The following is a 104,683-nucleotide window of genomic DNA, read 5'->3' as shown; positions in this document are numbered from 1 at the left end:
TTTGGGTGCTGCAGAAGGTGAGTGTGTTTTGGGAGTGGTGGTTTTTAGGGTGGGGATTGTTGTGGGTTTTTAGAAACTTGTAATGCTCATATACTGTTCCTAGGGTCTGGTCCTGTGATAAGCTTGAAGGTCTGTCTTACAGTGTTATGTAGAGATGTGTGGCTGGCCTTATCCCAATTTCTCTGTGTGCAGCTGTGTGAAATGGCTCTGTTCCACTTGCCTGTGCTGGGGTGGTGCCAGACATATTCAGGAGTTTTTCTTTTCTGTGTCAGGTTGACCTTATCAAATAGCCAGGAAGGGAATTAAATTCCAGGTCAGCTGCTCTGCTAGAATGCTTGGGACAAAAGCTTTGGGAGAGATTAAGATACATACTTCATTTGTTATTTCACAGAGGACTTGCTTTCTGAGATTTCCTGGTGCCCAGACCCTGATACACTCTGCATGAACAGGGATGTGCCAATTCACCTGCCTGCTGAGCTGGCCTGGGCCATCACACCCAGCTGTTTTTAGCAGTCTCTGTGCCACTGGACACTTTGGAGAGGCTTAGCTGGTTCCACGCTGTAGGGGATTTAACGTTGAGGATGTTGATCTAATGCTAACCCTTAAGACTGTTGATGGACCAAGCATTGTCTTCCAGACATGAGCAAACCCCCCTGCCAGGTGCTGTCCTGTGTTCCAAGTGCCTTTAGACAGAGCTTGAACATCTCGGACTCCACTCCTCTCCCTGCTATGTGGGCTTGTGTGTAAAGGCTCTCCTGAGAACAGGGAAAATTAGGCAAGAAGCAAAACCTGACTGTTCTAAAGTAAATGAGGTGACTGTTTCCAGAGCCTGCTGTGTTTCAAGACACTTACATTGTACCATCCCTGGAATTGCTCAAGGCTGAGTTGGATGGGCCTTGGAACAGCCTGGTCTAGTGGAAGGTGTCCCTGCCCATGGCAGGGGGTTGGGACTGAATGATCTTTAAGGTCCCTTCCAACTGAAAACACTCTGGGATTCTGGGACCTTTTCCTGAGGAACTTGGGGAGAGTCCTTTACTTGCTTCTCAGAATGTGCTTCCTGTGTAGCATTTGGTTTTATAATATACTTATTCCTTCCTGGTAGAAATTTAATGAAAATGGAAAGCAATTGGTTTCTCTGAATGGTTGATTGAACCCCTCACTAGCACATAAGCTTGTTTCTAGTGCCTGCCCCGTAATTTGTTGTCACTGAAGTCCATCTTCTCTCTCCTTTTTCCTTTCCATCTTTCAATTAGAATTATTTTTTTTAAATTGGCTGTTTCTTGACATAGGAGAGTTGGCAAGACAAGCTGATCTTGTACTAAAATTTTGTGATCATCTGCATGGTTCCAGAATAAGGGGCCCCAAGCTGTGCCTCAATGGAAGGTGTTTCCTCCTTCCCTCCCCCAAATGCTGCAGCCATGAACAGCACAGGCAGCACCCCCTGCACTTGTTCTGCCTAAAGCACCAGCTGGGTTTGACCTCCAGCCTTAGAGATGACACCCAAGACCACCTTTTTAACTGATGGGAGGATTAAATAAGAATTAAATGTTCTGTGCTACTTGTGAAAAAATAAACTTCTAGCCTCTGTATATGATTATGGTTGGCTAAACCATCAGATCCCTGCTGCAGTGCACCACCTTTCCTTTGGCTAGAGTGTTTCGAAGTGACTGTAATAATATGTAACTTTTCCTTAAATTCCTCCAGCTCCCTTTTGCGGGTTTTGTTGTTCCACCTCCACAACAGCCGTCGCTGCCGGAGGTTTCTGCTGGCGCAGTTCGGGAAGAGCAGCTCCCAAAGGCCGATTTTGGGTGGGGTGGTTTTGGTGCGGGCCCGGGCGTGGCGGTGTCCCCTCCCCAGCGCTGTGGTGCCATCGCGTGGCCGTTCGCTCGCCAAGAGATTTCACCGTCCGGAGCGCAGAACCCCTCGTGTTCCTCTGGGAACAGTGCTGGTGCTTTTTTTTTTTTTTTTTTTTTTTTTTTGCCTTCACCTCTGTGGGAGTGTCTCGGCCTCCTCTTGGGCACAAAGCTGTTAACTGCTTGTTAGACCTGCATCCCTAAAGCCCGGACACCTGTCATGTTTTATGGGAGTCAGTGGATATACCTTGGGATAACCTTGCATCTAAAAAGGGGTCTGGATTGGCTGTTGCTTCCAGCACAGCCCGTGGGGTGGTGCATCCCAGGGGGGTCAGGAGTGCTTCTGCTTTTTTGTCTGTGGAGGAGCAAGTACTTGCAGCTGGTACCTCTTCTACATACAGCCAGGTTTGGGTAGGAATCACAACTTAAATTGCTTGAAGAAAATCTTTTCCAAGAAAAAGCCCATCAGAATCCTGATTGCACTTTGAATATGTTGCTCTTTCCCAGCCACAGCAGCAGCCCAGCCCACCCTCAGCTGCTAGCTCAGCAGCAGGGTGAGGGTCAGCAACACTGCCAAAGGACCTCAGTCCTGTCAAATAGCTGGACACAGAACACCAAGCAGCATCACTTCTGGAGTCATGGGAACAGGACAGCTTTGTATCACCTTGCCTGCCTTGGAGCATGACAGTCATTTGCCACTCCAACAGGGGTCTGTTAAGCCTAGGACACCCAACAGTGTGGTGGAGTGGTGGATAAACATGGAAAGAGCCCAAGAATACAAGGATAAATTATCTGAGTCCAGAGGAGGGGCCAGTAAGATCCTCAGAGGCCTGGAGCACCTCTGCTATGAGGACAGGCTGAGAGAATTTGGGTTGTTTAGCCTGGAGAAGGGAGGGCTCCAGGGAGACTTTACAGCACCTTCTGCTACCTCAAGGGGCTATGAGAGAGCTGGAGAGGGACACAAGGACATGTGGTGATAGGACAAGGGGGAATGACTTTGAACTAAAAGGGTACAGGATTAGATTAGTTATTAAGGAAAAAAAAAAACTTCACTGTGAAGATGGTGAGGCACTGGATGTGATTTAGAGAGAAGCTGGGGTTGCCCTATCCCTGGAAGTGTTCAAGTGTTCAAGACAGATTGGATCAGTCTTGAAGCAATCTGGTCTAGTGGAAGGTGTTCCTATACATGGCAGAGAGGGTTGAAACAAGATGATATTTAGCTTTCAAGTCAACCACTCTGCTCTCTTTTGCTTGTAGTTAACACCTTCCTGACCTTAAAGAGTCACCTGGTGACCTACCATTTTCAGGCTGATGGATGTGACAATCCGCTGTCAGCTCACGCGTTCCTCTCCTTTGCACTGTCCCCGCTGCAGGTGGGAGCTCAGCTGGGGATTTTCACCCCCACAGCACTTACAGTCACATCCCAGCTGACAAAAGCCGAGGCAGTGGCAGGTCACAGGTGACTGTGAACAAGGCTGGTGTTTGAGAGAGTCTTCTTGCTTGATGTTTCTTATTAAGCATGTAGCTCTCCTTGTAAACAGGTCACTTGGGTATCTAACACCCAGGTGACTTGCAGGCAGTTAATGCAGAGCCACCAAGGTGGTCCTTGAGTTTGTAAAGCCTGGGAAGCTCAGAAATCCAAGTCTGCCCTCAGCAGATGAAACCTCTAATGGCACATTCTTTACTTGCTCATCTTGGATGAATCAGGACAGCCTTGGACAAGAGCTGTCCTTTCCAGGCTGGGCAAAGCCAGGGAGTTGGCACAAACTGCTGAAGTGTTTGGACAGGATGCTGTGTTCTTCAGAGAAGTGTCATTGCTCCTGTCTCTGCCCTGTGAGCTCTGAGGGTGGAGGGCACTGTCTGGTTTGTTTGGGGACACAAGGTCTGCCAACTATGGAAGAACAACAGAACTGACAAGAACAAGGCCCTGTGCCAGCCTACGGCATCACTTTTGATAAAGCATGACACTGCTTTTTCTTCTTTGTGAAACAACTAGCAAAAGCATTTAATCTCAATGGAGACAGGCCCAGGCACATCAGGAGTTCATGAATTTGTCTGTTTGTATTTTTCTGCCCTGAAGTGGCATTAGATTTTCCCCAACAGAAGTGTATATCCAGCTTGTCCAGTTGCTAAAACAGTTGAGAGGAAAGCAGCCTGTCTCACCTCTTACCTGGGCTCTGCTAGCTCACCCAGAAAGGGGGCTCTGAGGGCACAGAAAGGGCTTTAATGCAGAATTTCCCTTTCTCTTCCATGTGTTAGGCTGAAACTCACCGTGAAAGTGCTGCCATATCCAGTTCTGAACTGCTTTCCCAGTGTGCACGTGAGTGCTGTAGCTGCTCAGCAAATGGTGACTCGGTTCTGGGACTGGGGAGTGTGGGAAAGCTCCCCACTAACCAGGGGGTGTGCAGCTTGTGGGATGGAGGGGACTGGTCTGCTGCCAGCTTCCCTAGCAGGATAAATCTCACTGGGTAATTGCTGGCAGTGTTTTACCAGTGCACAGAGCTGCTCCATCCTCCAAATGCTGCTCCTGCAGATGTTGTCCCTCACTGCAGAATCTCAGCCTACTGGTGAGTGGATGGCCCTGCACAGGTCTGGGTGGAACAGGTTCTTTACACAGACTAAGATCAAACATCCTGTGGAGATACTTGTAAAACCTGTAAAGCCAAGCAGAGAATGTCATGCTGAGAGTTCTGATGCCTGCAGGGAAGGGACAGCTCTCTAGCCACCCCTGCCTTGTCCAGAGCCACTGGGCAGCATCTCTGTGAGGGGCTGCCAGGGCCCAGTCCTTGAGCCTGATGTCGTGCTTGTGATCAGTCATCAGCTCAGGGAAGCCAGCTGGTCCCAGTCTGACCTGCACCCACCCAAACTGGTGCTACCAGAGTGGAGGAGGCTGCCCTGTCCCCCTGCAGCTGCCATGAAGCAGGAGAGTTAGGCAGACTGTCACTGCCAGAGACAGGAGGACAGGAAAGTGTCCCTGGCTCCAAACTGCCCCCGCCTGGGCCACTGTGAGGAAAGCCTGAGGGTTTGTGTTAGAGCAGGCTAGTTTTGGCTCATCATGTTGGGTCCTACTGAGGGTCCCGGAGCACAAAGGACACAGTGCATGACAGTGCCTGATCTCACTGAATGTGCAGCTGTAGGGGCTGCGTGTGGAGCATCCACGATCCTGTATGAGGAGCTCTCTGTTCCCTCAGTTTGGGCAAAGATGTGACATGTGAGATGTGTCATTCAGCTGAATGCTAAAGGAAATCCTCTCACAGCAGGGGCCTGGCAATGCTGATTGCTGAACAGTGGGGGCAGAGGGAAAGGGGGGGATCTTTCAAAGCAGGGCTGCAAGGTAAGGAAAACATGGGGACATCTGTGTCCTCAGGTGGCCCAGCAGGCAGCACAGACACTGGAACACATGGAAAATGGGGTGGGGCCTCATTAAACTTAATGCTTTCACCTCAAAATCACAATCATCAGGATCTATGAGCTTGATCCTGATAACAAGTTGATGCATCAAGCTGGACACCGTGGGGGCAACGGGGAAGGGAGAGGAATGAAATGCTGGTTGGGAAAGCTCCGTGCTCACCAGAGGCTGCGTTCTGGCTACAGCATGGTTGGCCCCGGTTAAAATAGGAACTCTTCTGGGGTTGTTTTTCTCGTTTCTCTTCTCTCAGGAAATCTTGTGCGTCTAAAAATTGAGATCCTCTCACTTGACGAGGTCACGGGGGGCTGGCCCGCAGCCAGGCTGGGTTCCCAGGCTGCTCTGCCCATCCCTCCCCGAAGCCACCACTTCCTCCAGAGCACTGCTCTCGCACGGATTTCTGCAGTTCTGTGAGGGGAGATCTGCTCCTCTGGGTGCCTGCTGTGTGCTGTGCTCTCAGGAGGCCGTATCGTCTCAAGACCTGTTGCAGTCTCCGAATATAAACCCCCCTTTGTTGGGGAGAGGTTGACTTGACTGAGCCGCATGATCAGTCAGGTGACAAAATTGGGCACAAAAGCGGAGCAGAATGAGCAGCTGGGTGAGGGCATTAGCTGCTGATCCTGCCTCTTGACAGGCTGTGTTACTCCTCAGGGAAAAATGAGTGCCTGGCCCTGTCTTCTGCTGTGGAGCTTAACCATGGTGTGTTTAACAGGTAAGTCCTCCCAACACAGGGTTTCTCTTCACTGGCTGAGCACACGGGTGGGTGAAGCCACCATGGGCCTGTGGGAGCCCTGGGCAGGGCTGGGGGAAGGCAGGGAAGGAAGGAAGTGTTGGAACACTGGCAGTGTTGGAAATGGGGTGCATGCAGTATATACAGAAACTTGCTCATACAAGAGGAAAAGAAAAAAAGGAGAATTAGAGCTGTATTACTCTGCGTATTGAGGATTTGTAGAGGCTTTATCTTAAACCCCAAGGAGCAGGATGCCTGTTGGTAGGCTGGGAAAGATCAGCTCTCTGATCTTTCAGAGATCAGCCTGACATCCTCAAGGCTCTTGTTCATACCAAGGTGCCACACGCAAAATAACAGATCCTTCAATTTTCCCTGGAGATACTTTGGATGATTCACAGTGCTCCTTAACAAAATAATAATAGTAATAATAATAATAATAATAAATGTCTACAAAGTAAAATCGCTGTTCCATGATGTAGACAGTGTAAATGCAGGTGAGAAAATGGTTTGTCTGATGAAGCTGAGGTTGTTTGAGTACTGGTTTTTCACACCTGTGACTGACTATAACTGGTAAAATACACAAACACTTTACTAGTGCTCAAAACTATTTTTTTCAGCCTGCTGAAAACTTCTTTTTTTCTCCAGAAATTGTTAAATTACTAAGAAGTACTGGCTACCAAAAGGTTATTGATGGATACTGAAGTTTTGCGAACAAGTATATTACTTCCGGTAATGTGTTGTGGAAATCTACTTTCCATTTTAAAAAATTCCTCTTAAGAGCATCACCATTTGACATTAAAACCAGCCAACCAATGAAACATATTCAACTAAAAAACCCCAACAACAACAAAAATCATCCAGCTGTGGGCAGTCCAAGTTGTTGAAACCTCTGCAGTGTCTCTGGCTGGCAGAGTTGAGCTGTTGGGGACAGGAGGGAGCTGTGGCAGATCAGTCTCTGATCTCAGAGGTCCTCCTGAAAGTTTTTTCCTGGGAATTTGACAGCACTCTTAACTTATGCTAGTGTTTATGTTTGGATCAGTTTAATGGATCTCAGGACTGACTCAGTTTGTTGCCAGAGGTGAGGAAAAATCAAGCAGACTGGCTTCAGCCCCTGAGGCAGGGGAGTCAGATGAGGGGAATTGTGCATCTTGGTTCTGGGTGGCAGCATGGCCACAGTGGCAGTGCCCAGTGTGGGCACTGTGGAGCTGCTCTCCCTCCCCTGGACCAGTGCTGGCACCCCTGTCCCTTGGATTTGAGCCTTGGGCAAACCAGCATGTTACAAACTGATCACTGCAAGATTTGGTGTCTCTGTTTTAGGGCTACAAATAGAAAATGAGATTTAGTTCAGTTGGTGCTGAACATTATTGGCACAGTGCTAATAATGCCAAGGTTGTGGGTTTGATCCACATATGGGTCATTCACTTAAGAGCTGGAGTCCATGATCCTCTAGGTCCCTTCCAACTCAAAGTATTCCATAAATTCTTTAAAACCTGGGCAGTGGCTCAGATGGCTGGGAGCTCCTCTGCTTTACTCAGTAATTACACCAAGATGGATTTTGGCACAAAGCAGGCAATCATCAATAGGAGGGAGCACTCCCAGCAAACTGTCTCCATGTGATCACAACCTTATAAAGACTCTTTTATCCATTGGCCTGATGCTGGTGCAGAACTTTAACTGGAGCTGCCATCCAGTTTGGCCTGTTGATGTTGATGTCCATACCATGGTACTGAGCACGTGCCTGGCCTTGCATGGTGGGTACAAAATTGAAAGAGAAGTTAAAGGCTGGGGGTGAATCAGGGCTGGGGAAGAGCCTGCAGGGATGTGGGTCTGACACCTGACAGCTTGTGCTGTCGCCCATCTTGTCACCTTGCCCATGTCCTTCCTCACCTAGATCCTGCTGTCAGGTGTCAGCTGCACTCTTTGACCTCTTTGAAAACCACAAATCAATTTCTTAGGGGTCCTTGTGTTTTCTGTGCCACAGGGTATGGATTGCCAAGGGGGCTTAGCAGGTTTGTGCTGCTTGGGAGAGCATTTACACCCCACAGTATCAGCCCCAGTTGCCTATTGGTGCTGTGTAAGGTTGAGTGTTTTCAGAAGCTGCAGTAAGTACTGAGTAAATCTGCCCCGAGTTCCTGAACCCAGCTGGTGGCACAGCTGCTGTGGTATAAGCTGCCTGTTTTGGCTTTGCTTTTCTTCCTTTGCTTAGTACCACACTGCTAAATTAACAATGACCTGCTGCTTTCCATGCTCAGTTCCATGGGTCTCTCCTCTGTTAGACACTGGAGGACGTTACCCATGCCTGTGCCCAGGGATGTCTTCCATCACCAGATGATGTTCCAGTCTACCATGTACACAGCAAAACAACCTGAGTTGCAGTAATACCTCCTTTCTCTACAGGCTGCAGCAATCCTCACTCTGAGAAGGGATTACAGAATTAAAGCAAGTCTTGGCCTGCAGGTTCCCTTCTGGTTACTGGATGTAGCACCAGACAGCTTAAAAAACCCCTGAGCCCATCTTTTCTTGGCTGATCTGTTTAAGAGAGATGGGATAAAGCAGTCAGCTATTTGATAATCATCTTAAATCAGATTGTCATGAGATCCCAGCATAAACAGTCTCAAGGAGCTAACAAAACTGACTGTTTCAGACAATTCTCACACCATCTCAGACCTCCATTGGCATCTACTTACTTGTGGCCTCATGGACCCACTCATTTATTTCCTTGGTAAGTCTCTGATGTGCCAGACATGCTCAGATGCTGCCTCAGATCCTTGCTCTGAACACAGCAGAGGGGAGTTTTCTGGACATCAAACAAGCCTATGTGCTTTAAGCAGTCGATAAAGACCGAAATGAGAAGCCCTCATTAAAGGGAGAACAACAATTCAGCCACTAATTATGTCTTTTCTTCTCTTAGGTATTGCTTTAGGCCAGATAACCAGCACTGAGGTTCCCATTGCATCAACCCCAGCACCTCCCAGTACAGCCAGCACTGAGGTTCCCATTGCATCAACCCCAGCACCTCCCAGTGCAACCACTGCTGCAGCCTCTGCTCCCCCAGCTGCTCCTGCAACACTCTCAGCTGGACTGACCCCAACCACTGCAAACCCTGCTGCATCCACAGCAGCTCCAGCTGCTGATCCGAGCACAAAATCCCCTTCCCAGACTCTGCCCACCACCACGGGGACCGCCCCCACCTCTGGCAGCAGGGCTGCCTCTCAAGGGTCTGCAGCACTGACAGTCACATCCAGCGGTGTCCCAGCGTCCCCTCCAGGAATGACCACATCCCCTGGGGTCCCAGCATCAGCTCTGCTCCCCACCACCCCCCAGCCCTCCAGCTGCAGCACAGTGAATGTGACAGCCTGTGCCCGCTGCCCCCCTGGGACAGTCCCCACCCAAGGTAAGGGTCCCTGCTCCCATCTTCTGTGTTAGAGGGAAAAGGGATTTGTCAGGGGAGGTGAAGCCAAAACTTGCTCTTGTTGGAAGCTTGGACAGGCAGCAGGAGAGGGACTTAATTCATTTCACCCTTCTGAAATCAAAGATGTGGTCTTTCCTGGCCTTGTGCTGTGTTTTGGTCTTCCTGAGGCTTTCCAAGTGGGATGACAAAGTAGTGGGATTGTGGCACAAAGTGTATCACAAGTACAGTTTGATTTATTGGCAGAAGAACATAATTTTGGGGTCCAGGGCCAAATACAAGGTCAATTTCCAGCTGTCTTGAATGTTTGAAAGAGAATCTGCTGTAGAGGCAGCCTTTTACAGTGGCCTTGAGAAAATCCTTGATCAAACTCTGCTGTGGTCAGCAGTGCATAATATAACCTTTCCCAGAAGTTACTCGTTGTAACGTGGTTGGGTTTTGATTTCAAACACCACTACCCCATCCCACAAAAAAAAAAATCTCAAAAAAAGAAAATAATTCTCCAAAATACAAGCCATGTACTTTTTGCTTGTTCCCTGCACTGCAGGGCACTTTTTAAAAGCAGCTCTGATGCTTTAGGGTGAATCTGCAGAAGGCAGGAGTTCTCTCACCTCCCTTTTATGCAGGACCTTCTTTGACAGGGCCTTCTCTTGCCTGTGTTGGTGGTGCAGCTGCAGTAAATCCCACCCAGTTCCTCTGTGTGGCTGGGATTGGTTTTGTGGAGCAGAGAGGGGCAGAACTTGCCTGCTGGGAATGCATGCAATGTACCTGTGCTCAAAGAAAAGCTGCTGCTGCTTAAGGCAGATCCTCGACTCTGGGGCTTTACTTAACAGTTCTGCTTCCTACAAGCTTAAATTATCAGTAATCTAAAGAAATATACTGGTTTAATTTTATTTATTTATTTGTTTTGTTTTTGGGTTTTTTTTAATCTTTTTGTGTGTTGGAGGGAAAACAAGGAAAATTTTCCTGGACCCTCAAATTAAAGAAGGAAAAAGCAGTCAGCTTAATTACTGGAGATCCACACTGACAGCCTTGACTCCTTAGATCATCTTTTGGCTGTTCTGCAGCTTGCTAACAGTGGACAGCAGCATAATTAGCATGAACATTACAGTTTCTACCCTCTAAGAGTGCCTTGCCAGGGAACTGCATCCCAAAGCTTCTGCCTTTGTGGCAGTGACCTGTCCTGGCAGACACAGAGGTTGCAGTCAAGCCTGATCCTGATCCTGACTTTCTGTTCTGATTTAGGCACCTTGAGCTGCTCATGCTGCACAGGGGGCTCGTGTGTAGATCCCAGTGCCTGCAGCCCCTGCCCACCTGGCCACTACCAGCCCCAAAGTGGGCAACCATCCTGCCTGCCCTGCCCACAGGGGTATTACACCAGGTGAGTGACTGTGGTACACCACAAACACTTCCCAGCTGTAAAAATCTCTTCCTTTGGGCTGTTGGAAAAGTGCTGCCAGGGTTGTTTCTCAGAGGCTGAATTCTCCTCATCAGGAAATCTTGGTGTGGATGTCCTTGTGCTGAAGGCTGCTCCTCTCTGGGCTCTCCTTTTGTATCACCCTGTCTTTTGTCTGCACTGAGGGAACATGTTGCTTTGTGGTGGGGAGACAGGAGTGAGCTGTGAGTTCACCTCCTCAGCTTTTCTGAAGGCTGTGTCTGACCAAAAGGCTCCATCTCCCTGCTTTGCCCGATGACTTTCTCAGTCCCTCTTTTCTTACCCCCGAGGCATCTCACTACATTTGAGTCCCTGGCATCTAAAGCAATACCCTCAGCTGATGGAGTGTGGAAAAGCTGACAAGACATCCCAGCCAGGAGCCCAGTCCTGCAATTCCAGGACTCACCCAGGGATGCTGTTCAAGTGTCCTCTGGCTGCGGGACGTGTGCATGTGCTGCTCTCTCCGTTTTATCGGATTTTCTCTTGCTGTATCCATGTCTGCAAACAGTGAGCTGTGCCCTTTCTGTGGTGGCAAGGACAGGAGGGGGGGCAAGAGCCTACCCAGGACTGTGTCCATTGCAGGGCAGCTCCATTTGGATCAGTCCTGGGGACTGGCAACAAAATCTGGCTGTAGGAAAGGTGACCTGACTGTGCAGATTGTTTGCAGCAGCCCCTGAGTTTGAGGTGCCAGCAGGATCTTCCTCTGTGCTCCCCCCTTGCAGTTCGTGCTGTGAGAACCTGCCTTAAAAATGTACCTCCAAATTGTTTTAAAAACCAGCCAGGAGCAGTCTCCAGGGCACACAGAGCTGCTGTGTTGGGATGTGGGAGAGGGCCAGGGCCCAGAGAGGGTCAGGCAGCAGTGCTGGGTTGGTGTGTGCCAGAGCAGGGACCAAAGGTGGGGGGTTCTGGAGGGCACCTGGGGGTGCAGTGTGTGCATTGCCATCTCCTGGTGGCTGCCTGGGCCTCAGGGCTTCAAAGGTGCCATTAAACATTTCTGTGGTATTTGGAGAACTTGGCCTCCCCACAGCTTTGAGTGGCTCTGGCAGGCCAGTTTTTTGTTGTTTGTTTGTTTCCAGTTGGTTTGGGGGTTTCTGGTTTGGTTTCTTTCTGCAAATCTCATCCAGCCCTGAAGTTTCTGAAGGAATCAAAGAGCATGTCCTTGTTTTCCTCCAAAGTGTCTCTGAGTATGTTATCAAATTCCCATACCCACATACTTGAGGGGGGATTTGGCTCTGTTAGTGATGAATGTAAAAGCTTCCTTTTCCCCTGACTTTGCCTCATTTCCTCCCCCTCCTCCTGGACATTTTGCCTCCCTTTTCCCACAGTCCCTGCTATTTAAGGTTGGGGCTCTCACACGTCACTGCCTTTGGTTTAGGTCCTTTTTTCAGCTCCTGATTCCCAGCAATGGAGCAGCTCCTTTTGAAATCACTGATGGATGCTGAACAGCAAACACCTTCCCTATTCGATTTTCAAGAGTGGATTTAAGAGTCTGACTTTAAGCCAAAGGTTTTAAGCCTGACCACAGCATATTTTTCAAGACCTTCAATTCAGATGGTCCCTTTCCATATTGCTCACAGGCACAGGGCATCTCTAATGTTAATAATACAGAAAACTTTATTTTTTCAGTGGACCTTTAACATTCAGGTGAGTTCAAACTGATGTTTTTCTGTCTGAACTCCTTTTTCATAACTGCTCCATTTCTAGACTTGTCAGTGTCATGTTCTGCTCTATCTTCTCCAAGTGGACAGAGGCTTGGGTGACCTAAAATTGTGTCCCACTCTGCTCCCTTCCCTCCCAGCTTCCCAAGGAGCACCGTGTGTCTTCCCTGCCCACCAGGACATTTTGCTAATGAGTCTGGGGCTGCAGCCTGCAGAGCCTGTGAGCAAGGTAGGCTTTGGTTTGTGTTCAACCCAAATGCATTTTCATCACATGATGCTTTTTCCCAGGGCCAGATGTAATTACCAGGTAACTTAAAAGCACTGAAGGGTAACCAGGTTAAAAATAGCCCAGATCTCTTACCTATTCTGTTGTTGTTAAAATAAAAAGAGCAGATCTCAGCCATGCTTCCATGCTTGTTTTTGCAATAAGTTAACGCTAACTCTGCAATGAAAGTCTGGAAAAAAGTTTTATGAAATTCAGTTTTAGCACAAAGGGGGGAGCATTGTCAGGAAAATAAAATACTATTTCTGATAGCAAAAATGAGTCTAAACCATCTTTGTTTTCATTTAGACAATTTTCTGCAGTCTGAATATTAAGTGTAATACTCTCCTTATTTTCCACACGTTCAAACTGGGGTTTTAAAAAGGAGCTGCTTTGCACCTGGCTAATGCCACTCAAGCTGGTACAATGTGTTTGCAGACAGGGTAACAGCATGTGCAGAACAGAACAGCACTTACTTATGCAAAACCCTAATTAACACATGCAGTGCAGCAGCTCCTCTGCACCCAAAATGGGGTCCTGCTTGAACATGCACAACTGTTCCTTTGAAAATCCACCCACCGAGCTGCTGGGCTGTGCCCAAACCTTGGCTGTCACTTGCTGAGTCTGGGAGGAACAAAATCTGACTGGTGACAGCGATGGGGTCTGTCACTGCCTTTACTCAGCAGATTTGAACACTGTGTTAGACAACAGGGGAGTCTGTGGGGGTGGCCCCTAAATCCTGCAAGTATAAAAGTAAAAAATCCTTTGCCTTGCAGGGAGAGGGGAGATGGGTTTGGTTTCATCCTGCTCTGCCACAGCCTCTGCTGCTTGATGCAAATCCAGGTTTGAGGCAGATCTTACCCACACCATGTCCAGCTCCTCTCTGAAGCTTAATTCTGTCCCATATGGGCAGTGACCATGCTGTGCATCATCAGGCACCTCCAAACCCACCTGAACTCCCAAGTGCTGCTCTCTCAGCTTTCCTGTTGGTGTGGTGAGACTCACAAATTGGATCCTGCTGGCCCCTGGGAACTTTGGGACAATTCACTCTTTTTTGTGCCTTGGGAAGGGTCTGTACACGTCTTCCTGGTCCTTGTTGTGCAGGGAGGGAGGCTCTGCACCAGCAGAGCCACCTTGGCTGGTGGGTCTTGTGTCCTTCCTTTTGCAGGGAGGAAGGTGCACCCCAGACCTCCTGGGGTGGGGGAAGGCCTGGAAGGGTGGGGTGACTGGAGAGGTTTCCCCTGGTCAGAGACCTGAATAATATCCAGCTGAATAACTTGGGAGCTGGCACTGGGATCACCTATTCCAGCTTCATTCCAGTTTAGCCTGTGGTGCTGGGAAGGGTGGCAGGTTTCTCTGTCTCCTTGGTGTGGTTTTGAGTGATGTGAGATGTGCCACTGGGGCATCTGCCAGAGCCCCCCGTGCATCCCTCAGCATGGCAGAGGGCAGCAAGGAACTTCCATTGCTCTTTCAGAGCTTTGACAAATATCACCCCAAAAATCCTAAATTAACCCCTGAAATGCCACCTGAAGCGTGCTGTGGGGAGTTGTTTGGTTGCTTGTAAAATGGGCACAATCAAATACAGAGCAGTGTGGGGCAGAGATGTGGAGGCAGGACCCCGAAGCCTTACTCTTCTCTTTTTCAGGCTATTTTAGCTCCAAGCAAAATGCAGCTTTTTGTCTGCCTTGCCGGCCGGGGTCATTTTGCAAGTAAGGAGCCTCCTGGGGTGCGGGACCTCAGGTGGACAGGGAGGAGGGGGGTTTGTTTTAGCCACTGAGCTGGAACCAGCAGTGTGGTGCTCAAAGACAGGTCACCAGCCATTTCAGCTGCAGGATGGGGCTTCAAGCAACCTGGTCAGGCATCTCTGACCATGGCATGGCAGTGGGAATGAGATGATCCTTAAGGTCCTTTCCCACCCAGACCATTCTGTGATTCTGTGAGAATCTCACTGGAGACAGACACCCACAAAACAGCAAAAGTTCCTGGCTGGTGTGGTTGACTGAAGACTCCGGTTTGTAAGAGCTGGCTTTGGTGGGCTGGTTTGGTCTTGGAAGTGCTCATCCTACAGCGTGTCCTGCCTCCTCTCCCCTCCCAGCACCAGCAGCTGCTCGGCCTGTCAGTCGTGCCCCGGCGGGCAGGAGGCTCCTCGGGAGGCGTCGGAGCGGTGCGAGGCCTGCCCGGCAGGTAACTGCAGCCAGAGGAGAGGCTGTGCCTGGCTGGGAACACACAGCTCCAGTGGCTCATTCCACTCATCTCATCCAGCCCAGGGGCTGCCGGTCCCTGCAGAGCAGAGCTGTGCCCTGGCAGTGAGGGATCGCGCTGGGATGGTTTGACTGGGTGCTGGCGGAGGCCGTGCCTGTGCCACACCTTCCCACCAGGATGGTTAAAGGCTCGGAGCTGTGCTGGTCCCTGACGTGCCAGAGAGCCCAGATTCACAGCTGGGTAACAGCTCCAGCAAAGAGCATCTTTGTGGTGGTGGCTTTGCTGAGGAAAGCACAGCCTTGCTCTCAGAGATAGATGTTCTGCAGGGGCAGAGGGACACGGGGAGGGGATGCGAGGGACGTGGCCGTGCTCCTTCCTGTGCTGTCTGAAGCACCAGGCTGAGCAGGTGAGCCAGCAGGGCTGGGCAGAGCTCTGGCAGAGCCCATGGCAGTGGGCAGCCTCCAGTGTGGACACAGCACCGGGGGCGTCTCATTGCCAAGCATTTTAAACATGCAGGAAAGCATTTTACCACTCTGAGACTTGGAACTTCTGTGACCCGTCTCTCCCACAAAGCTTGGGAAACTGAGCTGTGCTTTGAAGTCTGCTCAGCAAGTTTCAAACAGCTGGAAAAGGTGTTTGAATCCAGAATTGGAGAGGATGAAACACTGCTGACCTCCAGCTCCCATCTTCCCTCTACATTAAAGCCAGAGCTCACTACTAAACCCCTCTCCCACTACTCCTACTCACACTGCTCTGTTTGCTGAGGTCTGACCCCAAATATTCTTTAGTCCCTGTTTGTTCTGTTCTGACCCTTTGCCCCCAAACCAGGACCAAAGTCCAGGCTCAGCTTTTGTTACGCACGTGAGAACTTAATGCTCTTTCTCCCTGTGGCTTTGAAAGCTGATTCATCCATAAGCAATTGCAAAGGTCCTGGGGCTTAGTCTCAGGCCTTAATATTCTGCTTATTTGCTATTTAGGTACATTCAAAGGTCCCAGTGATGACAGATGCAAGGCCTGCAGGACAGGAGAGTACCAATTACAGCGGGGCAAGGAGAGCTGTGACCTGTGCCCAGAAAACCACTACTGCCCTGTGAGTCCCCATCAGCTGGGGCAGCCTTTGTTAACCTGAGCGTTCCCATGACAAGCTAAATACACTGCAATTAACACTTTTTTTTTTTTTTTTTTTTTGTAATCTGAGCTTCCTTTATCTTAAACATAGACAGGGCTCTGATGCAGGGAGATGATTAAAACTGTGGTTCCAGGAGTGTGGCTTTGTGCCTGAGCTGCCTGCTCTGACTGGGCCATGAGGGGATGGTGTGTGCATCATTAATGAGGGGGTTTGATGTATTAATGACACCTTCTGCCCTTCCCCATACTCTAACACTGCAGGGGCAGACAAGACTGAATAATGATGACAGGTTCATTCCTTTATTTATTTTTTTTCCTCCTAATGCTAAAACGTTATGTTCCTTTGCCCTGGTTGCCTTCTGCAGTTTGTTGGTGCTGAGTTACTTCTTCTCTTGGGCAGAGCCCAGATGTGAACCCAGTCAAGTGCCCTCCTGATGCCTTCTGCCCCAGGGGCAGCGTGGAGCCCACCTACTGCATGGAACTTTTCCTGTACAAGGCAGGGGACTCCTGCCAGCTGACCCCTGCCACTGTCATTGTGCTGGCCACCTTCTCAGCAGGTGGGTCAGGGTCCTCTCTGTCCTCTGGTAAAACCAGGCACCCCTCTGCAGCTCTGTGTTGAACCAAGCTTTCTCTGGGTGGTGTATTTTGTGTTTCTGGAATGCTGGATTTCTGATGAAAGCCCTTGTGGCTGCTTTCAATGCCAGTGACAGTCCTTTCCCTTGCTCTGAAGGAAGGTGGCACAGTGCTGAATGCTTGTTGTTTGTCCCTGGAATGCATTGGTGTGTGTGCACCCTCAAACAGGGATTCCTTGGCTGCACAAAAGTAGGAAAAAGGAAAATTTCCTTTTGGTATGAGACTGTTTCCTGAAAGCATTCCTGCCTAGTCATGCCACAGCATCCAGCAGCATGGGGAGCTGCTGGCTCATAGTGTTGGTTGTACTGATGCCAAATGTACCCTGTACCCAACAGTCAGGACCTGCTGAGTGTGGGGAGCGTCCCTTCAGATGCCACCTGCTGTAAATTAGCTCACTAGGGCAAGCTAATGAGTGCATGAGCTTTGCAACTGGGAAACTGCACCATGAATTATTGTTCCAAAACAATAAATATGCATTTTTAGTCTCAGGAAAAGGAAAAACAGAGTTCTCTTGTTTTTAATCAAAGTTGGGGGGAGATTTAATCAGAGAGTTATGATGAAAATGAGCAACTGTTACTGGTGTGGATTGCAGAAAGGGCAGATGAGGAAGGAGGGAGGAGGAATCTGTATCCTGTGCCCAGAGAGATGAAGAGCAATCCCAAAGTGCCCCTTACACTACCAGAGATGAAAATCTTGTGTCAAGAGAGCAAAGTCAGAGATGAGTAAGTCATCAGAGGATAAAGAATATCCAACAAGCCTCTTATTCAGTTTCTGTGTTTCAAGTGTATTTTATGTACTTCCTGAAGACCCATTCTCCACTTGGCTCGCTGTTGTTAAAAAGGAGAAAGAGGGGAGATTAAATGCATGTGTTACTCCCCACTGTGAAAAAGACACACAGCTTCTCCAACACCAAAGCAGAGCTCTCATCACACTGATCTCTTGGCAGCTGAGGAGGGGACTCCACGGATTCATGGGAGGAGACAAGGACAGCAGGGTCTGGAGGAGCTCTAGCAGCACCCTCTGACTCTGTCCCCATGGGGCTGGAATGCCTGGTGGGAGCAGATGAAGGTTACTCTCACAAGCTGTGGCTTGGCGCCATGAGAAAGCTCCTCCACTGACCCCTATCCCCTCACACCAGGCTCTTGTCCAAAAATCTGCCAAAACAGATGCCATCTGAAGCAATTATTAATTTGAAAAAGTAGATTAAACTGAAGTGTATGAAAAGACTGCCCAGAGAGGGACAATGGCTCATTAACCAGCATTTGTGATAAACAAGTCTGAGGGTCAGGGAACAGCATTCCTGCCTCTCCCAGAGCTTGCTGCAAAGAGGGGGAAAGGAAACAGCCCACGCAGGAACCCGCGGGTTTTTCACGGCTGGTCTCACAGATCAAGTGTTTACCATGAGACTGTCTGCTCACACAACCGAAATTTGGGCGTATTTGTCTGGCCATATTGCATCACAGCGACAGATTTGTGCTCTTCTGTTCAGAGCAATTTTCTCTGTTGATGCTTCTGCCAGAAACAAACGAACAGAATGTCGCAGTACTTGAGATTTGCCAATTACTTCCATGTCCATGCCCAATCCAAAAGTAATTTTTTCTGACAGCCCTGATTTCAGTCTAGACTCAGAGTTAATCTAGGTAAGTTACTTCTTGTGCTTCAGTGTAAGCACTGCACAGGCCAAACTAATTTCTCAACAAGATCCTTTTGGTGGGGTCTGCAGTGAATAAGACGCCAAGTGGAAAACAGTTCCAGAGAGCAGCGAGTAAATGGGAGTAGGAAACCAAGTTACTGAATTATTTCAATAAAACTTGTTGTTATCCCTTGCAGCTTCCAGAATGAAGCTGAGTGTTACTTTTGCCAGTGGAACCTTTTTTCTTCCATCTCTTTGGAGAGGGACAGAGTATGTAGGAGAAAAAACTCCCTTAATTTTATCAGAAGGGAATACCTGAGCTGAGAAGTCTTGGAGCAAACATCACCTGTGTGAGATTCAACTTCCCATCTGTGACTAACTACCCTTCCTTTCTTTCATTCTTTCCAGGTGGAATCATTGTTGTCTTTCTAATAATTCTGAGACAGCGGCAAGAGCACAGCAAGAAATCCTTGAGGTCTCTGTTGCTGCCCCGGGGCCCGGGAGGACACCCCACGTACGGGGGCATGGAACACACAGAGCCAGTCTATGCTGGCTGGTAGCACAGGCCACGAGCAGCAGCCACCTGCCTCTCCCTGCCCTGGGGCAACACAGATGTGGTTCTGGGCAAGGTGTTTAACCACGAGCAACCTAGTTCTGTATAGCTGAAATCCGTGCTGGGAAATAAAACTCAAGGTTTTGAGTTGTGGCTACTTGTGCAAACCAACCCAGCTCCCTGCTCTGCTGCACTGGGCTAATGGGAAAAGTCTTCCCCTTCCAGTTCCTGGCTTTATGCACAAGTAAATACTTTTCTTCTTTCCTCAGGGGGAAACCCCCCCAAACAGCAATCAGTCATACCTGTTTCTCCATTTTAATAGTCAGCTCAACAGCGTGAGGACTGACTCCTCCAGTTATTGAGGTTCCTTTGCACTAACATGAATATGCCTCCTTTTAATAATATGCAATTTTTTATTCTGTTCCCCATTCTCAAAATTTTTGCATAAGCCCAAGTCAAGGAAAGGGATCCTAAGGCTCTCCCCTTCCTTTCAGCTGTGGGCAAACATGTACAAGTAAAGTAATGGTTGATTCCTGGACAAGTAAGTCCCTTTTGTTTCCTGCTGTCAGGTGGTGCTTCGGAGTGGAGCTATGAAGGAGCAGCATGCTGCAGGCACATACCCTGCACCTTTCTGCATGCTGAGGAGAGGGGCCTGTAGCAGACCCAGTACCTAAATGCCTGGGCAAAGTTCTGTCCCTGACCCTGGACACCCCATTCATCCAGGAGAGCAGCACAAGTGGTTTGTACCTGTTTGCTGTGGCACTGTGAGCCTTCTTCTGTGCACCCAGCCCAGTTTAACCATCTGGTTAAACTAATGTGATTTGTATTTTCCAGAGATAATTTCTGTGTGTGGCTGGTTGACTCTTGTCTGCTCTATGTCCCCTATCATGTTTTTATCCAGGCATTCAGAAATGCCCATCACCTGGACTGGAGCCAGTGTCAACTGCTCCACAAAACCAGTCCCTGTGGCCTCTTAACCTTCCCACCTTGTTCTCCTTTTCCTCCTACAGACATTCTTGCACAGGTGCTGTGTAAACCCAGCCCAGCCAGCTGTGACCCTTTGTGTCAGTGCTGTGCTTCACCAGACCTCCATGGCCAGCAAAAACAGTTATCACTATCAAAAGATCCACTGCACAGAGGTGGTAGCAGGTGTTACTTCTCACTTGACCTTGCAGCAGCAGAGATGGCTGAAGGAACCATGCCTGTGGGGGGTTAAGTGGTTCCTGCCCTCAGCTGCTCATTCTCCTCTGTCCAGGGAAGGTGTTAGAAGTGCTTAAAAGAATTTATAAAATATATCATTTCTGTGATGTCTCTCAGCTCAGGTGAGTAGCTGGGTGGAAGACTGGTCCATCAGCTGTTGTGGGCAGCCAGGTTACCCAGAGAAGCTGTGGCTGCCTCATCCCTGGAAGTGTTCAAGGCCAGGCTGGATGTGGCTTGGAACAACCTGGTCTAGGGGAAGGTGTCCCTGCCCATGGACCTATTTGTCTTCTTTCAGAAGCTCTTGCTGTTCTGGCTTGAACTCAAAGGGCTTTATGCGTTTCATAGATATAATCAACTTTCCTGTGGCAAGGCCATGGTGCTCCTACCAGGTGATGTGCTCAATTACCTACATTTGTAAAACAAATGCCTCATTTTGCCAGAGAGGCAGAAGGAGGTCACCATTTTGTCTTCAAATCCAAGAGGAGCTGCTCCCACATGATGCACATGATGGCAGGGGGTTGGAAGCGGATGGTCTTTAAGGTCCCTTCCACCTCAAACCATTCTGTGATTCTAACCTGGATCAGCAGCAACAGGGATGGTACCTACAAACCCTCCCCACTGCCCAGCAGGGGCAGAGCTCCATGCAGCCTCTCTCACTGCTGATTCAGGAAACATGAAGTTTCTCTCTGGCCCAAGGCTGTGGTTTTCCTCAGAGCAGCACAGAGACACAATCCTGATGCAGAGCACCAGGTGATCTCAGCAGAACTATCAGCCACCAGTGTCAAAGCAGATCTCTGAAATGCTTTTTTAAAAAATGTGGCTGCTGTCACACGTTGGACACTCCACACGTGAAGCCAAACCAGAGCCAAAAAAACCCTGTCTGAAAAAGCCACAGAGTCAGACCTGACCAAGCAGGACCAGCATTTTTGACAGCGGAAGGACCCTGAGGGAACAGTGCTGGCTGGGCTGGGGAGCTCCAGCTGTCACAAAAACCTGTAAAATTACGAGCAACAGAGAGCAGCACTGGGAAAACTAGACTGCAAGAAATGTCAGCATTTCTGTGATAAGCAACAGTGTGAAAACAGCCACAGCACAGTCATCACCTCCATGGAAGTGTAAAACAGTATTTCCAGGGTGTCTCTTAGGAAGGCCTGGAGTGTAAGTTTTCCCTATGAGAGAACAAAGCCCTGTTCCCTCACTGCCAAACCGTGCTTTCTTAGGATGTATCAATTCCACATTTTTCTTTAAAGGATAAAAAAAAAGGTGCCAAAGTAAGTATACAGAGCTGTTTTACAAAAGAGACTTAGCAACTTCTTAAATAACTAGGAATAAAATTCAACATTTAATAAGACATTGAAGTTTCTCAAGCAGTCAGACATGGAATAATGAGACTCAACAATGTGGAAAAATCCCATTAATACGTCTTTCAAGGTATTTTGCTTTTCCAAGTAATTCAAATAAAAAACCTCCTAAAACCTGACCATGAACACAAAGCTATTGAACAAAACAGACATTTACTCTGATTATTTTTCCTAGGTTGTATGAAAATACATCTAACATACTCAACTGAAAATTGTTTCCATGCTTGCTCATGTGATAAAAGAACAACAAATTCTGAAATTGGCTGTCATGTATCTAGCTTTTTTGCTAGAAAAGGAAAGACATTTTGCTACTTTGATGGGCAAGACACAAAGAACATCATTTAAGGCCACATAATATGCCACAGTTAATGTTGTTTAGATTAATTTATAATAGAAAATTCTTCAAGTTGCTGAATGCTAAAAAATATCGAGTTGCATCAGGAGAAAGCTCAAGTCTTAAGGATTGTTTTGCCTTGTATTTGAACAGTGGGAGAAGGAAAACAATGTCACAACTTTTCTTTCAGCTTTTTTTTTTGAAACAAAACTTCAGCCTGTTTTCCCAGGCTGCAGAGCAAGGTACAGAAACCTTCATTACAGCGCACTTAAACCTCACCTGTCCTAGTACAGAAACCAGAATTCTCCCAGATCACCACCTGAGTGCCTGAGCTGAGCTCACAGGCTTCCAAGGCCAGTATGTATCAAGGGAGAGTTTGATCCACGTTCCTCCCTAAGATCAGCCTACAGGAGGTGCCCAGCAGCAGGAACTCCCAGCAATTCACAAGCGAACTCCTGCTCTGCAGTCCCGGTGATGCAGAACTCCGTGCGCCAGAGGGTCGAGCAGTAAAGAGCAAGGAGAGGCAGAAGGAAGCAGAAGGTCAAACAGCCCCTGGCTCAGAGCTGTTTGTGTGAACAGTCTCTCTGTTCCCACAGACAGACACAAGGGTGGCTGTCCTGCATCCTGCTGTGCTGAATGTGCTTGTGAGCCCCTCAGGAGGCTGTGGGCACCGTGCCCCAGCCCAAAGCAGGGGGGCTGTGACTGCAGCAGCCCCTGTCAGGAACAGGCTGTGGCTTCTGGAAGTGAGGATCTGCCTCCTAGGACCTGGGGCATCACCACTCCAGAGTGATAGAGCTGTTACACCTACACATGAAGAGGAAAAAGCAACAAAACTAAAAAAAAATTAACAAATTATGAAAGCAATGGAATGTAAAGGAAAAATTTTATAATAACTTATTTAAAGGTATTCTTACAAAGCCTTCCTTACATTGTATAGTATTCAAAGAATGGTCCCAATGACATCAAATTCCTTCATTTTGTTTTAAAGCAATGAGGAAAATATTTCTGCTTTACTACCTGACGTCATTTTCCTTCCCTTGAAACCCAATATTAAAGAAACATCCATAATATCATTTCTTGGTTTTGATTTTATGCACGGGACTGTTCTTCAGCCCCATGGCAGAGAAAAAGTTTCCCTCAAAATCAATTAAAGAATATTGACTTTTAACTTAAGTGCAAGGCTTGGCATACCATTTAAAAAAAATGCAAACATGTAACGCTTCCCCTGATTTAGAACTGTGCTATTTCTTAAAAAATATTCACAAAAAAAAAAAATGAACCTTCCAACAGTGTTTATAAAAACTGATTCAAAAAAGCATTTGGTCACAAAACAGAAACCAAAAGTGTTCAGCAGAGGGCAATGCAACATTTATAGCCTCTTTCAATTAATATCTTCTAATAAAGCCGAAGTTTTTACATATTGGGAATAAATGGGGGTTTTGGTAATTCCAAGAACTATATCAAATCTGAAGAAATGCCTTGGAAAAAAACCAAAAAACATACACTTCCATGATATAGCAAGGCTTCATTTTCAAAAGGGCTACACAGAGTTCCTGCACTATTAACTAAGCTAGAACATACACAAATGGCTCAGTGGACATGGAGGTGCACGTGGTGCTTATGGAGGGTGGGTCACAATGGCACAACTCAAAACATGCTTGGAATGCTGCCTGGTCCTGCCAGGGAGAAAACTGGCAAAGATGTTTTTCTTTACAGTTTTTTCCTAGTTCTACTATTATTTCCATTGATACTAAGTCTTGTATATTCATCTCACTGTGATTTAGTGAGGACCTAATGCTAATGGGAGCGAGGAATTCAAAACAGCTTTGCTGACACAACACAGTGGTGACAGGACAGTCAAGAGCAGAGCTCCTAAAAAACTAACAAAAAATTTCAGTCTGTCAAGAAGCCAGTTTTATACGAACTTTATCCAAAGGAACACAGTAAGGCTAAATTTCACATCAAAGGTCTTACATGCTTCTTCAAAAATCTATTTCACTTTTACTTAATTGTTTTTAATTAGTTTTTGCACTTTCTGTTTCATTCATGGGTATGGTTTTGTTCCTTGTTGGGTATTTCTGGCATTATCACAAAGTTGAAATGCTTGGACTCCAAGCATTCCAAAGAAAAGTTTGCCTCTGCACTTTACCTGCCACTGAGGAAAAAAAAAATCCCATAATTTTTTCTAAATAATAGCTTTTGTAAGATTTATTTTTATTAAAACACAAAAATCCTAGAGTATTTGGCCTAGATTGCAAGACAATATCCCTTTAATTCCAGACCTGTACAGCTCTGCAAGATGAAGTAAATTCTGTTTTGCTGGGACGAAATATAGGAAAAAACAGTATAGAAAAAAATCTCTAAGGAAGATTCCTCCTCTCTGGTACAGGGTGTGCCTTTCCCACCACGCACCACATTTCTTGGTGGAAGGATATTTATGATCATGATTGCTTAAGAATCATTTTTGAAGAGCACAAACCAATTGCTGTGTGTGGTTGTAGCGAGAGACACACCTGGGTCATGGCTGGCATTCAAGCATTTGCTCAAAAACACACAAGGCAAGCAAATCTCATTGGGACCACAGACCAAGCCATTTCTTACTCAAAAGGACTTGAGAACTAACAACTTCTTTCAAGGATATACTATTTTAAACATCTGTTGGTTGACAAATACTACCTCAGAAAACTATGTTTACGCCTACCTGGTTTGATTTAACCTACCTCCAACCTGCAAGTATTTTGGAGGGAACATTTTACATTCGTAACAATTCAAGTGTAACTGTAATGCTGAGTAACAAGTTTGGTTTGTCCTGAAGTTTGATGAACTATGCAGTTCGTTATCAGTGCAGAAGCAGCAGAAGACTGCTGTGGTTGGCTCAGTGGATTTATAAAAACAAAACAAAAAAAATCCCCCCCCCATTGTAACCTTTACAGAATATACGTAAAATTGTGTCCTTCCCTGGTCATATTCACAACTTATCTACAAGATAGTGTTAGCAGTAGAAACTGCAGTCCATGACTATTTGCATTCAGCTCTCATCCATCTGTTCCTCCTTCTCCTGGGCTTGAACTTGTTCAGTTTTTTGCGGGGTTTTTCAGTCTTCTGAGTTTCAACAGAATCCACCCCAAGAACATGTTCAGAGCAGCATAACTGTCCATTCAACATGGAATTTAGTACTGTCCTGTCTTGGTGCTCCTTGCAGAAAGAGTTTGGGCAGAAGTGGCAGAAAGAAACAGAAGGTTTGCCACAAACATCACAGTGGTGCCAAGGACACTCCCATTTCCCTGCAATCAGAACCAAAGAAGCCATTAGTGCAGACTGAAACACAGCATCATCTCCTGAAGAAGTTTTGTGTTGTAGCAGCTGAACCAGGCACAACTTTCCTGACAAAACAAATGACAGCAACTACCGGGGCTGATCTCAACACTCAAAATGCTGCACCATACTTCTAAAGCTCAGCTGGCAGCTGCAAGGAGCAGACTTGACACACTCATTTAAATACAGCAGTCAGCTCCAGCTAGAAGAAATGACTCAGCTTTCGCTCAATAGCATTTTACAGAACTCACAGGCTGGTAGAGCATCCAAACATCCGGTCAGCTGCTGCCTACTCTTAGAGCAGTCCCCTGCCTGTTGCCAGTCTTCCTCAGGAAGGTTTGTGCTTCACTTACAGCTGCTCTTTCGCCCCAGCCTACTTTACCAGTCCTTGTTTTACTTGTTTCTGGGATAACAGGCTTTGCCTGCTTCCCTTCTTCATATCCCACCTGACATGGCTGACTGAAACCAGGTAACTCCTGTGATATCTGGAACTGCAACCTGATGTCTGCTGCTCTTGATTTCCCTACTTGCCTTCTTTCAGAAGCTGCTGCTGTTCTGGCTTGAACTCAAAGGGCTTCATGCATTTCTTAGATATAATCAACTTTCCTGTGGCAGGGCCACAGTGCTTCTACCAGGTGATGTGCTCAATTACCTACATTTGTAAAACAAATGCCTCATTTTGCCAGAGAGGCAGGAGGAGGTCACAATTTTGTCTTCAAATCCAAGAGGAGCTGCTCCCACATAATGCACAAATGAAATTCCTGCCACACAAACCAAATGTTTTCAGGATGACACCCCTGACAAGGTTTCAGTGCAATAACTGAGGTACCTGCACAAGTTATTTATACAAGTGTAACAAATGGGCTGACTCACCAAAAGGACGTTTCACCAAACCAAGGCAGGAGAGATGATAAGCTTTAGTACAAGATTTCCTGTCACACAATACCAGCTGGCCTCCATCACCACAACGGAAACAATCATCTTCAGATTCTTTCTTCCCTTCATTTTTCGTTCTGCGTCTCCGTGTTCTCTTTTTGGTCTTTTTGCCTTTTTCTTCTGAGGCATTAGTGGAAGAATTCTAAAAGAGTAACACATAAATTTGTAAATGCCAGTTTTGCAAAGGAAAAACATGACACAACCTAGCCAAGCTGTTGGCACACCCAGCAGACTGTGCACACAGCCAAAAGCTTGACTTGGGGAAGACCTGCCCAGTGCTTCACTGTACTGATCTGTGTTGACAAAAATCCTACACTGACCCTTGTGAAAACTCATCCTGAAAACAGATCTCCTTACAGGACCTTCCTACTGAAAAAAACCCCTTCATTTTCTTGTCACTTGACAGAAGGTCTTCCAATTTTTGGCCTAATCTACTTGTGGCTAATTTACCCTCATTATGTACTTGCACCACCAATCACTTCAATATCCATTTTTCTCTTCCAGCTGTGAATACTCATGCTGGAATTACTAAAACCTGCCCCCTTTTTTCTTTGAGGAACAGACAGCAGAACTTCAGGAACTGTAGTTACTGACAGAAAGAATATACCAAACCATATCCCTATTTCAATCTGACTTCAGTTCCGCTCTCTGCACTTGCATAACTCTCCTTCATCAAATCATATAAAACTTTGGATGATTTTTCAACATCCCTACCATCATTCCCTCCCTCTCACCCCAATAATCACTATCTATTTTCTTTAAAATTAACCCATCCTATCTACCAATGCAGACAGCTCCATAAAACTAAACTGTAACACTTAATTTCTTCATGGTTGTCTGTGTAAATGTTCACAGGCTTATGTGAAACCTCATTCAAGTCCATCTCTTTAACAAAAACTAGCTGTGTGGGTTTTGAAGATTCCCAGTCCACCCTCTGAAGTGGTTGGTACTGAGCAGGGTGAAGGACCACAGGGAAGTGCAGCTTTTCAACATCCACAGGTGGTACTTGTGCCTTCCCTCACACTCCTATGCCAGCCCTTCAGGAAGCTCCAACTTCTGCTGGATTACAGGCTTCAAACTAACCTGGACAGGAATCATACAGATCATTTCTTGATATACTTTGGTAACTTTTTTCCACATTCAAAACTCACGTTTTTTCTTCTTCGGTTCAATATATTTTTTTTTAATGAATCTTAGCAAAATAATCATACTGTAAGATTTAAATGAAGAAATAATAAACTAGCATGTCAGAATAATCTCACTGACAACAGCTGGGCACATTCTTAGTCAGTCTGAAGCCTCCACAACCTTTCCCCTGACAAGATTGTCAAAATCTCTTGATGTATTACTTGATATATTACTTGCCTTTGGTCTGTCCCCAAGAAATCCACTGCAGTTTGGGGCACCACATTTGCAGACTGTTTTTTCATTGCCCAGACAGTCAAGGTTGTAATTAAAAGTCAGCTCTGTCCCTGAGTGTGAAAAGGACAAGATAACAAATTCTATCAAAATTATTACAAACAAATATAGCTGTTTCTATGTGTCTCCTGGTTTGGGACGTGCTTGTTGATGTATTGTCATAGGATTTTCCCTCTTTTTACTGCTTATAAGCACTGACAATGTTTTACTACATTTACAGTGATTAACTAGGTACCCAGATATCATGTCTTATGCAATTACATTTTAAAATAAATTTGTCTGACTTCACAAAACAGTGCTTGTGTCTGGTTTTCACACGTTTTATATCCACCTATCTATCCAGCTAGATATAGCTACAGATAGATAGGTATGTGTGTGAGCATGTATGTACACAAACCAGAACATTTAAACAGCCTACTACATCCTCTCCTTAAGCTTATTATATTCTTGGGAAAGATGTATTTGAGAGCTCCAAACCAAAAACTTACAAAGGATACTTGTCCTAGAAGCAAGCAACAAAAAGTGCCATGGGACTCACAATTAAGAAACACTAAAGTAAAAGGCAGATCACAAAGCATTTCCTCTGATGCCGAATTCTCTACAAAAATATTTGCACTGAATCAGTTAAACATGACTGCCCTACCAAGAAATGCATAAAAAGTTTAACTTAGAGAATGAAACCAAAGGCAACCCGAGCTGATGTACCTGCAGGAATGTCACACACAGCAAAGAGCCCGACACGAGTGTCTCCATTCACTGTCCACTTTAGAGTTTCACAATTTGGTTGGCAGCTGTGATTCATAAACCGAGAATAGTTTCCTTTGGGGCCAGCATCAATAATACGGTCCTGGAGAGCAAAGCAGCAATAGGATGAAGGTTTTTTCTCTCCCCCTCACAAAAAATAAAAATCATCCATAACTGATTTAAATAGTTGCATTCAGAACTGACACGTTGCTATCCAGAGCACACAAGCCAACTGCTGGTACATGTTGTATTGGCAACTGTAGTGTCCCATGTGGCCTGGAATGTGACACTCCCAAAGCAATACTTATGCTCTAGCTCACGTTTTCCCAGCACCCATCACAGCCACATGGCAGGATAAGTGTTCTTGTGAGCATTATAGTGGGCATGTTAAGGAACCCCCTTCCCCAGGAAGCTTCAAAACTCAGACACAGTCCTTTACCATTTACTTTGCATTCACGAAGCTGTGAGGCATTTACAAGTACTGTGGTTCATGGCATTTACCAAATCACTGCATGATTACTTCCAGAGATTACCAGTTTCTCAATAGATTTCTTTCCCCAAATCAGCCTAGTTTAAACAAAAACAAGCTCTTGGTAAGCTAAAAACATCCCATTCCTATTAAAAAATTGCTCTAAAATTTCTATATCCACCAAATATACCAGACATGAACAAAATAAAATAAAGCTCAAAATTGCCAGAACTGTGTTTCTTTGCAGAGCATGTGTGACTGTCATGCCTATGTGCACAAACTTCACTGCATGGCCAGCTCAGCCTCGTAATGGCACTGCACTTTTGGTAAGGTAGACCTATAATAAGCATTTATTAATTACAGTAAGAGACAAATACATGTTCAGTTCAGATATTAAACACACTTATGTTGTATGTCAATCCAGTAGAGGAGCGAGAAACTTTCAAGTGTTCAGCGAAATGTGGTTTCATCATTCTGTGGCAGTAACTCCTGCAGGAACTCCTCAGTTACACGACTAATGAAAACAGTAGCTGTGGAAATGCAGAGCAAGAGCCTTGGGAAAAAGAATGGTGGTTGAGACTGAAAAAAATGTAGGACTAGCAGCCAGCTCTTGTTTTTCTCCTAACAAGTTGTCTGGGGACTGAAGCAATATAATATAGATAATCTGTAACTCCTGCTGTCCAAGTTCTTCACTTTCTCCTCCTCCTGAGGAAGAAAATACTCAGAGGTGTGCATAGAAGCACAGGCGCTGAATTATTTTGGTGTGTTAATTAATCTGCTGCAATAATCTGCTGTGAATCAATTTGTGGAGGGCTGGCTGGCTACTAAGAGAGAGTGCTTTTAGAAAAGAGTTTCTACAAAAGCACAAGCCTAGTTTTGCCTAAACAATGCTGCAACAGACAGATGGCTGCAAAAAAGATTAAATGCCCTATATAGGACACAGCCTCACAATTCTATTCCACATTCTCTCAAATGAGAATTTTATTTTCTGTTGTTGAAATTTTAGTAGGTTTGCTAACAGCAATTCCTTCCACTGTATCACTGCTATTTCCCCCAAACTTCATTTTAAGACTAGGCAGGTAAGTACTTTGTACTTACAAGTACAGGTAAGTACTGTACTTCATTTCAAGCAACAAAGCACAACCTATAGACCTTAATATGTAATTTAGTAAATAACACAGAACTAAGGAGATTCATTATGTACATACAGAATGGAGAAAGCAGGCAGAGAAGATGCAACACTGTGAATATGTGAAACTGCAGAATGTCAAAGGAAGCAGAGCATCCTGCCAAGGTGATCAACAGAACAAGAGATCAAAATAAGGTTGTAAGTAAATAATGGCAAAACCCATCATATACCCTACCTTATCAATAGTAAGCATATAGAAGTGGGTGATGTCATTTTCATGTGCATATTTGATTCTTGCCATACATTCCTCTTCATCAATCAGCTCTCCCACATATTCATTCACAAACTCCCCCTGAAAGACACCAAGTATCACTAGTGAAGTATATCCCAAACCCACAAAGAGCATCGCAGGCCGCCGATTCTGTGCTGGGCAAGAACAATTCCTACCTTTTTAATGTCCCTCTTGGCAACCAGACCCCAGCCTTTGCCATCAGTTTTGATGATCTTTGTCTCGGGGTACTGGCGCTTCGTAAAGCACTGGTTCTGGCACCGCTCTCCCGCCGGACAAACTTGTGGGTGGCACTCGTACATCAGCATCCGATTGAGGCACTCGGAATCAAAGCCACAAGGGTTTTCATCCGTGGGTTTGCAGTTGCACTTGGGAATCTCAGATATGTCAGCAGTGTATATCTGCACTTTACCACAAGGTTTATTCACCTGAAAAATTCATTATAATAGAGAAAATATGATTTTAGGAAAGTCAATTTTATTGCCAGAGTTACACAGTGGTTGCTAATTTGGTTTTGCAGCACTAGATGCTCCAATGAAAGCAAAATTTTACCATCTCATGACTGTAAAAGCACAGTTACCATCATTACAACCTGACCCCATTTTGCTGCTTAGCTCAAATCTTCGAGAACCCAAGTGTCATTTCCTCAAACTTTACCTTAATATGTTTGTATGGTGGAGGTTTACGTTCACTCTCCTGGGTTTCTTTGGCTTCTCGCTGCAGCTTTATTTCTCGAAATCGAGTTTCAGCTTCTTGCAAAGCTGAAAAAGATTGCAGCATCAACAGAAATACCAGAAAGAGGATTACTCTCCCAAAACTGACTTGCTCATGCCCATGTGTGTTAAAACAAAGCATTGCTTACTTTCTAGTCCCATCATTCAATTTTCTTGCAAACAATGCTTCTGGAGTGTTAATGTTTTTAACAGATTTATAAACTCTGCTTTTTCAGTCTCCCAGTCTGAGAAAGCCTGAGTCTACTCTCTTAGTCTTTATTTTAGCTTTCCAGAGAGTAAAAATCATCAGATATAATTTCAGTTAGATGCCAATCTTTTACAAGACATTAAAATAATGTTTTCATGCAAAGACAGCAATAACGACTGCTGCCCAAGACACCACGAATTTCTTTAATTCAATGTTGTAAAACAAATGTTCAAAACCCAAGGCAATGTGTGAAGAAAGCAAAGCATGCATATCCCAAGATTATTTTTGTTTACTTTTAGCTATGTACCATTTTTGAAGACTTTTCCAATTCCTTTGATCCCTTGGTATCTACTCCCTCTGTCTCCCTCCATGTAAGGAAACACCCGTGCTTGGTGCGTCCAATAGTAATCCTTAGAACCAAAGAAAAACACAGGAAATTCTCCGATTTCATGCTTCATTTTCTGGATATTTGGGGGAACGTTTTTCGGATGGCAAACTTCTGCAGGCCACCATCTAGCACAGAAGTACAAATAAAAAAATACAGCATTTTAGTCAAGCTCTTTCTTGCAAGAGACAGTTTAACAAAATTATTCGAAACAGCAGTAACTGGTTATTATCTCCAAGATCCAAGAGGATTTAAAATCCTTTCCTCGCCTCTCTTAGTAGAGAGTGAGAGAAGACTAGGAAAGGAAAGCCAGACATGCAGATCTGTGGGAATTCACCTGCCTGCAAGGTAAGCACACACACAGGACTCCCTGTGTCTGGGTAGCAAAACCATCATCTTTACAAGACCTGCACATACGGTAATTATCAAAGATCAAGAGAAGGTCAATAACACCTATTAATGTTCCAAGGATAACCCTCAGCTACCTCTACCTCACTCAAATCTCATCCAAGTGTCAAACATCAACAACCTGAGTGACTGATGTCCCAGCCTGTGAGGGAGTACTTCAGTCAATTACCAGTTACACCAGTTTATTGGCAGAGATCTCTGACACAGAGGTTGAAAGCTCATACACTGGAGGCAGGAGTCAGAAGACTCGAGGAGCCCTGTATGGGTAATGCCTTGGCCAAGAGCAACAGCAAGACTGCAAGTCTTTGAACATGAAGCTTGCAAGGAGGTGAGGTCCCGACTTCAGAGAGGAGTCAGAAATCAGTGTGCAGCAAGGCTGGCCTACAGGAGTAACCAGTTGTATAATCCTTAGTAAAACATGCCAGTACTGTAAAACAACACAAATTCCTTCATCAGACCTGTAATTTCCCAGTTTAACCCAAATAATATCCTGGAAATGGAGCTTCTTGCCCGCCCTGCAGTCATTGCAGTACCAGCTCCCATCTGGCATTTCGATGTTTAAGCAGTCAGGGTGAAAGGCTGCTGGGCAGGACTCGCAGCACAGCAAACTTCCACCTGCAGAGACACAGAAAAAGGAAAAAAGGTTGGAAAACGTCAAGATCTAAGTATAAGTTTTGCATTCCAGACAGGTAAGAAATGATGCACATGTGGTATGTTCAATTAGAAAATAAATGGTTAAAACATGCTGTCCCTCAGCAACAAACACACACATCACTTAGCTGGGTACAGCAGCCAAAAGGTCCTGACTAACCTGAATGCCTGGCAGACTTGGGTTAGTAAGACATTCAAAATAACAGGCAAGTTGGTGATAAAAACGCCAGAATAACGCACAAATTATAATTATTTTGCTGTACTTTAATGACTACAGTATGTTTAATGTAGTTTTAGTATATATTAACATTTCTATGTAAGAAAAATTATAACCACAACAGATTTCTCTTATGATTTTGGGGTTTTTTTCCCCCCTCTGGGGGGCAGAAGGAACAAGGTTGTTAGTTTGTTCCATCAATTATCAAGTGGAAAGTTGGCTGCAGCTTAAAAGCTGCTATGCTGCATGTTAATTTGTTAACAAATCAGGTAAAATTTCACTGCTACAAGTTTAATCAGCACTATGCATTTTGTGGTTCTCAATAAGGAACAGATTTATTGTACAAGATAAAACAAAACACCCTTAATTAGTGGCAAACCCAGCAACAACTAATACTGTTTCAATTTGCAATCTGCTGCTAAACTAAAAGAAACTCTTAAAATATTTATGGTGTAATATTACATATTAGCAATAAAGAAACATAAAAAGCTTTCGTACATTGAACACAGGAGAAAGAACAGAAAAATACTCATTAGGTGTCTGTTGTAAAGAATTAAATTGGGCTTCTGGTTATTGGATAAAGCCCAAGTAAAAACACTCTTTAATAAAGTATTTCTGAAAAAAAAAGGGTATTTGAAACCCTGAAGCAGCATAAGCCAGCTTGACATTATAACAAAACCTAACTTAATATGCCACACTTCTACCAATTTGCTCCAAACAGATTAGAAAAACAATGCTAAGGCTGAAGAACGAAACGTTTTGACACAGCATTTCTGAAGGGGTTTGCTCCCCAGGCATTTACCTTTGGAGCACACAAAGCACCAGCTGACATTGACATGGGCGTGGTGGCTTTTCCCCTTCGTGGCAGTGAAGTGGTTGGTGCAGATGATGCTGTTGGAGGCGATGACGGCGCATCCCGCGGCAATGCAAACGTCCCCGGCGTGGTACGCAACGGGGCAGCGCACGCAGCGCATCATCTTCCCTGCACAGCACAACACTCACAGGTCACTCTGGGGCAAAACTGACTCGTGGCAAAGCACAACACTCTGAGTTACTGTGGCACAAAACTGACTCGTTATTTCGGCAAACAAGATGGTAGTGCTGAGACACCCTACACACACACACACAAACCCCCAGCCATTATTTTTTCAACGCTTGCGTATTTGCAACAATACTGAATTAATAAAGCTTTTTAGAGAACCCTACACCAAATTTAAAGCACTCTAAGACTTTAATTATGCACACCAGGGTAGACCAGCTCTTTTTGAGTTTTAATTTTGTCTGCAAATGTTGCTCAAAGCTAAAAACCTGCACAGAATCAAAATGTCTCCATGTTCATCGAGCCTTGCTGCAGTGTTTGTACATTCTCAGGTCCTGCCCTCACTGCTTTGCCTCTCTCCTCATTATCTATACATTCTAGATTTCATTCTCTCTTGAGAAGAAAACATGGTTAACCATGGTTAACTGAAATCTAGTTTAAAAAAGAGCATGAACAAGGCAAATACTAAATCTGACTAAAATTTACTCTATTACTACTTTTTAAAAAATGCTGGATCAATTGATAGTCCATTTATGCCTAACAAAACTGCAGTTAGCAGCTCTCAAATGGACACATTCATTACCTTAACATAACATAAATAAAATTAATTCATCAGTCATAAAAATGTAAAATGAAGCTACCTTTTGAAATTCGTGGATGTGAGGGGTTACTAACATGACAACTGAGGCAGCTGTGGAGAGGACATCGAAAACCCCTGTTCTCAAACACAGTGAGATGAAATTTTTTCACACAAGCTTCGTGGTAGAATTTTCCACAGTGAGACACCACACAGCGTTTCACATCTGCCTTTCTCTCCTTACACACGAAACAGGTGTGCACACCTAGTGGCAAAATAATAAACAGAATGTAATATCCAAACACACAAAATTAAAACACTTCTCTCATGCCTTTATGTTATGCATGAGGGAGTTGCTTTTGTGGTGTGGAGGAGGTTTTTTTCAACAAATCAAATTGCATTACTTGATGCAGCAATCTATTTACTTTAGCTCTTTAGTATTAAATACTGATCTGCTCAGATACAAATAAAATAAAGTTACAAAGCAAACCCGTTTGCAGTTGAAGTGTACACAACAACACCCAAAGCCTCTCCTATATGATTTTATGTTCTTATTTATAAGCCTCAGTACGCCAGGACAAGCATGAATTTTTAGTTTTCAAATTTTTTTAAACCAATTAAATAAGATGATGGCTTGTCTGTGGTCCTCTGAAAATTGAAGCAGGATCACAAACCAAAGACAAGCGTCCTCTAATCCTTTTTCTGGACTAGCTGGAACAGCTTTATTTTGAAGCAGCAGCTCCAACAAGGTTTACTGCATGTACTGAAATGAGCTTATGAGCAAGAACACAAATCTTATGTAAAGTTTTGCAATTAAGAACTTCCAAGCAGTTATTACAGGATTAGAAGCAAATTAAATTAATAGCAATAAGGTAGTCTTTTAACAGGAAAAGCAAAAGGCTGATACAGACACACAAAGGACTGGAAAAGAACTTCAAACATATCACTCGCTGCTCTTTTGTTTAGGATTTCTTAAGTCTGTGATAGTCTTTAAACCTCATCTGTAATTGTACTCAGAAAGCAAATAATCTGCAGTTATTAAGGCAATAGAATTCTGATTAAATTAGCCATGTTGCAAGAAGAGTTCTCACTGAAAACAGGATGAACTTTGTAAAACATGGCACACTTAGTGGTACTCTAGGAACTCCCACCCTGTCAGGTCCCAAAGGATAAATAAGAGTTCTCTCAGGATACAAACTCTGTCCAGGAGGATGTCCTAGAACAATATATGGAAAAGCTATATTTTTATTTTTTTTTTTTTAATTAATAGAAAGGGACAAACTTGCCTGATGTACATTCACTACAAATGAATTTTCCTGCTGGTCTTCCAGAGAGCCCAAGGCAGCTTACATGAAAAGCTCGATAGCAAAGTCCTTCACACAGCAGGAGATCACCTGTTTTTTCACACAGCTTTTACAACACAAAGGCATTGAATGTTAAAGAAAAATTCATATGTGGAAAAAAACTGTTTTCTTTATTCCTTTTCATACTCTGCTCCTCAAAATATCTTTTCCCATTGTTGAGATAGAATTTAACAAGTGAAAGACAACTTTACAGGCATCGTCACATTTCCACCTGGCTTCAAGTTGTAACAGGTAACAGAATCATTAAACCACTAGAAATATCCCTCTCAGACCATGGATCAGGAGTAAATACAACCCGACAGAAAAAAAGGAATAGAAAAAAAAGGTGTAAGAAATATTCCCTGAGCACACTGATGCATTGGAGTAGGGTTAAAAAGCATCCTTCTTTTCCTTTTCCTTGGCAAAAGGAAATCAGTCCAGTTGGCACAATGATACTTCTATGTCTGAGTGGTTAGCAGTGACACATGCATAACTAAAAATGAACCGAACAACAGTGCTGGCAGAATTTAAGGATTACCCAACATTTATAGACAGATACAACCTCATTCCTACTATGTACAAAAGAATGGAAATGTAACTGCTTGCCCAGTCTCACAGAAACAAATTTGATCTGTCCACTTGGATTGTGTTATCATTTCATAGCCTAAGAGCCCTTCTAGAACAGTTTGAGGAAAGGCCTTTGCTTTCAACTGCTCCCTGCCTGCACACCACAGCAGGGCAGTGCTGCCATCTCTGCTGCACGCTGAGCACAAACCCCAGTGGGCTGGCTTCCTCCTCTGTGCAAACAGAGAAACCAGCAGCTCTTCTGCATCATCTGACCAGTCACCTGGCAACACTCATGTGCTTCTTCTGAGCTACAAATTATGCTTATCTTACAGATCTGGAAACTCAAGCAGAAAGGCTAAGTCACTTACTGGAGGTCAAGAAAAAAATAATGAAGTATTACGAATTCAATTTACTGCCATGGCAACCTCATCACTAACAGACATCTCAGACACACGTGCTAAACCTGTTTCTGGCCTAATATTGTAATGTTCCCATTTTATTCATATTTATAATTTTCTAAGAAAGCTCAGGAAACACAGCCCAGCTAATGTCTCTCACCTGACACACATATTCTTTTTTTGTTCCCGCTCCTCGCTCAGATTTTTTGGATGATATAGACACTTCAGTCTGAGTCTCATCAGCACTTTCATAGGGGGACTCTGAGCGCTCATCTCCTTGGCCATCAGAGATCTGAAGATTAAACACAGGTGTTAGAGAAAGCAGGTACAGATGGTCAGTTTTGCACAGCATCAGAACTGATGAAAGCAAACACACTGCAATTCACACTAGCAGACTTAGGCATGCTCTTCTGGTTTGGTTTCCCTCACCTTCAAAAAAAACACCTTGATTAAAACCACAATTTTCATTTATGGAAGTCTCATTAAAAGGATGATATAACAATGCCCCTCACCAGCAGCCAAAACAGAACACCAAAACTTTGTAATATGGCATTTTATTTATACTCAGTTCTATAATACAGTTAGCAAGAAGTGCCTAGCCATAACACAGGGACATCTTCAAATCCCTCGATTAAAGTCTGAGCATGTGATTTATGAGAGAGCAACACTCAATTTTAAAAAACAAACTTGGTGAACTCCAAGCTGCATATAAAAGTCTCCAACACAAATATTCTCCAAGGAAGTGTGAACAGCATATAGAAGAAAGGAAGAAAAGAACAAGCAGCTCTCAATATGCTTAAGGAACATTACAGTCAACAATAAAATACTACAGAAAATAGCCTTGTTATGGATAAATATATAACGGATCTATATGTAATAAATATGGGGTATTTTTAAAAATAATTGTAATTTACTTTAAGAAAACTCATCCTAAATAACATATTTGAAAGAAAACACAGAGTAGTTTTCATTTCAATAGAATTTAAGGAGGTTAATGGACAACCAAGTAATTTGTCTCATGTTACACCAGAAGATGCAGAATTTCATGCCCCCAGATGATACTTCAGTGAGTTGTGCCTCACTAGGTACATTCTCCAAGAGAGGATCACAATTTGGAATTGCAAAAGGAAGCCTTCATTTCTCCTTGAGCTCGTTCTAATGGTTATTCACACATACCATCAAAAGCACTGCCTCCTGTCCCTTCTGGGCTGTCTAACTGCAACTCACAGTTGATGATGCCTTCTCCAGCCATTTCAGCTATATTAAATGTCCCTTGGAACCAGACATTTTCCTCCTGTGGAAGCATGCTGCAATTAAGCCCGCTTCAATCCTTTTTGTTCCACCCTCTAATTTTCTCCCTAGGGGACTTTTTCCAGCATCTTAGAGCATTTTAGTGGGGTTTCTCTAAACCTTTTCTGTGCTTTAAAAAGGTTGTTGAAAAATCAAGCATGAGAACTGGATGCAATAACCCATTACAATTCTTGTAAGTACCATATCCAAAGCAAGCCAACATGATACCACTCTTCTCCACTTCTGTTCTGCTGTGCAAGAATCTCCCCAAATCTCTTCAATACAGCACTGAAAGTCACTCCAAATTGCTGTGCTATTTAAGACATTCTTTTTGCCAATAGCCATCTGTCAGGACACAGACACATCACTTTATATGAAGAATTTACTCTCTGTTTTCAGACACAGAACCTCATTTATCTACAGTAAACCACCTTTTTCTAAAAATGGCACAGCTACATGATGGAGACAGCTACATGCAACCTATTCCTTATCAACCAACCCATGTAATGTGCAAATTTATTAGAGATGATTTATTTTGGAATCAGAAAGAAAAATGTAAGACCAAACCAAGACTAGATTTAGTCTTGATAAAATCTCTTTAGAAACACTGGTTTTGAGTGATTAAGTCTCACTGCTGCTGCCAGCTAACTTGCATAAACTTCATTTAACATTTGCTTTCCTTGGTCATATATAAAACCATTTTATAAACTGGATCAGATTGACAGTTGTTGGTTGGTGGGTTTATATCCCCACTTTACTTGCAAGGGTATTAATTAATTTCCTGTGTGAAAATTCATACCTCCACCTCATCTATGAAAACTTCTACAGCTGGAGTGATTTGGAGATTCTGCCCAACCATTTCATAAGTGATTAAAAGAAACTGTAGGTAAAATCCTTGCTTTGTTCAGACACCAGGAAATCTCTGTCCCCTGGAAGGAGCTGTGAAATAGTGAACTGCAAAGTTCTTGCTGGGAAGGGGCCAATAAAGGAAGGCAGCGTGGAAGCCCAGCAAAAACACAAACCCAGTTTCCTTTATGGTTTAAGTAAGCTTACACACATGATCATTTCTGTTTAAACTATTCCCACAGAAACATTAATTGGTGTAAGTGGCACACTGCTCTAACATTTTTAGTACCTCATCATGTTCTTGTTTGAACTAGTCAGAATTAGTCATGGTTAGAAAAGGAAAAATAAGCTGGAAGGTCTTAGATCTGCATTTCTTCTCCACTTAAAAACAAAACAGAACAAAACAAAGCAAAGCAAAACAAGCAGTCTCGCTGTAACCTGACACTAGGCTTCCCCCCTTTTCCCCACACCACAAAACACCTAAACCCAGAGAAGACCCGTTTGTGCAGCACTGCTCGAGTTAACATGCTCTTCCCAGCAGCAAAAGCCAAAGAGCGCTGCCCTTGAGGAAGGTGCTCCTCTTCCCCCAGCTCACTGCTTTTGAAAACAGAGCAGAGAAACAGAACACACCCAGTGATAAATATATTTAGTTAAGAGAATGAGTCAAAGCAATGTCTTCCAGGATTTTCCTGGGTTTATACACTCTGTTAGAACGAAGGATGCAGACCTCTACATGGAAAGGGAACCCTATTGGCAGAAGACAGCTTTTCAGAAACCCCCTAGATATGGGTGACAAAATCCCAGCCACTTGTGAACCTCAGGCTGACACCAATTTTTCTACAGAAATGAGATTTTAACACCTCAGAATTAATGCACCAGCTCTTAATTTAAATTAAATTGTTACTGCGCCAAAAAAAGGAGCAGTGCTGGCAAGAATCAAATGCGACATCAGAGATGCAACCACAAAAGCCAAATTCTATCAGCCCATTTCACAAGAAAACTTGGCAATTTACATCCACCTATAGATCACTGCCAGGTTTCGAGCACAAATACCAACACACAGAGCATGAACAAAATACCCTCAGTTCATCAGCTCAAAGGCTACCAGGCTGAGAGTATCTTTACAGCTGCCAGGAGTCTCACACACTTTACAAATCAAATGCTCTACTAAGCACCAGTTTTGCATTACACAGACAAGACCGGATACCTGCTCAACTCCTAAGAGTCACTACATTCACAAGCAGCTCAGTGATACACTCCCGTGGCCTGTGCAGGCTGCAGAATGCACCTCTTCATCCCTGCCACCATGACCAAAGGTTTAACCATCCTCTCCAACAGCCATAATCCATACACAGCTCACACACACTTCACTACCAGATTTCATGGTTTAGGGCCCTAATAAAGGGGAATGTCAGCAGATTTCCTCTTGTAAGAAAGGGAATCATTTCTTTAGGATAATTTAAAGAAATGTGTCCCTTTCTTCCAATGTGAAATTGTAAGAAACAATAAATTATTGAAGAAAATACTGGTTCAATATTCAATTCAATATTGAAAAATACAGAAGAAACAATACCCTTATTTGTATCATGCAAAAGGTAAAACACTGTCTACCAGACATCTCTGAGAAAAGCTCCCTCTGTAGAGAAAGAGAACTGGAATTCAACACAGCTCCTGAAGTTATCCCACAATAGCCAATGGAAATATCAGGGAAGTAAAAGAGCATCCGTTCCTCGAGGCTTGCAGAGAAGGGGCTGAGACAACCACCTTCACCCTCATCCAGTGTTTCTCAGAGACAACTTGGAACCTAAGAGAGGTACAGCATGAGGTGGTTGGGAAAACTGTATTTCCACCCCCAGCAAGCTGCAGCAGCCCTAAGAGGTTCCAATTCATCCAGGGGACGATGAGTTTTGCAATTAAAATATGTGTAGATGGAACAGGCACTAAGTAAAGATGGTTTACAAGAAGATTGCTAGAAATCAGTTCATGCTGATGTGACACAGCCACCTCTGCAATGAAACGTAACACTTCTGTGGAAGTTTTTAACAGTTCACATACCAGAGCCCAAAACACAGTCCACAATACAAATTTAGACAGGTTTTGGGGAGCTTGTTACTTTACTTGTTCAAGTTACAAAAATAAATGTTTCCCTTGTAATCATACCAGAGCTTGCCTTGTCCTTATTTTTGTAATATAATTCTCCTAGCAAAGAAAATTGTATATAATTTACTCTTCTGAAATTCAGGCCAAGGTTCAAAGTAATCAACATTTAGATTAGTGGCAAAATGTGTTAATGGGCAATTTGCAGCTATTTTATTCTGCTTTACATTTGGAGTAATTTCTTGTTTCTCAGAAAGGCAGACTGTTTTAAAGAGCATAAATTTAGGGGGAAAAAAGCCAAGGCTGTTGTTCACTTCAGGTTTTTAGCAAGTGCCAAGTTTCTGCACTGAAATTGTACCTGAACTCTATCATCACCTCCACTTCTCTTTAGCAATTACTGCTGCTGTGACATGGAAGACACCTTTCCTCTGCTGAAGTAAGGATCACTGCAAGCACCATCAGCCTTCACATACTGCACATCAGTCAGGCTTTCCTTCCCACTTCCTTCAATTACTGAACATCAACGTTATTTTGTGAGGACTCGCCTGTAGAGGCTTTCACACTTCACTGCCTCAACACTGAGCAAGGGTGGGATTTCAGAAATCCAATGCAGCTCTTTCTACTAGGAACTGTGCACCTGCATACACAAGTGAGAAAAAGGAGGAAAACAGCCTAAAAACCAATTCATGTTCTTCACGTGAGGTGGGCCAGAACTTCAGGGGTTAGTGAGGTTCTGAATACCATTGCCACTCACAGAAATGATCAATTTCCCGCCAGGCTACTAAGGCAATCCTTCCCACGTGTCTCAGCCATTATTCACTACTTACACACGTAAGATTCAAAAGGGAACATGTAAGGACACATTACTGCATTTTTTCAAATTCCTCATAGCTTTATTATTGAAAAAAATACTTCACTACTGAGTCAAACTGGGACAAAATTTTGGCATCTCTTTGAATTCTTTCTATTTAGTATTGTATTTTTACACCTGAAAAGACAGAAATTGTAGCAATGCGTCATTAAAAATTTGATTTACTCATCTCAAGATATTTTGAGCATACATTTTATACTACTACTGTATTTTTGGAACAGTTACTCAGGCCCACCACGGTACAGGAATCAGCATATAAAGACTTCAAACGCTGCAAAGTATTTTTAATTTTCTTTTGAACAATATGCTAGAATTCCCTGTTAACAATAGCCAAAAGAAGTCCTTAAGGGATTCTTTCAGACAAACATCAGCCTATTTTTAGAAAGACTATATAACAAAGCTTGTAAAAGCCATCTTCAGCATTAATTCATAACTGAATGAAAATGTTTTGCATACTGCAATATTTGATGTACGAAGCCAGATTACATCAGCAAGTCTTGCTGAACACTGGGTAATTGTTTAATTGCTAAATATAAGGATGAGATTTACTTTTTTTTCCTGCTACTTTGACTACTTTTACCTGTTATGTGTAAAGGGGACCTACATGTGCATACGGATGCAAGGACTGTTGGTGGAATAATGGAGTTTCCTTGGCATGATTATATTGCATAAATAAGTGTTTGGTTTTCACAGAGGTTGCTGAAGAGGTTTAGATAAAGAAATGTGTGCAACTCTATACAACAGTTACAATAAGAAAACACACAAGAACATTGAAAGGAATTAAGCTGTATCAGCTATGTGCATTTTCTGAGTTTACTTGTTTATAGTCTTAATTTTGTCTGAAGCACTCTAAAATGATTAAAGGCAGGTGGGCAGGAAGTCAATTTGACAGAAGACTCAGTACACAGATTTTGTGTACAAAATCTCTTCTCAATGTTTTCCTCCTGCCAGACTTCCTCCAGCTGTAACACGAGTCCTGCAGCTGCAACACTGAGTCTGAGTTAACTGCACAGCTCATTGCACCACCAATTAAAGGTGAAAGAATAAGCACTAACACAGGGAGACATTTCTCACAGTACATCTACATACTGAATCCAGATCTATTACAATTTTTAAAGCATTTTTTACAACCAGGTACCTGATTCCAGTCTCAGCCACACACCTCAGCAGAAATGTAAGACAATTCTTCATTCCCTCTGTCTTTTTACAAAAGAGTTAAATGCGAGCTGGTATGTACACTCAGCTTGCATATTTCTAGAACCACGTGGGTGAGCTTTGCAAATGGTATTGTTCCTTCCACATCTGGGTGGTTGAAATGTCTGAAATGTCACTTATTAAAAAAAAAAAAAAGAATAAAAGTAGTGACACATTCTCAGCTGGCATCCAATCATACTGATACATGAAATAAGCTGTGAATCTGCAAAAGGATAGACTGGAATTTAAAAATTCAAATCATCCTGTGGGGTTCAAAGAAGCAGATAAAGTCAAATACTGATGTAGACATTTGCTCCATCCACTTAAAGAAAAAAATTTTTTTCTCCACTTAAAATTTTCTCCTTCCTTTCAGACAGCTCCAAAATCAGAGTAAATACCAGAGCCAACAAAACCACTGCTCTGTAATTTCAAGAAAAAAAAGGTTCAGAAATTCTAGGTCCAAAAATAAAGTGTCTGTAGTCATGCAATTAGGAGCATGAGAATTTAAGTTAGGACAGTAAGAACAAAAACATGCAAACATTCTGCTTGATCAGCTGGTGACTTGGCTATTTAATGTGTCTTTTGTTTTAGATTTAGGATTAAGTATTCATTTTAAACAGCTAATCTAAGGAAGCATCCTTGCTGGTTCAGTGTTATCCTAGAAGTGGGGAGGGGGTCATGGCTAAAGGCTGTCCTAAAGGATCAGCATCAGGATTTGTTAAAACAAAAACTTTTGTCTTGTGGAGCAGAATCAAATCCCAAATACTATGCACCGGGTGTTGGCAATTGCAGACTGAACAACATTGACACTTCTGTGCTCATCAGCTTCCCCAGGACTCCCCCTCTCCTAGATCTAATTCAGACAAGGTTTTCCTGCCATGTTTGAAGGTTTAAAATAAATTTGAAAATTTAGACTATAGAAGTTGTTAACATTTGAGCATCTATGGTCCCCGCTTTCGAAAAGGCTCCAACAGTTGCTATTCCATCAGTCACACACCTCTTTAGACTTTTCCAGCTACCAAAGTGAAATTTTTGTTCAAAAAATTTCTTCTTCAGAAAACGCACTTCATCAATTCATTCAGTCTAATAAAAGCATTTCTTGTATTACTCACATATGCTTGTGTAACAGCCTTCTTAAGCCTTAAGAATACAAGCTTTGGCCTTAGTTATTCAAGACAACGATGTTCTTCTGTCATGTTCTGTTTAAGGAGTAATAAAAACATCTAAAGGGCAAATTTTTCAAGAGCCAAAGAAGGCAAACCCTCCCACTCCCCATTGGTTTACTTGATCATCACGCTTTATAATAAAGGCTGTAGGACATCAAAAGGAAACACACCCCACTATGTACACTTATCTGAAAGCTAGGGGTATATAAAATGAAAACAAAGCATGGCAGGAAATTATTTCCTCCTGCTTGTTTGGCAGGCAAGCCTCCCCCACTGCAGGAGCAGCAGGATCCACAAAACAGAGGGCCCACAAGAAACAACCTGCACCTTTTACAGGGATGTCTTAAGCAACATCCTCTCTCAGGTCACCTGCCATTATATATATATTACGATTATATGATATGAACATATCGTATGCAAAAGATACACAGCATCTTTTCACAGGCAATTAAATAGGCACATCTTCATGAGTTCTGAATGCTGTTGCCCACTAAGTTTCACTTTCATTACCACTCAGGACACTGCTACAATCTCAGACTTCCTGACAAGACTTCAGAGTCGGTGATTTCTAGACCACAGTCACCCAGAAGGAAGTGGGCTGGGCTGGCCAAGAGCTCTCTCTAGAAAGCTTGGAGCATGCATGTTCTGATAAACTCTTTGGCTTTCCAACAGATAAAACCCAATTGCGTATCTTTTTCTTATTAAAAAAACCTGAGCAGCTAGAGGGTTGGGTTTTTGTTGTTTTTTTTTTTACTCTAAGAACAACTTATGTAAGAGTAAGTCAGTCAGCAACATACAAACAGGTCAGGCTGTATTCAAAAGACAATGTGTGCTATCGTGCACCCACACAGAGACAGAAAAACTGACAGAGCCAATTGAGTTACAGTTAACATTTCCTTTATTTCATATAAGAATTCCTGAACTGAATGAAGAGTGATATTTTGGCCCATACTGCTAGACTAGATAAATCCTTTAAGTATGCGGTGCCACAAGTGTACACAGTACTATAATAGCAAAAAAAAAAAAGACAGCCTGGGACAAGTTTCATTTTTATTATTAGCAGGAGTTAGACGTTTCAGATAAGGATATTATGCATTTCTGAATTTGCCTGGAAAGTTAATTCAAACTATGAGAACATTTTAAAACAGTATAAAATTGCCTACAGATACTCATGATACTTTGGTAGGGGATGCGGAATAAAAACCTACATCATGTAACATTCAGTTAACAGATTCTCTGCACTCTGAAGCCTAAGTAACATACAAGAGGAGAATAAGTACATAAGAAACTTAGTTTTCTACACAGAATGTGCCGTCAAAGAACAAAAGTGAAGCTTAGAACTTTTTTCCACGTGAAAATAGAACCACTGTAACAAAACTGTATGGTCTGGTGGGTGATGAAGGTCATGTAAAATGTTACAGGCTTTAGCAGAGGTCCAAGCAAGGAACAAGTCCAACTACTTGCAGTGTTCCATAAAAATGTACCCTTGACTGCTTATTGGTGCTTTCAAATGGTAAAAAAAATTCACAGGCATACAGAAACAAACACAGGAAACAACTGTCTGCTAAGTCACAGGATGTAAGGCTACACTATATACCAACTTATTCTTAAGCAATGTTTAGAAGACAGAATTATATTTGCAGGAAGCTTGAATAAAATGCTAGAAGCACAGTGATTTTGTTTAACAACCTGCAAGGTCAACTGCAACCGCTTTTTCTTTAGGTCAGTAGTTTGTTTAAAATAACATGAATTCCCTTCTTCCTTCCTGTTCTTAGGATCAAAAAGTCAGTTATTTTCACCTTCAGTAAGAGTTTTTAGTTGCATACTCCAGGACTAGACTCATACTAGACTCCAGGGTTGATAAATGGAGCTAATGTACTTTTTGAGTTGCAAGCTGTGCATGTTTCATGACTGTCTCCTCAAGCAAACACCTTACCTTTTAAGAGCTGTATGTGTTTTCTCCTCTGTGTATACATGCTAATGCCCATTAAAAATGCAGATAAATGAAATCTGTCTCAAATCAGTAATGAGAAAAACCCATGGTTTAATATGCAGAAAAAGTGCATTAAGGCTTGAATTATTATAATTTGCATTGTTAGGCCTTGGAAACACAAGAATTTGTAGCTATAACGAGGAACTGAGCTTGTTTTGACACTGGGTGTGTTACAGAAGGAAGAAAGAATTCCTCTAAGGAAGATGTTATGAAATTAAAATAAAAGCACCTCTTCAAATCTTTCCCAGGCTTCTTTAAGGTGCCATCTGCTGGTCAGCTCAGACTTGAGGCTGTGATGAATGACAGACTGGCTAACTTAGAGATTATTACATATGCTTTATTTTGTCCTCTCTTAGGAAAAGATTACAGTTTCTTTGATAAAGTTTGTAAGTAGTACCTATGATCTGCATGATACTTTGACACTTATCTGCTGTCAGCAAATTCATCCAGTTTAATGAAGCCAGACAATAATCACAAAAATTGATTGAAAAGCTAAAGCAGATATGCTTCATGCAAACACACCAAGTGTGCCAATAATCCAGCAGTAATGGTAAAGTCTTTTTTATTTATTAAAAAAATACTGATTACACTCTTACTGGCACCTACTACTTTACTGCGGGGTGGAGGGCCAAGGTAAAAAAAGAAATTAAAATACCTGCATCTCTTCTCACAAATATGTGCTTTTGGATGCTTACACCAAGTCTTACATAGCCAGCAAAAAACTACTCCGAGCTTTTGCAGACTCCAAAGTGTTGAATATCTTTTTCTCATCTGGCCCTACCCATTGCTCAATAATAATTATATTTCAGCAAAATCATATTTCACATAAGCGGCTTGTGTCAAGTGCCTAGAAGTAAAATTATTTTGTTTCAAAATTAAATGCAGGTATGAAATTCATTTATTCCTGTATAAACACTTTACTGCTTCTGTACACCCATCTTAAAACAACTTCAAAGCCCAATTTTTTGAAGGGAGTGAACCTTTAACCTCTAATATGTCACATCTATAAATCTGTTTGAACAAGTCCACACTCCCACTCTCATCTCCCTCCCAAAGTAATTTATCTATTGAAAACTTGGCCTTGCTCGATTTTATAGTATTTTGAATAAACCCCATTTAATAACTATCCCCTAATAACAACAAAAAGCATTCAAAATATTTTTTAAAACGTCAAATAAGATGCATCTTTCAAACAAGAAAGAACTGAGCACATCTTTCCTAGAACCTGGTTTTAAAGGACAGACATTAAAGGGGTGTGTAACTAACAACAGTTCTTGACAAGTAACAGTCACATCCAGGTTCTATTCTGGAACAAACTGTTCACAAAGAGTATGGGAGAAAGAAAAAGGAGAGGGAGAAAAAAAAGAACAGAATCCTCATATATACACCTTGTGAAGATGTATGTGCTTGTAGAATACAGAGAGTTTTTCCTATATTTGTTAAGAGAGCACCTAAACCAACACTTAGAAGTATTATAGTGAACACAGGAATGTGAAAGTTAATCAATAAATGTATTTCAAGTTGAGAAGAATTACATCCTACTCAATTAGCTGTGCAAGGCTTTCATCATTACCTGACAGTGTTTATTTTTAAAAAACTTTCCCTTAATACTGGAAAGTTTCTCTCCAGATGAATGCCCTCAGGACACACACATATTCAGCTGTTTAGACAAGTGCTAATAAAAAATACAAAAGGCGAAAAAGTTTTTAAGAGCCACCCACACAATATAGAATTTCTGTCTTTCCTTGTTTTGCAGAGGAGGTCAGTATTAATTTCTGAAACACATGCCTGATATTTTTGTTTTATTTAAAGGCAAAAGTATATCTAATATAGGAAACAAACTGGGCATAATCCTTAGTTGGCCCAAGTTCAGGTCAACATAGCTTTAACCAATACAAGGATTCAGTCCATTAATCTACTTTCCCCTGCACCCAGTCTCCCAAAATTATTTAACAAGGTGTGTTTTCTGTTATGACGTTTGGGACTTTTTTTCTATATCTTAACCCATTGAAAACAATTAATTCACTTTCTAGTTTCTGTATCTGTGTTCTGTGAGCAGTATATGAAGTTAATTTTTCTCAGATCATTTACTGTTTAGCAGTAGCTGAGTAAATTAGTGCTAAGTTTTAGAATTTCCATCTCAACCATATGTAAGATATAACCATATCCTTTCTTAAATGTGAAGCATTTTATGTTACAACCCAAAATCCTACAAAAAAGTGTCTTTTGTTAAGAAAGACTTCTGGATAATTAATTTTATAATCATAATCTCAAGAGAAGAATCTTTCTCCTGAGTGCACGATATTTAGAGATGCTTATTTTGAGTCAAAACCCTCCAGATTTTTCCTTAAACTAGTTGGTTGAATACCGGGTCCCAAATAGACCATTACACAGCATGCCCCATCAGCAAGGCATATCCAGAAGAAGCTGGTATGCTAAAAGATGGGAGTTTCTCAATACAGAAAACAAAGTATTACTTTACTTGGCTGCTGCTATGGACATTATTTCCTGTGGGACCTGCTTTACTTGTTTAACTGGGGTACAGGAGGGAGCATTTATTGAGGTTTTTTTTTAATTAAAATGTTTTTCCAGTTACAGTTAAGATATACAGCCATTAACATGCAATCTTTTTTCCCTACCCAAAGGTAAACTGTTTACTGAACATTGCCTAGATATTTAAACTGCATTCATTATAGCACCTCATGCATTTGTTAGGGGAGATGAAAGTCTCTAGGAGAGCTGGAAGCCCTGTTCCCTTGTTAGCAGGCAAGTATTTTCTCTACAGTTTTTGTAACACAAACTGGGTGAAGCTGTTTGTCTGTGGATATTTTACTAAATCCTACCAACTACAGATCCAAACCCATCTGCAAAACAGCATGCATACTTCACCCTCATGCTGCCACTCTTTGGCTGATTGGTTTTAACAGTGTAGATGACTTGGGGAATGGCTTAATGGATTGTATGAATACATTTCTGATACATACATTTCATTTATTGTATGTCAACTGAGAAGAATTACAGTTCCAAATATGCAGAGCTAAGACTATGATTAGCAAGTATCAAAAAAGATACATCCTTCACTGTCTGTTTAACTCTATTGGGGTTTGAGCTATTTGCATCACAGAGAAATAGCACTAAAACAGCCTGAAAACTAATTTGAGTTAAAAGGGACTCTGCTGAGAAGACTGTCCAGTTCTAGATCAAACAGAGGATTAGGCAATTTGCTTCGATATAAAAGCTATGGCAACATGACAATATTGAGTTACATAATGTAACTAATGTAGTACACTTACATAAAAATCTGTAGAAGAAAATACAGAACACACTGGCATTTTACTTTGCCTCTAATAGAAGGTTACAATTCTAAAACGTTGTTGGTAAATACATTAAAAACCACAATAATATCTCGAAGTCCCCAAATCAGACGTTCGTGTTACAATAAATGATTTGCAATGCACACTTTAACAGGTTTCACAGAGGCCAAAACTGTAACTTGTCTAGAGCACCAACGTTAGAGAATTCGCCTTTGATTTTTGCTTTTCTTTAAAAACAAGATTCACACCTGATAATTTCTGTAATTAAATGGCTGTGTGCAAACACCACTTTTTTTTTACCTCATTCTCAGTTAAGGAAGCTGAAGGAGATGAACTCTTGCTAAAAGCAAGAGTTGAAGATTCTGCTGCTGAAGCCCGATTTCGCTTCTTCAGAGGTTTACATGCATCAGACAGATTTTTCGTTGCTGTAAAATAATTTTGGTTTACAAAGTGAAGTTTGGAACTTTAAAATGTTATCTCCCTGAAGCCATTTAAAATATTCCTTCAGATACAGGAAGGAATTATTTAGGTATGTCTTCTGGGCACTTATATAGGACTGACTGAGCAAACACAAAGCTTCTGAAGCCATGTGTTCTGGCTTGATTTTAAAATTAAAGGTTTCCATTAATCAAACACGTGCTAAAAAATGTTTTGCCAATTTTTTATCATCTCATTTCTATTAAAATCAAAGTATCTTGTGACTTAAGACCTCTTTAAAGCAGAGGTAACAGTTAGGCCTAAATGAGCTCATCACAATCTGAGTACCACTAACACTCCGTTAAGAGAAAATTTATATACAGGAGCCAAGTACCACACATTAGCTATGGCACATCACCACTTCTACACCGTGCAGGACTTGCTGAAGCTCGCTTCTCTTTGGCAAATCATTGTAACACCTGAAGAGACATGCTCTGATAGCAGTTACCTTAAACTTGAGCATCATTAACAAGCCTGACTTTGGCGTTTTGATCCAAGGTTCTACGGAATTCCCTCTCGTGCTCCACACTGCCTCCCATCAAGCACCATTTCAAAGGACTAAAACCCCAAAGTACCTGATGACACTGACAGCCACTGCACCTGTTTTACTGGGCCAGTGCAGTGGGCAAACAGTGGGGAGCAGCAGGGTTTGTTCCCTGCTCGCCGAGATCTCCAGCTTTAATCTGGTGCCATCACACGGGGAACTTGTGAACTGCTGCTCTCAATCAGCAAGGCACAATTTCAGTCCAGGATTGAGCTCCAGGAGGGCAGTGAAGGAACAGGGCTCCCCCCCAGCTGTGGCACAGTGCCTGCAACTGCTCACTGAGTCAGCAGAATTTAGCTGGCTGCCTCAGATAACCTGGGCATTTTAAAATTATTTAATTGAAAAAGTTACATTAAAACTTATTCTGACCACATTACCTGACTGGTTCTTTTGTGAAGAGGAGGTTTCTGTGACCTTAGAAGAGTTTGTTTTTGCTGTTTTGTCATTGCTTGTCTCCCTCTGTCACAAAAAAAAATATGAAAAAATAAAAAAACTCCTAATTTATGAGTGGTTGGATACAACTGGCAATTAGTTCTGGATTTATGTTATTAAAAAGAAAGTGTCTTTACAAATATTTGAATGGTACTGTAGTTAAACTAGCCCCACTTAAGTGATTTTTAAAACTCATTTACAGCACAGGGTACAAACCCAAAAACAAGTGAGAAATATTAAGGAACACAGTACTTCAGCATCCCACTTATCCATCCCAAATTCAGCATATCAAAAGTGGAAATGCTAAATGAACACCAAACTTGTAAATTATCCTTACTACTCTTTGTACAAACTGGTCAAATTAAAACCTTTAATTATCAAAGGTGAATTGCAGAATTAGTATAAAAATTTGAGACTAAACCCTGTGCAGAACTCTAAGTCTCAGAGAGGCTTGCTCCCAACTCCACAACTTATAGCAGTGCCATTTTTTAAATTACTATGGTTAAGATTGTTTCAGCATTTCCAAAATAAAATCACTATTTTCAAGGGAGAATAAACAGCACCTAAATTTGCCCCATATTGAGAATTCCTGACCAAAAGTTTAGGCCAAAAACTGGGTAAGTTTTTGTCAAATCTTGGTCAAAATTAAGACTCTGTTCCTTACACATGCCATTATTTTTTTCCATGTTACAAATTCATTCGAATTACTAAAACTGTAGCCTAGAACACTTAACCCTGACACATGCTCACCTGATTAATAAGCACAACTCTACTGAACAGAAAGCTTTATGCACATTTCCAATGCTTTACATGTTTTTTCAGTCCTCATCTGACAAGTTTTCCTGAAGAAAGATGTGCAGGTGAACACCTCAAATCAGAGAACTGATTTCCTTTGTAAAAAACACAGGAATGGCTGCAGATGTGCCACGCTGTGCTTTTACTGAGCTCTAAGCATCCTAAGCTGTCCTACCACCAATGCCACCAGAGGCTCTCAGTATCCATTTTCTAAGATTACTGTTACACTTCTGGGTAAAAATCAAAGAAAAGAGAGTCTCAAGAGGATGGTGCCAGACTCTTCTCCATGGTGTGCAATGACAAGACATTGAGTAATGTCTTGCCATAAACTAAAACACACAAAGTTCCACCTCAACGTGAGGAAGATTTCTTTACTTCGGGGTGGCAGAGCATTGGAAGAGCTGCCCACAGAGGTCGTGGAGTCTCCATCTCTGGAGACATTCCAAACCCACCTGGACACATTCCTGTGTAACCTGCTCTAGATGACCCTGTCTTGGCAGGGGGATTGGACTGGATGATTTCCAGAGGCCCCTTCCAATCCTAAGGATTCTGTGATTCTGTAAAAATGTACAGGATAGTTCATTCTTAAATTTAAAGCACACTTTACAGAACCCCCGTTTTGTTAATGTGCATTTTATATACATCACCAAAGCAACAATGAACAAACTGGTTTTTCAAAACTTCCATATGGGTACTTATAGCTTGGTTACTTTATATGTAAACATTGATTTTGTTATTGTATATAATAAGAATTAAGGACAAAGGGAGAGTATAACCCACAACTCTTGTGCAAGAAGTAAAATGTCATGAAATTAAAGCTCCTCCTATCCAAAATGATTGCAATTAAAGCCTGCAGGTAAACTGGGAATAGCAGAAAGGAGGTGTATGGTTAGTGATTGCTTTTTTGAATCATTACATAGATGTTTTCACTGTCTTTCACTGAAACGTTCTACCAAGCAGCAGCACATACAGCTGGAAGTGCCTTGGGATTGTGAAGACAGGAAAAAGACTAAGACAGAATTTCTAAAACAAACTGCAAACCATATCTGACCTTTCTGTGGAGCACAAACCCTGCTACATGCATTTAGAGTTTCCAAACTACCTAATATTTAGATACATCAAACCTCTTGTAAGCACTTCTGATAAACTGACTAGAGAGAGAATGTTTTTAAAATGCACATTATAAAGCCAGTGCCATTAGTGCTATCAATATTATGGGAATCATTCACCTCATTTGGTTATTTATTTTCCTGCTGGTATATTCACATGTGTGTCACAGCACCAAAGATACCAGAACCTCCCATGCATGAACTATACTGCAACCACCTTTCATCCTGCTTCTGAGAATGTAGGCTAATTGTAGTGTCCAAATGCTGGTGGGACAGGAAAGTACCTTTAGAACTGTCAAAACAAGGACTTTACAGGAGGAATTAATTATATTAAGTAAACCTCATTATTCCATGTATCTAGTGTATTATAGAGTATTATTAGACAAGTTTAAAAAGGTTTGAAAAACTACTCCTAGAAAGACGCATTAATATGCAATGACTAACCCATTCCAGCAAGTAGTGCAAAAACCAGGTTTGGCCCTTCTTTTTGCAAAGGTAACAGCATTAAGAATTATCTGTCCCTTGCTGACTGGCTCATTAAGCCTATTTTGAAATTGTATTTTTTTTATATATATTAAACTCTAAAACAAGTTGTCTTAATATCTACAATATCAACAGAAGTAGCAAAATAACCAGCCCATCAAATAAATGACACCTGACACCTACAAATAAGACCTCCACAATTCAATTAAAAAAATAAGTCTACCGCTTTTCCTTCTATGAGGTTGTTTCATTTCATTGCAGTACCACTGGAGTTCTGAGCTTAAGTCTATGGTACTCACACTACAGTATGATACTGCAATAACATACCTGAACACATGTGTGAGCTAAGCTTTCCACACAAGTAAAACCCATGAAATTCACATGCTCTACATACATTAGAGCATGAAATTCACATGCTCTAAAACTGTGCCTCAGTCTCCACAAGATTTCTGCTGTCCACAGACATAGTGACCTATGTGAGGAAAATTCTCATTCTCACAACTAAACTAACCAGAAAAGGAGCCTATGATTTGTGTGATAAATATACTTTTACTGTATAAATATAAATTTACTGCAGTCTCCTAACCCAAGAAAAGGGTCAGCATGCCACTCTAAAATGTCCTGTAGCCTTCCAGTTCATGAAAAGTAGTTTTCCTGTTTTGCTTTACTTCCTTTCCTCTCTTCTGACTTCTGTCTAAAGTAACTATTGACTAAAGGTTATTTCTTTTACATCCTGGTAAAACTAACTCCAAATCAGGAGGAAATAAAAAGAACTACAGAGCATAACACAGAGAGGTCATGCCTCCCTCTGCACACTCCTTTGGGAAACAGTTTAAGTAGCAAGTGGGACTTGTCATACCTCCATCCTCCAAACCAAAGGAAAAAATCCCATAGTGGTAAGGTCACATGTATCTCTGAATATTGACAAGAGTATGATATATGGACATTTCTTTTTTAATCCTGAAAATGGAAATGCTGACAAACTTAACTACAGCAATGTGACTGGTGCTGCTATAAATCAACCCCAACAAACCAACAATATAATTACCTTCCGATTATTCTGCTTATCCATCCTGAGTCTTTTCCTAGGTGCTTCCTGAACTTCAAAATCTTCTGTAGGCTCCTTTGTCCTCTTTTTTTGGTTTCTTTTATTTCCATGTAAATTACCTTGGGATGGGGGGATGGGGGAAACTCACATGAAAAATAATCTAAAACCCACTTTGAAATTATTTGAACTGATCTAGTTACTTAAGGTACTTTTCTTTTAGTCATTATTTTTAAAACATGGTTAAACATTAACACAGTTTGATGACCTCTTTTTAGGGACTGGTTTCTGGTGCTGAAGACTTACTCTAGAACAAATGCAAATCAACTGCTTAAAACTAAAGTTATTTTACAAAGATGAGGCTACCTATACAAGCACTAGTTTAAGATCTGAATGTTACTGCCCAGCATTTATTTCATATCATCAGGCTGCATGTGGTTATCTATACAGCTTTTAACTCTCCTGCCACTTTGTAACTGTGTCTTACCACTAGAATTACTTTCTAACTCTCCTCCTTAAGCCTACTTTAAGTTCTCCAAACAATACAGATGAAGATACTGGTGACATCTATTAAGGGGCCTCTGAAAAAGACATCACCAATTGTACAGATTAATTCTCTTTCTGGTATGGCAATTCCAGACTGTAACAAGCTGACTGTATTTTACATGAGACCATAAGATCCCTTGCCTTTATGAACCAGAATCCTATGAACAGAACCACGCTGGCCATTTTAGACCAGAAAGTTATTCATGTATTTAGATGGTTGTTCACTGTAAAGTTCAAGCAGGTGCTAAATACAAAAGGTCAGTGAGTAATCTACATACCCCTGCCACAGGTTCCACTATTGTCTGCACCTCAAAAAGAAAGATGAAGGTTTGGGAAGTGGTCTGTTTCATCAAGATGAAATGACAACATAATTACACTCTCCAGTACTCTCTAGTTTATGAAGCTACAGAGTATTATTCCTATGAAAATTGCAAGCTCCAGGGACACAAATATGTAAACTGAAAATTGCCCTACAGCTACAAGCATTCTATTCCAGTGGGAACAAATATCTGTAAATATTAAAAATATAGCAACTTGAAAACAGGGATCATTTTCAAATTAATGTTCTTATCTAAACAATCTAGGACATATTCTATGATCAAACCGAATCCACAAAGCAGACTGAAATGGCTCCAGGAGAACCTGCTACTTACAAAAAGCCAGCAAAAGAAATCCCACAACATTCTTCCAAGTTTAAGATAAGAGGATTTAAGATGGGGAACAAGTGAACTGACATATTTTCATCTGCAGATAACTATAAATGTACACAATATATGTACTAGAAACACCTGGTACAGGTACAATTTCAATTACATTTCTTGCAATATGACACTGAGGAAGGTGAACAAAATTCAGCACTACAGTGTTAAGATATTTAATTCGGGATCCATTAAAGTTCTAACGTCAAGGAAGACAACATCTGAGATAAAATAAAGAGATTATGATACGTGGGCAATTACATTAAAAAAATACACTCAATAGCTACTTATAATGATGAGCTATTTGCACACAACACAAATTTCAATTACTTCTGGATCTTGATCTCCTTTTAGGTGAGTCTTGAAACACTTTACGTTTGGCCTCTCCAATATTCTTCAATGATGAACCTTGAGAGATACAGAATGTGTTTTTTTTTTAAACTGATATCCAAATATTTAACACTTAAAATTTAAATTTAAAAACTTTTCAATTTTCCACAAAATGATGTTATTTCACACACACACACAGATAGTTAACAAAACTGACTGCCATTTTTATACAAGTTTTTCCAAGTCTCACAAACTTTCAAACACTCCCTCTCATTCTTGTCATTGCCCAAAGCAGCACCTGTTGGCTTCTAATACTTCCATAGTAAGTCTTCTTACAGTGCTGTAAAACTATTTAAATTTGAAAAATGATAGCTAGTTAAATTTGATAAAGTTCATGCAAATGGCAAACTATCTTCTTCTTTCTCCTTTCTCAAACAAGTGACTCCAAACCCCCTCAAATATTTTAGAAAACAATCAAGACTGTTCATCAAAAACAAACACCAGGAAACAGCAACAAAAAATAAAAGGAGAAAAAAAATAAAGTATTCACAAACTTGCACAAAGTCCTAAAATCTTTGAGTAGCACAATAAAATGCCAAATGGGTGAAGGGTTCAGGATAAAGTTTGGAATAGTTCTTCCTGAGTTGCTGATGATGTGAAATAATACACTTCAGGTATATATGAAGAAAAGGTGTGGCACTGATTAAATTTTTAAAACCATTTCTAACTGTTCTACAAAACATCTCAAATTTTACTAGCAGTAACACTTCATCTTCCCACCATCCACTTGTAACAAGCAGTGGATGCAATGGCAGCTGCTTATGGGCAGAAGAAGAATGAGAAATCAGCAATGTCTAAACAGCAGAAAGTTTACATAGAACAACTTTTCAGAACAATGAGCAAGAAATGTAGACTTCATGGGTTGCGTTTATTGTAACCATTGGCATTCCTTTGCTATTGGCACAAACACCAAGAATTAAAACTGGAAAACAGTGAAAGCTGCTTTCCCTACAGGGTCTCAAATATGTGCTTAGTTTAACGCCACTATGTATATCAAATTTAGTTAGAGTACACTAGCACAGTTTTACGTTTACCAGAGTCTTCTTCAGATTTGGGAGAGGTCACTATGGCAAACTTTGTGTTATAGCGAGCTTTCTGTTTTTCACTAAGCATGTTCCACTGCGATTCGAGCAGTTCTTCAATCTCCTCACTTGAAGCATCTGGATGTTCAGCAACCACCTATACATGCAGAAATAGGGTTGAATTAAAAAAAAAGGTGACCATTGGAAAGAATGGTGTACACACTTCCATCACGTTGGAAAACTGGATACAAACAAGTTATCTAATATTTCTGCTGCAGACAGAACTATAATAAAATCTACAGTACTGTATCCAGTTTTGCTTTGAATAACCACTTCTCTCTCTGTATCTTAAAAAAAATAATTGACTAGCTTATTCAGAAGTATTAAGACTAATTTTGGAAGTATCTATTTGCCTTTTACCATTCAAAAAATGGAGCAAGTATAAATCTTGTCCTGTGGTCATTCAAAAAAATGTGTACTGTTTCTCAATGAAGTTTAAATATATATCCACAAATGACAGGCAAGCAATACTGGAATATATGCTTGCCTAGAAAGAAATCCATCAATTCACAGCAAAACTCATTAATCATAGAACTCAGTACACCTAACTCAGTAGAGAGATTTATACAAGTGAGCATCTGATGCAACATTTTCCTTTATTGATTCATCATTATTTTTGTATTATGCATATGAACACTGGGAACTCACAAGCTGTGCATCTTTTTTTATGTTATAAGCAGGACACATAATACCCAGCAATATGGAGTTTAATAGTTTCTGTAAGTTTATTCAACACCCCCCCACCCCCCCCAGTATTAAAAAGAAGGAAAAAATCCTCCCAAACTCCTTCAGTATACCCCTATTTCTGCTTAAGGAAAATCAGATTTGACTAATCATACAAAAATCAGATTTGACTAAACAAAAAACTCTATGCTACTCTACAGAAATGAAACAGGATGTTTAAAAACAATCTTTCTCATCTCATTACCCAGCATTCACCAAAATCCTATTTGAGTGATGCAACTGATACCTCAAAAACAGAGAGCAAATTAAAAACTAGGTCAAGAAAGCAAATCATTCAAAGAGTAATAACACTATTCAACAGAACAGAAATACAATTTTTCTGATAAGGTGAAATGATTAAACCTAATTTTTTTTAGAATTTAGGGTTTAAAACTACATTTCCTGTTATCATACAAGATGCAAGTGTGACTGTTGGTTTTCCAGGTGTTAAAATAGTTGCAGTACCTTCCATCTAGTATGGAAATCCATGCTTTAATTTTTCTCCTAGTAGAGTACTAAGAATTGTCTTGTTTCTATCTGGCATGATCCTTCTGCATAAGGCTTGAGGAGTACAACTACCTTCGAAAGCCTCTACTCAAAGTTTGATTAAAATCCAACCACTATTCACATTATTGAAAGGGAGGAACATAAGCACACAAGGATACCTCCTTCCACAAATCTCACTTCTTCAGGATATGCATGAAATTAGCATCAATTTGGACTGTTACAAATGTACAGGTCATTGTGCTCAATGAGGGTACAGAGGCATTTAATTCTCAAAAAACCCCTAGATTTATTAGGACAAATGAGATACACATTACCTCTAGTCTCAACAAAATAAGAATAAAAATAACTTTCAGCTGACTAAGCAGTACTATGAAATGACAAGGAAAAGACACGCAGAATTCTTAATGGTAAAGGGACCCTTGCAAATAAGGCCTCCAAGGAAAATGCTCAGTAGTCTTCTACAAAGTCTCCCTGTTAGTGAAATTATTCCTTAATTTTCCTCACAACAGACGCAAGGCCCAAATCAATTAATGTAAACAGTGTCACTCTCTTCCTCTCACTTCAATGACACCTTTATCTCCAGTCAGATACTTCCTTCCAATGCTTACTAGGCTTGTATGTTTCACAGGGGAAGCACATAATACAATAGCACACAATACATCTTTACTCCTTTGGTAACAGCACAAAATACTTAATGTGGCACTACAACGACAGAAGTGCTCTAAGCTTTCAGCACCTCCCTCAGGGATGTGGGAAGTATGTCTCTTAAATCATTAAAAGCATTCTCCAGCAGTTAAATAATAATAATAAAATCAAACCAAGATATGAATCTCACTACCACACAAAGCCAGATTCCAAGCAAGACACTGCAGAAATGGCTCTGTTTTTAAGACAGCTCGGTATTATTAGAAGCTCCATAAGAGTAGTCTTCAGTCATCCCTTTTGCTTCCGTCCCTTCCCAAGACTGGGGACAGAGAACCTCTTCTGGGTCTGTAATGTTCCTTTTTTCTAAGCTTCTACATGCTAATAACTAAGAAAGCCATACACTACACTTTCCAATGCCACCAGTACAAGTAGCTCAAAACCAGGTTTCTTTTTCAGCCAACATTATTACTCTTTCTAAAGCATCAGAACAACTGCAACACAACAAAACAAACTCTTGGTAAAAGTCATGTAAGTTGAAATAGATAAGCCTAAGGGAAAGGGACACTCCAAATACTGGACTGGATACAATCTCCACTTTCCACCAATGGCATGAATCTGCCATTTTCAAAGCAACATGCAAGGCAAAAAGAATAAATATCTAAATTGGTGTTTTCTCACTTTGCCAGTCAAATTCCAACCAAGACAAAGGGAAGACAGTTCTTTGGATGATCAGTCAGAGGTATCTGCAGCTTTCACAACCTAGTTCTTTTCTACCCACAGAAGTGTTTCTGTACCTGTTAGAATGGATCACACATTCAGGCAGATTTGGGCTTTCATGACAGATCTCATTAAAAGGTACTCTAGGCAGAAATGGTAGGATGCCCTGTCTCTAAAAATATGCAGTATTTTTAAACTCACTTCCTTAAACTTTGTGCAACATTAGCCACTATCATAAGTGAGAATTTCAAGTTTAAGAAAGTTTCTGTTTCCTGAAATGACACTGAAGACAAAGCATTTCCTCAATTTCATATATTCTAATAGTCTTCATATTTTCCATCTATTAATTTGAGAATGACAGTATAACCACAGTAGGGAACAGAGCCTGATAACTGGCAAAGAAAACAGAATTATCAGAGACTCAGCACATCTCTTCTCTGCAATGTATGTTTGGCTAGGAGTCCATAAAGCCAGCCATCATAACCTCATTTCTTACAGAGAAGCAATTTTATGTCCCTCAATATTGCGAAAGACTTCTTGCTACATACACTGAGGGCTAAGGTAATTCCCTCTTGCAATGTCACTTACAGAAGAACTGTGAATAGAACTCATGTGTCTCTAACATGAGATAGATGATTTACCCATAAAGCTTCTCAAAATTAGTATGTCAAAACTGGTATTTAATGGTCTAGCTACAAAACCATTTTCTTTCCAGAGCCAGAAAACTTCAATGCCAATGCTTTTCTTAATTTAACCAAAGACACTAATAGCTTTATGTAACACTCTGCTCATTTTCATTCTCAATATTAGCTTAGGTTTCAATGATCTAGTAAGATCCCAAGTTGAACCACAACTAATTGACTTCCATACAACAGAATCTGCTTTCCAATATTTCTTTATGAAGTTTACATCTCTTAATTATTTTCTACAAATATGCTAAAATGAAGTCAACCACTCAGTAGCTAAAGAGTATGACCAAGTCACCACTAACTTCCTGATCCTTCTGTGAACAGTATGTAATAGTACAAGAAAATGTGTATCACACTAGCTTCAGATCATGGAATAGCAGTGCAAATGGAGCAAAAGGTTGTAAGGAAGAAAAAATTATAGTCCTGATTTTAAAGTAATGAGCCACACCAGCAGTACTGCTTCTACACTTTAAACAGTCTTTCTAAAAATTCTTGGTAATAAGGTATTTATTTATTCTACCTTGTATTAGAGTATAAGTGCCTCAAGAGGACCTAGTTTCTGTCCCAGCAGATCGCACACACTGAGTGATTTTTACAAGCTTTGGTAAGCAGCTTCTTTTGAAGCTCAGCAAAAGGTTCTGGGTAAGTAAATGTGGTTTTGAGGTGTTCCAAGATAAGGGAACACAGAAGCAACTGAGCCATATCCTCAGAAAGAATGCAGAAGCTATCTACAAACAGATTGTCATAAACAGCATAATCTTTGTTATATTTGCCTGAGCATGTACGTATGCATATCTATTATATTGTAAATACATTAAAGACAAAATATGGCTAATACAAAGGACTGTTAGCTTGTGTGGGAAGATACTAACACAACTTTTGCTTCAAATACAAAGGCAGTTATCACCACCTTGTTTATATTGCGCCTTTCCTTTCCTCCTTCCTTTCCCCTTTCCTTTCCTTTCCTTTCCTTTCCTTCCCCTTTCCCCCTTCCCCTATTTCTGTCTAGAATAAGATTTGATGCAGGCATACCTTGTCAAATCCAGAGTATTATGGATTGTACAATAATAACTTATTTTTGTTTACTAAAGACGTTTCTTTAAGTACAGAAATGAGAAAAGGCAATCAACAATAGTAACAGCTAAAAGAGACTAACCTCATCTCTGTACTTCTGACAAAAGACCAAAAACTGAGATACTGCATCGCCCTTTCTGCTTCGTGGAGTAGATGCTGGAGTTTTCTTTCTATTGAGAGGGGAGCCTATCCCTCTTTTGGATTCTGCCTGTTCAGATGACTTTTGAGGAGTAGTATTCTTATCCTCCAACTGACTGCTCTCTTGCATATCATCAGTGGCAGACAGTTTTGATGTCCTTCTCCTCCTCTTGCTGGGAATGCCAGACTCCTTCATTGATTTCAGATTTGGAGTGGTTTCTTCATTTGAGTAGGATGACTCATCCATCTCCTCCAAGGGTTCCACAGCAATGCCAACCTCCTTTGCCACTCGAGGATTAAGATGAGGTCTGTCCCTGATATAGATGAAGGTGTACTTGGCCTTGCGCTCCTCCACTGTCATGGCCACGGCTTCACTGGCTTGCTTCACACCCATCTCCCACTGCGGCCGCAGCTTCCCTGACACGGGCTTTAGCATCTGCAAGAGGAGACAACCGTGAGAGGAATCTGCCCGCTTGTGATTTCAAAATGCTGACACTAACATAAAACAATCCCAAGAGAGTAACTGTCATGCAGATCTGTAATTCAGAGTTCAAATGGAGCTGTATTTGGTAGTACTAATACCACACATGAATCCATGACAAGACAGAAGAGTACTAATTTTTACTGAGTAACAGTGGTAAATCACCCCATCCTTTGAAGCTGTAAATGAAATGTAAGACTCCAAGCTCCTGTGAAACAAGCAGTCTTTAAATTTTTTATAATACCTACTTATATCTCTTATATCTGTACATATCTGTAATGTTTAAATAAAAAACTCTGAGTCTTGCCTGATTTGGTAACCTCTTACCTTTATTTTCTCTGCTTTAGTGAGGGCTTGTCTTGCGCTCTCTTGGCATAATTGTTCAAACTGATCTTTTTCTTTGAAGGGCACCAGGCTCTTCTCAAATATCCAGGCTCTCTCTGGGGCATCTCCAAAAAACTGAACATGATATTGACGAAAACTCTTTTTCTGTCCTGAAAATTAAAAAAGCACATGTATTTAAGAAGATACAGATTCTGGGAAGTCTCTGCACTTTCAGACCTGAAGTCTGTAAGCTGCTACAGTTGCCATAACAAAAGCACAATAAAACTGGATAACCTTTCAAAAAACCACTTAAACCAGCCTGAAAGTCTCTGAGATATAATGTATGAAGTGTGACCCAAAAGCTCAATAGTTTAATTCCCAGCAAGAACACGCTTGGCTAAATTAAGTCGAGGTTACAATCACCTGTCAGTTTTCCATGTATATTAACTTTACATGTAAGTCTGGGTATTCCTGAAAATGAATTCAGCATTCATTTCTCAGTGAACACTGAGAAAGTTCCATAGCTTGGAGAGCTTGTACACTCAGCCTCCTCTCCGAGTCTCCTAAACTTTATCTTTTAATATTCTTAAACATACTTCAGACACATACTTCATCTGGTTTTAACCCTTGCAATCAAAACTTCCTATTAATCAAGATTTTTCAGGAATCCAAGAAATCAGTCAAGATTTTTCAGGAATCTAAATAATCAAATAAAGGATTTGGCTGGTGGAAGGGAGAGTGGAGTGATAAGAGTACAGTTTTGAAACCTAAATAAGAAACTTTTTTTTTTCCTCTAAAACAAAAAATATTCCCCTTTTTCTCCTAGGAAAACAAGAGGAATATTGTCTCGCTGTGGTACAACCTCTCCCTTTGAAAGGTCTCAGCTATTCCACAGGGAAGGGGGAATAAGCCACTTTCAAAATTCATCAAAGGGTTCATAGTTAGTTAATAATGAATTTCTAAAAGGCCGAGGTACGAGATCACAGATTAAGATGTCCTCTAACACATTGCTCATTAGAACTTGTAGATTTGCTAAGTGTTCAAATTATGGTCTTATTTAAAAATAGAAAATGTTTTAACCCCCATTTCTTGCAATTCAATCCTGCTAGATCCTGCTCCCTAAGTATCTGTGGTTCCCCCAGTGTCACCACACCAGTTTGTCCAACACATAGACTGGACAGCAGAGGAACTCAAGTAAGGATGGACACCCAGTAGGTACAAATAACAGCCACAATTCTCTGTTACAGATGACTTCAAACTAGGTCTAGATTCCAACAGGAAGACACCGCATGTTTTCAGGCGTAGTCACCAAACAGATCTATGAAATTGCTTCATACACTATTTTTGGGATTTCCAGAGCTAGAAAGAACTTTCTTTTCATGGTGATTCAGCCAATGGTTATTTTAATAGGGGAATAATCTCGTTGTAAAATGTTATAACTGGAAGGGTAATATGAAATCAATCTAATTAATGGTATGGGCAAAAATTTTAATATATCCATGTGATGTTTTATAACAATTACAAACTTATGCTATATATAAAAACATCTATGAGAACTACAAGAACAATAATGACTCGTCTGAGATCAGATAGGAGAATCTAGAGGAAGGGCAGAGGCAAAGTCTTGGGATTGTAAACATCACACATCCAATCAGTAGTCTAACATATGTTCCTGTGTTGCACAGTCAGGAACAGTTCTCTTGCACAGTAACTACTTTGTGCTCATCAAGAAAGTGTTTAAGGAGTGACTACAGAGCTCTTATGTGTTAATCTACGACTTAATCTGCCTATTTTACCAGGATGCCCTGGCTACACACAGGGATGCCACAGGCCATGTTTCCAACCACCTGTAAAGAGCTGCCAAGAGCCCATTTTCCAAGCAGCTTTGTGTCTGTGCTCCTTTTGCACTGTAAAGTTGGACAGCTGTAACGAGACTAAATTATAGTGCCTGCCACTGGAGTCACTAAACCTAGTGGGGAATCTTCAGGTATCCTCTCAGAGTTGAATCTGTACCAATGCTCCTGGATAAAATAATGCATTAATTAATGGTTGTTACATAGGGAAACTTATTTTTTGGCCCACAGAATCCTGAAACAACTAGTTGTTGGCAGTTTGGGAGTGTTCTGGGAACCTACCACTTCCCTGTTGCTTCTCTGTATCTGAGCATCTGTGGTTGACCACAGCCAGAGACAGGATATTCAATGAGATGGAGCTTTAGCCAGACTCAGTACAGACTTTCTTACATTCCCACAAGTTGAAAGTTATTAATTTTTATCAAGCCTAATCAGCTGGAATGATCAAATCAACACACAGAAATTCAGACTGCTTATAAACACTTGATCCTAAGCCTAGAAATGAGAAATACAGAGATGTAGCTCAGTATTTCTACAACTCCCTGATGAAAGACCTTTCCTTTTTGCAAGAACAGACTTATGATAGTGCCTAAATAATAGAGTAGGTGGAAGGTAAGACACACATCAGAGTGCACTTAATAGTCAGGATGGCTGCCCAGACCCTGACTAAACTCCTCAAGGAAATGGCAGGCCCAAACCAACTCCAGAGCAAATATGAGAAATCACCATCATTCCCATTACTTCAAAGAGAGTGAAATTAACATTACAAAGTACATGGGCTCTTCTTTCTGTTAGTGCTTCACAGGCCGCATTCAGACATTTGGTATTGGGTTTTGCTCGGTATGTATCCATAATTTCTGATAAAGATGTACCATGAAGATTCTTGACAATGAACATAAACCTTGCTTCTTTCAAGGAACAGAGTAATTGTAAGGAACAAATAAACAGCTCTACTACTCTCAAAATCCATCTCTTTATGTCATAATAGACCTAGTAATCCAGAGACTAATAATGACAGGGACTGCCTAATCCAAACTCTGAAATCAGACTGCTACAAAGAAAATTTGTCTGAGGAGTCTATAAAACTCATTCCAAAACTGTATTATGAATGCTTGAAAAGGTTCTCAAGAAGCCATTTAGTTTACTACCGATTTTGAATCTAGCTATAATCCTAGAGACAGTAATTCAATTTGTTCCTAAAAACCTCCTATGAATGAGATCAGACCATTTCTCTGGTCAATCCACCCCAATGCTTCACTGCCTTCAGCCCTTCCAGCTCTTTCCTAATGTGTAGTCTAAACATTTATTGATACTAAGCCTCAAAAGTTTCAGGTATCAGAACAGAGAACAAAGGTGAAAATGAGATTAAGAAATTTTACAGATTCCTACCTAAAAATTTCATTAACACTTGGTAGTTCCTGCATTTAAAATCAACCAATAATTGTCTGTAGATATCAGTATTGACTATGAATCAGAGAAAATTTGGTTGCCTGAATTATGGATTGCTTTTAGTAAACTGGAATCATCAGGAATATTTAATTCCCATCAGCTTAAATAAAACTTTTAGCCTGTATCAATTCACCAAGCATCTCCACAGAAACAATGAGAAACACCATCAGGTTTGGTTTTTTCCTTTTTTTTAACAAGACTCCACACAGTTTGACAGATCACAATTTTGGTATCTTTCAGAGAACACTCGAGTTAAAAGACACACTGCTATATGCTCACAAACAGCATTTACATGATTTTAACATTCCTGTTGACAAGTTGCCGATCAACTGCATACATGAAGAACAGAATTTTTCCAAAGGAATCATTTTGTATACCTGAAGGAATCTGAATGACATACCTTTTAGTTTAGTGTAGGCATGGAGAACAGGATCAGCAGAAACCATACATGGCCACCAGGGGAAACCAGACACTTTTGACCACACTAGATCTCCTACATTATACTTCAACAGATGGATTTTTTCCTCTTTGATGGTACTTTGAGTTGCATCTCTCTTAGCAGGAGCCTTAAATTATTAAAAAAAAAAAAAAAAAAGCCAAACTGATCATCATCCTTTTTTAGATATGCACCAGGGGTGATTGAAGGAGGAAAATAAGAAACAGTTCATAAGAATAAAGAGCTGTCATGTTTGCTAGTAAACAACTATTGCATTTCATGTGTAATGAAAACTTTAAGCTTTAAGTCATAGCCTTTGCTCTCTAACAGTGAAAAAATTCCACATTCCAGTTACGGATTTGTTTTTAATTAGAAATATTGGCGAGTAAGCTGTGGTTTCCCTTTATCTTTTCAAATAACTGCTGAGAGACCATCAGGAAGGCTTACTTTGATTCCAAATACATTACCTGAGCACTGGATGTAATTGTGGAAGAGTCAACCTCCCTCTCTAATGAATATTATGAATCAAGTTAAGTGCTATGCACACAAATGTACTATTAGATTTTAAAATAACATCAAAAAAACCAAAACCAAACAAAAACCTCAGATGAGAACAGACTGAAATATTGTCTTTATGTCAGAATAGAAACTACATAAATAACCAGTTCTAAAACCCCAAGCCCTCCATCTTTCAGCTGTTTTTTCACACACTGAGAACTTGTAACATGAACCATTCCCCATATACTTCTGTGAGATTTTTTTTCTGTTCCAGTTCTAGCAATAAAAGTTTGTGAGTGCTCCATTGATGCTCTAAAGCTATTTTAGCTATTGGAAAACAATTACAGAACTATTTCCACTTCAAGGGATAGGTACACTGGTGTTTCATGTTCCCCTATGACAGACATATTTTTACTACATCATAACAAAATTCAGCAACACAGATATCTATTCACCAACTAAAATTCATTTCAGAATGAACAGAGTTAGCTGCATTTTGTCTTTTTGGATTCATCTGTTCTATTTGATATAAATAGAGTACACCTTTACCTAGGTAAGCACAGAAGGTGTCTCATTACAGACATATCACATATTTTATAAAATCACGTATTTTGAATCTCCTTTTTAACTTTCTAGTACTAAATTTATATGCAACATTCATCATTCATCTTGTATATACCAGCTTATCATTCAGAAGGCAGCTAAAATTAATTAAAAGTGGCAAGAGGAAAGAAGGAAGATAGTTAAGAAAGTAGAAATTAAGAATTTAGAAACAAGTACTTGGAGCATTACGCTGAATCAGAGTAGATCACTTCACCTTGTATAGATTTTCAAATCCAGAAAATACTTCCATAAATAATTACACATTATTTTCCAAACACAGACAACTGAAATCTTTGATGTGCTGCAACTGCATACAGATTAATTTGCAACTCAAACACAGAGGTACATGCAGTCAAAATCCCTAAAACTCAACATACTCAGAAATCCATTTCTCAAAGCTTTTAAAGCTCTGCTTGGTAAAAATACATGAAGCCATGTCCTCTGATTGCCAGGGACAATTACTCATCCAGTGATTCAGCTTTTCTGATGAATTCAGACCTGGTTCATGTGACTCCAGTTAGAGCTATGTTCCCATGTCTCAAGGTTTTTGGCTCTCTGAGGATTCTCTAAGACTGTCAGAAAATCCTTCCTGTGAATGTGCTCCAAGTCCAGCACTCTCAACAGATCTAAAAGATTCTGAGCAGATGTGAAAAATCAAATGCTCTTTCTAGCAGTTAAACACGATATGTTAAGTTATGATTAAAAGCTTAAAATTAAGAAGCCCATATGACAGGGGCAGGTCTAGAAAAACATTCATCCTAACAAAAACAAACCAACTTCAGCATTCCAACTGAAAAGGTAGGATGAAATTTTTTTTCAATGAGTCAACTCTTCAGAAATGTGAAAGTTGCTGAGGAGTCTGAAACTCATTTTTAATTTATGACTCCCTGTATTCTTCAGAAAGTGCAACTAAGCTACAAAGATTTATGACTCCAGTCTGAGTGGGAGCTGGCTGGAATAATGAAAAGGCTCTAGTACTGCTTCTAACTGCAGCATAATACAAAATGGGTGGCAGAACAGGGGTGAATATTGCATTCCAATCTGGCTGCAAGCACTCCACAAAATTTTAGAAATGCCCAGAATTCTTTTACTATACTAACTGGATGACAATAAAAAACTTGAAAATGACAGGCTCTGACAAAACCTGCAAGGTTTATCTATGGCATACTTATGCTTTTTTTCTATTGATAAAACATTTATACTTTAAAAGAATTGCAAAATACAGCACAGCATTCTATATCCATGGAGTTCTCATATGAGATTTTTAAAAAGTCTATAGAAAATATCACCATTTGCTCACTTCCATCTTACTTTCCCACATCATTCTGGATGAATTTGATTTTCTCATTCCAGGAATTGCTCTGATATATTCAATAGGTTATCTCAATAGTAAACAATGAGGTGCAATTTCTGGCACACACTTTGGACATGCAGCTGTAGGACATCAACAGTTTCTTCAATACTTCCTCTCAGAAACATTTTGCAAACCAAATGCAGTCATATGTATAGATTTTACTTCAGCATCCAGGTAGGATTATTTTAATTATTAATGCAAGGGGAGAAAGAAATAATTTCTAAACAAATTTGCCACCCACTCCCCTCATGGTTATCTCTCTTCTCATACACTGAGGATTGAAGCTTCTTTATGAGATACTTGTATTCTCTGCATTTTTGAAGAATAAGAGATCACTGTCAAGTTACAAATTGGTATAGAAAAAAATGTAATTCGGCTTGCAGTTTCCTTTTTCCTCCCAAAGGAAACAGAAATTGCCGTTTAGGGAAGTCTGAACTCATAACAATATGGGGTCAGACAGCACAGGGCATCCGACTGCACCCATGGAAGATGGAGAGGCAGGACTAGAGGCACAGTCCTGTGGGCTGTGTGAATGCATCAGAGGACAGGGAACACCTCCTCCTGCAAGGCCTGACCAATTCTTCCTGCGATGATACTTAAGCAGACACATTAAGATGGGAGACTCCTGGTTTAGATCACAACAGTAAAGAATGGGAATTCCACAAAAAAAAAAAAAATCAAACTATTTTATAATACCTTCCCCTCAAATTGTGGCTTCTTTGTGTCTTTTTCATGACCTTTCATTTCTTGGAATTGTTCTCATTTATAATTAGATCTCCTAGCCACTAATGTCAATAGGCTTCCTGCGCTGCAGAGGAGCACAGAACACTCTCTGGTTCTATCACTGCTAAGTCTGTATACTTATGCATATACATATACATACCACCCTGCATATGCCCCATCCCATTACCTTTTACTGCAGTTTTGCCAGAATTAAAACCATTTAATTGCAGGATTTCCTCCACCTCTCCTTCCTTAATTACAGGCAAGCTCTGTAGCCTGAGGAACTCCCACTTCAGCCACTGCAGCATCACCTTAGCCCCAAAACTTTAAACCAGTTATGCTAAACAACAGAAGGAAACAGCTTGGGAATCAGATTACTTTTCTACTTTAAGGAATTTGAGGATTTTGTTCCCCTTTCAAACACGAGACTGCAGAGAATTTACATACATGTGCAATGCTGAGGTGAGGACTCCCACACAGACTAATTCTAACACTGAATACACAAGCCATTCCACAGGCTTTGCACTACTCAGTATAGAAGACACAGAAATTCCTGACTTTCTAGTTTATTTTGTCCAGGAGGATGTGGAACATGAAAATGGAGTAATTCCTTTATAGCAACTGAGTTTTTCTTTGAGAAATTATAACTTGAAGAGAAGCAGCATACTCAAAAACTCATCTGGGCCAGAAGCTGCAATAGGCTGAGATGGACTGAAAACCAAAAAATTTAGCATGCCTTTCCTCTTTCCTTAACATATGACAGATTTGTTTGTCATTCCCTCAGCACTTTCACGGGCAATGAGTGACAAGCAGATTGACAGGAATTTACAACACTGCTGACAGCATTCTACCAACCCAAAGAAGTGGCTTGGCTGTAAAAAACACTGGTATTTAATTAACTTTGGCTACATTTGCTCAAAAGAATCCAATCACTTCCATTTAGTTCTAATCTGCCTAAGGAATATGAGAGAAGAACAGACCATGAGTAATAGGACATTTCAAAGCATAAAAGTATCTTAAAATGACCAAAACCAAACTCATTTAAGGACAGCATCTTTACTCTATGGAGAGCCTTAGGTTTGTTTGTAGACTCTGATATGAAAACATCATGATGAGTGTTTAGTAAACAAGGGAGAAAGGTAATTTATCATAAAACACCTAGAAGGCTTATTAGGTTGTGTCAGATTGAGATTACTTTATCCATTTTAAAAGTACTCAGTATTTTGTGTGTCTTTCAGCTATTTTGTGTGTATACTCTCATGTGCACACATATGCAAGGAATTACTATAACCCTTCAAAATTATTGCAAATTACCTTGAGCATCTAACTACTACTTCACTACATAAACTTGAAAAGCTACAGAAATCATGAAAAAACCTTCCTCTGCTAATTATCACAAAGGGATTATACAAAGAACAATGCTGAGAACTGGTCACGTGTACATCACAAGAATTTAATACGGACAAAAAAGTATGAACAATTAAGATAAGTGAAGACAGTAAATGTTCTTTTCTGTGTAATGTAACTAGGAAGTACATATTGGAACAGTTTAAGCTGCAGATACCTGGTATTTCCATTTTCATTTTCAATTCAGTTTCACTCTGTACCAAACAACTTCCACTTTCACTATATCAGAAGGCCCTGCTACAAACACAGACTGCTGGAGGCCCAGTTACAGGCCAGGATAAAAACAAAGCTCCTCACATTACAAAGAAACTAAACCAAAATAATCAAGGCCCCTAAACAGAATATATGCAATTAAAATGTATTTTGAATTGAAGCTAGAACACACAAACTCAGTCAAACCTGTTTCTTTCCTATGGAAAAAGAAATGATTTATTATGGAAAAATCTAAGATTGGTTGCTGACCAAACCCACATTATTTTTCTCTTCCTGCTATCTACTTGTGCTGTGCTTCGTCAACTACAACTCCTATTGTCTCTCATGGACCTGTGTAATGAAAATAGAAGTGAAAATGTTTTGTCTTGTCTTGCCTGTCTATCAGCACAGATAAAGAACTAAGGAAATGGTTGTAGAAAAAACTCCATTATTTTCAAAGTTCAGGAGAGGTGGTTGGTGTGTCTGGAGAAGGGAGCAACAGAAGAGAACAGATGGTTTTTGTAATATTTTGATACCTGAATTCCCCAATGACTAAGGACATTATAACCTAAAAGACAAAAAATCAAAGTAACAGGACAACAGTCCCATGCCTTCCTTCCTCAAAAAAACACCGTAACAATTATGTTCTTAGAAAAGCTCTTGTTTTGTGAAAAATGCAGGGATTTTGCGTGACAAAAGACAAATCAACATTCATTCTTCAGCCAAAGGAACCCAGGGATGCATCCATGGTCCCCAAGAGTGACACCCTGTCATTCCCATCGAGAAATGGCTGCTTCTCACTCTGTGACTGATGACAAAAATCTCATTAACTCAAATCACTTCAAACCTCAAAATTACAACTACAGCTGATCAAAAGCAATGCAAACTCCTCAATATGTACTATTGCTTCAAATGAAAAATGTGGCACCTTAAGTCTGTTAAGCAACGGCCAGTGCTCATTCTAAGTGATTCTGTCTATAAAAATACAGTATCCTCACAAACCTAACTGCCTAAGTGGTTTTTAAATTTTTTTTTCAAGATTATAACTCACACATTATAGTAAATCTGTTTATCCCCAAAGGGCCTGAGAAGCCCTATGTTTATCCAAATAGCTCCCACCTTCTGGGATGTGGGGGAGTATATTTAGATAGTAAATGACAAGTAACTGAACACATTAAGAATAAAACTAATTTTTTTTTGCTTGTTCTGTTCCGTTCACTATGTAATGGAAGAATACTGTGCAATTACATACTTGGCAAACCACTGCATACAGAGAGAATGTTTCCAGCAGAAGAGTAAAGAGTAAACCAGAAGCTCATAAGATTAAGGAAAAATGTGGAATTATTACAACAAAATGGAGAAGGATGAGGAAACAAAGAAAGAAGCAGTGAACCGGCAAAGTTTTATGCTCCGTCTTCAAGAAAACAGAAGAGGACACTTCAACAGAGCATTCAAAAGACTTCAGCTCCCAAAAGGCCATTGCATCCATAGCTGCACAATTAAATCTGCAACAACTTCATAAAATATACAGTGAGCTAAAGACTACTAAGGGGGAAGAGGACATGAAATGTCTGCATCAAAACAGAAAAGAAAACAAACTCTATTCTGAATTGGCTTATTATAACAAACTAGAGATTCACCTAAAATCCTCCAATTCAATTTTGAGAGCAATTACATTAAATGTATTTCATCAAGTTATCTTTCATTTTCTTCTACTAACCACTTACTTAATTTGTTGTATCACTAAAAAGGGGGTCAAATGAGACAGTGTGAAAAACTGTTTCCAGAAGACAATATATTTCCATCTTCCGGCCACAATCCAGATTTTTTTTTCCCCTCAACATGCTTACATGGTAAAGCCATAAAGTAATGTCAAAAAATGCTGAAGAAAATCACTGCAGATCTGAAAACTCTCCTGTACTGGCTGAGGCTGTTTGAAACCACTTAAGTTTTATGACAATGGGTTTGTTTCCTCTGTTTCTTCCCACAAACTCTTCTAAAGCAGTCAGTAGACAGCAGATTGAGCATCGCCATGTGGGACCCTTCTCTCCAAAAGGGAAAGCAAACAAAAGACAATAAAATAAATTTAAGTTTAGACAGGGTTTCAGAATATAGGTTGTGGATTTTAAAACAAGACAGAAGTTCAAATTTGTCTTTCAAATCAAGCAGCAAACTCCTGGTTCCATTTCAATGATTTTTTTTTTTTTCTGGCTTTGGTTCTCTCATTAGCAAGTCTCTTGCAGATGAGAAAATTTAATTTAAAAGCAAATCTGTCTACTCAAATCAGCAGCCCTCCTTTACCCAAACACTATATAAGCCAGTATTTCAGACATAAACTTAACATGATATTTTAGTAACTAGGACACAACTCTTCTTTCAGAGTAAAGAGTTGAAGAGAAACAGATTAAATCACTCACATATTCAGTAAAATATAAGATCTGGAGCAGTTCTCAATCCTCAGTCTTTCTTAAAATGTGGAGATTACTTTCTTTTAGCTGTTTTACTGAATTTCTGCATTTTCATTTAGATGACCTCCTAAATTTTAAGTTATTAATGAAAGGTTCCATGTTTCAGAAATTTAAACTAGATAATGTTTGATCAGAATGAGTAAGCCCACCTTTTATACTGAGAAACAGAAAAATATTTCTGCCTATATCCTGTGTATCTAACCTTCATCCACCCTCAGAGGTTTAAACTTTTGATGTGGTATCTCAGTATATAAGACAGTGTGGATACAACATGCTACAGAAGTCTGTAAAAACATAACTTTAGAGCCATGAGGAACACTGGCATGAGAAATTATTGTTTCTGAACAATTTCCATATGAACTTCACACAGGATAACAGAATGAAAGCTAAATCATCTCTGAAAACCTACAGATTTTCAGAATGCCATATCCATATGTAGCTTGTTATCTGCATGTACCACAGTTTCACATTCTTCAAGATCAGAATCTGTAACAGGACCTTATCTTTAGCACTCTTCCACACCCTTACAGTTTTCCCAAGACACTTTTTGAACAGGTATCCTCCTCTTGTCAGCTCATGAAAGTCCAGGACAGCATGGTACATGTTCTGAATCCTAGTATTGTTAGAAAACTGAAAAACCCAAGTCCAGACAGCACTGCCAAAAGGACACTAGATTTATAGGACACTGTTTTCTGATGAAGGCAGAGACTTATCTCTATCATGTTTTTTTTAAATAACAAGAACACTTCTGAGGGCAGCTGACTGAGCTTAAACAGAACAAACGCTGATTTAGCATAAAAGGGCTGTTAGTTAACTAATATTTCGACATAGTTCAAGTACTACTTTGCTTTGGAGGTCAGACCTTAAAAATTAATTCCTATACCTAAAGGCAGGTACAAGAAGTTTCACAGGTTCTGCTCTTACACATACCTAGCACGCCCTCTCCTCTTGTACAGATGAAATGCCAAATCAGTGGTTAATAAGCCTGAGACAGGTGGGGGGAAGACAACCAAGAAAATCCTGAACAGATAGACATTATCTTAACTTGACAATGCTGAAGTTATTTCTGAATTTATTTCTTATTTCCAGCAATAAAATATACAGAAAACCTGGGAAACCCCAGTCCCATATGAATATTAAAAAAGGGCAATCTTTGCAGCGCAAAAGCACTAAAAGTAAACAAAGTGCTGTCAATTCCAGCAGAACTAAGATCCCAAATTGTTTCACTTCATCACAAGCATCCACAACATACACTCAAGTTGATATTTATTTACCAAACAAACAAAACAGCAAAAGTAAACAAAATCAAGCTTTTCTAGCATTAGTTGCTGCTATGAGGTCACAAATTCACTTCCCTTCCTCATGCAAGCACACTGGGGCTTGTTTAACAAAGATATAAGCAAGATTCTGTTTTCCCTCTTCCAGTGAGCTTCCAAAATAGTAATGTTTAAAAACGTTCCTTCTGAGAAGGGAATCAATTTCTGATTATAGACAACCTACAGTTTTAGCTACTGCCATTTTATGTTGCGTAGGAGCACAACTCACTCCTGTAGGTACTTTAGGCATCCACAAAAAGCAAAAACATAAACGTTAACCCACTTGAATCTCTTTATTTATAATAGAAAGATGATGAAATATGGTAATAGACGAACATAAAATTAGTGTCTGTGGACAAAGACCTCTTTTGGAGAACCTAAAATTCATCTGCCCTACATGAAATCCACCCTAAAACAAGAAAACTTGTAAAGGAGGCTGAACCCACTGCTCCAAGACAGATCAAAATATTTTGCTTTTGCTATTTTGCCGAAGGATTAATACAAAGTATCTTTCTTTCTTGACAGAAGGGGACTATAAGGGCCAGAAATTACATCTGGTACAGATCACTTATGTTTTCCAAAGATCTGCCTGTAAATCCAAATAACAACCCTGAACTGAAGATCTAACTCCTTGCTACATGTGAGACTCTGACATGCGTTATTTTGGTTAAGCAGAACAATGAGCAGAGTGACAGAAAGGCTTTGCCATATCTTGGACAAAAAAAAAAACAAACAGTGAAACTAGCAGCAAATTCCTTGCCAAAGCAACCTAAAGTGGTCAATACAGGAGGAGGAAAGTGAAAAGCTGAGATTTTAAATCATTTAAATCATGGCATTACCTGTGCAACGACTGAAAATAGATCTGGTCAACTTATAAAACCAGAAACTGCCATTGATCTCTCAACACCATCTGCTGCTGACATGTAAAGTGAAGTTAGTTCTTCCAAAGATGCCTTACTCACCACTTTACTTCATCTGTCATGTCCACCGTAATGCCCAAAAGACCAAAATAAAACAGATAAAATAGAAGAAGCTCTGGAATACACAAATCAATGATAAATATGAAAAAATGCAAGAGATGCTGACATTCCTTGAATTTTACTTAGCTACGTCTGGTCAGCTCTTTTCTACAGAAACCTGGCTCAGTGTTCAGAAGCGGTCAAGAATCAATCATATGCGAAGTATATATAATGAAAAATAATGAAATTGAGAACAGTCTAGAAAATCATTAATATGCCACTGTATGTGTTCACAAGACATTTGTATTTTGAATGTCCTCTACTATTCTGGTTCCTTATTCTCAAATAAATCACAGACAGAACCCAAAGGACAGCACAGTGCAGAAACAGGGTAACATGAAGTAGCATTCTGGAATTGCTTCTGTAATATGTGGAACAACATGCTAGGACTGGTCAAGCTGAAATTAAAAATAGAGCAGGTTTGTGACAAATCTATACAACGATCAGTAACAGAAGTCCATGATCTCTGTTTCTATTATTATGAGAGAATCTAGCAAAACAAGTAGGTAGCAAATTGAAAAGGTGAAAGAGCTGCTCTAGTGCCCTGTTACTTAATGTACTGGGTGTAAAAAGCTCAAACTGGCTCAAAAAGAACCCAAGGTCTCCTTCCACTAATTCAGCCATCTACACACATTAAATACAAAGTCACCAACTCCAGAAACCTGAGTCCCAAACTGTTGGAGGCTGAATATATTCTAAAGGAGCATCACTATGATTTGTGATATCTGTACTCTCCATTATGCCACCTCCACTGAACCCTACCCCAAGCTGAGGTGCTGAATTAAATGACTCCTTGATCCAACTTGGTAGTGCTATTCTTAGATAGCATTTTTTTCAACACTTCAAGATATTATTTCGTACTTGATTTGGATTCTCACACTAATGTGTTATGAAGAGAGAGGGCAAAACTGTATTTAGATAATACTTACTGAGACAACAGTTTTACGTACAAAGTGTACTTAATTCAGCCACTTTTACATACAAGAACACAACGTCTGGTATGGAAAGCCTGAACAAATACTCAGGCTTTCTGCAATTAATTTTGTACCCACTCTGAGAGTGCTCATAGCTTCTAATCTCCCCTCAAACCAGTATAATGCCGTATGTTTTTTGGTGCTTCTTAAAGAACAAGTAGTTCTTTAAGATACTTTTCCAATGAGGCATTAAGAAAAAACAATTTAAAGTTCTGAAGTAACAATTACTGCTGCACATCATGAGCTGCTTAGTACTAACAAGTTCTCAAGGCTTAGCTAAACTTAATTCGTTACTAAGGGCTAATGCAAAACAGTAGTTCAGAAACTGTTCCAAAAAGGCTAAGACGTTATTTCTGTTGCTCCTGAAAGGATCACCCAGAAGAGATTTTTAAGATTACTCCTCCTTTGGGATCCTGGTGACATCAGCCAAACAGGCTGTGTTATCACTCACCTGAAGACAGGAGCTGATACCTCATGACAGTCTATTAAAAAGGAAAGCATAACTGAGTTTATTTTATCCTACAGCTACAGATCTTGACTCCTGTGGTAGCTTAGCTGTACATTTTGTGCAACTGATGATAAGAAACAATAAAGCCCTTACCCTGAAAACACATGCTTATTTTACTTTTTTTTATTTTTGAAATTAAGACAAAATGAGCAATCTCAGGATCTGGCTGTACCATCTGCAATGAGATAAAAAAAAAATAAAAATTGATGAACTCAATTCTCAGTATTACAAAGGGAACATGTTGCTTTGTGCTGGCCTCTACCAATTAGATGCAAACATCAGAGAAATATCATCACCTTCAGTGGTCCCCAGGTTCCTGTATTTAGTTACCACAGACACAATTAGAAGATCATCCTCAGACTGTTTCAGTTCTACCCCTACTGGGTTTTTAAATCTTTGCCAATATGCAGATATTGGATATAATGGAGTTAGCCAGAAAGTTTTTCTCTGTGAAGATTAAACTACAACATAAACATATGACAAGGACTAGTGGAATTTCTCCAGCAATTTGCAATTGCCCCCCACGTAGCTACTGCAAGGTCATTATAGGCCATATCCTGCAGAGAGAGAGTAAAAACCTGCCAAGTTTCTGGTATAATACTAGAACTACAAGAACAGTAGATAGAAAGCTATGTGGAAGGTACAGTTTTTGGATCATGTAGATATATTACGCAGCTGGAAACCTTAAACTAGCAAGTAGAGCAGAGTGGGGACTTCCAGGTTTGTTCTGGACACAGTGCTGCTGCTTTTGTGAGCTACTGCACCCGTGCTGGGAAGGCGGGCCAGGAAGCCCAGCCAAAAGGGCAAATTGCCACTTGCAGGCCCTCCCAGCTTCTGCAGACCCAGCTCAGATGTGCCAGGATCACAATACTGAGCTGCTCCCACGGTCAGAGTGCGCAGACCTACCCTGGGACCCACAGCTTGAGAGCTGTAGATGTATGTACTCTGTTTCCTGTACAGAAACTCTGGATTCCTCTACGGATCATACTTGGATTACTTCATATTAATATATGAAATAAACCTCTGGCATTCTCCTCCAAACAGGATTGTTTCACTTCTAACACAAGCAATGAGCAAGAAAATCTCATTCCTCACTGGTAGTGAAAACAGTGACACGAAAAGCAGTCTGGACAAAACCCAGCCCCAGAGCACCCTGGCACATGAGCAGCGACTGGAGCCCAGGAGTCTGGTGTTCATTCAAACCTCTAACACGTGATATACCCACCACCCTTAACACAGGACTTTCAGGGGTGCACTACCTTGGCACTGAAGTTGCTAAACCAAGCCTTATCATGAGAGGCCTGGATTTTAAAGTAAACTCCTCAGGTAGGGAGATACTGGGGTGGAGGGAAGAACGATGAAAAGAGGGAGGGAGGGAGGAGGAAAGAAGCAAAGGTTGTACCACTTTATCTCCTTTATCCTGGGAAAATGAAAGCATTACAGCTGTTTCTCAGAGGCCTGGAAAAGCTGGTGGTTATCAACAGAAATCTAACTCACGTCAGAGCTGGGTAGATCACATTTATTCCCAGCTGAAAACTAACTCACAGGCAAGTTTTAAACAGCCTTCATTTCTGTTAACAAAAAATGCCCGAGCAACAAGAACACCCAACAGCAGAGCACTGGAACATTTGTTATGTGATACGCCTCTCACCTCAGTGCAATAGTAATCTGCTGTGTCCATCACACAGAGATATAATTACCCTACACAAAAGGCAGCATTTGAACCATGGTGATTTTTGCTAAATCAAAAGACTAAGAGGCTGGACAACAAGAAATTGAGAGAGAAACCAGCTGAAAAATAAAACCAGACAAACGGGTCCTGCATTAACTTGTGACCTACAATAAACAGGTATCTGAGCACAAAATTAATCAGCTTTTACTCTAAGGATATTTACCTAATTTCCACTTTGCAGCCACAATCAGCTATATAAAACCACAGTATGATGCACTAACATTAAGGCTTTGGATGCTGGCCATGAAATAACAGCTAGAGCCTGAAACCAAAGAATACTGATACTAAGATATTACCGTTACCATCAAAGAAAACACATATATGTCACAAGCCTGACAAGTACTTGTGGAAAAATGTTGGAAAAATCTCCTTCACACATTCCCTCATGTTTGTTTTTCCTTATTTTAAACCTCACAGTTGCAAACCCTACCTATGAGAGAAAGAAAAGCCCCAGGATTTTCACAATCAAGGAGTTACATCATGAAATAACATCTTGCAACCTTTAAATGCTTCTCCTTTTGACCTTTGTGATTTAAAGTGCACTATGCTAGGAAAAAAAAGAAGCCAAAAGCGTGACCCTCTGTTTCAAACTCTCTGAAAAGAACAGGTTGCAATATTGCAAGGTCAAGCAGGTGGTTCCCTTGATTCGGTAGTCTGGTAGCTCTGGGGTTTGGCACAGGAGCAAATAACACTATCACTCAGCAGCCACTGAGTCCCACTCTGGGAAAGAAGCGCTGGCGTGGCTTTCTCCCGACCATTTCTGCCCAAAAGACAACTCAAAGAAGCCAGACAAATCTTTCTTTTCATTTTAAATTAACTGCACACCAGGAAAAATTAAAGGTCACTCTTAATGGACAGCCAAAGTAAAAGGCTTCAGAACAAACTACATAGGTGAACATATTAAATATCAACTCCTCTTTCTGAAAAAAACTAACAAATCCACATAAATATGCTCTGGTTGTCAATGCCATTAAACATGCCACCTTTTAGTCCAATTTATCCTCATTAACAATGAACTGGAGAAAGAATTACTCAGAATATTGATTCTGCCCATACCTTTTACCTCTGAGTAATGTTTCAAAAAAGTCTGAACCAGTTAGTGTTAAAACACTCTCCTTAATAAAATAAAGGAAAACAAACTCTTGAACAACATTCCTGAAAACATGAGTAGTGATAATTTTAGGATAAATTATACCATAAACAAATGATAAATATTTCTGGTACCCAGAAACACATTTACACAATTCTGTGAACTCATTTATTATTTAGTTTTATTGAAAAGAACTGTAAATAAAATCAGCAGTACAGCAGCTGTGTTTCTTCTCTGTATGTGTGACCTTGGAAGAAAGAATCAACAGGGCTGTGTTAATGGTAGGACTGGATGATCTTAGAAGTATTTTCCAACCGACAATTCCACGTATAACTGCAGCTGACAGAAAACTGTAATGTACATTCAGTTAAGGTGTGTAAAAACAGGACCTTTAAACAATCTAAAGCATTAATTAACATTTACCATTGTTATACAATACCTTTCTGAATTATTCACTGAGAAACTTAATATACATAGAAGTATCCCTGCTATACAAGGTTTTTTCTCCAAGATAAAATTATTGCAAACCACATTCCTTAAAAAGGAGTCTAGCAACAAAAGCTAAATAAAGGGGAAAAAGGGCTTCCCGCAGCATTCTTATTTAACAGCTTTGTACGGCAAATTTAAAGAAGTGAAATATCCATTTCTGCCAATGTTTAAAAGAATCAAAACCCCAAAAGCTTGACCACAAAATTAATGACACCAAATGTAAGATCTAGACATTTTCAATTAAAATAAGTCACTGGGTTATAGCAAGCAAAACCAGCTCTTTTTAGATGACAAATAGGCATAGGAACTACATTCCAATTGCCAAAATCTGATGGCAGAGAGGCTGATTGATTAGCCAACTGACTGCTGAGTACATTTTTCTTTTAATTCAGAACCAGAAATAGAGAAAAAGTTAGGGTTTTTTTCTGAAACCTCTGCTTATTAAGAAGCCAGAATACCTCATTCTCCAGGAGTTAAAGACCATCTCTATATGTAGAGGCCTCCTCAGCTCCCTTGCTCAGGTGCACATCCTGACTAGGTCCTGGCTACATGTCTAGAGAACGTTTCTGTTTCATATATCACGTACTTCCACATGCCCGGATTTGCTCTGGAGACTTACTTTACTGATATGGAAACAGAATTTATGGGGTATTCCTATCCTGGGGAAGAAACAGGTACCAGAACTAGAGCTCATCTGTCCTTTGTTGAGACAAATCAAGGCACAGAAAATGACTCTGTGTTTGTGGGAAGCACCCACTAAATGCCTGAGGATGAGCATACAAACACTGAAATTCCTGTATGATTAACAAACCTCACAGAAGACAGAAAACATAAAAAAAGTACTACCTTCTTTTCAGTGGTGCTTGAAGTCTTTGATACTAACGCTGTTTCAACAAGACCCTGCTCAAGTAAGGAGTCATATTTTATGCTTCTTTTTCTGCTTCTCCTCTCTTTGTTTGCTGGCTTTTGTTCATTTTCCTCCGACTGAGACACATCTGCACCATTGTCTCCACAAATGGAGGATTCGAAAAGAGGCTTCCCATTCATGTAGGTTTTAGTGATTTTCAGCTTTATTTCTGGAGAACCATTCTTGATAGGAGTAGTGCTGGGGGGTGTTCCAACTCCCTTTATTTCCTGAGGTTCAAAGCGCAGCTTGGCATCTTGGGCCCCGGACTCGCCATTAAACACCCGAGAGGTCAGATCTTTCAATTTATCTGCTGGAATAAATGGAAGAGTCTCATGGCCATTATATTTTTGCATGACACCTTCCTGTAGAGTGGCAGAAAGTTGTGCTTTGCCCAAGTAGACAGAACATTCACGATTCACTTCGCAATTCTGAGGTTTCCCATTGGTATTTCCAAGGATCTCTGGTACCTGCTTCATTTTGATGTAGTTAATTTTTTGAGTTAACAGTTGAGAACTTCTTTTGATGCTAAAGTCCATTCAGCCCAGATGTTTCCAGTCTTACACTGCTATATTAAGACAAAAAGACAGAAAGTATGTTTAATAAGAAATGTCAAAAGCTATAAAGTATTCAGATAGACATCAGCACTAATATAAAACTCAATATACTTCATTAGTTTTACTAAAAAAGCTTTGTTTATAATCTTCAGAGGCAAAATGCCTTAATATCTGTTAGTATGCATTACAAAAAAAGTCCAAGGAAAACAGCTCTATGAATCATCAATTTTATTAAATCAAAAGTGGAAAGCAAAATCACAGCTTGCACTTTAACCATTTGTTAACTATCTACAGCACGGATGTTACCTACAATAATTACACAAAGGTACCGCACTATATGAAACAAGTAAGAGGTTAGACCTACAATAATATCACTAGTAACAACGTAAACCAAATGAGTTTATCTCCAAGAGGTTGTGCCAGCATAAAAACCCCACAGGCTGTGTTCCTGTAGCACCTACACTATGAACAGCAGCATTACAAGCTTCCCTTCCTCACTCCACAAACAGACCTTCAACCTCCCATCAAAACACACCCCTGGCAGCAACACTACAGCTCAGTCTCCAGACATTTCCCAAAGCATTCTGTCCACCAGAACGAATAAAGGGTCAGCCTTTTGGGCCAGGAACACCAGCCCACTGGGAAATAGCAAATCCTTCAGGCTAGTGATCATACTGGGCAAAATTTAAATTATCAAAGCAACTGCTGGAACTTCAGACTTTTCATGGCAACGATATTATCTAACACCCACTTTTCATACAGAAATGTGCAAACAAGCAAGCTAAAAATGCACTATTTTCTGCCCTAAACAGGTTCTCTAAGGGTTCTAAAAGCTAATCTTGCCTATTGCAACATTATAACATCATAGCAAACAAATCAAACTGGCAGAATCACTCCTTTGTGCTCCTAAACCAGGCAGGATGATGGTTTCAATTTTTGAAATTCACATGCATAGATTCTTCGTATTACTGGGTCCAGTATATACATCATATAGAAAAAAAAATATTATTAAAGCTGAGCATAATAATAATAATCATATCCATGCTCAAGGTAACCAATTTCATATATGATTAAGTCCAAGGACTGTCACATCAAATCAAAATTTCATCAAATCTAGTCTCATGTGCTTACAAAAAAGTGCAGTAAAACCCATGATGAATAACTATTGAATTGTCAGTTGCTATGGAAGAAATCACTTCTGAATCTCACCTTGTTTATTAATCACACAGTTCTAATGCTTACAACCGCCATATTCCTCCAACTTGCATTTCTGATAGCTCTACATCAGGAGTAGCAACGTAAACATGTTCATAACTGAGCACTGCTGTAGCCTGGCAAAGCTTCTTAGGGATGTCAAGCCTGAATTCAAAGCAGCTGATGAACATGAAACCTTTTCATTTACAAAAATGCAGAAAAAAAAAATTAAAAATCATAACTCCATCACTCCTTAGCAAATGCTCCCATCTCCCTAACATGCTGCTCTAAAATATCTGCAAGATAAAAGTGTATCTTTCCACACAAGCTATATAGACTCATTTGAGAGATGAAACCCCTTCTCTTGCCAGGCACAAACAGCAGTCTGAAAATCTGGCATTAAACAAGGCAAGAACAGCAAAAGTGTACCTGAACTCCAAGTGAACCTGCAAGAGAAAAAGTCCTATTCTTTCTTTAGTGAGAAGAAGTCTGAATTACCAATAAAATCTCTGACAAAATGAGTAGAAAGCAGCCAGCTATATTAACTCTCCTTAAGAGGAATCAGAGATAAATGGAAACTCAAAACTCAACCAGAACAGAATAAATTACTAAACTGAAAGAGAATTCATGGCCTTTCACAACATCTTCCCTAAAAACATGGACACAAGACAAACTCTCGTGTCATGTAACATGACAGTGTTTCAAGCTGTGATTCAGCAGGCTTAAATGAAATCATATTTCTCTTAAGAAACAACTGATGACAAATTCTGTAAATCTCTGGTCAAAAGGCAAACCTGCTGGGAAGCACGTCACGCAGTTACAGAATGCAAAACTCCTTATAAAAACCGCCAAAACCAAGAAGAAAACAACCAAAACACCGAACTGTTGCTAAATCTGTACTTCATTCCCAGGGATTCTTAACGGAGTAAACCAGAGGTCTGCTTTGGGCATTTAAGCTCCGAATTCCCTCGGAGGCAGCAGAGCGGCTTCGTGCGGCCGCGGCGCCCTCCAGTGGGCGCGGGGCTCGGCGAGCAGCAGCTCCGGGACGGCTCCGGGACCCGCTCATCGTGGATCCCTGGATCGGGCCATCCGCCTTTTGGAACCCACGGCTTGTTCCGTGCTGCTCGATCATAGCTTTTGTTCTCATCACGTACGTTTTGCAGCTACAAAGCCATCAAGCTGGAGGTGCACCTCCAAAAAAAGCAGTAAAAAATCCAGTTAGACTGTGTTACTGGTGCGCTCGATCTCAGGGCAGTGGATGAATTAAAATGGATATCTTAAGAATGTCAAAACATAAAAATCGTCATAGTCACTGAATAAAGCTGGAAGGGTTCCTCAGATCATCTATTCCAACCCCTTGCTTAAGCCAGATCAAACTTTTCAAGGCCTTTTCTGAACAATCACCCCTAGATAACCAAGTTAAAAGCTATGGCTTAAAAAAAATCAAGTTATTCTCTTTCTAGCTAAAAAAAAAAAACAAAAAAACACAAAAACAAACCAACAAGGCCACGCAATGAAAGACCCAGAACATTTAGGATTTAGCTTGATTTTCCCAATCTATATGAAGACAAACAGACTTCAAGAATTTCAGTGAGTGGAAGTTTAGTTAATGATTCTCACTAATACAGGTCACTAAGAACAGCTGAAAGCAATGAGAAAGGCTCCTCAAACCACTGGAGTCTAGCGACAACAAATCCAGGAGTAGCACTGGTAAAAGGAAGTTAATGTATCCACAACAATAGTAAATGGGAAAATGAAGACAAACACAGTAATTTGAAACTGTAAGATATCAGAACCAGGAGCTACAGATTATAAAACATGTAAAACAGACTGTGTTTGTACAAAGATTTAATAGAACCAAATGAGTAGAGGCTTAAAGTAAGAAGCAGAATAATGGGCTAAGATAACAGATGTGAGTACCTGACAGAAAATAAAATCCCATGGGGAGATGAGACATGTAGACAGCAATTTGCAGGTTAGTCACCATCTCTAGGACAACCAGTGGGATCAAAATCAGTGACACAAATCTCAGTCCTCCTTGCAAAAAAATAAACCACATTGTGGGGTCAGCTTAAATGAAAGAAGTTAGAAAATCTACACATGGGAATAACAAAGGGTTTCAGGAAAGAAGATAAAAAGTTGAAGCCAGGTACATTTTGCACCACCTTTACTATACACTATTTCACTTCACTATAAGGAAGAAAAAGGACCAGGCCCTTTGTGAGAAGAGGACAGAGCGGAAAAGAAGGGGCAAGGAGAAAACAACCACAACCAAGCAGTGCTGCTGTGAGTTTGGAATTTATGCAAGGAGATCTAGAAGACAAGAAGAATACAAGACATGAAAGAATGAAGTAAGATAGATCACAGACAAGATCTGGTTCGTTCAAATTTTAAGAGTAAGGTCCTGAAGCATCTGAGCATACAATTCGATTTGGTAGCTAAAATCAAGTGCACTCATGCTGGACCATGGTATCAGAAAAGCAAAAGCAATCTCTTATCTTTTTCTAGATGACTCTGTATCTATTGAAAAGGAAAGTGGGGGGAGGGCAGGGAAAAGAAGGGGACAAAAGCACCACACGCTAGTAGCAGCTAATGAGCTTAAGCCAGTATCGTCCCATATTGAATGTCTGGTGACCCAACAAGTACCATTTTCACTAACAAAGGAGAAAAAAACATTATAACCAGGAGTCTGATGAATAAACATGATAATTTGGCTTGTGAACAAATAGCTTTCAGTATGCAAAAGCAGATTTCTTATCAGACAAAGGTCTATAGAATTTTTAATCAGACAATGACAACTGGACAATCCTTGCAGTGGCTTTGTACATATTTTCATACTAAAAAAAACAGGTTCTATATAAGGCATACTATCTTGCAGACATTTTAATTCACATATTAATTACTTGAAAGTTCATCATCTGACAGGAGTCATGAGCCAAATACAGTTACTGTGCATGTCAGATTCCTCCTTCACTGCCCAGGCCACTATCATTTATGTGATATTTTTTAGTCATTTATTCCACATCTGCTGTAATTTCAGAGATGCTTTTCTGGTGTGTCAGAAATAATGGAGTACTCCATTCCTTTCAATTCTGCCAAAGGGAGGGAACTGAGTAAGTAACTACCAACAAGCATCTCTATTACATATCACTTTAGTTTTGTCTAAGGGTTTTCTTACTCTGGTAAGAATTACTCAGGGCAGGCAGTGGAGGTGGGGGAAAGAAGAAGATGAGGATGACACATCTCAATACAAATTCAGAGTAAGAAACTTTATCCACAAAAGCTATTTTTATTACCTACAGATCGGGCTTTCAGCTGGCATAAAAAAGCTAATAGGTGTCTGCTGTTTTTTTGTGTTAAGATTGCTTTCTGATAAGTGTTCTCCATTGTCTCATCAATTTTAAGACAAACGTTATTCCTATTTTCAGATCAGAATGAGAGAAAACACTTAATGATATTAAGGTTACAACACCTTTTTGCTAATACATTTGAAAACTTGAGTATGGTTACTCATATTATCTTGTGTAAAACCCCTAAAATATCAAACAGGAGTAGATAAGTATTTACTATCGTGTAGTACACTGCAGCTGTTCTTCACTACATTAGAACAATGAAAAATTACTACAGGATCTAAACAGAATTTTATTTTAGAAGAAAATACAACTAAAAATTGCACTGCATGTTTGGCCAAAAGCTGTCACAAACCAGTTCTAGCCAGAAAATTCAAAAGCATTAGCTCCCCTAAAGAAAATCTTTACTATAGTAGTTGAGATAGAATTGAAAATAAATATACCCAATCTTTCTAAAAATTTACCACAAGTTTTAGGAAGGTTAAAAAAAATAATTTGTCCAAAGGAGACAAATTTTAATGTAAAAACACCTGAAGTAGACTTCATTAATCTTGCAGTTTTGAACCAAGTGCATTTTGAAAACTGTGAAAAAAGGGTACTTACAGTTGCACTTACTACCCAATATTACTTGACGCCAAAAAAAAAAAAATCCATCTTTTAAAATTTGTTTTGGATTTGCTTTTTTTTTTTTCCTGATGGATAAAATCTGTGAACTTTAATGTCACAGCCTATTTTCATGAACCGAAACAAGTATTTACTGCCTTCTTATCAAGACAATAGGTAATTCCAACTTGTACATTTAAGAACTGTAGAACGGAAAGCAATTTCTTCCCTTTAAATGCCACGAGTTACTGCAGAAAGCAGGCTTACAAAATGGATGGACTTGCTTTCTTTTCTTTTTCTTCCCTGGGAAAAGCTTTTGCAACTGACCCTTTTCTGTGGACAAGGATAGAAGATTCTGTAAGAGGATTCCTCTCCATGAGTTCCTATTCTTAAAATCACAGGCATTTTTTTCCCCACTGCTCCAGAAATTTAATGTTGTCAGTTCCACTCCTGCTGCTGGAGATGGGTGAAGCAATGAGATACATTTTAGTAAAATAAAATTCTTCTAAGATTTAATTCTGTCTGACGAGAGACTACACATATCACTGTGGTGGGACCACAGATCCAATAGAAAATAGCTTCTCCTCTGCACACAAACAGGGAGGAACACTGGTGCCTAAAATGGTAGGAACTAGTGAATATACCAGCAATATTTAATAAATACAAAAAGGCAGTCCCCAAACCTGAGGCTTTTCTGTGTCCTGGAAAGCTCCAAAGGGAACGGTTCCTCTGTAGCAAAATAGGACTCAACAATTCAGTACTTCCTCAGTTTAGGTCTTTGCTCACCAATGAAATGATGTCTCTCCCTATCTTTCAGGTGGGCCAGAGTTGTGTACCTGGCATCTACATAGCTTGGGAGCAAAGAACCAAACACAATCACACAATCTCAAATAGCACAACACTTCGGTGCAGAGTTCCTTATTTATACTGCTTTTTCACCTGGCCTAACACTAATTTCCCATATGTTTTTTAATCTGGTTGCCTTTTTCTGTCAGCATCCCACCTCTATCCTCTGCATCCTTGCACCACACTTTCAGGATCTGGATCCTCTGGCTTACATAATATTCACTGCGGCAGATAAACACACTATGATCTGTTTCCTCCTCACTGTGACCAATGATTCTGCCCTTATTCCCATATGTAGTTGTGACAACAGCAATTGCCTGAAGCTTCACCAAGAGAATCATCATGAAAATTTCTGATCATGCAAATTCTGAGGAAGTTCAAGTAAGGTCAGATCAAACCTGGGATGTCACCACAAAATATTACAGGTAATGAATCAAACTGCAGTGTTAACAAAATGTTATCTGCTACACCTCTAAAGAAATCAGTGTTTCCCAGATCTGACCAGACAACAACTAACTCTAATCCAGAGGCTACAATCATTTTGCCTAGACCCAGACAAGTCTGCTATCTTTGTCTATCACAGCACTGAAATAAAACCTGCTCATCCAACTGGGTGCATTCAAATGCCAGAAGCACACTTGGTGCATTGGAATGGTTCTAGGAAGTGACAGTGACACTGGTGATATGTGAGGCTTTGCCAACACTACGAAGGCCCAGCTATATGTACACAGGGCAGAATAATTCTAGAGCAGTGTTAGGCCACATCTTCTGTTGCTTACAGCAGCAGCAACACATTGCACTCATAATGTACCTCTCTAATGTGGACAGGTAATGTGTACAAATAGCTGATTTCTTTCACCCAGTACATTCAGCTTCACATCTCCTATCATTAGGTAAAAATCTGAAGGGTAAAGTTCACAGGTAATTAATCCTGACTCCATGGCACTACAAAACTTTACTTACGGATATACACCATTCACTAAGAACTGCACATATCCACATCTGAACATAACTGACTATAATGTGATCCTAGCCATACTGTGCTAATCCTGATCTACTTCACACACCATAACCATTTACATGCAACTTAATTCTATCAATGTATTACCTTGAGGCAAAACACACACACACAGAGGGAACTGGCAGATGCATGCCAGGAACACTCAAACAAGGCCTGAGACTTCAGTCATTAGACACTCTTCAAACAAATCCAAATACTTGCTATGAAGTGGCCTTTCGGGCCTGGTTCGGACATTACTTGGAAATATTTCCCTGTGCTGGAGCTTTACCATGCTCCTGCCAAAATGCATTACCATCATTCTCAGGGTTCTTAATTCCCTTTTCATTTCTTTTGCTACATCTACATCAAAAATCTCCCAGAAAGTGTTTAGTGTAACTGTTAGAGGAAAAAGGTCTGGAATTTGAGTTGTAAGTTTCTGTAGACAGTGTACCTTACCCATTCCACTTGAAGACAGAAAGATAAAACACTTCCCTGTCTAACAAACCAATTCCTTCCTGTTCACTTTCCAAAACTTCTGTGTAGAGAGGTTTGCAGTAGGTATCTCTTGCAATTTTTTTCTTTCCTTCCAGCACAGTACTAGCTTTGTGCATTACTTCACTGTCTTATCAAATTTAGTTCTTTGGACAAATTCTGTACATACTTCTCATGGGAAAATCTAGTTCTGACTGTAGAAATAAGTAGTATTAAGCAATTGTAGTTGCTCTCCTTACTTGCAGAGTTTCTGAAGGCTCAGCTATCACTACCATTTTGAGCCAGGCTTTCACCTGATGAATAGATATTGCACATGCACTTTCAGCTACATGTTTTATGACTGGAACTTGTTTTTTGCACTACTGATGAATTTCAGTCACATTCCACATTTAATCCCAGCATTTGTTTCTAGTTTGTTCAGGAGTGCTACTATAAACCAGCTTCTGATAGTCTGCATTTTGCACCCACAGAAAAATCCCAACAGTAATTTCATTCTGAAGTATTTGATTGAAAGTTGTTGGCAACCACTCCATAGAGGGAAATAATCCATATTCACATCTTTCACCCTGCACTATTCTACAAGGTTCATACTTTGGCTTAAATTCCTCTGGCTTTATTATCAGACTAGAATCTAGGCATTCTTTACTACAGAGGTAACTCCCCAATTTAGATGTTTGGGTGCCAGTGCAGTCAGGATCTTTGCTCCAATGGGATCCCACCAAGGCTGGCAAGTTCCACAATTGATTTATCTGGTATGTGATCTTGGGAACCTCAGCTCCAGAGACTAACCCATGCCACAGCAGGAACATTTACACTTCTGTTTATTAGAATGAATAAATAAGTGAAATGGGTCCCAAACACCATGACAGAAGGCTGCATTACTGCATGTTCTTTCTAATGTTTCTTTTGTTTTTTAATCAGTAGCTTTTCAAAATATTTCAAATTACATTTAAATCACATTTCTGTGATCTTCCCAAACCTCAGCCTTTTCTCTTAAAGATATTTTTGTCACAGAATATCTCATCTTCTGCTCCTTTGTGTATCTCGTTTATTTCTTGTGGCAGAACTCAGAGAACAGAACAGAACTCACTCCTATTATGTTCTCTGACTTTGGCAAAAAAACCATGGAATTCTGATCTTAGCTCTCAAGGCCAAATACGTTTGAAGATGATTTGTATACCCTGAGTTTGGCTCAGCTGGTAGGAGCATGGTGCTAATAACCCAAACACTGTGAGTTCAGTCCCTGTACAGGCCATTCATTTCAGCGTTGGACTCAATAGTCCTTGGGGTCCCTTCCAACTCAGAATATCCTGTGATTCTGTATAAAACATATTTTTTATGTATATTTTAGCATGGATGTGAGATGCTAATATTTTAGTATTTTGTATAAGGCACAAGCCAAAGAGATTTCACAAAGTTAAATCATCATCTCTGTCAGCCAGCAGAAAAAGATATCCCTGTGCTCCTCCAAAGAGACACAGAAAACCAACAGCAACTTTCAGACAGCAGTGGGAAAATGGTAAAGCATCTATGAAAATCAAGTTCAATAGCATATCATGCTGCAGTTTTCCAGTCATTTGCCACCTATGTATTCTTACCCCTAAAAGGAATATGACAGAGTTCCGATTTGTGCTGGAGAGCTGAATACTGAAGTTCAAAATAAGATCAAATTGCTATCTTGCACCAAGATAAAAATAGGACAAGTTAAAAGGATGGGAACAAAACTAGAAACAGAGCCATCACGTCTTGAGCAATCCTTGCAATTTAAAACATGCTTTAAGTCTCTTATATACTTTACTAGTTTCACAGTAAGTCATATATGAGAACCTGCATCTGTGGTGCCCCAGGGCAAAGTCATTTTGCCCAATGTATGAAAACTCTGAAGCACATTAGGTTAGTACATCACTTTTTCATACTCACTAAGTACAATCTGATTGCTGTGTAACATTCAAATACATTTTCAAACATCTGCTTTCCACACGTATCTCATCACACTATGGTACCATGCAACTTCCATGCAATGGTATTATTTCCTGACATTAGCAAGGATACAAGTCTTGCTTTTGGTTCAACCATGATTCACAGGTGTTTGTTTATTGCACACAACATGCATTTTAAAAAATTTGGCTTATGTTACAATCTACTGTATGCTTCAGACAGAAGTTGCTTAATTAATGGACCAAAGAGTCAACAGATTATCTGATGCTAAAGTTTAGAGTTGCTTGTCAGGAAGGTTAATACGTAGTCCACCATGCACTACTTATCATCACAAGGTATTAATATATATCAGTATATATTCCTCCTCACCATGAACTTTAAGTATTTTTGTAGCTTGCTACTCAACCAAAAGGGCAGCAGAATAGAGTATGGTCTACATTTTTCTTCCACATATTCCAAAAACTTCCTTTCCTGCTGATGCTAGAAAACAAAATTAACTATTATAGGTGTTGCCAAACTTGATAAAAACATTAAAAATAACACCTGGTGTATCATTTTAGTAATTTCTGTCAGTGTAAAATGACACGAAAAAGGCAAATATATTTATACAGCTACCTCCAATGACTACAGGTCATAGAGAAGCTAATTTGAAGGTGCAATAAAGGGAGAAAATTTAGGTAGTTTCTCTATTTTCCTTCCAAAATGTTCTCAGAATCAAAACCTTCCAAGTAACCATTAACTGTATAAAACAGCTGACCATTCAAACTACATGAATTTACAACCAGCAGTGTGACAATTAGCACATGAACAAGGCTGTCCTTCCCAGCCCTCCTTCTCCCAAGTTCTCTGCAATTATGCACCAAAGGAAATTTGGACTTCACATGTCAAGCTCTGATGAGAAATTATTTTTTCTCTTCACTTCACCACCTGAGCACTTATCCTGGTGCCATGTTCCATCTCCACTGCTCACTTACACCAACAAGATCCCAGTACATGCTTGGTGAAGACATTTCTCAAACCTACGGCCTAACTGTTGGGAAAGTGATGTTCCCTAGAAACATGGGACTTCCTGATCCACTTAGATCCACTTGAGATGGGGCTTAGAGCAACCTGGTCTAGCGAAAGGCATACTTACCCATGCCAGGGCCATGGAACTAGATGATCTTTAAGGTCTTTTCCAACCCTAACCATTCTCTGATTCTATGATCTCCGTTCTTTCTTCATCCCAAGGCTGGATTTGAGAATTATACCAGATCTATCACATCTACTCAACCATAAGGCCATTTCCATTCTCTCTGCAGTAAAGTAATGAAAGAGCTCAAGTAGTATAGCCACAAACACAGTACTGAAGATGATGCAGTCATCATCTATGGCATTATTATTAGTCCCACCCAAGCAGTTCTTTACTCGTGCCCGATTACTGACTTAGGAAATCTGTTGTTTTCAGCAATACCACTTAGTGGATGCTTCTCATTGTGCAGCACACTACTCCCAAAGAGAGGTTTCATTTTTTCTCCCAGAAAAGGCCTGACCCTTCACCTTGCTCTATTGTGCAATTTTCATGCATTAAACCATCTTCTGGGCTTAAAACATAAGAAATGTCGTGTAGTTATATATGCAGAATGACCAGCAGTGACCAAATTGCTGCAAGAATTCTGTTTGTATCTTCTACTCATCACATGCCAGACACTTGATAGAGGAATCTGAGCAGAGCAGGTGTACATTTATGCACATGGAGCCCCAATGCACCCAATAGGCTTTGATTGACCACAAGGAAACACATTTATCAGGCTGGAGAAACAAGACCTCGCTTGGGAAATGTATTGATATTGGTGGAACAAAAAGCAGGCTCAGTGCGAAAGTGAGAGGTGAAAGGGCAACAAACAACAGGACACTGAAAAACAATCTTTTTGCCTTTCCTTTGCTATTAAATTAATGCAGTGTTTTGGACACAAACTCACCCGTATGTGTATATTCACCACTCAAATACTAGACAGCCACCCATCAACAGTCCTTTTTGCTTCCAGTCTAAACCCAAGCAGGGTTGGTTTTGCTGTAATATCCAGTCCATTGCAGCATAGACAGTAATTTAACTGCAATAATCTCACATGCAAAACTACCAATGGCTTCAGAAAAGGCATGTAGCCCTACAGACAGTAAACCATATTTTTTCTACTCTTACTAGCCATTTGTTGGATTCATACTGAACTAAAAAGAAATACAACTTTTTTTTCCGTCTTCTAAACTACTTTAGATCTAGACCCTTAAAGTATAATGACCTAGTTTTTTCTGACATTTTCAAATATTTGATAAAGTAGTAAGTTTTACTGTACTTCTAATACCTGGATTTTTCCAAGCATGTATGGGGGTGGATAGTCCTATAACCTTCACAAGAGCTAGTCACAGTCTCCAGCAATATTTAGAGCATTTATATTCACATACTGAAAAATCCTGTCAGATTTTCTGATGGGTGCAGACTAGACAAAAATCCCTGTATGTTTTAATATATAGGATATAGTTACTGAAGCAACCAAAAATTGCATATACTCTAAGTACCGAGCCCTGAGTAGCCCTGCAAAACAGTGGTTTAATTCAATTACTTCATCCAACACCCAAATAATCCAAAGTCAGATTCACCACGCTGTGAAACTGAGGAGTTTATTAATGTTGATATGCTGCATTTCCCAACTGAAACTCCCACAGCAAACAAGCAAATAATAGCTTCAGCAATAAATTTACAGATATTCTACTAACAAACAAACATTTTGGTAAAGAACCAATTTATTCTCGCAGTTGAAGCCACACTTTCCATGTGTAAGGAATTTTAGCAACCTTATACATATATATATATATATATATACATATATAGGTCCATTTAAGTCACCAGCAAGGACTCTCTGCAGAATCTATTACAAACTTCACTGCCACCCTAGTGTTTACCTTCCCTGGATGTATGCAAAGGCTGAAAGCCAAACATACCTTCCTTTTTCTTTTTTTTAAAAGCAGATATATTTAGATTACTCAGTGTGGGGTGCACTAGCTCCGAAATTTAAGAACCATTATAAACCAAATTTAATGCAAATACCAATAAGGAAATATTCATGCACACGAAATACACGAGCAGTGACTGATATCAGCCTGTCTTATGCCTGTTAGCAAGAAGCCCATTTTCTCTGAAATCTGTTTAAATATGATGTTTACTGTCTCTGTAATTCTACTAGTGTTTACTCCTCCTTTCAGCCGACATATTTTAAAAAAAAAAAAAAGCCAAAACCAAAAGGCAACTATAAATACGTTCAAGAAGTATGGCAAATTCCCTTCTCCACCCCCAGAGCGGTAAAGCCACAGCAGATGAGCCGTAACTATGGCCTTGGGAATACAAGTTCTCCAGGCTCTTTTACCACACAAATATCAATTCAAGTTACAAGAGCCCTGTCCTCTTACACTTAATGAATATTGAGCCAACGAGCCCGCACGCCTTCGCAGGAATGTTTTTTTTCCATTTTCCTAACAAGGCTCTCCTCCCATACCGGTCCAGGATGGGCTGCAGAAGGGTCTAAGTCGAAGGATCATCACACCAGTGTTTGGTGGAGGAATAAATCAAACATGGCTTCCCCCTCCATACATTTCCAGAGTTACATTCACTCCTGCTGCCGTACAATCTCAGTCCTACCCGGCGGGAAGGGGCAGGAGCAGCCTCCACCTCCCCACACCCTCACCGCCAAGGAGGGGGACATTTGCAGCCTCACTACCCCTTAAGGGGGCGGTTTAAAGCCTGGGGAGGGGTTTTTTCCCCTTCCCATGGGTCGTGTACCCCCGCTCCGGTTTTCTTTCTGATTTGCACTGATTGACCCCCCATTCCCTGGGGAGGGAAGTGGGAAGGGTGGACACCTCTCCTTTGCCCCTTTATGCTGCCCCCGACCTCCCGCAGCGGCGAGGAGGAGGAGGAGGCGGTCGGGGGGAAAGGATGAAGCTGCAACAGCCGGGACTCCGGCTCGGCATCGCTCCTTTCCGCTCCTCCGCCACCCAAGAGTCAGGCCCAGCCAGCGGCACAAATCCTGCGGCAGCCTCCGGGGGGGGACGAGGGTCAGGCGTGGGGACCCGCGGCCCCGCAGCGAGGGCCAGGTAGCGGGGGGGGAGGAGGGGGGAGCGAACAAAAAAGCCCTCCTCCGGGGGAAGGGGGAAACGGGAGCTGCGGGCTGCCCGGGCAGATGGAGACGGTAAGTTTGAGGGGAACGGATCCTCGGCGGAGGGGGAGTCCCCGGGGGAAGCGCCGGGGCGGGAGTGGGGCGCGGATACCCCGCCACGGAACCCCCCGTCCCCCACGCCGCCTCCGCTGCGCTTTTGCCGGCCAGGGCCCGAGGTCCCGGCCCGGGAGGGGACTCCCGGTGCCCGCGGCGAGGCACGGGGCCGGACGGCAGCATCCCCGCGGGCGGGCGAGCCTCGCCGCCGCCGCCGCTCCCGCCGCTCCCGCCTCCCGCCCGGGGCCTGCGGGAACGTGCCCCGGGTCCCTCCCCCCTTCCCGCGGGGGAGAGCCAGCCGCGCTCCCGGCCTACCGACCTGTGCCCTAGCGCATCCTTTTCCCCGGGGAGCCGGGCGAGGCGGCGGCGGTATCTCGGTGCCGGGGAGCGGCGGGAGCCGAGGCGACACAGCGGCAACAGCGGCGGCGGCGGCTCCGGCGGGTCCTGCGCGGCGGCCCCGCCCCCTCCTCCGGCCAGAACCAGCGCGAAAAATCGGCGGCGCTGATTGGCCGCCGCCGCGCGGCCCCCGGAGCGGCCGGTTCAAATCCCCCCGCGCGGAGCCGCCCGCACGCGCGGCCGCCGGGAGCGGCGCCCGCCGGGAGCGGGACCGGGAGCGCGGCCGGGACTGCCCGGCGGAGAGGGGAGCCCGGGCTCGCTGCCAGGGGAGGGAAGGCACGGGGCGAGGTGGGGCCAGGCCCGCCCGGGAGAGCCTGGCTCACCGCCCCCAGGTGGGCGAGAGCGCGTCCAGGGCCCGCCCACCCCGGTGGGAAACGCTTTTTTAAAAACATCTTTATGTTGTTGTTATTATTTATCTCCCCTGGGGTACGGGGATGCTGGCCGTGAGCCGCCCCTGGGCGTGCAAGAACGCGTTAAGCCCACCCCCCCGAAAGGCAATATAAGAGGTCGGCGAAAAACGTTTAGTTTTAAATATCTTTATATTATTATTTATCTTCTGGCCGGCTGAAAAGTGCTGTCCTCACCGCTGGCCTCAGCCACCGTACACGTGCGCTTTCTGAAAATCCTGATTTAAGCCAAATGTTTTGACTTTCCGTACAACTGCACACAATTTGGAGGCTGTAGAATGGTTGTAAGAACTGAAGTGTGCCTGACTGCGAATTATCCGGGCTGTCTCTTCTGGAAGTATGGCCTGGGTTATATTTTATTTTTTTTTAAGCTTGCATCAAAATAAGTACATGTGCTTGCAATTTGCCAATTGAAAACACAGCTTTTTTTCTTTTTTCTTTTTTCTTTTTTTTTAGGTCAAATCGTTAAACAGCTGTCATGTTACAATAGGAACAAATATTCTCATGAACCGTTGCACCAGATAATGAAACGCAGGTAATGGCCAGGTTTTTCAAGCTTTCAATGGTTTAATAAAGGATTTATGGAGCACTGAGAACCTGTGTTTGTGTCCAAGGCAGAGAATAGAGTTCCTCGGTGCTATGGATACTGTATTAACCTGGTAGCTAAGGACCTGTCGCAACTCCTGCCAAAGGTAAACAGATGATAATTGAGGGAGGGGAACACACCAGCATCATACTTCGTGGATAATGGTGAAATTAGGCCATCTGTTGCAGAAAGGTTCAGATTGTTTATTTTTTTACGTGATCCTTAATTTACTTTCATGTGTTAAAATTTGTTGATGTGTTTAGGTGAGTATTTAATGGTAGCTGCATGGCAGTTAGCAGTTGAACAGTGCAAATTTAGTGCTAAGTACTTAGTAATGAAAATCTTAATCATTAGCTGATTAAAACTTTAAGCTGAAGGTGGCTGGAGGAGATCTGTCTGCATTGATAAAGGTACCTTAACTTGTTTTACAGCCTTCCTGTGGGAAAAAAAAAATACACTATCTTTAAGGTGTTAGACAAACAAGATTTAGTTTCCGAATGTCAGTGTTTACAGCACTAAAGAGAAAGATAAAGTGCCATTGCATTTTAAAATAGCTAATTTGGATTAGAATCGAGACAGTTTTATACAGCTTCCTTTCTAAAGTTCAGTTAAGTGCAGACACAGAAAAACTGAAAGTCCTTTCTAATTAAAAATAGAGACACTAATATCAATACAAATAAATAGACGTACAAGTATGTGAATCCTGTTGTTTATGTAAGGGAATATACAGGCTTGCTTTCCACAGTTGAACAATAAATCTAACATACTGGAAGTACAAAGCATGCCATGCCATGTTTGCAGGGGTGTTTTCAACTTCAGTAAGAAACATTAATTATCAATAATTTGTGTGATACAATTACTTTATCTGTGTTCTCTTGGGAATAAATTCTTTGTACAGACCCAATGATATAAATTCATCTTTATGTATGATTTACAAAAGAGAAAACACTAATTGCTTATCACTAATGCATAATATCCTACAGATAACACATTTCCTGTGTTTGCCTTCTGTGTCAGTTCTTTAAGATGTAAGTGGAAGGATTTTGTTATCATGGTCAAGGTGACAAATCTTCCTTAGTCCTTACAATTCCTGTAGATCATTGGCCTTGTTGTGAGACCAAGATTAGCAGCTGTGTAATTACCTCCTGATAAACCCACCATACAGATTTCCAGGAAAGTTTATGCTGGGAGTTACACCTTTAACTGGAATACTACCATTTTATATTTTAGATAAACACTGGTGCAAACTTGTCCAATGTTTTGTTCCTTTAAATAAAAATTGTGCTTGCACGTTTTCTAATTCTCAAAACAATTGGCTGTTTCCTTGAGCTCTTACTGTGGTAATAAAGATACCTAATTTTTCCACTGCAGTACATAAAGAGGCTGGTTCTTTGCAAGGAGGTATAGTTATATGACGCTTCAGAGAACTGAGTTCAAAAAAGCTTTAACTTCTCAAGGTGTAAATGCATATGCAGGGCAGAATAAGCTTGTGCTGCCAAATCACAAGCACGCTGCATTACACTTGAGCAATAGCTTCGAAGGAGTTGAAGGAAATGTCCTCTAATGTTTCTTGTAGTCACAACTTCCCAAGTTCCCTGAACCTCTTAGAGATTTTGTTCATTTTGTTTGTTATTTTAAATTAACTAGTATTTCTTAGCAGTTTTGGTTTCTTTGGCCTATCCAAGAATTATCAGCTGCACAACTAGAGCAAATAAAAGTATTCATTTATTAGTGACTCCTGTTTCATTTGGTGTCTAGTATTTTATTGCTTCTTACTGTCAACTTTTATGGATATATTGTGTTAAACAATACCATAACTAAAATCCCTCTTTCAACTCCAAGGCATTTAAATAATGTAGTGGTAGCATGCTGTCCTAGAAATATTTAAATATTTTGGAGATTGTCAATTAGTTACTAGGCTGAAAGATAATTTGCAATTCAAGCACTTTTTCCAAGATCACTTACTCAGCAATAACAGAAGTCAGTGCCCCTGGCTTTAGTCATGTGCTGGAATTCTGAAGGTGAAGGAAGTTTGTTTTGTTGCCACCACAGGGACAGTGAGTGCAGGTCAAGCTAAGGCCTTGTGCTGCACTTGCTGTAGTTCCACTGTGTTAGACAGAGGTCAGGAACAAGCAGAATGTATGGCATTACTCTGTGAACAGCTCTCCCTCCTTGGAGAGCTTGATCAGTGCTACTGACAAGGGGAGGTGGCACATTTTGGGGTTCTTGTTGCTATTGAAGCAGTGGGGACCAGCAGTCCCTGTGCTGAAGCTTTGCCATTCTCCTGGCAAAGGCAATTAGCAAGGACAGTGCAGTTCGTGAGCACGTTTAATCTCACTGTAGGTCTCTGTGGCAGGAGCCTTGTGTCTACATTTCTCTCCTGTATGGATGCTAAGGATTGATTGCTTTCTAAATTAATTTCTGGTACCCATTTTTATTTTTGTTTTAGGGTTTTATATAATAATCTGTCTAGTATGTATTTTCTTGCATACAGATTACCTTGGTGGCAACGTTAACTCAAAGTAGTGCTAAACTGAAGTTATGAGTGCAGTCCAGATGTTAATCAGATATTCCCAAATTAGAAGAGCAGCACAGCATGTTTGCAGTGTTTATTGTACTGAGATGTTGAATGAGATAAGTACTGTATTAGGCCATATAGAACCTACAGACGTAGTTTTTTCTTGTTTCACAGACTTTTCCCCCTATTGGGGGTGAGCACTGAAGACATTACAGTTCAAACCATGAATATACTGGTAATGTTAAAGTTAATGCTGCTCATTGTCCTGTTTTGATGTAGCACTGATGCAGAGATACCACTGCTCATTGTTATCCCCTACTATCACCGTAACACTTTCATGCTGGCAGCCCATGTTTTTCTTTAAATTAACAGAGAGTAATTGTTGTTTTCAACATTTCTGAACCTATCCTTAGCTATGTTAAGTATAGCTAGATATGGACACTGATCTTCAGTGTGTCAGTCTGTGTATCATCACAACTGTTAATAAAAATCTTTATCAGCATGTATGTGTTTGTCTTTGACCATGCAGCAGATTGCATGCTATTTAACGTAGACATAGGAAGCTGCTGATCTAGAATTAAGAAATAATGAAATAAGAAATTTAAAATCAATGTTTCAATGTATTTTATATCAATTGCAGCACATTCATTGTAAAATGGGAGTAAATGTGTTCTAGAGAACATGGACATATATTTGCTAATGAATTTGAATGAAAATTCATTGAAAAAGGTTACTTGAAAAATTTGACATATATTAGAATCACTTTTAAATGACCTTGAAAATGAGAAGGTACAGGCTTTTTAGGCTTTGTGTAACTCCATATAAAAATGGAGTAATGGTGTTTTCTAATAGAAAGTTGATTCCTTGGGAAAAAGAAAATAATCTACTTTGAATTACTTAGAATTAGTCTCTGTCCAAATGAGGGACATCTAAGTGCAGCTACAGTTTATGGCTTAAATACTGATCAGAGTAAAATATGATTACTTGATGAAAAAACACAGTTAAATGTGAATCTTCTTCCTACTATGAGTTACACCAGCCTGTTTACCAGGTATGTTATCAAATAGGGAAAAGACTGGAGTAAATGTCACGTTTGTTGCAAATACTTATTTGTGTTTGCGTCATTTGTACTGAGCAGATGGAAGGGAAGTGTAATTGAGGGAGCAAAAGGAAGAGGAAAGTTGAACACATGAGGGAGTGGAATACATCTTCAGGGCAAGACAGAGGCCACGAGAAAGGAAAATTGAGGAGCATGTCCCTGCTGTTTTCCAGTGTTGGGATGATAAAAACCAGCTGTATACCAGTTTGCAGCAGCTAACGTGCTTCAGCTTGATATAAGTAACTTCTGTGAATCAATAAATTTATTTATAGATGTTATATGTCTCTAATTATCTATGACTTAATTTAAACATTGCTGACATTCAGAATAAAATAAATCTAATCTATGTAGAAACACACAGCTTGAGGATTCAAAACATATTAACTCCGCTATCCAATGATAGCATAGTGTTACTGTGTTTCTAAATATAAACTTAATCTCACTTAGAAGTATAAATTTCAAAAAACATCTATAATCAGACAATGTTTAGCACAACAGAGCAAAAATATAGTTTTTTCAATATGTTTGGCATGTGTTTCTAGATCTTACAGAGTTAAGCTTTAGCCTTAACAAGCCAAGTCTTAGCTTTTGAGAAGCTGTAATGTAGGTTTGAAAGTTAAATTCTTCTGCATTTCAAATTGCTGACTTATGTTTAATCTTCATGGAATTACTGGTCAGCAATAATCAAAATATGGTAAGTTATATAGCAATGGAAATCTTGAAAAGTGGGTTTTTTTTTCATTTTGGCAGAGAAATGACTATTGATATTTCCACTCACTGTTGGGGCCAAAGAATAAAGTTTGTTAAGGGTTGAATAGGCCAGATAGATAATGCTACTACTGTTTTCAGCAGATGCTAATGCAGTGTTTTATTTTGCACATGTATTAATCTTTGCTGCCTCAGTACAGAGTGGTGGGGGTAACTATGTTGGTCCTAAAGGTTAATTTCATTCTTTTTTAAGGCATGCCATTATTCTGTTAACAGTAATTGCTCTTTTTTGAATGATTAATTTGATCACGTGAACTGTTTCTAATTATGTTGGTGACTGGCAATTTCCTGTACTGAGAAATTGTAGTTGTGATCATATCCTATTTACTCAATGTATATGCCTTGAGAAAAATGCTCAATGACAGGCATTTTCAGAAATTTCCACTAATTTCAAGAACTGTTTGGAGACTTTATATAAGATGCTTAGCACTTGTTTTACATTGGTGTTGAGTATGCGCAATGTACTTGACAAATGAGGGCTGAAACAACTGGATGTGAGGCGCAGGATGAGCAGGTTTGCAAATGCAGGCCTATCTGCTAAATTATCACCTGTGCTGTCACTGCTGTGAAAACTGAAAGGAGTGGGACGTGTTTCTTGCGCATTTTACAGCGTTCTTACATTCGAGCTGGATATGCTCACTGCTGTAAGCTCTGTTTGCTCGCTTCAGTTACTGTTAATGAGCCAGAGCGTGCGTGGTGCCAGCTGCTGCCGCACTGAGGCTCCTGCTTGGTGAGCCAGCCCTGGCAGGGAGCGAGGGCTGCTGGGCTGCCTGCAGCAGTCACACTGCACTCCACTGCCAGCAGCTCAGCCCTGCACACAGCGCTGACCCCACCGAGGCGCTTCTGGCTCCAGTGCCAAATCTGCATCCAGTTTACAAATAGCAGAAAAACATCGGGCTGTCTCAGCTGCATGTACAGCAGCTGAATTAAACTGCGATTCACATGAAGACTGTAACCAGCAGAGAAGAAAGGTGGTGGGTTTGGCCAGGGGTGCAGGACAGTGCCTGCATGAAGATTCACCCACTCTCTGCTGTCTCACGCTGAATGGTTGTAGTAGCACTGTGCTAAGAATAGCATCATTCCCATGGACACAAGCCACTGGAGTTGAACACTCCTCCTTTTGCAATTGCTACAGCAACTGGGCATGTAGTGTTTGTGAAAGGTTGATATTATGTGCATCTTCTGGGTCTGAGCTGGTTCTTCAAAGCTGTTTGCACTGGTTCCACAGGATGTGATAGGCATTTAAATGGCATTCAGAATCAAGGGGCCTGTGATTCAAAGCCCCAACTTCTGTCTCAGCCCAGAAGTGCTTCAGAGTGCCCAGAAGAGGTAATTTTACATCTTAATAAAAGTACACCACTGATAACATCACCAAGAGCTGCAGTACCAGGATCCTGAAACTAAGCATTCTCTCTGGCAATCTGGCATTCAAAGCCTTCAAAGAAACGTATTCAAGGCCTTTAAAGTGCAACCGGGTGCTTTGCCACAACATACCACTTTAAATGCACGTTCTACACGTGTTCCTTACTTCACCTGCACTTGTAAAACCGTTACATTTGACTTTTATTTGGAATGACTCTGACAAATAGATGTACTTACCAATAAGTAATCTCTGTAGCTCCAAACATGTGTGCTCTAATACAGCTGTAATGCCCAGTGCTTGTGGGGACTCTGGTCTAGTCATTGTAGGTCTGCAGGAGCAAGGAACTGCAAGCCTTTTTTATGTGCTCCCTGATTTGCCTGTAACTGTCCTCAAGGATTTTTACAGGCAGGCAGCCTGTAGGCCTGATATGGATATGTCCCTCACAGTAAATTAAAGAACTTCATTAGATGTTCACTGGCTCATTAGAGTGGGACCTGTGATCCCTGCCCATTACACACAGGCTGCCTCTCCAGCTGCATATTGCCCTTCCTGAGTACCTCTGCCACCTCTAAGCCTGGGGCATTTGTCTGTCTGTGAATCAGCTCAGGCATTCCTACAGTTCTCAGTCAGGTGTGCAAAGGTAAACCAGCTCCCTTCATGAGTGGATCACGAGTTCTGCTTTAGTATTTTGAGCCAGAGAGCCTCTGCTGCCCAGCTACAATCCAGTCTGCCTTCATCTACCTGGTGCCATCCTAATAAATTATGATATGTGTGCTCAGAATTTATCACTTTGCTGACTGAATGAACAGCAAACAGAAATCTGAAGGATGCTCTGGAGATGCTTTTTACAATGCAATATAAACATAGCGAGTCACCCTCCTCAGAAGTCTGTGGATATGTGCATACTGGGATAGTTGCTGGGCCTAGCTGATTCAGGAAAGAACATAAAGAAGTAATTGATTCAATGGGAAACATTTACCCAAGAGTTATGTTCGAACAGCTTAGGTCTCAGAATGGAATTCCACTTTGATAATTGTCAATATTCATTAAAAAACTTACTTTGGCTTCTGAGAATTAATTTCTAGGTTGGTTTAAATAACCAATTATCATATTCTTTCATTTTCTTTTCATGGCATTATTAATTAATTATATGTTAAGTCTTGAATAATTTTAAAGATTTAATTTATGACCTAACTATACTGGCCCTTTAAAAAGTCCAAAGGGCAGAGACTTGGAAGCCTTACACGTTCATACCAGCAGAGGAGCCCTTAGCATGTGAGTGTCCTGTAAGCAATATTTAAATATAAATGTTAAATAATGATGTGTTCTGAAGGTAGGAGCTGTGGTTTTTGCAAACCTTTTGCACACTTGTGTGTGCCAGGCAGACAAGCACTCTGGATTTTGAAAGATAACCCCCTTTTGAACTGTAAGCATCCCATCTCACTATGATTCCTGGGGAGAAAATCTTGTTCCAAGTGCTTGGATTTATGTAGGCCCTGTGGAGTTCACTGGTGGGTTTATTTGGCAGGTGGGCCTTATTAACCTGCCAGCAAGGGACTGTTTGACCTGCTTAGGTTTGTAGAGCTTGTAAATAAAGATTCTGTCAGGGAAGAGAGATTCTCTTGTGCTTCAGACTATTTATATCTCTTCTAACTGTGGCTGTTAAAGCTTATAAAGAAACAGAAGGTCTGGGATGTGAGACAGAAAACCCTGAGGGAGTTTTACGTGTTGTATTTGGATTGCTGTGTTAATATCCTAAAATAAACACAGCATGCCAAAAAATGGGGAATATTTTTATTGTAATTATTATTAACTCAAAGACATAAATTATTGGTTATTGAATGGAGCATGGCTGAGCTTGGTTGTAGAGGACAATAAAATAACCTCTTAATTTAACACTAGCAGCTATTGGCAATCAATGGGAACCAGACATTTAATCAGTTTCATTTTCCTCTTTTTTTGCTATCTTTTTTTGCATTGTTTTCAAGTTTAATTATTACTAGTATTTACATTTTTTACAGCTCAGGTTAATAATG

At 40.8% G+C, this 104,683-nt stretch overlaps 2 protein-coding genes across 9 annotated transcripts; one reads left to right on the top strand and one right to left on the bottom strand.

The window, feature by feature from the left end:
- The first annotated feature begins 5,648 nt into the window (after positions 1 to 5,648).
- On the top strand, positions 5,649 to 21,309 carry LOC106628631 (uncharacterized). 3 transcript variants are annotated; one of them, XM_088056795.1, is made up of 10 exons: positions 5,649 to 5,814; positions 5,911 to 5,971; positions 8,901 to 9,383; positions 10,644 to 10,779; positions 12,632 to 12,720; positions 14,399 to 14,462; positions 14,849 to 14,937; positions 15,933 to 16,045; positions 16,484 to 16,640; positions 18,758 to 21,309. In XM_088056795.1, the coding sequence occupies exons 1-10, from the start codon at positions 5,803 to 5,805 to the stop codon at positions 18,907 to 18,909; spliced, it is 1,356 nt and encodes a 451-aa protein (XP_087912921.1). In that variant the 5' UTR covers positions 5,649 to 5,802; the 3' UTR covers positions 18,910 to 21,309. The 3 variants fall into 3 exon arrangements, with proteins under 3 accessions (XP_087912921.1, XP_087912923.1, XP_087912922.1); XM_088056797.1 differs by lacking the exon at positions 18,758 to 21,309 and having other exon boundaries at positions 16,449 to 16,633; XM_088056796.1 differs by lacking the exons at positions 14,399 to 14,462; positions 16,484 to 16,640.
- A 104-nt stretch (positions 21,310 to 21,413) lies between these two features.
- On the bottom strand, positions 21,414 to 95,947 carry NSD2 (nuclear receptor binding SET domain protein 2). 6 transcript variants are annotated; one of them, XM_088056789.1, is made up of 24 exons: positions 95,830 to 95,947; positions 81,232 to 81,857; positions 65,977 to 66,142; positions 62,278 to 62,444; positions 61,414 to 61,905; positions 56,929 to 57,073; positions 55,835 to 55,912; positions 54,264 to 54,382; positions 52,076 to 52,180; positions 50,774 to 50,855; positions 49,676 to 49,800; positions 36,765 to 36,896; positions 35,583 to 35,706; positions 34,361 to 34,561; positions 33,483 to 33,662; positions 32,271 to 32,427; positions 31,327 to 31,532; positions 30,756 to 30,859; positions 30,257 to 30,526; positions 30,045 to 30,161; positions 28,173 to 28,314; positions 27,414 to 27,520; positions 25,986 to 26,190; positions 21,414 to 25,081 (listed from the first exon to the last, which is right to left on the bottom strand). In XM_088056789.1, exons 2-24 carry the CDS (start codon positions 81,826 to 81,828, stop codon positions 24,816 to 24,818), a joined length of 4,287 nt encoding a protein of 1,428 aa, XP_087912915.1. In that variant the 5' UTR covers positions 81,829 to 81,857; positions 95,830 to 95,947; the 3' UTR covers positions 21,414 to 24,815. The 6 variants fall into 6 exon arrangements, with proteins under 6 accessions (XP_087912915.1, XP_087912918.1, XP_087912916.1 ...); XM_088056792.1 differs by lacking the exon at positions 95,830 to 95,947 and having other exon boundaries at positions 81,232 to 81,602; positions 81,760 to 81,831; XM_088056790.1 differs by lacking the exon at positions 52,076 to 52,180.
- Positions 95,948 to 104,683: the final 8,736 nt, after the last annotated feature.

This window comes from Pseudopodoces humilis, chromosome 6 (genome assembly GCF_049639895.1).
Source record: "Pseudopodoces humilis isolate 2021_Gansu_Grassland_sample_001 chromosome 6, ASM4963989v1, whole genome shotgun sequence".
Classification (NCBI taxonomy): Eukaryota; Metazoa; Chordata; class Aves; order Passeriformes; family Paridae; genus Pseudopodoces; species Pseudopodoces humilis.
Note: the sequence above shows the minus strand (reverse complement) of the source record. Positions and strands in the feature narration are given on the sequence as shown.

Coding starts and splice junctions, on each gene's coding strand:
- LOC106628631 (XM_088056795.1), top strand. Junction 14,938..15,932: donor GTGCGAGGCCTGCCCGGCAG/GTAACTGCAGCC, acceptor TTTGCTATTTAG/GTACATTCAAAGGTCCCAGT. Junction 16,641..18,757: donor GCTGGCCACCTTCTCAGCAG/GTGGGTCAGGGT, acceptor CATTCTTTCCAG/GTGGAATCATTGTTGTCTTT.
- NSD2 (XM_088056789.1), bottom strand. CDS start 81,828: ATGGACTTTAGCATCAAAAGAAGTTCTCAACTGTTAACTCAAAAAATT. Junction 36,897..49,675: donor CTTCCTTAACTGAGAATGAG/GTAAAAAAAAAG, acceptor TTTAATCTTCAG/ATCTCTGATGGCCAAGGAGA. Junction 30,860..31,326: donor TGGAAAAGTCTTCAAAAATG/GTACATAGCTAA, acceptor AATCTTTTTCAG/CTTTGCAAGAAGCTGAAACT.